This window comes from Amphiura filiformis, unplaced genomic scaffold (assembly GCF_039555335.1).
Source record: "Amphiura filiformis unplaced genomic scaffold, Afil_fr2py scaffold_33, whole genome shotgun sequence".
Lineage (NCBI taxonomy): Eukaryota > Metazoa > Echinodermata > Ophiuroidea > Amphilepidida > Amphiuridae > Amphiura > Amphiura filiformis.
Window position 1 is genome coordinate 638,906 of NW_027305497.1, and position 144,179 is coordinate 783,084.

General features: G+C 36.5%; 2 protein-coding genes across 2 annotated transcripts; both read left to right on the forward strand.

Moving 5' to 3' along the window:
- The first annotated feature begins 4,428 nt into the window (after positions 1-4,428).
- LOC140143948 (Y+L amino acid transporter 2-like) lies at positions 4,429-115,260 on the forward strand. Its single transcript, XM_072165784.1, has 10 exons — positions 4,429-5,007; positions 50,534-50,659; positions 63,413-63,512; positions 64,431-64,475; positions 65,277-65,400; positions 78,245-78,348; positions 80,155-80,251; positions 96,277-96,426; positions 98,036-98,213; positions 100,072-115,260. Exons 1-10 carry the CDS (start codon positions 4,452-4,454, stop codon positions 100,131-100,133), a joined length of 1,542 nt encoding a protein of 513 aa, XP_072021885.1. The 5' UTR covers positions 4,429-4,451; the 3' UTR covers positions 100,134-115,260.
- A 20,161-nt stretch (positions 115,261-135,421) lies between these two features.
- Positions 135,422-141,386, forward strand: LOC140143939 (acid-sensing ion channel 3-like). The gene is made up of 6 exons (XM_072165777.1): positions 135,422-135,639; positions 136,068-136,189; positions 137,472-137,678; positions 138,202-138,324; positions 140,504-140,560; positions 141,271-141,386. Exons 1-6 carry the CDS (start codon positions 135,422-135,424, stop codon positions 141,384-141,386), a joined length of 843 nt encoding a protein of 280 aa, XP_072021878.1.
- Positions 141,387-144,179: the final 2,793 nt, after the last annotated feature.

Here is a 144,179-nt window from a genome sequence, read left to right on the forward strand (position 1 = left end):
TCGAGCTCAAATTTACTAATAATAAAGAAGCGGCTGATTTTATCCACATGTTTAAAAACCATTAAATTTGTAATACTTGTCTTATTTTCTCAAAAAAGGAGTCATTTTCATTGTCCTCATAATATTAGCTTGCCAATGGTACGATGTTACCCTTTGATATTCAAATGTTCCTTTTCGCTGCACTCGCAACATAATATTTAGACCATTCAAAGTTTGCAAATTGGGATCTAAAAATTTGGCATGTGTAAGGGGGGGCAAAGATTTTTGGCGGGCCGAGATGGTGGGGAGCGATTTTTTGCGGGCCGTTTGAAATAATTTACCCTGGGGCTGGGCTGGGGATCAGTTGCCAAGCCCCTAGTGTTCATAAATACTTTGGCGGGTGGGGGGGGGGGGGAGAAAATATTGGGGGGCTCAAAAGTTTGGGTCCTAAAATTCCGGGTAAAATGTACGAGAAGGCACGTTCCAAAAATTTTGTGCGCTCCGCTCGATGAATGTTAAGTAGGCCCTATTCAATTTTGTAATCTCAAGCTCTAAAAGCATGAAAAGTCATACCCAATGACCCCCTTTTTTAGTTGCGGCTACCCAATGACCCCCTTTTTTTTTTTTTCTCTTTCCACTGAGCACATACTTCGGTGCCAGTGCTTTTATTTTTGGTTGCGGCTACCCAATGACAATACAATACAATACAATATACGGAATTTATATAGTGCCTTAGCATAAGTATGAACAAAGCGCTTTACAATGATCTTAAAAGTACCACTTACACTACATCTTAGGCTACACTTAATGTACAACTTAATTAAAAATAAAAAACTTAGTTTGGAAACAAATAGGTTTTCAGGTTAGATTTAAAAGTGGCCAGACTATGTGAAGTACGAAGTTTTAAAGGTAATTTGTTCCAGAGAGCTGGCACAGAATTGCAGAAGGCATTATTCCCATATGTTGTGTGAGTTCTTTTACATTCAAGCAGACTGCCATCAGCATGTGATCGTAGGAACATACCATCAGAAAATGTGTGAGATTTTAGGAGATTTTGTATGTACAGTGGTGTTGTTTCATGTCTACTTTTATAAGCGAATGTGAGTAGTTTGTAGGTAATACGCTCATTTACTGGAAGCCATGCAGTGAAGCTCTTTCAGCAGAGGAGTGGTGTGTTCCATACGGTTTGCCTTGAAAACAAGTCTGGCAGCTCTGTTTTGTATCTTTTGTAGTTTTTGTGGGTTTTTTTTTACAGTTGTTCCATATAATAAAGAGTTACAATAATCAATTCGAGAAATAACAAGTGAGCGGACAGCATGGTTGCAAGTATCGTTATCAATATAACAGCGAATGCGTCCTATATTACGAAGATGATAATTTAAAGAGCGAGAGACAGCAGATATTTGAGATGACATAGACATGGTTGAATCAAAAAGAACTCCAAGGTTGCGTACAGAATCAGATGGTTTGATAATTGTTCCACATACATTAAGAGTTGGTTCATATAATATATTTCAAATTATATGCAGAGCTAGCAACAAAGAATTCGGTTTTATCTTCATTCAGTTTAAGCTTATTTACATTCATCCAATTCTTGATTTCAGCAATACATGATTCCAATTTGAAAAGAGCAGTTACACTATCTCCAGGTATGCGGGGATTAAATTCTGTATATATTTGCGTATCATCTGCGTATATGTGATAGTTCAATCTGTGTTTCTGGATAATTTTTCCAAGTGGGTATGTGTAGTAGCTAAACATCCCAGGACCTACCACTGATCCCTGCACTCTCAGAACATTGGATAAAAAATGAATGGGCAGAAAACAGTTGGTTAAAAAATGCCCAACAATGGTTAAGATTCTTGAAGTTGGGCAAAATACAGTTTAATACATGGTTGGTCAAACCTGTCAATATGGTATTTACACCTTGGTAAAAACATCCTTTTCCCGCCAATAAAGTTGGGCAAAGTATGGTTTTGCCCAACCATGGTCACATGGTGTTCCTTTGCGAACTGTGATTGGTCATTGTGTTGGGCAAAAATGCATTTCAGAAAACAAGATGGCCGATATGAGTAGCTTGCTGCAAAGCTGAGGATCGGGGTCTTCAAGATCTGTTGGAGACATTTGAAGGTAGGAAATTATATTAAAAAGTATATCATTTCATCGGGTATAACACTTAGTTTAAGTGTGTGCGAGGCCGAGACTGTGAGCAAGACTTACGATGCTTTATCGACGACAGCTACCCCACAACCGGTAAGCTTAAGCTTAAGCTTACCGGTTGTGGTGGTAGCTGTCGTCGATAAAGCATCGTAAGTCTTGCTCACAGTCTGGCCTCGCACACACTTAAACTAAGTGTTATACCCGCTAAAATGTTTATAATATAAGTTTCCTACCTTCAAATGTCTCCAATTGGTTAAAATATGAACAATGAAATGAACTTCCCATTCATAGTGTTTAACCAACTATTGGTTATATTTTGCCCATTTTGCCCAACATGCTTTGCCCAACTGGTTGGTTACCGTAATGTTAACCAGTAGTTGGTCAATGTTTTTAACCAACCTGTGGTTATATTGTTAATCAACCCAGGTTGGTTAACAATATAACCAACTGTTGGGCTGTTCACCTGTAAATACATGGTTGGTTAAAATTTTAACCAAGTTGGTTAAAATTTTTAACCAATGTTCTGAGAGTGTGGGGTAGGCCAAATTCCATTGTTTGAGTTTTAGAAAAATCACCACCTATACCAACTTGACCCCCCTTTTTTCTAGATTTTCTAGAATAGCATCATCAAAATGGAACAAAATAATGCCGAAACTTTCAAATTTTGCTCCATTTTTTCAAAATTATGAAACTTTCAAAATTTTGCTCAATTTTTTCAAAATTTTCTACCCGATGACCCTTTTTTGAAATCTTATACTCAATGACCCCTTTAAAAATATTATACCCAATGACCCCTTTTTTTTATTTTGTTTGTACCCAATGACCCCTTTTTTTTAAATAACGCTTTGTACCCGATGCCCCTACTTCGCGACGCCGGTAGGCACATATCCATCACTTCTAAAGTTGAGTGCCCCCCGGGCTCAAGCTACAAATCAACTGGCAAATTAATGTGCGCACTTAACAATTAACACTGTGACTCCAATGAGTAATAACTCCAACGGTATAATTTTTCAGTTTAGCTAATTAGTTAGTGACCATAGGGATAGATCCCGGGGGCCCCTGGGGGGGGATAAATCCCCCCAATATATTATTAGGGGGATGGTCCATACAATCATACCCTCAATGTTGACGCCTGTATGGGTTTCTAACCAAAATTAACTCCATATTTGGTCATTTTAAAATAAATTCGCTCAAATTAATTCCAGTTTTGTACTACCGTATATTTCACCAGTTTAGCTTCAATATGGCATTTGTACCATAAATTTATTTTGTCTGCAAAAGGTGGACTTCAAGAAATTTTCACCAACCCTGTCAAAAAGAAATCTATGCCACTATTAATAGGCCTATATTTTTGCTTTCTGTTTTAGGACATGAAGGGGGGGGGATAAAAAAAATTTAGACCATAAAGAGGGGGGGATCAAAAAATTCATACTTTTTTGGGGGGATCAAAAAATTTTTTGACGTCCGAGGTTCCAACTTTTCCAACACCCCCCCACACACACACAAAAAGTATTTATGAACACTCCATAAACGGGGTTTTGTAGTGTGACATGTTGCTCCACACTATATTATCATTTGATATAATACTACATCCTCCAAAATAATAAAAAAAAGAGTTGTTACAGGAATTTGCAAAGGACTGTCTCGGGGTCCGAGGCCAATGGGGCTTTTTGTTTTGCTCAGATGGCGAGCATTTTTTTCCAGGTTTTTTTTCGTAAAATGTACCTAGCCCCCTCAGTCGACTCGAGGTTTGGACAGTCATGTAGTTCAACTTCAGGATGTCAGCCTTTTAACTCCAATTTACGCACGACTAGCGTTTCTAGATATTTTCTACAACACAATACAAGTTCACGTGTACACAATACACATACGGAAAGCTCCCACGTTTTTCGCAGTCAAAACATAAACATACGGTACATTACCTGAATTTGTACCTCATCGCTACACATTTGCAAGTCTAAACGTAGTGGAAGCAAGGAAGTACTTATCAACTTTGGTGACAATGAGTGACAAGACTTCGTCGACTTATTCCTGACATATTTTTGACGTTGTTTTCCAGTGCATGAGTGAGCATTGAGTTGAGATAGGCTGAGACTCAGTATATGGGCTGGCTGGTCACACTAAATGCACTAGTGAAGCTGTACTTTCAATCAGGTCAAAACTATTTTAAAAAAATAGTAATAGAGGTATCCGGTTTGGATCACGCTTGATCTTCAACTTGATTTAACCGAGCTTGGTGAGTCCACTTTACGTCCTCTGACCAAGAAGTTTTATAGATTGATGGAACATTTTGAAATCAACAATATTTCAATATGGGTGATGATCGGACCGCAGCGGACGCAGTACCAGAGGTTATAACTGCACCATCTGGAAATGAAGATCCCAAACCAGCAGAAGCTGCATCAGCTTTGGGTTCCACAGAGAAGCCTGCAAATGGCCAGGTGGCAGACTCTGATCTTGTTAGACTTGAACCGACCATGAACCTTTTCAATGGTGTGACCATCATTTGCGGAATTATCATAGGGTCGGGTATTTTCATTTCGCCTACAATTGTGTTAAACTTAACTGGATCTGTAGGGTTATCATTGGTCATTTGGGCAGCATGTGGTGTTTTCTCCATGATAGGAGCGCTTTGTTATGGAGAGTTGGGCACGATGATCACAATGTCTGGTGGAGATTATCCGCACATCTTGAAAGCTTTCGGTGGTCTGCCAGCCTTCCTCCTTCTGTGGGTTACATTGTTAATTATTAGACCAACAGCGCAGGCTGTGGTGGCACTGACTTTTGGCAACTACATTCTTCAGCCGTTCTTTGAAGATTGCGATGTACCGAAGAACGCACCGATTCTTCTCGCAGCTGTGTGCATCAGTAAGTATGAGCTCAATTTTTAAATGTTTTTTCTGATTGTCCGATTTTAATTTAATATTGTTAATGTTTGTATAATTTGTTTGATTCTTTGTCTGCTTGTTTTAGGTTTTTGACAGATGACATCGTCATTGTGAATAAAAAAATATTTAGTGATCTTAAGTTTGTGATTGTTACAAGCTGGCTGTTGGATTTTAAATTAAGTACCGTTAGCCGGTACCTACCGTACTGTAGGCCTACTCATGGAGGCAAACTGAAATCTTTTGTGATACATGACTGAGACCCATATAAGGTCATGTGTCTTATGGTGGGGCACATTTGCGTTACAAGCACTGATTTTGATCATTTGTCTTCCTTTTCACTAAAATTGATGCATATCTAAAACTATGCATCTCACACCAGCAAAACTATACATTTTTGGAAAGCTTATGTTCCAAGGAATCCAACTATGCAAATTTGAAGTTGGTATACAGGGTGCGTAAGAAAATATATAGGTTGATATCATGAAAAAATTTAATTTTACTAGTAAATTGATTATTTACTGCATTTGCTACTGGTATGGAATACCTCAAATGAAATCTAATTTTGTGACAGGCGACACTGTGAGCTTTAATAAAATGTATACTTTTGCTATGTTATGATTGACCAAAGTGGTGATACAGGGTGCGAAAATATACGTAACTTCATGTACAAAATGTTGATAACATTTTTGACAATATTTTCTTTAGAGTGTATCCTACATATATTTTAACTGCATATTTAGATTCCTGGGGTAAAAAGCTTTCCAAAAATGTATAATTTTCCTATCTTAGGGTGTATAATTCTCAAGATACAACAATTGAAAGCCAAAACGCATGTTGTGACTGAAAATTTTGGCATTTGTGTGTAAGTGAATAGTAAAAATTGTGGTTCTTGTGACTTGCAGTTCTCAGTGAATACTTGTAAACTCGATTAGATGAAATTAATAGCTGAATATGAATAATGAATAAACAAGCTTTCATTTCAGGTGTGATTTGCATACAGCACACAATTTGACAATGATATACCGTAATTAAAATTTAAAAAAAATTCATGTCTTCAAAGCATTTGCCATAGAGATTGTACATACCGTAAAATGGGGTGACTTAGGACACTGGGGTGACTTTGGACACACATGGGAAAAACTATTATTTCATGTAGGCTGTTTTACCTTTAAATAACATTTCTAAGAATATTTTTGTATGTTCTTATGTGGTAATGTATGGACATTACAAATGACTAAAGTTTTCCAATATATTGTGTTATCTTATATGTTTTTCAGAACTTTTTAGCGGGGTCCATAAAATACAGGATTTTTGTGGTGGTCAAACTTTTGGTACTCCACCGGAACATAAGAGTGGAAACTCAAGCCTGTTGGTTGGATAGTAAACACAGATAAATCAAGAACCTACCTGGATAGTCATGATATCTAGCCACTCTTAAGAATTTAAAAGCAGGCTGCGTCCAATGTCACCCCAGGGTTTGGCTTCCTTTCCGGGGTGACTTTGGACATAACAAATGAATACAAAAAATTTGACACTTTGTTAAAAATACACCACAGTGACCATGCCCTACCACAACAGTGTCCTCTGTGCTCCTACCCACCTCACAACTACTTCCACCCTCTCCATTGCTCTACTCTTCAGGTCGGGGTGACTTTGGACATGCACTTGATTGCATGGTGTCCAAAGTCACCCCAAACGCAGGGGTGACTTTGGACAAACTTGCCCCCCAAAAAATTATTGTAAAATAAAATAAACTCGAGTTGACCTTATGGGCATGAACTGTCCTCTATCCAAACCCAACATGAAACTCAGAATTCTACTGATCATTATAAAAATATTAACAACAATACATCAAAATTGTCCAAAGCCACCCCATGTTACGGGTACTCCTCTACCACTTATCCTCTACCACTTATCCACCAGGTTTACCTTCGTTAACATTTTAATATTTTTCACTAATTAAACGAATTGGAATTCCAAATTGTGAAACATATTTGAAAATCAGAATAATCAAGCTGTATAATGAGCCCAAACTTGATGCAATTGGACCAAGAATAACTTTGTGACAACAAGTTAAATCAGAAAGGGGAGAGAAAAATGTAACGCCACCAGGTATTTTGTGGTCCCACCATAAGACACATGACCATAAACTATCAGGACTGGGCAATATCTGATCCTATAGTATAAGGTCATTTTCACGGTAAAGGGTGTAACTTTGGATTTTTAACATTTTGATCTGTAGTGTTCTAATAAAGCCACAGAATTCCATGATTTTTGGCCACATAAGTCATCTAGTTAGCAGCTGCCTTGGGTAGCATAATCATCTTCAGGAGTTACTGCGTTCAGTTTTAGCAGGCTTAAATGTACGGTACTTAATATTGCCATTTTGAAAAACTATAAAAAACAGTAACATTTTTGTAAAACCCTGTGTTTTCTTCAGTTAGTTCATGGATAATTTTTCTTATCCTGAAAGTATGGTCATATGCAGGGGTAGCGTTTTAAGGGGTCTCGGGGTCCAGGACTCCTTGATTTGGCAGGTCCCCGTGATTTGGACCCCTAATTTTGTACGTCTGTGTAGAAATAGATGCCTGGACCCCTTTATTTGCCAATTTGGACCCCTGGACTCAGCAGGTCACCGCTAACTCTGGTCATATGTTCAGTAAACACTGCCACATTAGATTTAATTGTGAACAGCCCTGTATTTTTGAGAACCGGACTTGATATTTGTCGCTTCGAGGCTTCATTTTCCGTTAACAATTGTTAACAAACTTTGTGGGTATAGCTTTGGTTCATAATTCTTGGTTATTTCTTCACTTCTTCTTGATTCATAACAGTTGATATCTTAACTTGAAATGGGTAACAAAAATTAGTCGATTTGCAAGCTTTTAAATTTTAAATTCAAAGAGCCGATTTTCCGTTAACTTTTTTGAAGCCTCCGAAACAAACTGTTCAGCAAGCTTGGGCAAATATAAATAAAAGAGCTCATCCAATCTATTTATCAAAATGTAGCAAAGTAGATCCTCAAGTCACTTGTTTTTAAATCGTGGAGATATATATCACCGTTTGAAAATGGGACCCAATACAAACTTTCCATTAACAATTGAAGCCTCCGAAACAAATGAAGCCTCCGAAACAACAATAAGGTTAATTATCATCTATCAGTGCATGTCTAAATTGGTGTGTTCCTTATTGATATCTGCATTGTAACACAGATATTGTAATTGTTACTTGATATGTGCAGAATGTCATAAATTTATAAAAAAATTGATATTAGGCCTATGGTTAATGTTTGAAAAATATACTGATACCCCAAAAAGCCTGTTTCGGAGGCTTCACATGCAAGTTAACACCATACTTAACAAATATACGTACACATGTAGTGAAAATTCTAAACACATTCATCACATTTTTATAAAGTACGGTAGGCCTACCGTAATTACCCCCCCTCCATTGCAACTTGCAAGTTAGTACCGTAACTCAAAATCTATGCATCAAATTTTAAAACTGAAATTGCAATTTAAACAAATCCAGTAAAACAGGGTTTATTGTCATTTTGCAGGGGAGACAAAAACTGTTCAAAATCAGAGATGTTGTAATTTAGTTCGAGGTTCCCTGCTAAATAAAATAGAAATATCCATGTGATATTTTATTGATATGCCAAATGAGTTGCAGAGAAATTTTGATACGGTTTCACATACACTCAATGCAGATTCAAAAGATGCCCCTAAATCCAGCGGCTGCTTTTCTCACTGGTCACCACAGGTCTGTCATCCTTGAGCAGTGTACTTACTGTATACATTGAACATGTATGAAGAGCTTATTTCCAAACCATGTTATGTCCACAACCAGGGTTCGAATTTGGCTGTATCGCATAGCAGTTTGCTCCATATTTTGAAGTACATGTAACTGCTACCCAATTTTGCATTTGTATAGCACTTTTCATAGTGCTTTATAGAAGTATCCTGATTATGATGAATTAGCCAAAAAACTGCTACCCAAAATTTGTAAACGAATTCGAACCCTGTCCACAACAATCACAATTACTTTGACAAGTTTGACATTAGCAACAATGAGTTGTACCATCAACAAGCTATAACATTGCTGCATAACAATATGCAGACTATTGTTGTCATTTGGGAAACAAAGGCCTCACACAGTATTGTTACTGGTCGTCCATCCACTGTTTGCTTTGTAATGGTGCATCCAACTGAAATTATATACCTAGCATCACAACACATTGCAATATCGCACAGGGAAATCAGAAACATGGGATAGTCACTTAACACGGTTTGGAAATTAGCTCTTCATGTAAGTGACACAATCTGGTCCATGGGGCCAAAAGGCGGCAAATTTGAAACTGAAATAAAAGGTGAAAATATGGAGTTTAAAAACAATAAAATATGTTCAGTATTGGCATCAAAAAACTTCGTAACTTTGGAACCCAGTATGCTAGGCCTTTGGTGTTTTCAGTAAATTATAGCCAATTGTAGGCCTATGTTAAAATGTAATACTGTAACTATCTCTAACTAAATTTTCAAAAATGCCTCCTTTGGCCCCCATGGACCAGATCTTGTCACATATATAGTGAATGTGATGGTACTATTGGCTGTCTACAACAATGTAAGTGAAATAATAATCGGATTAACTACGGTACCGGTACCATACATGATGTAGCAATAGATGAATACAATTTTTGACTATATTGCCCTGCACTACAATGTTCACGCGGTACCTATGCATTGAACCATATCATTCTGATTGCTCGCACCTGTAAGATAAGTACCGGTATCTTTGAAAAGAGCAGTATTGTATTCAATCTATTATTGCAGATGATGCACATGATACACTGGTGATGAGTGCAACCTGCTTGTAGTGCACTGGGGCGATGTAGTCAAAATTGTATTCATCTAAATTGCTATGGTAGTTTATCCGATTTATTATGTCACTTTGCCAGCGAATTCCATCCACCAGGTACATTGACTTAACTTGAGCCTTGGTGCGTTTTAGTGCAACTTTTAAATCTATCTTTTTTCATTCAAGGCCCGGGGGGGTCACTCCCATTGTGGCCAGTACACCATCCGCGATAATCAACTTTTGAAAAGCACCCTAAACAAGGATTTAACCCTTGGCTAAAACGACACCCTAAACAAGGATTTCATTCCTAACATCAAATTTCATACCCTAAATTTCATTTCCGCGTATTTAGAAATTGCAATTTTGCTACCCTTTTTCCCAATTTTTCATGTTTTTGACACCCTAAACGCGACACGCGGATTACGCTAGCAGATCGTGCCTACCCACCTAAAAAAACGACCCTTTTATATGCGTTTTCATTATCGCGGATGGTGTACAGGCCACAATGGGAGTGACCCCCGATTCAAGGAGTCATTCACCATGGCTAAATTTTGATCTCTCCAGTCACCCAGAGGGTATCCAGCATAAATATTAGCTTTGAAGTATTGAACTTAATTTTTTTTACAAAACCACATAATACTCACTGGCTGAAATAGCATGTTATTCTCAGTGCCTGGCCTGAGGAGTCACAAACTGATTTTGCCTCTTCCAGCTGGTTTGTGAATTGATAGAGTCATAGGTCACTTTTAATACATAGTCTATGTTGCAGGCTTGGAAAGTAAATTGAGGATTCCAAATGTTTGTGTGCAATCAGTGTGTCCAGATGATGAAGACTGTGACGAAGACAAATAATAACAACACAGCATGTTGTCCACATGGAGGCACTCGTCCTTTTTCCAAGTGCTGCAAGTGCAGTTTGCCATGTTTTGCAATCTTTAAGGCCAAATAAAAAAATAAACATGTTTCACATCCCCTCCCACTTCCTTTTTTGAGGTTTCTTAAATATTATTTTTATTTTTTGAAATTCAGTTATAACTTTTCATAAAATATGTCTAGGAAGTAGAGATGCTTTCTTTTGCCTTGCTAAATATATATAGGAAACACTTTTGGAAGGTTTTGAGATAATTAGAGGGGGCCTACCTCTCAGAACAACAAATAAAAAGAGGCCTCCTCCTTTTTCCAGGCATTATTGTGTACATGCTAAAACAGCTCTAATTATGGGTATTTACACCGATTTTGAGATAAAAAAATAATAAATAAAAAGCCCCCTCCTCCTCCTTTTTTTCAAAAATCCGGACGTGAAACATGTTTTTTATTTTACTTGGCCTAATAGCCATTTTTAGGGGAGGGGGTGCAGGGGGCTAAAAAGTGGATATTTTGTGAATTGTGAATTGTGAATTTTTCCTTTGACACAAAGTTTTTACAATAAAAACCCCTTTAAAAGGGAGTGCTCAGGCATGATTGGAACACATGGTTGTGCAATGTAGGTCGTTGGTGTTGAATAAGGACGCACCATTAGATTCTCAGGGTGGGGTAGGAAGTTTTCAAAAAAAAAACTTCACCCACTACATGAGCAAAAAAAAACAACTTTCACCACCAAAACTAAAAAAAAAAAAAACTTTCCCCAAAGGCGTGAAAAAATTTTTCTTCCCCGACCCCAACTTCCTACCCCCTGAGTATCAAATGAAAAGCGTCCCTAAGGTCACATTTCTTATAATTAGGGCTAATGATACTGTTTTATAATGTAGGCCTACATAAGATTAAGATATATAAGATTGTGAAGATCCTAAAGCATTTTGATTAAAAGGGTAAATATAAGATCTCATGTGAATTTTCTCTTTTAAAAAGTGGATTTTCATTACTATTTTACAGAAAAAAGAGCAGCGCAATTTACATACATGTATATGTAGAATATAAAATTCTGATCATAAAATATGTAGGCCTACTCCAAAAATGTAATTTTTATGCTGAGAATGCATTTGTTTGAGCAACATCATTAATATTCTTTTGTGTTACTCACTCTAAGCAAACATTTAGACCTAACATAAAAAAATGAATGCATTGCAATAAATTCATTTGCTACAATCACTGTACATATTCCAATGTACTGCATACATGTAATGTTTACAAAATGTGAGCTTTCTATATAGAAAAATTTAATAAGCCTTCATTTCAGAATGCAATTTGACATGCTTGTTTGAATAAAGTGGAATTGAATATTAGGCCTATAAATTGTGATATGAAAGCTTGAAATACAAAATGTATTGCACTATGTTGCTTCCATGAGGAATATAAATACATAGATCATATTTTTATTAGGCGGTATAAAATAATTGTGTTTGCTCACATCCCGCCTGCATCGTTTATTGCATTTGGTTCATATTTTTGTTCTTTTTCATAAGATGTAACTCCAGGCATTAACAAAGTTTGATTTACAATGGTGCTTTCTGAAGGAGGATAGCAATTCATTATGATTCCAAAGTAATAATAAACTTTGCAGCTCGACAATTTTGCATTGAAAGGGGAAAACACAACTCCCATCCTCATTATGAAAATCTTTCAGACAAGAATTAAAAATAAATTTTATATGGCCTGCTTGCAAATGAAACATTTTTATATAATGCATGCCCTCCCAGCTTTAACTCGGGATCCCGCAACAGTGTACCGATCAGTAGTACATGTACATATACATGTACTACATACAATGTATAGATTGTAAATTGTAGCTGGACAAAGCTGGTGGTTTTAGGTGAATACATTCTAAAAAGTTAATAATTTGTAAATGAATTCCATATCATCAGTACCGGTATCACAATTTACCATACCAATGCATTTATAATAAAATTTACATTTCAATGAAATGAATTTTCTAACCATATGTTAGTTTATAAACAATATGGAAACACAGAACTACAATGCGGTATACAACTTACATTACAAGAGAGTATATAGCGTGGGCTCTTTCACATGTGTGGTTGCTTTTCATAATTCACATCCATTCATAAAAAAATTGCAATTCTTATGAATGAGTTGCTACCCACATTTTACAATGCAGGTGACGTGTGAGCTCATTGATCACAGGGTTTCCCCTTTTTTGCATCCATTCATAAAATATTTTACTAGCAGGTGTACAGTAGTGTGATGGGCAATTGGGCATGTTTGTAAATAAATTGTGTAGTGCCACTGTAAAAGTGGAAATTTATGCGCTGCATTTATTTTCACGCTTTTCGCATTCCAAGCAACTACCACAAAAATAACAATGCACGAATACCGTATTTCGTCAAATAGTCGCCCCCCTCAAATAAACGCCCCCCACCACTTTTTTCAACCAAGATGTTTCCAAAATGCCGATATTTCCATGCTATCTTGTGTAGTACGCTTACCAAGTTGCCCACATGGTCGATAATAGCGTCACTTTTTTGCGAAGTCAGTGTTTCTAGTTCATAGTTGTCATTTTAGCGTGAGTTTTTAAGTTGACCTAATGATTTTAATGGGCATTATCGTTCTCAAATTAACCTTGAATAAATGCCCCCCCCCCCCTTTGGGAAAATGTAACGCCCTCGGGGGCGTTTATTTGACGAAATAAGGTATATTGCTTTTGTGTAATTCACATTGTGCTAAGAAGCTTTAGAATCGCATCTAAAAACAAGTGGAAACAGCTCAAAATTGGCAAAGCACAAAAAATTAATCTGCACATATTTTACAGGGCCTAGATACCATTCATGACTTGTGTTGTTTACATGTACTACCCATATCGTTATTCGTTTGTGATACAAAAAAATGTATAACCAGCTAGTATGTAATTAAAGTGGGTTATCCAGATGGGTATTAAATTGGAATAGTAAATGAGGGTGATGAAATAGGTGGATGCGGAGCGTGATATCTTCATGTTATGGTTGGGGTTGTTTTGAATTCGGGGTTGGTTCCACTTAGTTGACATTGCTTAGTGGAAATTGTTTTGTTATTTATCTATAAATTACAGTATTTAATTGTTTGTTTGTTTATTTATTTATATAAATTTATTTTATTTGCAATTTATAATTCATAAGTTTATATTTTAATTTGTCTATAAAATTAAATGTTTTTTTTTTATATTATTTTGTTTTATTTTATACTCAGTTTAGTTGTTTATTAAAAAGTACCATAATATTTTAATTTAAATTGATTCATTATAAAAATTCATTAAAAATGGTTTACTGAGACTTCATTTTCATTCTGTTCAGGGATCTTAATGACCTCTTTCTGTACTTTCTGTAGAGTAGAGTGATAATGTACTTTTCTTTGTACTTACATGTACAAATTTATGTATTAGGCCAATAGAACAGAAATTGCATCATGACGCGTGCAAAGCTAAGTACCGGCACATTTTAAAGTTTTCAACATTTAATGCAAATTAGCGATCCAATATTGGGATTTTGCTGATTGAAAAAAATAAGGCAAATTGCATCCTATCTCTTTGGTGTATGTGTATGGTACAATATAGCCTGATGAAATCCAAAAGTTGAATATGATTTTCAGATCCTGTTTACTCATTTTCCTGGAAAAAAAACTGGGTTATGTTTGGACTTGTGCCAAACGCAACATGAATGATCATGCAATTCTGTCTACACCATTCGTGAATGATGCAATCCTGTGTACACCATTCGTGATCATCAATTTCGAACCTGTAGCCTACAATGTACATAGGCACGCAATGTATTTTATACCTGGTAACTGATTCAGGCAATTTAAATAAAAAAATTTACATAAATTTTAAAATACTGTCTTAAGGGGTACTACACCCTCGATAAATTTGTGTCTATTTTTGCATTTTTCTCAAAACTAATAAAACAGTGGTAACAAAAAAGTTATGTATATGGGCATGGAATCCAATTATTACACTGAAATTTCAGTGACCTAAGACAAGCGGTTCGTTATTTATGATAAGAAATGAGGTACAGCTAGGATGTACCTATTTTCTATCATGAACCGCTTGTCTTGAGTCACTGAAATTTCTGTGTAGTAATTGGATTCCTTGCCCCAATAATATACATAACTTTTGTTACCAGTGTGTTATTATTTTTGAGAAAATGCAAAAATAGTCAACAATTTACCACAGGGTGTAGTACCCCTTATTAGCTCTGTAATGACAATAATTTATATTGAAATGACAAAACTTGGGACAGAAAGTGAGGAGATGAGACCAGGTTTTTTTTTTTTTAGGGGAGGGTATGGGGATGAATCAGAAAGTTTGGTTACTTGCTACCCCAAATAGTGGGTTTTCAGTGGTCTTTTTATTCTGATGGGAAGGTGTCTCGATATTTCACCTTGGTGCAGCCTGACTGGCATGGGGAAGAAAAATAAGAGAGCGAAATTCCCATTACTTTGCCTTCATTTTCTCCTGCACATGGATATATATTCATTGTCCAATTTTTATGATGCCTGTCCACAGTGTAATCTGTAGTACTGCATAGTAGAAGCTGTTCAGCTGCTCCACCACGTGGGTTTTCAGCGAACGTGTTAAGGTCGACTGGTCGAGTTCACATTCCAGCGCCATAGATAGAGAAGGCCTATCTTATCTGATAGTCCACAGTGAGATGAGTCCATGTTGACTTAATAGGCAGATAAAGTTGACTGGTCTTGACCTAGGAAGTTGAAAAGGACCAATTATATCACAATATCAAACATTGATTACTAGTATCAGTTGGTAAACCCACACGCCAGAGATAATGGTGATATTGGTGGTGATAAAATGCTCATCATTTAAAGGCCCTTTCAGTGATTTCACAGGAACATTTAAAAAAATGGAAATTTGTCAGAGTTGCTTAGAAATAAAGAATAAGCCTACAGAATTTCATTAAACCACTTTTCCCCTGAATACATCGACAAATTAGTCAAAAAACAGAAGTTTTAGAAAGGTTTTCTACTTCAACTCTGAGAAAATCGAGATTTTTAGACAGTGCGCCACTGTCGACTGGAAAAACTTCCTAGTCCAGTGTTTCTAACACGGGGAAGTAGAGTCTAAATTGATTTAAAACAGACGCTTTTAAGCTACAATTTTGTAGTAGAAAACAAAATAAGCAATTAAAGATCACAGAGGCAAACTAACGGTCGATTCAAATATGAAAAACAGTTAAAATTGTGTATTTTGTTTAAAATAGTAGCTACTGATGTAATAAGTAGTAGAAACAATATAGCAACGCGTGTTGGTAGTGCGTGGAGAGTGAGCTTCTTTCGATCTCGAGTCTGACTTTTTGTACTGTCAGTATCAAAAGTCCAGAATCATGCAAATGCTTTATTTTGTCTAAAATACACGGCTTTCGACCGAACCACTAGCAGGCTATGTTAGCACATCTATGCCAATTACAAAGGTACCAAAATCTGAATTTTGATGATTTTTACGATCGTCCGGATGAGCAAATCACTGAATGGGCCTTTAATATAATGGATTTAGAAGTGTTGAAATTGTTCATTTATACATTGAGGTTGATATCGGATGTTTGTACATAATTTGGGAACATTTGTGGGGTACCAATATGCACATTTGTGTAAATTTACTGTAAGAGATAAATTTCTGTGATCAGAAATTGAATATTTGTGCACCTGTTCAACCTGGTTCTGTGTACAAATGTATGTGTTTGCTGGGATTCAATAATATTAGCTTGATCAACTTCCATGCTAACACAGAACCATATACAATGCCTGGGGGGCTCACTCCCATTGTGGCCTGTACACCATCCGCGATAATGAAAACGCGTAAAAAGGGTAGTTTTTCGTGGGTAAGCACGATACGGCAAGCCAGTAGCGTTTAGGGTGTCAAAAACATGAAATATTGGAAAAAGGGTAGCAAAATTGCAATTGCTAAATACGCTGAAATGAAATTTAGGGTATGAAATTTGATGCAAGGAATAAAATCCCTGTTTAGGGTGTGAAAACACCTGTTTAGGGTATTGTTTTAGCCAAGGGTAAAATCCTTGTTTAGGGTGCTTTTCAAAAGTTGATTATCGCGGATGGTGTACAGGCCACAATGGGAGTGACCCCCCCCCCGGGATACAATGTAGGCATACATTGTAGGGCCAGGGGCAATTATTATATTATTAATCATGCCCTCTAATAATTTTTGCTGAACCATGAAATGGTATCAGCCTATAATAGTGATTGGTACTTGCTTACCGGTACTAACTTACATGTACTAATTTAACTGAGTAACATTTTGGTCTGAAATTGACATTATCTTGAAATGCGACAAAGGTATGACCACCCCCCCCCCCCCAAGTGGTGTCAAATGAGAGGAAAAAAAATATAATAAAAATATTTCCTCACCTGGGGTTGGACACTCATCATAAGACCCAGGTCAATATTCATTTTCATATCTCAAAATGCCAAGAAAAAAAGAAGGCATTACCCCCCTACCCCCTGCTGCTGGTGAAATCTTGTGACATTTTACAAATGTATAGTAAACAGAAGGTCCCAGGTTCAATCAGCGGACAAGGAATCAATTTTTCTCTGCTGGTCATGAGGCCAGATAAAATTACGAGGGTAAACAGTAAGCATGAGGTGATGAATTTAGAACGCGACTAGACAGTAGTAAATTCCGGAGGTGTAAATGTTACCATGCTGTCACGCAAATGTTTTAACATTTTATGGGACGCTTATTTTTGCAAAAACAAATTTTTTTAGTGAAATAAAAGCCAAAAGGTCTTTTTAAAGCAGGAAGAGACTTGAAACAATACATTATTGTATTCTTTGTGTTTAACTGCACTCATTTTAGTGGCAATTTTATCTTTGTATGGCTGCAAAATAAAGATAGCCAGTGAAAATTTGCTCTCTTGGAGGTGAGTAAGGTGATGAAAATGGAAGTGTTGGCTATTGAATAGTGTTGGGTGTACTTGAAATATGGTACTGGTACCATACAAGATATGATGAGCATGATGATTATTGACTGTATTTTATAGAAAGTGTTCCAGAAAAAAAGTCCTGCAGATGATTTTTTTTTTCAATATCTACCATCAAATACACATGAAATATAGGTCTCGCAGTTCTGCCAGGCAAAATTTAATTTCTGAAAAGATTTAAAAGGGATTGCATTCACAAGTATTCTACCTTATTTGGTCAGTGCTGTGAAACCGTATTTTTCAAAAGCAGGGTGTTTTTAGAGGTCATTTTACAAAATCCTGAAAAAAATTGTTAGGCAAGTTTGAAAACCAGTTTACTTCTGTGTTTTGCGATGTCATTTTCAACCCTTACCAATCGTGTGTGGACTGGTAAGCTTACTTGTAACACAAAATAGCATGAAAATGTCAGCATTTTTTAACATCTAATTGGTTGAAAAAAAATGGTGCCGGTGCTTAGGCGACTAATAGAGTACCTCCTGGTTTTATGTGGGAATATGCGCACTGTATGTAACTATTTAAGTTTTATAAAGTGTCCCAGAAAAGAATACAGCACGTGATTGTTGCTGCATGGAATGGATCAGCATTTAGAGGCTTAAGGTATTATACATGTATCCAATTGTAGAATTCAGAAACGTGACAGGATCTAGTGTCATCTGCAAGATTTTGGATCTGTGTGTGATGTAAACATCTACAGTGTGTCTCAGGAAAAAAACCCAGCATGATTAGTTTGGATGTGTCTTCATGAATGCATGGACAAGCTGTTATAAAATGGAGCAATGGTTCTCAGTTTGTAGACTGGGGATTGCATGGCACAAATATTATTGGGAATTGGATGGTGGGGATGGGGGGGGGGCAGATTTGTATCTGACCCTATAGTGGGCATGGAGCTACTGAGCAAAACATAGGGTCTTTAGATTGATTTGAACATTCCGGTGTTGAGTTCAATGTGCCCTCACCAGATCTATTAAATGGTGCATGACACCATCTACAAAATGTACCATCGTGCCCCCCCCCATCTTAACCCTCAACCAAATCAAGGGTTCAAAATTGGCTTGAATCTCACAATTCTTGTTAGATTTGCTCAAAACAGTGAAGTTTGATTCACTGTAAAAATGTCAAACCTTTTTACCCAATTATGCTGCACATGTTGCACATCAGCTCATACAGACTTGTAGAGGTAGTTCTGTAAATTTTTGACTAGAGCGTACTTAAACTGTGATGATGAAAAGAAAGGCGGAACTAACAATGTTTACGATGAATATTTCGTCAGTAGATATATGGTCGCATGTCATATGTTGGGTATGCTAAAAGGGTGGAGGGATTACACTTTTCTGAAAATTGTGATACAAATTTGATTGGCTTTCCATAACCCCATATCCTACAGCAGTGGTTGATACCTCATTTTAAGCCTAATATTATACTCTTTCAGTCTACTGAAGCATATAATTATACATTATTCAACAAAAAAATCACATCAGTTGGAGGAGCAGGCGGATGTGGAGCAGGCGGATGCGGGAGTGTGCAATAGGGCCTATGTGAAAATTCACATGTCAGCATGTCAAAACTACTGGTTACTTTTTCAAATCTAGGGAGGGTATGATGTATTGACAGCTTTGAATGTTGAATTTGTAACTAAAACAATTACTGACTACTTAAGGTGGTACTACACCCCCTGATCAATTTTGTGACTAATTTTGCATTTTTCTCAAAAAGTAACTACACACTGGTAACAAAAGTTGTGTATTTAATATAGGGGCAAGGAATCCAATTACTTCACTGAAATTTCAGTGATTCAAGACATGGGGTTCATTATATTATGTTAAGAAATGATGTACATTCTAGCGGTACCTCTTTTCTTATCATAAATAAAGTACCGCTTGTCTTGAGTCACTGAAATTCCAGTGTAGTAACTGGATTCCTTACCCCTATAATATACATAACTTTTGCTACCAGTGTGATATTATTTTTTGAGAAAAATGCAAAAATAGTCACAAATTTATCAAGGTGTGTAGTACTACCTTAGGGTATTTATGTACCATTTTTTCATTTTTAATGCAATCCTAGTTGAATTTCAGTATTTTTAGCAATATGCTAATGTACATTTCTCTTCTTGATGTTCATTTCCTCAATAATAGAATAACCGCCTCGCTAATTACTTGTAAAAAGGTCATTGACCTTCACAATGTAATTAACATACGTACAGTTATTTTAAATAGTTCATTTGAATCATTAATGTATTGAGAACATATCCTCCAAATCTGATGACATTCTTGCATAAAATAAAAATTTTACAGTCATTTTTGTAATTGAGGTCCGATTTGAGAAAAACGCATTTGAAAATTGAGATTTACATAGACGCCTGTGTATTAATTAATTAGTAATTAAGCATTATCTCAAAAATTAAGCATGTGATAAGGTTCAAAATGGTGTTAATTATTAGAGGTTGTCAATATGTACAACATATCAAAAAATAAATTTTTTGTCATTTTTGACCATGTAATGGAAATTGTACCCAACTTATGACTTGCGACCATATGCGATGTACATAGTATATAGTAGTGTGCTCTCGTCAAAGAGTCACATATATCAATCTACGACAAGTTCTTATTTTGTTGATGTAGTGTACACTCAATACGTCACTTCATTCAACTGCTGTGAATGTGATGGCTTATCATATCACACATACCAGACACTAACTTGTACCATCATGTGATCAACTTTATACTGGCTGACTGAGGAGGAGATGGAGCATGCAAAAGAGCAAAAGGTGAAAGAGATTTTAGGAATTGGGATGAGTGCGTGGTTGTAGCAGATTGGCATGTTTACTAGCATGGCCTCTTTTTCAAGCAGGATGCTTCCGGGATCATCTTTCTTATTGACTGGTTTTGTTGTTGGCTTTCATCATCTTGTTTTTTGCCAGTTTCTTGTTATATTGTCATTGACCTCTTTATTTTCATTGTTTTGTTGTTTTTATCATTGTCATCATCGTTGTCTAGTTGTCATCAGCATCATCATTATCTTCATCATCATCATCATATTCACATCATCTCCATCTTCATGTGCATCATCATCTTCCATCATCTTCATCATGCGCATCATCACCGTCATCATCATCATATTCACATCATCTCTATCTCCATCTTCATGTGCATCATTCATCATCTCCCATCATCATCATCATCATCATCATGATATCATCGTCATCATCATCGTCATCTCATCTCATCTTCATCATCTTTAATTGCCCTCCTGTCCTTTCCTCTTTCTTTTTCTCCCTTATGATGCAAAATTGAAACACTAAAAATTTAACCACCACCGAAATGTTTACAAATTAATACAGCCATTATTTTTGGCAGTGCAGAATTCGCAGAATTCACATTTAAAGCATGCGGTGTATCACTGTCAAGAAGAAACTCTGTGCTCAATGTTGAAACTTTAAAAATAAATGAAAATATGAAATTGATTAATTTGGTGTTGCCAATGGAATGTCAAAACCCCTGTTGTGTTTTGTACTTGAGCCCTGCTGTTGTAAGACACAACCTATTAGAAAGTTGCCCTTGAACTTAAAAAATAATGGACCTTAAGGGCTGTGTTTCAAATAGCAAAATATAACTTAATACCACTGGATGTAAACCAAGACCCTTGTTCAAGTTCTTCCAGATTGGATAACTTTGATCCTCATACACATTTGTACTCTATGGTGTTACTTTAAATGGTAATTTTAAACTCTAGGTCAACTTCATCTGTTTTGTCCTCAATATTATTGTCATTATAAACCAGGGTATTTATACAGGATTAAGCCTGACCTAGTGGGTGAATTGTGTCCATATTGTGTGATTTCTTCTATCCCCGGTTCCTCTTTCATTGTTGACAGTTTCCATGGTTAAGAGAAAATTAGTTTATTTTCAACATTGCATGGTTACCATTGGTTTGGCACAATTTGTGGAGGGCAGTCATTTTTGTTTTCCATAATAAAAGATGATGATTTATTGTACATAAGAAAATTTCAGAAACTTTTTGTAGATCAGGCCTGAATTTAACTGGAACTTTTTTTAGCAACCAAGCTCAATTGGTCCTATTTTCCAATTAATGGCGATTGGTAATAAAATGTGCAGCAAATGGAGTATTATCAGTAATCATAGTAATACATTGTATCTGTATCATGCTCAATAGAAAAATATTTTCTAAAGCTAATAGTAGAGGAGAGCTCAGTGGCGGATCTGGCGGTGTTTTCAATGAGTTACTTCGGCAGTAATTTCCGTAGTAAGCTCAATAAATGAATATTGCCTTATACGTAATACTTTGTAGAGTTCAATGGTATGGTTTAGTTTTCAATAAATAATTTTGGCGATAATCTCTTGCTTGCCCCACAGATCCTGGCGCTGACCTTAACCACATGTACAAATTACAATTTAGTAACAAATGTAAGGCCCAATTAAAGGTCATTAAGTCACATGCCATTTTAATTGGTTCTTATTGGTAGTATAATATTGCAATGCTCTTGCTTCAAAGTGAAGCTGAAATTTGGCGGGAACGCATTGTGCATATTTAGTCATCCATGTGTAAGCGATGCATTAAAAATCGTGGTACCAGTAGTATATTCATTCATCTGTGTCTTGCAATGGAACATTCTCATCTGTCAGGACACAGTTCATCAAACCAGTATGCTTGTTTAGTGATAGAATGACCTTTGAATGTCTTGGGTACCAAAACTCATACTCCAGTTACTTGAGGTCAAATTTTAGTGAGAATTGTTTAATTGCATTTATTGAGCTATGGCTTTGGATTGAGACCATTTTAGCTCATAGTGTTATAAGCAGAAAAGTATCAATGAATCCTTTCAGAGCGTCATTTTTCGATCCGTTCAGAGCGTCGTTTCGGCATAATACACCTGCGTAAAAGCTGAACAAACTTGGAGTGTGTTGAATTTGTATGCTGACTGAACCGCTGGAATTTATGAATGAACTTGATACATTGCTCAAGGCTACAAAACAGAGTGAACAAACTTTTTGGGAGAAAATCTTTTGAATTATTAGTATAGCACACTTATGTGCCCCAAATAAATTTTTACGTACAAAATAGCTAATGTACCATACTAAATTTACTATAATAAAAAGGAAAGAGATCATGTTCATTTTGAACAACGAAGGGTGCTACCTACTGCATTGTCTGTGTCTACATTCCTTTGCAATGTTTGATCTTAAATGAAATTGGCTAATTTTTGAAGCAGCGCCCGCAGGCGATGCTTCCCTATTTAATTTTTATCAAACAAACCTGATTCTTTGCTATCTAGAAACTACTTTGGCCCATTTGTTGTATGTTTAGGTCAACAGAGCAATCTTCTGACATAAAGTTGCCAATATGATATGATTCAATTAAACTTAGACCCACTTCCTTGAACATATCAGGCTAGTCAGCAACTAGTGCAAAAGAAAATTGATAATGTAGTGCCATGGATGTGTTGCTGATCAATGCATATGTGTTGAAGGCCAGAGAAAAAGGGCGCGAAATAGTCACACATCAATGACACTTATCAATTCTTCATTCATAAAACCCTATTTATAAGTGGAAGTTTTTATTGATATAGACTTATAGAATTATTGACATGACATGCATATTGCATCATAATGGGTTCATGCACTTCTGCAATGTATGCTCTGATAAGTTATGAAAAGTTTAAAAGTATGATATTAGTTGTTTGAATAGAGCTCAGTCATTTAATCCTATTCAATAGTGTTGCATCATTAATTGGTTGGGTAAGGGTTAACAATATGAGTTGCCATAAGTATCACTTATGACTAAAAGAGCACAATTGGGTAGCTTTGGAATCGGACATAAATTAAATAGGGGTCCTTTTTGCACAATTTGCAAGGGAGAGTCCCATGGGCAGAGTGGCAGCGGTTGTGTTACTTTTTTGGTATAGTTTACCTCAAAGTTAAAGATGAAACAAACACAAAAGCAGTGTATAAAAAAAGAAAAAGAAAAAAGATAGCTATTTTCCCAATTCAGATCCAATGCTGGTTGTAAAAAGTGCTGTCTTCAGAAGATAGCATTTAATCAAATTTCGACCTGTCACATATTCTGTGGTGAGCTACCATGCATCATGAACAGAAAGTTACAGGTGGCATATTAATATTATGTCATCGAATTTACAAAATGAGGAGGTATCTGATGACCCTCTGATTATGTCTCTGGTGTCTGGGAGGGGGCCAACCCCACCGTCCCACAATGTTACAAGTTTTTGCTCGAGAACTAAATAAATTAAAAGCAAATTAGCCCTCAGATGAGCCTTTTGATGACATTTCTTGTCCCTGGATTAGCCTGGATAAAGAAAATTGCTGTGAAGATTTTTTGCTGGGATTGATAAATTGCCCAAAAAGTGGCCCAATATTTAACATAAAAAAGCATTGGTTTTGGTGCATGGTTGATGTCGGAAAGAGGATTTTTTTTATTGCAATTATTGATTTCTGTGGGACAGGAAATGATCAATGTGTATTCATGTTGAAAATCTTTAAAATCACCCAAATGGGCTCCCAGATGAGCATGCTTGATAACCTTGCGTTAAAGCAGGGCTTTATAATCCCAAACTGTGGGCTGGGACCACGCATGTACTTCAACAATGGGGCTATGGGCGTTTGCTGAAAAGAAAAGAAAAGTAATAAAAATAATAAGACAATTGACCTTTCCTTGTTATAAAAATGGGTAATTATTGGTCAAATGATATTCACCTACTGTACTCTATTAGAGGTCTTTTTTACAACGGTAATTCCTGAAAATCGTTAGGTAAGCTTAAAAATCAGTGCGGCATTTCACGCTGATATGATGAAGTATGAACTTTGGATCAGTTACTTCCGGATCACTTCCAGGTTTTGCGATGTAATTTACGGCATATTTCGGCAATTACCGATTGTGTGTGGACCATCATAGCTTACTTCACAAGATGGGCATGGAAAGTTCAGTATTGTATGGCCGAAATTGATCTATTTTTGCTGCAAAATTGGAGGGGGTGTTAAATAGTAAGGGGAGTGTATGGAGTAAACTAAGGCCAAGTAAAAATAAAAATATGTTTCTCGTCCTGGTTTTTGAAAATTAGGAGGATGAGAGGCTTTTTATTTTCTATTTTTTATTGGAAAACGATGCTAAATACCTGTATTTGGCACCATATTTGGGGTATTCGACATACAGATTGATATCTGAGAAAAAGGAGGAGGCCCTTTTTATTCTGTTGTTTTGAGAAATAGGCCCCTCTAGTGATCACAAAACTCTTCTGAAATGATGTATTATGCATTTACAAAGCCATAAAATAAGTTTCAACTTCTGAAACATCTTTTTCAAGAAGTTATAACTGAAAGTTTACAAAATAAAAAGAAATTTGAAAAATCTTTAAAAAAAAGGAGGAGGGCGCGGACGAGAAACATGTATTTTTTTTTACTCGGCCTAAACAGTAACTGAACTGAAGCCCAAATTAAAAAAAATCTTTCTTAATTTTATAACATTTTCTGCAAAATTGTCTTTAATATTTGTCCAAAAATCTGGGCCTGTGGGTCAAAAGCAAGCAAATAAACATGCACACACATTAGATTGTAAAATAACAACATTTATATGTGGGTTGGGCCATATTTTTCTCCTGAAATTTGGGTCAGAGCAAAAAAAGTTCCCTGGGTTCAACTTAAAGTTACTGGGTGTAACTATTTATGAACTTGTGGCACTGTAGAATATACTAAATTTAAAGTCAGCAAAGTACTTGTCTTTAGTGAATCAGTCATCTGAGATATTTGTACATTTCTATGTCTGCAACGTTCATGTCCTATTTTCAAAGACTAACAAATTTTTCTTTTGTTGCTGCACGGCAATAATACAATTGATGTAGATCTGCAACATTTGAATAAACACAACAGTTAAAATTTTGTTAACACAACCATGCCGAACAAGTGAATATGTTTCATGTTTGCATTTATGAACTTGCTATTTACTATGTAGCATCAAACATGCACTACTGGTTAATAATTTTGACTTCAAAATAAGACCTCTTCAAAAATAAGACGAAAACCATTTTATTCAGGATGGATTTTAGCAAAAATATAGGAATAAGAAGACAATATTTTACTAAAATGTGACAGCACAACCTTTTTGGGTGCCCACTGCCCAGTATAAAAAAAACATATTACCATCATCACTTAAAGTCCCATTCAGCCCCCCCCAGATTCCTATGATATTACATGAAGGATTAACCAAAAAAAAAAAGTTCAAAGATGTTGCTGGTCACCATTCATTCATTTTAAAACTAAATATAATCATGCATGGCTTCAAATATCGGCACTGTTGGTAAATTACCTGATCACTTTAATACAGACAAGACAATTTAGTAATAAATTGTGCAGTCAACTAAACCAGGTAAAACAGGTGATGGCCTATTTCCTATCAATATTTTGCAATCATCACTTTCAAATTAGCAGCATTTCGTTTTCTATTTTAGGTCTCATTTATATGTTATCACAATAATCACTAATATGTTATCACAATTCAAATCATATCAATACAGATAAATTATTCAATTGTAGTATTCAATTTTTCTTTTATACACATATCCTGTTGCAAATGGCTCTTTTGTGGAAGCGTTATTGAAAATTGGTTGTATTTGTTCTCATATGTCCGCATTTATTATGCACATTCTTGCATTCACGGACATAGTATTCATGTACCATGCTCTGCTGCTTTGAATGTATGATAGTAAGGTTTCATATTTTTATAAGCGTGCTAAAATAGGCTACAATCAGTAGTAATTTGCCATGTTTGGATGTTTTCATTTTTTTAGGTCACTGAACATCAATAATTGATTTGTATACAGTGGTTACCTTGAACTAGGAGGTAGACTAGAGTCTGCTGTAAAAATGAAATATTTTTGTGCTTGAAAATTTCACAAATTTTTCGAGAGCAGTTGATTAGCGAAACTTTCATGCCCACACATATTTTTCTTCTTCTATGCCTTTAACTTAAGGAAATGCTCAAATTCATAACTATTAAATTTCTTGTCAAAGATTAACAGGGTTTATTACCTCCTAGATATAAACATGAAATTTTAATGCTGCAAAAATAGCATGTTCTACAATATTTGTCAGAGTCATGGAAGATACATATTATAGGTTTCATTTGTAAATGTAATCAATTGGATTAATTATTTAAAGCAACTTGGATGTCTCACATTGGCTTCCTTTTTGTGCCACCATATTAGATTCAAGATTGGGAATCTTTGTGAATTGGCTTGTAAACAGGAATGCTCTGGGCATTTGCATTCTTATAATGATTGAAGTTCAAGGTCTTCTGAGGTCTGAATTTTAAAGAATTTCATTCAGTACAGGTTTCATTGTAGTTAGGCCAAAAAAAATTGTTTGGTTGTACTACAACTGGTCCAAAAAGGTAAGGTTGGTTGGTCTGATTTTTAAAAAAATATTGCATTGTGGAAGCAAAAGAGGCATTGAAGCAAGTTAACAGCAACATGAATACATACCCCCCCCCCCCCAAAAAAAAACCCCAGATAACAGATAATTCAATGACTGTTCAATCAAAAATACTGTATCCAACTTAGAAAAATGGCATTTTTTTTTAGTAGCAGTATTTCTCCGGTTATATTAAAAAACTTCTTCTTTTTTTCAATTTTTTTCAAAAAAAATAATAATAATGGTTCGGCCTCAAACATTGGAGTACAACCAAACAACTTTTTTTGGGCCTTATACAATTTGATTCATTTATTTCGTGATCCTAGCACCCTCTTAAAGCTTATTCCCAAAATTTCAGTTGATTCCGATTTTGCGTTTGGGAGTTATGCATGATTATGTGTATTACACTGCTCCATATAGACAATGTGTTGTAATTTCGTTCTGGTACACCAGAACGAAACTCAAATTTCACAATATCTTTGCTAAACGAATTTAAATCTGCAAGAAATTTTTTGTACATAAACATTATGTAGCCAGACGTTTCCAGTGATATAAAAATCTCAACTTTTTTTGAGAAAAGTGGGGGATGATGCTGTGGATCACGAAATGCCCTTTTAAGTCAGCCAGCTAGATTTTAGATTGGAGAGACCCTTGTCCTGGTCCAGCTAAGTGCTGCACTCATTTGTGGTTGATATGGGGTCTCCTCCTTGGCAGTGTTTAGGGTCCCCTCCTTTAATGCACTGTTAGGGGTTCTCCTCACTGTTGGGGGTCTCCTGCTTTGTACTGTTGGAAAAGACCAACCGAAAATACTAACAAATGCTAATGCTAAGTCATGAAAATCCTCCGGTAGAGAATGAAAAAAATGATCCATACCAATTCTGCCAGACATTCATTAATAAGTTATTCTGCTGACAATGCCATGAGTATTTGATTCAGTCAAAGTGATATCTTATACTCATGCTATTTATACCATAATGATAAAAAAAAAAACTTCCACATTGGCTTTAAAAATATATTTACAGCATTGTAAAGCAACATGCTTATTTCCTGCAGGTGTAAAAAACAAAGCTGCAAAATATTTTATTTTAATATTAATATATTTTCATCTATGCTTCAAATCCCAACTAATTGTCAAATATGTAGGTAAATGTGACAAATAGAACAATATTGATTTTCAATACATATTATGGGTCCATTGATTTCACCTCACTTGTAAACAAACGCTAAAATGTGTTTTGGTGAGGAAACAAAAGTGTTTTCTAAGCTAAAGAGATTGTTATACTATTGGTAATTTCTAGCACTAAACTAGTAATATAAATGAACATAAAAAACATCCAACATAGCTGTTACCCCATTAATAGAAATAACTGTAAGTGTGCATTTCAGCCATTTTTAACCTGGCATTATCAGGTTTTTTTGCAGTGTTTTTATTTGTACTTTTGTGGCGATGCAAGTTTAATGTTTGTATTGTTTGCAAATGCCAAATAAAAAAAAAAACATACATTTTGTAACTACATGTACAGAAATATATGCTGGTATGAGTTCTAGCACAATTGTTAGTCATCTTTCTCATCTTTCTCATCTTCTCATTACTAATATTTAGTCATGGTCTTTGGACATTATGATTAGGTATAGGACACCTGTTTGTACAGTTTGTACATAGTAGGTAATTGCCAATTGAATTTGTAATGTATTGAATGAGGTTTTGTGTACTTTAATTGAAAATCTAGTATCACGTTTTTGTTTATTTTTGTCTGTATACAGAGGGGGTGGGATATGCAAGGGATATAAACAATAGAGATTACATCATCAGGCTTTGAATAGACTACCCGTAGTCCACTTGCCCATTGTGCATACTCTGGATATTGTATTTAAGCTTAAAACTCTGATTTAATTAATGTGTGCACAATTGATAGATTTTCACATCTGATCAGTCACCCTACTCTGTTTGTTAGCTTCCCAAGTGGACTACTGACATTGCCTTGCGGTTAAGATTTTTAACCTTTAGAGTTATGCCAATTTCTGGCCTAACTAAAATTGGCCATGATGTAATGCATCTTTAAATGGATCTGCCTTGTGATTGGTCCCCATACCTCGCTATGGTTTAAATCGTCTGGGCCCGCGCCATTACCATTAACTACACCGTAAACAACTGTCTGTGGTATTTGCAGCACTTTTGTGTTGACACGAAAGTTAATCTCTCATCAAACATCTAGCGCGTACTTGTGGTTAATGGACTGATAAACAAGTATTCTTGACAGTGTGTTTTTAGAGAGCAAAGTCCAGGGGGTAAAGTTCTGCTTACAATTCAAAGTTCATAGTCGAAATTTCGGGGTTCGCTATCAATAAACTGGTAGATTCCAAAATCAGAATTGTTCAGTATTAAAGTGAGCCGTTATAATCATGCAAGATAATGTTGCATTCAATTACTTTTATTGTCACTAATCGTCTGATATTTTTAACTCTTTATGACCATTTTACTATTGAATACTTTAATTTTAATAAACATCAGTATAATTTTGAGTTCAACGAAATGGGTTCATCATGACTAATAATAACATATTTTTAATAAAATTCGACTATGGCATAGTCTAGGCTTTGAAATGAAGAGTAGGTTTTCTCATCAATGTGTTTGGATGAAATTTATTTTATTTATTGTGAAGTCTTAATAAAAATCAACATACATGTAGTGTAAAAATTTGAAAAATCATCAATTTTTAATGCAGCAAATGGACACAAATTCATTTTTTGGTTGTAGAGCATTGAATCTATTTATAGATTTATGATTAGGATTAATCATATTGGCTTTTATATAACTAGTAGCCAGTAAACATCTGTCACCTTTTGATGCCAATTTTTAATTTAATTTTAATTAATTAAATTAGTGTGCATGCAAAGATTTTGTCAATGCATAATAGTTCAATATGGAGATTGTGATATTAATTTATTTAACTCGTTTGATATTAAAAACTTTCAGTTTGGTAAAATTGTAAAAAAAAAAAAGCGCAGTGATTTATAGTGCGCCATGCACAGGCACAGTGCCTAGACGTTGATCCACAAGTCTCAGCACACTTTACAGGATGTCGTTGATCACTGTTGCCCCATTCCATAAACCATTTAAAACACCAACACATGGACTTTTCAGCTTCATGCGCACACCCTAGACATGCCACATATGACCATCGCAACCAGGACCAGCTCCCGAGTTTCGTACAGGTTACAACAAGACAATTAGCAGTAAGTTCCTTGTCCAGGGGAATTTCAAGCTTACTCATTATTTCACGAGAGCATATGCTATTCTACCGCCAGGGTTCGAACCCGTAATCTCTCACACCATAGTCGAAAGCCGTATCAATTGAGCTAACTTGTCTGCCAACATATGATAAGAAGGCATCTTAAATACATTGATCAAAAAACAATAGAACACAAAAAAGCATTGTACCGTTGTCTAAAAGTTAGATTCACTTGACATAAATGTCAGAATAATAGTCCCTATAAAGTAGAACTTAATGAGTGTTGTTGAAATATTTTGGATCATCATACAGGTATCAGAGACAGATATTTTGCATATTTATGTAAATAACAACAATTCAGATTACATAAAATTTATGTAATCTGAATTATGATTGTAGGTACAGCCCTGTGCCACCTATTGAATGAAGATCTTGAAATGACCTTTTAAACACTGAAGGCATATTTTAAGAATCAAGATGCTGTTATGGATAATGTGTGCAGCTAATTAAACGCTAAATTAATTAGTGGCATTATTCATGAAGTCTACTTGGAAAATTAACCACCCTAGGCTGTGCCTTTATACTGCCATGCAAAATTTTGTTAAAATGCAAATTTTGTAAATTGATTGCAAGAATTTCAGAAAACAGGCCACCCATCCAAAATAATCAAGACTATGCAGTCAAGTTTAATAGTGCAGTTGATTAGGCATCAGAGCTGAGATGTCCCAAGTTTGAGACTGGGTATTAGGTTGAAAAAAAATCATGAAAATAATTATTGCAAGCTTAAAATTAAACTGGACAAGGAATGGTTTCAGTTTTATACGTAAAATACTCTGGGAGCTGATCCTGGATATGGTATAGGAGACTGCATCCCCGAATGTTGTAAAATGGTTTAAGGTGCGTCATAGGCCACATGATTAGCAAAAATCTGTAAAGTGTGTAGAGGCTTTTGGGTTGTCATCGTGCACTTGACTTTTATACTAATATAAATCCCTATACCTATGTTTGGTACAAAAACTCATCCCGACAATTTGAGGTCAAGTTTTCATCTATTATTGATGAATTAGGTTATAAAACTATACCATAAGAGATGAGAGCATTTTGGTTCATAATGTTTGGTGCATTTAGTCATTTACAGAAGGATTTAGGATCAGATTAAGGGGGTACTACACCCCTCGATAAATTTGTGTCTATTTTTGCATTTTTCTCACAAACTAATAACACAGTGGTAACAAAAGTTATGTATATTATAGGGGCAAGGAATCCAATTACTACACTGGAATTTCAGTGACCCAAGACAAGCGGTTTGTTATTTATGATCAGAAATAAGGTACCGCTAGGATGTACCTCGTTTCCTATCATATATACTGAACCGCTTGTCTTGAGTCACTGAAATTTCAGCATAGTAATCGGATTCCTTGCCCCAATAATATACATAACTTTTGTTACCAGTGTGTAATTACATGTATTTGTTGAGAAAAATGCAAAAATAGTCACAAATTTACCACATGGGTGTAGTACCCCCTTAAGAGATTGATGCTAGGATCAACACAGTGGATTAAGACTTCCTACCATGGATTATTTAAATAACAGCCCACATCGGGAGATCCCACTTCTTCACATGTGCTGCCATGGATGGCAGAATGGTACAATGCAAGATTTGGGTGAATTTCAACACAGTGAAATAAGGAATAATCATGATTCATGAAGTGATTGTTTTCCCTTACTTTTTTAAAATCCAAGATGGCCGCCATCGTCCTATGCACATTACCCGCAATTATTGCAACTTGGAATCATTGCAAATGCTGCACGTTTAAGATGTGTTGACATGTAATTTGGGTCTGCAGTGTATTCAAAAGTTTGATCATTTCATGCGAATGTATCAGTATCAGACAATTCATCAAGAAATCAAAAATAGACTAATTGTCTATGATGCTGAGTCATTGCTGATTAATTAATGTCGTTTTAGAAGACAAAAATTGAAACTTATCTATTAATGGTTGCTGAATATAGCCTAATTTAGTAATTAGTCGAGGATTGTCATGATTATCCACAAGTCTCATCATGTTTTATGCATGATTAAGTTCTCAGAAAATATGATCGCCATAAGCATTTCCTTACCCTTTTCTGGCAAGATCATCTAAATGTAGACGGCTTCAAAATTTTCTGATTACATTATTGTATATTTTCATAATGATGAGTTTTATTACTGATGAGGAATTGGAATTGCCATTTAAAAACAAATATATGCATTCAAATGAGTACAATCATGTCTAGTATTGGTTCAGTCAGTGGTTGAAGTATGATATTGTGTGTGGGGAAATTGCAGAATTGGATGATTTTCATTATGGCAGGATCTTTACGACTGCATGCGCAGAATATTACGTGTTTGCATAAAAACAGGTCAATGAAAAGCTTGGGGCAACGACAGCGACAAAACGGTGCCGTATGATGGTATATTGACTTTTTCTTTGGCGATATTGTTCAACCCCCACATTGAGTGAAATGTGCATTGTTTGTTTGTATGTTTGTTTGTCGTCACATTTCCGCCATAGGGTATCCATATGAGGAGTGAAGTACAAGGCTGATATTTTCTGGGGTGCAAAAATTGCATACTTTATCCTGCTCTAGGATGATCGCACTGGACAAAAGTGTGTTAAGGCAAGCAGGAGGGGAGCATGACCTAGCGATGTTTGCTCTCAAATATTGAGTCCATCCACACATGGCATAGTTTGGTAAAAGTTGCCCTGGTATTTTGAGATGGGGAAATGGAACTTACTCTTGCCCTCTGACAATGCATGTCACCAGACTGTGTTTGGGTGACATTGGACTCCTGGTGAAGTTGTGATGCCTTCTGGAGGTGAGACTATGATTATTGGATGGTATTCAGTGGATACCACTGGTTCAGCTCTGACAATCATGCACATGGCAAAGGTTGGTAAAAGTTACTCCAGTATTTTGAGATGGGGAAATGGAACTTACCCTTGCCCTCTGACAATGCATGTCAGCAGACAGTGTGTTTGGGTGACAAAGGATTCCTTGTGAAGTTGTGATGCTTTCTTGAGGTGAGACTAAGATTATTGGATGGTATTCAGTGGATACCTATTTGGTTATCATCCTACTACCAGCTCTGTCCTTTGTGAAAGTACTTTCGCCCATCTCCATACAGAGCAACCCCATTGAACCAAGCAAAGGTCTACATACACTTGAAAGTCAGGCTTGCTCATCTTACAGGCTAAAGTTCTTTAACCCTAGTTAGTTTGTATACTATATATAGAATGACCTTTGAATGTGTTGAGTAAAAAAAACCTCATCCTCAACAACGGTAAATGTCACTTTTGAGCCATAATGGTACTCTTTCAGTGGAAGTTACTGATGAACTATACATGTAGGGATGATGGCATTTTACTTGATAATTTCACTATCCATCAGTCCATGGCATGGACTGCGGTATGGACTGTAGAAAAGCCTTCCCGCACTAGTGGATGGTGCACTCATTGAATGAACTTGATTATGTTGGGTACAAAAACTCATAATCGATAACTTTTGAGCAGCAATTTTTTCTCTCCAGAGGTTCACCAAACTATCATGTAGTGATGATGTTATTTTTAGTGGATAATCTGTAGCTTGCATGTGTGCCAAGTTAGAAACGTGACATATCAAATCCTGTCAGCTGCATGCCTATCATAGCCAAAGCCTGGCCGCATTTACTCCATTATAGATCCAGACACCACGTGTCTTTTGAACCACAGGTGTAACTTCTCACACTTATGCTCCAGCTTTCAATGCTTTCATCCATCACCCCCTGATGTGGTAGAAATAGGAAATACAGGGTGACCCATAACTTAATATGAGCATAATAATATTGAACCTTGTATTAGGGCCCATGTGATTCACCAATTATCCTGCAGTTGTGATATATTTTTGAAGAGGTTCCATATCTTGATTTATCGTATGGCCCATTTCACGGTTAGGCGCCACTTTTAGTGAAAAAAACTCAAAATTTTCAAAATGGATTAAATTTAACTTAATAGGGGTTTTCTTTTCCAAATAAGACCAGATTTTCATAAAATATCATTTCCCAGCTTAAATCTCGCTACTTCTTGAAGAAAATTATGATTTATTATCTCATGTTATGTAATTTTTTAACAAATTTGATCAATATTGAGTAGTGTATATTTATACTTTGACTGTCCAATACATATATCATAGATATTTAAAATAAACAAGTATGTCATAGGCTCCCTTCTGACCAAATTTGGGCAAATTTTGTTGTGTAATGACAAATTTATGGCCACTTTAATGTAATTTTTGTGGTAAAAAAAGGGAAATTGACATGAAAAGGTTTACTCAACAATTTTAATAATCAATGAATGACTCTGATATTGCACAGCTTTGAAGGTCATAATATGGGTAATGTTCACAAATAATATCAGCCAGTTTGAAAACACAGGTCAAATTCAAGATTCTGATGTTTGTGCAATTTTGGATGTGACTGATGTCAATGTGAACGGAAACCACACACTGTAAAGCAGAGTATGTTTCAGAAAATAATGATTCAAAGAGTTTTCACACACTCAGTGAATTAAATGGGATATATTGAAACATATCAACCTGTGTTAGTGTTCATTTTAAAACATTGTTTACAATTTATAGAAGTGGATGTGACATTTTCAATTGTGAACGGAATGTTTCATTATGATAAACAGTTTGCTTGTCAAAATATAAGCTTTGGGCACTTCTAACACATATATTTTGTGAGATTCTATTGAATTGAGCAATGCTAAAACGTTTGTCCTGACCCTTTATATTTTTGACAAGCAAAATGTTTATAATTTACTGAAATGTTCCGTTCACAATTGAAAATGTCACATCCGCTTCTGTAAATTGTATACAAAACTGTCCTCTAAAGACAAAGACAAAGCTTTGAAATAATCATATATGACATGTACAAAATAATAAACCTATTTTAGAAAGTCAAATATCATGTTGTTTAAGTATTTTGGCCTAAAAACTACTAATTCTGAGGATGTGACATGTGAACGGAAATTGAAGCTTTTTGAATCTCCTGTCACAATTAAAGAAGGCATACTGAATTAAAGATTTGTTGTGCCTTTTGATCCCCACAAACCTGTAATGAAATAACTTCAAACTGGCATCCTAGTCCCATTCCTGTCTTAGTTCTTTGAAGAAACTATTTTGGATGTGACAGGTACCATGGATGTGACACATGTGAACGGAAACTTTGAAATGACATCTGCAAGCTAAGTTGATGAAGGAGTTTTCATTAAATGGTGTCATTAGATAGCTCATAGCAGGAGATTTTTAAAAATCAATGAGAAAAAATTCTGCCACATTTTGTTAATAAATTATACTATTTGGAAAATTAATCGGATGTGACAAATTGTGAACGGACTTTGTTGGCAAAAATTCAAAATATCGCTGTATCTACATATTAAGAGCAACAAGTGTAATTTGTTCAACAAATAGTAACAAGACTCTGAACTTTACTAAAACACACTAGTTTGCCATTCATGTAAAGTATTAGTCGATCTATTCCACATTGAATAAGGTACATAGATGTGAACGGAAAATGTCACATCCGAATTCAGAAATTTAAATGGTTCTCATGCTAGTTTAACTGACAACTAATACTTTGTTCATGTATGGCTGTATAGTGCAACTTGTTCACTACATAAAAACAACAAAAGCAGCTGGTAGGCTCAACATAGTTAAAAGTGGCAGCATTGGAAAATAAATGTCTGTTTCAGGTTGCTAGTGAAATGTGGTTTTTTGACCACTTCTGACCCCTGTGCGCCCTGAAAGATAAAACTAGAAAGGCCGATTAAGCTAATGGAGGTAGGCCATACAGAGACAATGAAAAATCACCAACAGTAAATTCTGTAACCCCATTATTTTTTACACACCAGGCCAGATATGTTGAAAATCAAAAAGTGGCGCCTAACCGTGAAATGGGCCGTATACACATTGGATCTGGCCCAAATGAATCAGTTTTAGGAAGCCTATATCCACAGCTGGATGAGCACTCATTTTGGTTTCTGCCATGTGAATAGAGTGTGTACCTCGATGTCTAATGCCATATAACATTTAATTGTTTTGTTCTCATCCTCCATATCGTTTTCTGAATTGGTCCGCTTTTTTGAATTCTTGGGCCCCACACATATGTGGGACTTTTGTGGGAAAATGTTAAATGTTACAAAAATGAATGTTGGTATTTATACAGCGCCTCATACATCTATCAAGGCACATTTATTCCACTGTCGTAAGAATGTCAGCTGCCATACATGCAAGGCATGCTCATACCTTTGGGGGTGCTCATTGGACAATATTCATAACAGCTCCCCATTTTACCCCTGAGTAGAGAGGCAATTAAAGAAAAGCACTTTGCCCAAGTGCACAACACGATGGCACTGCCGGGGCTCAAACTCGCAATCCACCAATTGCAAAACAGAGCTCGCTTATGTTATCATCCAGATGGTTGTTTGTTTGTTTGTCTGTCTGGGTGGAAGCAAATTCATTAATCCACTCAACATTTATCTCGATCCTCAGGCCAAACTCTAACTATTAACTGTGTGCAGGAACATTTGTGCAGAAGCAGAAAATACTTCTGCAATCTCTGATTCCATCAGATGTTTTTATTCTAACCGTACAGTGGCGGCACCAGGAATTTTTTTCGGGGGGCAATCAACAAATTTTACACAAAATTGTTGCAAAAAGTGAAAATTTAAGTAATTTCTGGTTTTTGCCTCAAAAGTAGGGGGGCAAGAAAAATATTTTTTTGGGGGGGGGGCAAATGCCCACCTTGCCCTTCCCCTTGCGCCGCCACTGTAACTGTAATGAAGTCACAAGTGTAGTAGCTATTGATAGCTTCTTTTGGAGTATGCCGCACCAACTATGAGTGTGATCAAAACACACATTAGGCCAAAAAAAAAAATATTGTTGTGTTGCCCTCAAGTGGGAAAATGGGAAATTTGGGTCGGACGGTCGGATTTTTTTTTTTTTTTTAAATTTTTTTTTAAACCTTCAGTTTTAAAATTCCCTCAAATATTAAATAATGCTTCTTCAATTAGGGGACATTTGTCAATTTTGACTTCTGGATTCCTGTTAGACATCAATTAAAGACTAGTCTTTCAATAAAATATTTATTTTAAGTGAAAAACATTGAGTGTTTGAACAAATCTGTAAAAATCATCATTCAAAAAAAAAAAAAAAAAAATTATGCGACCTTGATTTTTCAGGATTTAGGGTCGGACGGTTGAGGGCAACACAACAACTTTTTTTTTTTGGCCTTACTCCAGTATAAAATCTATCAACATGCATATAGTAAAGGTGTAAATTGCAATACAGAAGCATCACAAAGATATCTAGGAAGTACAATATCAAATACTCGGGTTTACTCTAGCAGAAAATCCATAACCATGTTATTATACCAACGACCTATATAGAGGCAGACAGTCGTGCGTCATATTCCATCGTGGTTCTATACAGATGAAGAGAGACAGCGGGAGAGAACTATATCCTGCATGTGAACTAACTAATACAGGAATCTTGAATGTTTGCCAAGTTGCGCACATGTTTGCTTGCAAGGTGTTTTGATATAGGCTGTCTCAAAAATAATCGCTACTGGAACATACATTGTATTAACCCTAACCAAACCAAACATAAAAAAACTCAATGCACAATTTGCACAAAGCAACTTCAAGCGCAGGTATCCCACGTTTAGTTATTGCATCATCATGCGATCATGGGCACAAAAAGCTTGCTTGGCCATGGTACACTTCCATCATGTTATGATTTCTGTTCAAATATACCGTACTGACGCGAGTATAGTCCCACCTTCGAGAAAAGTCCCACCCCCAAATTAAAGTTTGGATCATTCATGGTTGACCTAAAAAATAAAAATTCAAGATGTTTTGTATTTTAATATGAAAATTGATAATTTGTATTCATGTCATACTCTATTTTAATGATTTCAAAATACATTGAATTTGAATGCATTTTGAAATCATTAATAGAGTATGACATGAATACAAATTATCAATTTTCATATTAAAAATACAAAACATCTTGAAATTTTTTTATTTTTTTAAGAATTTTTTTAGGTCAACCATAAATGATCCTACCTTTTAGGTCTAGGTCTTGGGACACTACAAAACCGAAAAAATAAAAAACTTTTTTTTTTTTTTTTTAAATTCGAGTATAGTCCCACCCCCCAATTTTGAAAAATGTTCACCCAAAAACGGGGTGGGACTATACTCGCGTCAGTACGGTATATGACACCCTTGGGGTCCATGATTCAAAACTGCACCTGAGAAAAAGGGTTTTTTCTTATTATTTCCTCCTATCTTCCCTCTTTCCTTCCCCTTCGCCAAAATACACCTGGTATATACATGTACATGTTTAAGGGTTAATAACACCCCGATTCCTCCAAGAGGTGAGTAAATTAATCCTTTACCCTGAACCAAACATTAAGTGTAAGTATCCCACGTGATGTGATTGCATCATCATGTGAACATGGGCACCGGAAAGCTTTGTTGGCTAAGATACACCCCTGTGACGCGCTATCCTTGTTTGTGTGTCTGGAACCAGCAGGGTCCGTGGTTCAAAACCTATGGGATTGGACTAAAGTTTCATTGGGTTTTACCCATCTGCAACCCTCCAGCGATGAGACTTGGCGTTGGTGTGTTTTGGCCGACACACTATGGGAAAGACAATCTTTTCAATGATTGCGCAACATTCACGGAAATATGCATGGGGATGATATTGCGCAACATTCTCCCAAATAAGGTTGTATTGATAATGCGCATGATTGGCCCTCAACCAAAGATGAAGCTAGACTTTTTCCGTCATTTATGGCAATAGGGTATATCATGCAATAAAGTACTTGGCAGGCTAAGGTACATGTACACCCACGTGATGCGAAGGGTCCACGGGTCAAAACCTATCGGATTGGGCTGAGTGGGATTTGACCAAATGGGATTGGACCAAGTGGGAAAAAACTGTTCACAACTAAATGGTCTAGTTTAATTGCAAAAAGTGTCAGGTTGAGGTGTATCCATCTGCAACCCTCCAGCGATGAGACTTGGCATTGGTGTGTTTTAGCCAATGCGCTACAGGAAAAACGACATTTTCAATGATTGCGCAACATTCACGGAAATATGCATGGGATGATATTGCGCAACATTCTCCGAAATAAGGTTGTATTATGAGATAATGCACATGTTATGGAATGATTGGCCATCATCCAAAGATGAAGCCAGACTTGTCCGGTTGTTTCATCATTTTTGGCAATCGGTACATATCATGCAATAGGGCATATCATGCAATAAGTACATGATCAATGTGATGGGGATTTCCCTTTCGTCCTTTGTGAAGTTTTCCACAGAAAAGGGTCACAAAATAGTTTTGAAAAGGCCACAAATACAGTTTTGTTCCTTCCACAAGAAATAATAGTCCTGACAACTTGTTTACTTGTTATTGAAGAATAGGGCTTTTAAAAGCGAATGCAAACGGGATGAATCAACGTTTTTCTATCAACTTGTTTCTACTCAATAAAGGATGGCCGTGTAAAGCCGGGTAATGTGGTGTGATGCGAGGTAATATGCCCGTGTAGAAAACGGATTGTTCAAAGTGTGATGCATGTTAACCTCACCGTCAACTGTCAAACATCTTTTACGGTGGTTTTTGTGGGCGATACGCAGCAGCATCATACACTTTGACACAGATGACGATTTAGTAGGTGACATGGCTATTGGCACAGGAGGTCATTATTAAACTGTGAAAAGCTGTATACAATTCACGCAATCCAAATCTGACCTTAAGCAACTTCAAGGTCATAAAAAATGTTTTCTGGACTTCCACCCTTTTCACCTTCACCCGCATTATTATCCTCTCACCTTCACCGGATCATTTATACTGAGGCGCTGTAAATGCAGGGTAACAATTCACTACCCGCATATTTAGTGGGGAGGGCGGAAGCTCAGAAAATAGTTTTTGTGACCTTCCAAGGTCAGATTTTGAATGCTCACACTGTATTGTAGTAGGATAACTTCCGGTGTCACCCGCAAAATCTTCACCCCAACTGTTTCTACTGCGAATATTACCACATATTCACCACTTATATTATATAACCACCTGGTTGACAGATTCACTCTCATTACCACACATTCACCTTCACCCAATCTGTTTCTGCTGGGGCCGTTACCACATGTTCCTCGCACCACCCTAAATTCACTTGCTTTCACCTGCAACCATTATTGCTCAATAGAAACATGCTGTTAGTTAATGACCTTAGTGGGATTGGACAAAGTGGGATTGGGCCAAAGGGGAGTGGACCAAGTGAGAATGGACCAAGTGGGATTGGACCAAATGGGATTGGTCCAAGTGGGATTGGACCAAATGGGATTGGACCAAGTGGGAAGAAACTGTTGGTTCACAACAAAATGTCTAGTTTATTGCCAAAAGTGTCAGGTTCATAGGGTTTATCCATCTGCAACCCTCCAGCGATGAGACTTGGCGTTGGCGTGTTTTAGCCAACACACTTCGGGGAAGACGATCTTGTCAATGATATGATTGACCTGGCTAGTTATTAGCCTAGAAGTTTACACTTTCAGTGAGGAGAACTGTGAACTATAGATCTTCATTTTCAGATGAAATTTAAGGCAATCTATTTTAGGGAGGGTCTTGGAATTTAGTTCAGTTCATAATATACCCATAAATGACTTGTTGTAGAAATTGTGGCAATGACTCCCTTTGTAGACCAAAAATGAACCCACTGATCTAATCCATACAATTTGTGGGGCTTTTGCAAAAAGTTTTTAACTATTCTTTATTTTGATGCCCATCACAGGGATTCTTTAGTTAAATATATGACAATGCTCTAGTCATGTAGTGGATCTATGCTACATGTGATTTTTATATCCATCCTGGACAGGCAAGAGAAGTTGAGAACTGGACCATGCTTAGTGTTAGCCAAACTTACTCTATAGGCCTACTGTATTTTGAGATAGACACACACCAGTGTGGTTTAAATAATGAAAGAAAAAAATATGAAAAGTAATGCACTGTTTTCTTGGTATGAACATAAACGCTACATAAATGAAGGCTCAAGGTATTATTTGGATTGTCAAGTTTCTCATGTTAGAAGTGCTTTAGTTGGTAAATAGCTAAAAGCCTATTGATGAAAGCATCAAGTTGAGCTCTGCACATGTGACTAAACACCCTATCTGCCAAGACTGTATAAGACTTGGACCATGCTGTGTCTCGGCCATCGGCCAACGCACTTTGTGAAAGACAATCCCGTCAATGATCCATGTGACCGTAGTAGGTAGTACTAGAAGTTAATATGATGAGCTATGAATATGAATTATCTATTGCTCACATGCTCAGACTTTGAAGGATGTAACATGTGAACTAGTTTAGCAGCAATCTGCAGCAATAGATATCAAGCATCCTCATCTGATAGAGACAGTTCTTTAACTCTCCACGCGGGTGTCGACTGCAGACGACAAGTTCAGAATTGTAAATTATCATGACTATATTTGAAATCAGCATGAAAAATGCATTAAAATGAGTACAAACAAGCCTAGTATTGGTTCAGTGGTTCTTAAGATAGCTCTTGATATTTTGAGAAAATATCTCAAAACTTTTTATGTTGAAGCCTAATAGGCCCCTACATGTATGGCTAGCAGTGCAGTGCATTAATGGGGTGAACTTTGCCATTGGGTATGAGATCATGGCTTATAGTAGGAAACGTGATCAAGAATGGTATCTAGACGGAATCAATATAAGCGTGACATGGGATGTGAATTTGATACCTGATTGGCTGGTAAAGCGGAAGGGTACGCAGTCATGGAACTGGACTTGCTTTGCATCACAAGAAATTGTCTTCTGTTATTGTCTTCATTTAAAGGGGGTGATCTGATTATGGTGTTTCTATCTCACATTGTGACCCGTGACCCAAACATTTAAAGTTTTGAGTATTGCTCCATCAATTTGGATTCTACATGTATGATGTGTATCGCAGTGGCCCACAGAAGTCATCACAATACTTCTGGGTTGATGACCACCAAACTACCATGTTTTTGTTAATCCACAGATCCTGGAAAGCTACTTAGAGGATCTGTGGTGAAATCATACCATAGACAGTAGTTCTCTCTACTGTCTATGATCATACCACCTAAACGAAACATTTCAGGCATAAAATTTCACTGGATAACTTGCTATTAAAATGTCTTGGCAAAATTACTTGGCCAAGGTTGTGGGAATAATTCTGGAATACCCTGCGCTCAAGTATAACCCTAACCCTTAAACCCACCATAATTATATCCTAATCCTAACCTAAACTTAATCCTAACCCTAACCCTGGATGCATAGAGTAAACCAGAATTGTACCAAAGTTTGGTACTGTCCTTAGAAATGATGTAGAGAGCTTCAAGGCAATGACTCTTGCTCTCCTAAAAATGGGATTCAAATTTGAATCAGTTGCTGGAAATGCTGATTAAAGGCAACCCAAACCTAACTTTGGTCTTTATGCACAAAACCGGTTTTAATTTGAGGCCAGGTCTGTAAAGTAGCATATGTGACATGATCAAGGAGAATGAGTCACATGTCGGCCCTGGTCGAAAATGAGTTTTACAAATGTTTCTAAAGAGGACATTTAGAGCTTTCAGAAACTGAAAACCCCATGTTGATATGACTTTTCTTTGTGAAGTTACATCAATTTATCAATCGCTGAAAATAAAACAAAAGAATTTTAACACTTTCTTTGCCAATATCTAAAAATCAATATTAGCGACATCCCGACTCATTTCCCTTGATCGTGTCACATATTGTGACAGGTATTGAGTTAGTACACAAAAGCTAGTGGTTTAACTTTAAATGTAGCCTGGGTCTTAAATAGTCGTCATAGACTATGCTGGTGTAAAGTTAGACCAGAGATAGTTTAAGGCCACTTGAGACATATTCTAACTTACATCACTTGATCATCATGATCAAATGGCATAATTTTTTGACAAACATGGTTTGGATCACAAAATGGCTGAGAAAAGGCATTTGTAACACCATATCTAGACTTTGTAGGCAGTCATGATATAGCAGTGGAAATAAGTATGCCACACACGTCTAAATTTGGGCCTGAACATGCTGAAGGAGCTCCTTGGTGCATGATTTGTTCATGATTTATAACAAGAGTTGAATTGTGTAAGGCATGCCAATATTACATAATTATCAGCAACTGAAAGACACTGTTTTACAAATTGCCTGTGGTTGTGCATTGTTTCCTGCAATATGGTTTTATATATGAAGAGATAAAATCACACTTGTTTGATTTCACAGGAGATAATACTGTACCATTGTGTCAATTTACCTTCACCAATATGTCATTTGACCTGTACGCAGTATTGCACCTTATGTTCCTGAGGGCCCATACCAAAATACTAGTTTGCAGCTTTCCCCAGCTTGGTTGGGGAATCCCTCATTCAATAGGAGCATTAAGCATTGTGGCTGCAGTAAGTTGCAGCTTGGCTGTGGAAGGCTGCACACTGGTAAATATGTATGGGCCCTATGGGGGTCTAATTCAAAAATTACTATGTTTAAGGGTCATTTGGGAAAGATGAAGAAAACGGTAATGATAAAGAAAATTACTACATTTAGGGTCAGTTTGTAAATGACCATTGATTCTTTTTCTGAGCAAGGTGCATTTTTGCCACCAAGTTTGTCTAATTCTTTGAAGTGAGTTTATGGAGCTCATGGGATTTTCCTTATTCACTGCCCTCAAAGAAACATCCATGTACTTTCTTCAGGAGCACGTACTAGCCTGCTGTTATTCAATGTTGATAGAATAAATGTTATTTTTATTGCTCCATGAGTACTAGTAATAACTTTAATATCATTTATTTCCAGCACAATGGATGAATATATATTTCATTATTTCATGTACTTTCACCTAGATCAATCAGACACAATTATTGGAAAGGAAGTTGATAGCCCTTCTTATTCTCCCCTGGATGCAACAAACAAGTAGTTAAGGGTACAGTGGTAAAACAATTCCTGCTGTGTGCATTATTTAGGCCTGGTATGTACCAGGGCAGTTTCTTTGGGGGCGTCTGAGTCTTGACCGTGAGTTGAGTATGCCTGAGATCATCTGCCATCCCAAGTGAAACAGCAATATTTACTTTGCTTACTGCTAGCAGATCAGGGACTCACTGATGAGGAGATCTCAGGGAGCAATCGCTCTCCAATGCTCTCCTTAAATCTGATATAAGAGAGTGATTTTTAGCCAGGCTGCAAAATAAGGATTCTGAAGGGCACCCATTTCAAGGCAATTGCCTTTGGTGCCTTTGGTTATTTTGCAGCCTGTTTTTAGCTTTTCTTAGTTGACCATTCGCTCCATACATTCTATTGTAAATGCTTTAAACAGCTCTCCTTGAAGGCTCTAGAAGAGCTATTTAATGCTCTCCTGCAAATTCCAAAAGACAGTCCCATGTAGCAGATACTGCCCTTAACAGACTGATATCAAAATACCTGCCTCCCAAATCAAAGTGTAGTATCTGCTTTGTTATTTACTTGTACATACAGCATTTTGATTTGTGGGCAAATAGATTCAAGAACACCTGTATCCCAAGTAATAGGACAGTATGTGTTTCATTCATAGATACTGCACAAAGAATAACCTGAGAGGGTAGTTATAATAGACATTTGCATGACCTCTTGCTGAACATAGTCTACTTTTCAGTAGAAATAACATCCGATCTGAGAATTGAATTTCTAAGTTGACTGGTTGAGGGTCCATAGCTGCCTTGTGATTATTTGTTATTATTTTTATGCCGTCTTGGGTGAAATATATTACACTTGGTTTCAGAGAAGAACGGCAGTCCCTGCTCAGATGGACGCGAGTGCCCTGTTAATGAGTGACATACGCGGAGCTTTGTGTTCACTTCAAGGGCGGCGACCTGCCCCGACCAACGATTTGACGCGCAATCGGCCAATCAGATTATCGGTCTGTTGCTTTGATTGTCAGACGATTGATTCAACCAATCAGAATGCCACTTCAGTGTTTACGCTCTGCACACTCTCAAAATTTAAACAAGTGCCGTTCTTCTCTGACAAAAACTGCAGTGTTAATAAGTGTCAATGAAAGTGGTTCAATTTGACGCTTTAGAACAACTTTTCATTTGTTTAAAATTGGTTTTGCAGTATACAATGGTTGGTCTAATCTTTAAAATAACCTGTCAACATAAGGAGAAAAAACCTGGTTCTATGGGTTAGACTGCCCAGAATTTGTGTTTAAAAGGTCTTATTTATTTATTTATTATAGATGCTTGTGGATGGACATTTTGGCCAGTATGCATACAGTGTTGTGTATGGATATTGTGTTCTACATGGGATAATGCCAGATTTTATCTTATGTCTACCATATTGTTCCACTACTTCCTGCAATATGTAAAACTGGGCGGGAATTTGCATTGAATTGGTTTTGGTGCAAACTATAGTATAGAGCAGCTTTTTTGTTTGTTTGTTTGTTTGAAGCAGCTCAGTCTGCCTGTCTGCATAAAACAAGAGTTTGCATTATTTTCGTGCTACCAGCTCAAGGCACCACTTATTAGCATACAATACTCTACATGATATGTTTCTTCTATATCCTACTACTGGCTGGACTAAGAGAAGATGATATTTTATGTTTTAACTTCAACCCAAACACTACCAAACATCAAAAAAGCTCAATTCACACAGCGATTGTCAACCCAAGCCTCCCATACTTAAGCCCTGGCCAATTGTAACGATTTAAGATGTATTCAAGATCCAAGGAATTGGAAGCCGGGCCCATGATATCTCTCATCTTACAATCGTGGGTTTTGTCTTAACCCTAACGCTAAATGTGGTTTTTGGCTATCGGAATGGAAAGGAGGAACGAAAAAGGAGAGAAGATGAAAATTTTTTTTACTTGGCCTTGGTTGTCGCACAAGATCACCAACTTGTAGCTACAGGGTTTGGCTCACCTGGCCAGCGATTCCCTGGGTATATTATGATTGCGTCATACCCGACACATGCAATGCATGCATCCGCAGTGGTTTCCTTTGTAAGATTTTTGGGTTAATAACCTGATAAGTTTGTAGTTCAAATCAATTTTTCTCTTCATCATCTTTCTCCCTTCCTGTCTTCTGTCCTTTGCCTTCACCAAAAAGTACCTGGGGCACCAGGGTAAAGCTGCAAAACTGACTAAAAGAGATCAAAGAAAATTTGGCTGAAAGTGGGATTTGAACCTAGGACCACAGTTGGATTCCTAAGATTTATTTTGCTAAATTTTCTTCAATTACAATGAAGGACATGATGTGCGCATTTTGCCTCTTGTCACTGCTTGTCAAACTAGCAAAAGGTTTTCGTTTGCTAGCTAGGTACGCATTTTGCCTCTTGTCACTGCTTGCTTGTCAAACTAGCGAAAAGTTTTAGATAAGTTTGCTTGCTAGGTACTTTAGTCATCAGGGGTTATTTCTGTTCAGAAAAAAATGATTGTTATACTTTTTGACATTAACTATTCAATGCAAATTATATCATACTGTGTGCTATCACAATACAGAGGAATGCTGATATGGGCTGATCATGGTATGATCTGCATAATCTGTACCAAAAATTGGCCAGTGAAGAAAAGTTCAAAAATCAATGTCGGCCTGTTTTAACAAGTTTAAAAGAAATTTTTCAATATTTTTCTTTTGGAATGTGATCTTTAAATTGAACTCTTTAATTTACCAAATTCCAATATAAAGTTCAATAATTGCTATCTTTTAATGGCTTTTGTAGTTGAAATGATCAAATTATATATTTTAAGACTAAAATCAGCTTATTTTATGTTGCATAGCAACGGTAGCCATGTTTTGGTAAAAACCACAGTGATTCAAAATTAATCTAAATATACCTTAATCAGCCATTTCTAAAGAGGAAATATTTTAAAACTGTTTTGAAACATCTGCACTTGAATGGTATGTAAATGGCTGATATCATCAACAAACCAAATGTACAATATGTTGAAAGCAATTTGTTGTAAAAAAGCAAATTACCCTAAAAAGTCATTATCAATGTCGGTTATTTAGAAAGAATGTTTTTATGTTTACAAATATGTTACCAAGCAGTGGAGCCAGCCAGTGGTCAATAATAAGTTGAATTAAAGAATTATAAGTAAACCACACCATTGGGATTGTACATTTTCATGGTGTTACTGTCTATGTCAATATGTTACCAAAAAACCCACCATATCCACACTTAAATGTCCTGCAGCCAGCAACCAAAAAATTGAAATACCCGGACCGACTCTGACCAAAAGCGGATCAGATTGATGAATGTTCAAAATTTACAGATTGTGGCAAATCGGGCATAAATTATCGGATTAGGCAGAATCGTCATGTTGAAAAGGACAGAGGTTTTTTCTCTCAGTTTGAGTTGGGATCAGGGATAAACATTATAAGCAATACAAAAGTGCAGATGTTTCCACGGTGTGAGAACTGCGTTAGAAAATGATGAGTACATTAAGTGCACATGGTATTAAATGGTAACTATTTAATATGGGTGATTACATGTAGGTCATTCTTTGTTTTCAACATTAACAGTATCTGATTTCAAACTTCGGATTGGATTTGGAAAGCTAGGACAGAACGGGATGCGGTTAACAGAAGTTCGAATCGGCCAGTCCGGTGTTAAAAAAAAAATGAATTGGTCCGAATCGGGCAGGTTTGTTCCAAATTTTCGTAACAGGTTGGCTCAAGTTAGTGTTATTTGGGGAAAATGACAGGGTCATGGTGGAAAAGATCTTGCCCAGCAGATTGTTGCTGTATACACTGCAGTCTGGTCTATTTCTAGGAATTGTTTGTGGGAAATGAAGCTGCTGGTGTTGATATACATAATAGGCCTACATGCTATAAATCTGAATTGCACTATCATTGCATGCCAAATGAGTCCCAAATGCACTATGGTTAATGTGGCGTGAAAAAACATGTTAGTCAAAAATTCCATGTAGGCCTATCTAACATGCCTGAGTGTAGTCTAAATTGCCAGATGCTGTGAGACAATTAATGATGGCTTTATTTAATAAAGATGATTCCTCATAGCAGGGCAAATGTGGATCGGGACCCAATTCTGGATCTTCAGGGGGTTTAGACATAGCAGTATAAGCTGTACCACTCTATCAGGCATGAGATTTTTCAGCGGAACTGCTGAATTCAGCTTTTTTGACTTCTCAAATTTATGTGTGTTTTTTTTTAAATTATTTTTATTTACTGCCCAATTTTGTGCTGTTTTTGTCAATATCACACATTTTTGAACTGCTTTGTGTTTTTTTCAAGTAGAGCAAATCTCATCCATATTCTATAGGACTAGGTATGTTTTGATGCACTGAATCGAGGGCTTAAAATGCTACCAAAATATGTTATTTTCCGGGATTTCCCACAAAGATAAAGTCAAATTTATGTTTGAATTTCCCTGAAATGAAATATGCTAAATTGGACAATGGGTGGTGTAAGCTTCTAAGATACATCAGTGTCCATGCTCTCACCATATCTGAGGTTTGAAATGCTAGGGAAAAAATCAAGCATTTAAATCAATTTTTTTCTTAAAAGTGTACTTTTTTGGCAAAAAGGTACAATTTCCCCATTAAGAAGTGACAATTCTCTTGTGCCAAATTTGTAAATTGTGCCTAAATTGGCAGCTTTTGTAGTGACTCCATGGAGAATTTAAAAATAGGACTAAGTAACCTTTTCCTGGCCAAAAATGGTATGATTTTCAATACTGATATTGTTGTAGGCACAAATAATGTTGGTGGTGAAAGTCTGTAACATTGTTCATTTTACCTTCCTCTTTTGGAAGTAGGCCTTAGAGAGCTTTGCAAACAATGGCACATAACTCAATGTACCAAAAACAATGTCTTTTTACAATTTTTCAGGTTAAAAATCAATCAATCATATATGTTAGCTATCATGAATTTGCTGGTATTTTCAAAATGGGGTTCATGGCTTTTAGAACTTCACCTGAACCCCGGAATACTAGGAATAGTTGATTGTTTTGAGCATTATTTATCTTTGCAGGTGTGTATGGTTTGAGGTTTAGATGCACTTCTTTAAAGAGCTTACTTTTGTGCTTGTGTTTTTTGGGGTTTTTAACTTTCAAATTTGCTTTAGCAGTGAGTGTGAATAGGAGACCAAGTCCTCAATAAAGTTGTGTTAAAACTTGAAGCCATGATATGATCGTGTCAGACCGAAGAGTCGCTAGTCCGAAGGTTCTCTAATCTGAAGGTACGTCGCTAGTCCAAAAACCAAATTAAGTTCGCTAATACAAAGGTTTTCTAGTCAGAATATAGAATAAGGGTTAAGGTTAGGGTTAGTGTTAGGGTAAGCGAACCTTATTCTATATTTGGACTAGAGAACTTTTATTATTCGGACTAGCGAACCCTCGTACTAGAGAACCCGATATTCGGACTATCGAACCTTTTCCCGATTTTGGACTAGTGAATGGTAAATTTATAATGTGTTGGGACTCAGCGAACCTTCGGACTAAGGAGCCTTCGGACTAGGGAACCTTCGGACTAGAGAGTTGTCACTGACATGATACCCTAACTCTGAGGTGTACTAAACCAGCAATGTCATGGAATTTCCACAATCAATGGGGTGTTAAGTGGATTTGCTGCATAATAGGAAGGGGCTGTCCCAAGGAGGCAGTCACAGGACTTCAGGGATCAGAGGGTTCATTTGACTTATTGGGATCACTGGGTTTGTTTAATCTCATGAGGGCTCTGATTAACAACTTGAGTTCTCCATGTTCTTGACAGATATTGTGAAGAAAGCTTATTTTTATTTTGCAACTTGTGAGGCGTGGAGCGAGTTGCGATTGCTGTAGTTGTTGTTAATGTATAGAAACACTTTATAAAAATATGTGTGCACAAGTGACAATCTCAAATTACAGTAACCATGGTAACCAACTAGTGGGATTGTCTAAGTGGCGAGTTGTGATTTGGCGAGTTGTAGGGTGAGTTGTGCAAAAAACTGTATATAAATTTGTATGAAGCACTGTTATAACAATTGCATTATTTCTCTTGTTCTTTACAGCCATTTTAACCTTTGTCAATTGCTGGAATGTGAGATGGGCCACAAAAGTACAAGATGTGTTCACAGCCGCCAAGATCATCGCTCTTATCATCATCATTATTGCTGGATTAGTACAGCTCTTTATGGGTAAGAGGTTTAGGGTTTGGGTAGTATCAGTCAGTGTCAGGGGTAGCACGAGCACAACAAATCAAGGGGTCCAATTTTATTTTTCTGAACCCTTTGGTACCTGCAAAACCAACATTTAAGGGGTCCGATGAGAATTTAAGGAGTTCATCTGTCCGAAATTCTAAACTTCAGAACTTGTCAAATATTCCAGTGATATTATTAGTGTTGTTGGCCTATGGTGATTCAAAAGATTTACTGATCTTTTTATTTTTTTATTTTTAATTGATGATTTATGCCTCTGTGCATCGTGAAATTAAGGAGTCCATACAGTTTTTATCAGACCCTTTGGTCACTTTCAACTTGAGATTTAAGGAGTCCAAAATGGGCAAAATCAAAAAATAAGGAGTCCCTGGATGCGCAAACTCCTTAAATGTGACCCCTGGTCAGTGTGTTAAATAGCCCTCTCCCACCACCCCTCCACGTCAACATGTCCAAGATGGCCTCACTTAGTCATCAGACATGCTATTTTTCTAACCACTGCCCATCATGAATGGCATAGCTGGTGTGAATTGTTTATCAAAAAGGGAATGCAAAGCAGTCTACCATATTTAACATACAATTTACAGTTTTCTTATTTACTTTGTGAGGCCTTCTGAGAAAATTTCGATAGAATATCTCAATTTGGTTGATATTTTTGTAACTCCCAAATTTTGCTTCAAATTCTATAGAGTAATATTGGTAAGACCAGTGAGTCAAAGAGTTTGCAATTTGGTGATATCAATTGGTAAGTGAAGTCCGATCCACTTGGTCAGTAATGCAAACATAGCATGTCTTGTCTGGCTGACTTGTTTGTTAATACTTTTTTTAAACTTTCCATTATAATTGAAGATTACCCCGAGATCACACACAATTAGGTTCTCGGTTACCAGATTGGAAGAATGGTTTTCTTCTGATCTTCCCACGAGAAATTATTACAACTATTGTTTTGCTTGGGTTAACAAAAAGATTCCATGTTTGACAATAACTGTAAAGAGAATTAGGTGCATTTTGAAGATCTTGTTCATTATCGGATAAAATAATTATATTGATAATGAGGTCAGGTCCACAAGATTTGTTGTTTTTCAGTTTGGTATCAAAATGTCATGGGCCCCAGCACCCAGGTCCCATAGGGTGGTGTAACGGTGGGCCCACCTAATCCGAGGGGGTCACTCTCACACAAAAGTTCTACCCACCCTCGTCCGACCACCTCTGAAATGCACCCTTAATGGCAAATTTTCACATAACCAAATTGCACCCCTTAATGGCGAAACACATGTGCAAAATCCTACCCTAAATGGCGTAGTACATGCAAAAACCATACCCTAAATTTTGTCAATTGAGAAATATCTCATTTATATCCTAAGTGGCGTAAACAGAAAAATGAGCTAATTTGATACCCAAGGTGTCTTTTTGATGTTGCAGACCTATACTAAAGAAAACATGCACAAAGGTAACAAGAATCAATTAAAAGTGGTGATTTTTATCAAATTAGTGCAAATTCACTCAACAATTTATATTACTAATTCTAAACGTCTAAGGATTTGGCTAAAAATTAGGACCTCTAAATGGTGATGCCTTCTGAAAAAGTACCCCTTTTTCAAAAAGACGTCGACGACGCTGTGTGGTGAAAACACATCCTTTTAGACGTTTTTCTTGGATGCGGGTGCGTAGCAAGTCAAGTAGTGAGTGACCCCCCCCCCCGGGCCTACAACACTGGTTGTATATTTCATTAGCATTTAGGGCTATGGTGAATCTCTGATATCTATCATGTCTATGAGAGGTCCATAATATGTCTAGTCCAGTTGAACTTGGGCTGACCATTAAATGGCCCTGATTGATATCCTATGTTTTGAATAGTTTCTATCACTATCAGGTTTGTAGTGGGTGATAGCTTACTGATAATTATGGTACAATGAATAGACAACAATGGTAACTCAAGGATGGCTTTAGTTGGAACCAGTTTAGTTCCAAAGTTGGCTCAATCAACTGTAACATTAGTTCAACTTATATTATGGAACAATGGATTTGAGCCATTGTTTGCCATGTGAAATGGAAAAGTCAAAATTTGACATTGTGTGATATTTTTTAGTGTGGGGGACACATCTCCCCTGTCCCCCGGGATTGACGCCCATGTCCATAGCAACTATATAGGCCTAAATACATGTTTTCATCTTGCAGGAAAAAAAAAATAAAAAATTAAAAAAAAATTAAAGGAATTAAAAGATTAAAGAATTGAAGAAAGAAAGAAATGCATTTGCCTTTTGGTTTTCATGCCCTTGTGTAATCATGAAATTTCGATTTAAGTCACCTCTCAGGCCTGGAAAAAATAAGCAATTGGTAATCTTGTTGCTGGGAAATTTGGTCATTTGGAGGAAAATTTGAATTTTCTGGATAAAGAAATAAGTAATAGTGGGAAATCCAGCTAAGTTGAAGGAAAATGTATCTCTCTTGCTCAGGGAAAGAAAACATTTGCCAGGCCTGACCCCTCCTACCAAAAAAAAATTGGAAAAAGGAAAACTAGAAACTAGCAAGACTAGATAAAAACTGTCAACCAGAGCCGTAGCCAGGCCTCCCCTCCCCCAAATATGCAAAAAAATACAAAAAGTCCCAACATTTTAGAATTTGTGAGCGTAACGAGCCAAAAAATGTGATTTTAAAGCTTTTTTTGGTCAGGCCTCCCTCCCCAAATATGCAAAAAAAATACAAAAAGTCCTAACATTTGCGAGCGTAACAAGCCAAAAAATGTGATTTTAAAGCTTTTTTGGTCAAAAAGGTTCAAATTTGGAGAAGAAAGTCCACTTTTTCACAAGATTGCCCCCTTCCTTCGAAAAGTCCACTTTTTCAAAATCAGCCCCCCTCCCCGCAAAAATCCTGGCTACCGGCCTGCTGTCAACATTGTACATCATGCACACGTGCAAATTTACACGCAAACTCAACTACATACAGGACAGGATATTAGTTCTTCTGTACAAATGATTACAAATAGTGGAAGACTATTTATCAAATAATGACACTTATGTGTGTAAATATTTACCCAATATCACAGATATTACAATATGATACAGTATCATTAACTTTCATCACATCTCTTCAATCATCTGGGAGATGCTAACAAGTGGTGGCTTGAGGGAGTTTCAAATTTGGCATAGTTTCAGAGGCACACTCTGGGTACATCCCATAGTCTGGTGCTGAAATATAATTAATAGGTAAACATCCGGGCAAACATTTTTTGGCTGAATTGACTTAATTTTTTTTTTTTTTTTTTTTCACATTTTTCCAACCAACCGAACCTACCCCTTGGAAGTCGATCTATGGACAATCAACCAATTTTTTTTCTGGCTTAAGATATTTAACAATTTGTACAGTACAATCAGAAACTTCTTAAGAGAGATTGGTACTAAACTCCGCTAACCAATCACAAGCTTCCAATTAGGTTCCTGAAGATACATTAACTTGACCAATCACACGGACTGATTCAGATCACTTAATTAGGCAGTGTCCCTCAAGCTTCTCCAAATCTTGGAAAATGATGGCTTGGCTATTTCTAGGGATGGCCAAACTAGTAGACTTAATAATTATAATAATAAATTCTGACATGTTATTTCCTTGGCCAAAAACCACATTCAAGTAGATTTATGATTAGGTAGTTCAAAAAACATCACACCACATCATGCCAAAGTCAAGTATTATGGGTGAAGTAAAGTTTACTAGTGTAGTTAAGTTTCCTTTTAAATTCCACAAATTGATCAGAAGTCAGATCTATTTTGGTGATAGGAAAGTCATGGAATTCTTTTATTTTTTTAAAAGAGAAACTGAATTGAAAACCTTGTCCAAACAAATGAATGTGAAAATTGCCTTGGAAGGTACACAAGTTTGGCTAGGGTAGGGGTGTGCCGCTGAGTATTTGAAAGTTGACCCACCAATATATCAATTTTTTAAGAATTTTGGACCTATGTATTATACCAAAATTCAAAATTTTTGGCCAAATTTAACACAAATTGTATTTATTTTTACTACTTTCCCCCTAAATTTGAGGGGAAATTTCAAAGAATTTGGCAACAGTGAGTCAAAATTGGGCTATATCCTGAAAAAAAAGGACCCATTTATATACCAAAATTGGCCTAGAAAAAGGGGTTATTAATATACATGTACCAAAATGCTGAAAATGCTGCCCATGTTAATATGCATTATACCTCCCCGTACATGTATGGTCATTTGTACTGAGAACACCCCACCCCCACCCCACCCCCCGGGTAGGATGCTCCTGAGTAACATTTCATAGTGTGGCGTTTACATCGGAGATGTCACAGGGGAATGAAGAATTAGCTCAATGTTGAACACTCGCTTCAGATATAATATCAAGACAAACTTTTATTTGTGACGTGTCATGTCAAAAGGAGACACTTTTGGGCAGGATCGTAAATGGAGAAATAGCCAAAAACATGTTTGGGGCGATTTTTTCACAATTTGGGTTTGTTGCGAATGTGTGATGTTATTAATGTTAAAAACATTGTCTGATAGTTTCAGACCCGAATATAACTGGCATCCTGTATTTTTTGAGACATTTTTCAAGGTAATTCCTACTCTCAACATTGTCAATAATATTTTTAAAGGCCGATATATCTCAATTTCCAATTTTACAGTACCATAACTTATTAACTCAATATCTTCGCTTAGGAATGTCCGATTTCATTGGGGAAAATGGCGTTGTGGAGGAAAATATCTCTATATTTAAGATATGTAAAAACCTCAAAATTGATAACCTGCCCAAAAGTGTCTCCTTTTGACATGACACGTCACATTTACATCTTATCCGGATCCATCAACATTAACACCAAAAACTTCTCTGTGATTCCTTCTTAACTTTGAGAACTGCTAAACTGGAAGAACCTGCTAGGGACAGAAGGCGAAGACCGTATCTCTACAATAGTGATAAATGAAGTCTCACACTAAAAGCTTGAAGACTTATTACAGTAACAGGTGGTCTATTATCTGGTCATTACAAGAGCTTCTCATCCCAATTAATGAAGCCATATTGTTCAATCAGCTTCTTATAATCATGTCAATTGTTAATGAATCTGTATTATTCCATTAGCATACCATGGTATTATTGCTATTTTAAGGGGCGCCTACTGATTGTTACATGTTTTAATTTGTTGTTTCAAAGACGTTTCTAATGACGTTAAATTCTGACAATTTTCATTAAAATATTTGTTAGCCTGTTTCAAGATGTGCTGATGTAATTATAAGCCATGACAGTATGTTACATGATCAAGGGGAATGAGTCACATGTCGATCCTAGCCAAATGAGTTTTACATATGTTTATAAAAAGGGCATTTAGAGCATTCAAAAACTGAAAACCCCATGTTGATATGATTTTTCTTTGCGAGGTTACGTATCAATTTATCAATCACTTTTTAACAGTTTCTTTGCCAATTTCTCAAAATCAATTAGGGACATCCGACTCATTTCCCTTGATCGTGTCACAAATGTTCAAATACAGCATTGGCTATAGCTGGTATCGCGGAGCAAAATGCTACTCAATTTTGATCACTTCGCCACACAATTTTGGAAATGTGTAGCAATTTTATAATGTCATATTAGACTTATACAGCGAAGTGCGCAAATGTAACAAAAATCCAATAGTGCAAGCTGATAATGCTAGCTACGCATAAAAATGTCTTGCATCCAACGCTGTTCAAATAATGAAAATTAAACCGGTTTTTAAAAAAGAACATGCAGGCTTACATTCACACTTTTTATTTGCATAGGCTTAGACAAGGTCAGAAATTCAGCGAAAATCAATTCTCGCAAAGATTCTCGTCAACAAAATTACAAGAATTGCAAGAATCTAAATGGATTCTCGTATCAGAGTTAGAATTTCGCTGAGAATCCATTCTCACAGAGATTATCCTAAACTAGTTTGCCTGAATACGCAAAATAAGTGGGGGGGGGGGATTTAAGGGATCTAAAATGAGCGTTTATTGCATTTCGACAGTATTTTTTGTGGGACATGAGAGCACCCAGACCTATCGAATTGCATTCTGAATACTGGCATGTCTTTTGATATCAAATAATTTTCATTTTTGAAAATCACAATATAATACAAATTTTATGACAAATTATAAAAATTTGATATTTTTCAAATTTTTGATATATAGCAATCCTGGAAGTAATTATATAAATCTAATGATATATTCTTAAAGTGTATGTAGCAGGGAGGAAAAGCCGACGGTCAATTGAAAATTTTGACCTTTCATATTGAAGATATGGATTTTTTCCCAAAAGACCTTATTTTTGTTTGGTGTTTTGGGAAAAAAAATCCATATCTTCAATACGAAAGGTCAAAATTTTCAATTGATCGTCGGCTTTTTATCCCACCTACATACACTTTAAGTATAAATCATCAGATTTGTAAAGTTTACTTCAAGTACTGTGTTAAATATCAAAAATATCAATTTTTAATGATTTGCCATAAAATGTGTATTAAATTGCTAATTTCAAAAAATCAAAATTATTTGATATCAGAATGACCTTCTTCGTATTCAGAATGCAATTCGATATGTCTGATGTGCTCTAATGTCCCAAAATAAATACTGTCCAAACGTTCATACCCCAGCCCTTAAAGAGTTTCGTAAAATGTTGTTACATTCTTGCAAAGCAAGACCAAATTCTACCCCTGCCTGCACACAAAGTGTTAATAATATATATTTGCATAATTGCATTAATTGATGGCATTCATCTTCAATATACTTGCAGGGATTCTTTTCTGCCTGTGTTATCTAACTTAGGGCCGCTGTAGACTCCAAGTAATCGATGTAGAATATTTGTTGTAACATGTCTTCATTATTTAATCTATACCCATTCTATTTCCAGTAATGTTTAAGTTCAAATGAATGTTTGATGACGTAAAATCGTTATTATGTTATGTACAATGTCTGGTGGTAATAAATTATCGATTTTACGTCGTCAAACATTCGTTAGAACTTAAGGTTTTACCGTCGTTACTAAACCTATCGACAAAATTTTTTTAAATTGACATATTTTGTACATTAATATGTGTAGATAATAAATCAGGAAAAAAAACAGGGGGTGCCGGACCTCACTTTTGAGCTACAGCCGTTTTAAAAGAGGTGTACATTTCCAAAAATCTCTGTACACTTCAATGGCAAAATCAGCAATTTGCCCAAAATATATCACCTTTTGCGTTGTATAAAAAAATTGTCGAGACAAATTTTTTTTAATTTTATATATGTTATGTAAAAAGAAAAAGCGCTGTAAAATCGCGCAAAAAAAATTGGGGGTACCGGACTTAGTTTTTAGCAGAATTGACCAAAATAGGTCAAAAATGCATTTTTTCTGCGACACCATGCGTAGTTAATTGCGTGCGTGGATATTTTTGGTGCGTACTAACGCGCTGGTATGAAGCGCGATCTGATGCCGGATCAGCGTTCATTTACGCATATGGCCACAAAAAAGGAATTGTCTGTTTACGCAGGAAATTTTTCACTGTCAAAAAAGTTACCTAAGATACTTAGGCTAAAAAGTGTCCATAATTAGGAACAATTATAATGATGTCGACTATTAAGGCTAAGAATATCAAAAAAGTCTTAGCCTAATTCTAATTTGGTGTATTTTGGTCACAAACGGGTGTAAGAAAGACTCCCATTCTGCAAAGATATTGGGCCAAAGAGTTATCAAGTTACACAAAGTGCAGTGAGTTATTTTCAGCTTTATGTTCACCTGACTCGAATGACCAAAAGAGGATTTATTAAACATGTTAAAGCGAAGCGCTTGACACCATGGGCGGAAGTGTTTGACTATAATAGGCCTACAAATAGTATAGGCATAGGCCTACTTAGCATGCTTAGTGCCTTTACCGAGAGGAAAACTTTTTAGTCACAAAAACTATATAGGCCTACGGAATTATCTCGAGGTGGATTCATATCATCAATTGTTGCAGTTCAATTTAAAGCAAAATTAAACGCTGGGTTGCCTATAGCTGTAGAACGCTGGGTTGCCTATAGCTGTAGTAAAACGTTTGGCCAATTATGATATCATTTTTGTAAATGTAGGCCCTATGACACTTTTTTTTTTTAAACTGAATAGTTTTGATGGTGTTGTCTATATCGCATGCATTATGAAAATAACAATCAAAAACATTGAACACTTGCTGCAAAACATATTCTTAGTTGGAACAATGTTGCCAAAATAATATATGTCTACAATAACATTTTCACATGTTTTTAATTTTGTTGTAGCGTGTTTCATTATGAAACGTCTACAAACGTATAACCTTTAATACGCCAATATACCGTAGTGCTTACCCAACATTTAGGCCAAAATGTTATTAAAACGAATTAACCAATTTAACCAACACTCGTTTAGGCCTACTATTAAAAAAAAAAACCTGATTCTGTGTTTGTTTGGTAGGCCTATAACTTCATATCATCTATTGGACCCTACTGTCGTAGGCCTACTTTGGGGAGGGGGTCCAGGTCCGTTATTACTGGAAGCACGCTGGCAATATTTGGTTTGTACATGTTGTATTTAATATATTACTTATTAGAAGCGACCACTTTTTTGCGCTCAGCAAACATTGTTTTCTTAATTTTGTGGCCCTACATGTAGTTATCGCCGGTGCGCAAAAATAGCATTGACACGCACAACATGCATCGTTCTCTGCGATGTCTGCAACGCAACGCAGAACACGACGCTGGCGTACGCATCGCCTTTGAAAACAGGCGCAATAGTCAAGTCGAATCGGCTGACGACGGTAAAACCTTAAACATTACTGGAAATAGAATTTGAATAGATTTTAACAGAGACATGTTACATTGAATATTCTGCATCCACTAAAAAAATCTGTAGCAGCCCTTAGATTATCTAAGCAGTCCTTTAGTGAATATGTTTGGCTTAATTGATTTCAGCTCATTATGGGTATCCTCTGATGAGTATCAGAGTCATTACGTAACAGTTGAGGCAATCAGGACCATGCAGATCAATGTAACCATTTAATTGGCATTTAACAAATGTGTATGTATAGTCAGAGAAGATGATAAAAGAGGAGGTCGCTCGCTGCCCACATCAAATAAATAATGTGTGCATCCGCCTATTGATGAAAATAATGATCTAATCCGATTGATCAACTAATACGATAAGTGGCTTTATGAAGTCACGACTGTCTAGCTCTAAACGGCGCATGCCCGGATATCAATTTGTTACGTCAGTTGACCGCGAAATATAATTTCTGTATTGTTTGGCATGACCGGCTGCTAAGGTTGACCCGAGATCCCTGTGAAATAGACCCTCATTTTGGATCCAAATAGCATTTTTGGACACGCTTGGACATAAAACGGGAGTATATGGAGAAACTGACACGAGTTTGAATTACTGATTACACTAGTTTTAAGTTTCCGTAAACTGCCGCAAATATTCAAATACTTATCATTTAAATTTCTTTTCCTTTGACCTTATATTAATTTTACTGGAAAATTAATTATGCTTGAATTTCCATAACTTAACAAAACTTTCGATTTTTTTAATGGTAGTCGCGATATATATCATGCTTTTTCACTGCTTAAAAATCATGGTCACCCTGGTTAGTATTATTTTTCTTTAAAGAAAAAAAAACATGATTTGACTGCTAAATTGGGAATTTAATGATGTACTTCCGTGTGTGGAATATTTTCTCCACTAAGAGAACTACCGAATCAGTCGAAAGCGTGTGTCGGATGAACAGATTACCACAAAGGAAGTTTCAAGTGGTATTTTAAGTACCCAAAACAAAGAAAAGTGAATGGAGGTTAACTGTGGGTAATCGGATTATATGTTCGAGCGATCTCCTCTTTTCTCATCTTCTCTGGTATAGTATACATTGTAGTGCATCTGATTAGTCAGCAATTTTTCACAAAATAAACGGTGCACAAAATGTATCGTTATTGGAAGGGGGAGGCAGATTTTTTTTTAAATCAGAAAAAGATGGATGACTAATTAAATAAATGTTCTGCAATTTTTGATAGGCCTCATTATGGGTAGACGAGGTATTGTTGGTCGAAGCAACCTAAAAATCGATTTTCATTATCTAGATCAATATATTATTGAAAATTAACACCTTGATGTTTTGCAAAAGTTCATTCTACAAATCGTATACTTTGCAAACTTGCTTAATTTATTGTTGTTAATGAGTTATGTACGCTTTTACAAAATTGTTGTTGTTTTAGCCCTCTTTACAACGTAACTCAAGAACCGCAGCACCTATGAAAGTATATCTGTGATATTTTAATTCTTCTACACGCCGCTATGAATTGAGCAATGCAGTTTTTAAGTAAAGCTCACTACCATTCGTAAGATGCTGTGAACTACCAAATCACAACAGTTTAAAATAATTAATAACCTTAATTCAATCAATTCATTCTGGCCTGCTGTCTGATCTTTCTTTCCCTGGGAATTGAGGTTTTCCAATTTGGGCTTCACCTAACACTAACAAGGCATGTGGAACATGGGGGGATGCAAGGATAGCAAAGGATGTGGGCCTGAGAGAATAAACAAACGAACAGAACCAGTAGGGATCTCAGTCATCTTAAGGAAGAAGGTCTCTTCCCAAGGTCCACAATGGTATTGCTCTCAGCTGTGTCACACATTATCATTCCATAAAAGATACATGTAGTATGTAAAATATAACATTGCTGTAACTCTCTTAACACAGTAATTTGTGGTTCAATTAAAACTTTACAGACAAGACTGTGTAATGATTTTCAGATAAGGTTGAAAAGAAAAGGAGAGCAACCCCCCTCCCAAAAACAACAAACAAACAAACAATAAAAATTCCCTTTAAAAGGGAAAGCCAGCCTCAATGTAGAAGAGGTCTTGTAATTAGTTTTGGTCAATGTGAAAGGCATTTTTAGGATCACGCTTACATCTACATGACAGTCCACCAAACCATCAACGATGAGAACATGCACACTGAAACAGCAGAAAACATTAATTCCTAATCTCATGTCAACTCTTTTAATTCATTACATGTACTCCAAATTGTTCTGGTCTGTTTGTTTTGTTGTTGTTGTTGTTGTTGTTGTTGTTGTCGTTGGGTTTTTTGTCTTTTCAGCTTTTTACCCATGATATCTCAATTTCCAATTTTGTAATACCAGAACTTACGAACTCAATATCTTCGCTTAGGAATGTCCGATTTCACTGCTTTCGATATATACACTGCCGGTTTGAGTTAACTAACATGTACATTTTATTTTAAAATAACTTAATTAATTCGCAATGTATAGTTTAAGCCTACTATATTATAATAGAAAGTGGCCAGCACATTTATAAAGGACTGGTTACTCACTACAATCTTCACTCTTAAACTGTGTTTTTCTGAATGTGCTGATCAGTGTGATTGCTAGTCGGAAACTCCTGCTGAGCTATGGACATGGCATCTTACATACTCCATTCTATAACAGTCTGCCTAGTGCCTTGTGTGTTTTCTCTTCAATCATTTTGTTGAATGTAATTTTATGAATCAAATAGTTATGTGTCATTTTATTTATAATAAAGAAGTTATTAAATTAATAAAGTAAGACAATTTATTTATCTATAAGTGCATGTCAAATGGGGTACATTGTTCAATACTATATGCATAAATTATGCCCATATTATAGCTAGGCCCTAAAAACTTTATTTTGCATCGGATTTTTCCCGTTGAAAAGACAAAACTGATGTTTATGATAGCAACCATTTCATCAATAACATTTTGAGTCATTTTTATCCATAAAACGACACAGGATATGATAGATAACTACTTTCACATCAATATGGTCCATATGATCACAGATTGTTGAGAATCTGTGATATGATCCGAGGATATGATGAAGATTTTGATTCTATAGATCTGTTATCAACATGATATCACGCTGTTCAGTGGTCAAGGAGTAAGGACCCCGGTCAAGGACACTGATATGACATCATAGGTGATGTCAGATTTTCTTCTGCTGACCATATGATGCTATATATATTAACTATTATTGTTACATTTAGGCCTTTAAACTTTTAAAGTCATAATTAATTAGTTCAAACATAACTTTGGTAATACTCACTGCGTTTTGTTCGTTGAAACAGCAAAACATACTTACTTTTCCTAACAAATCGAATTAAAATATTTAAAAAAAAATTTAACCACAAAAAGTAAAAAAAAAAAATCATTCCAATACCACTAAAATATAATCTCTTGAGTAAACTGACCCCAAACCTGAAACAGGTACCAGCCCCGAATGGGCTGGCGAAAACACCCTAATAACACCGGACTGTTCTCTATACGCCGTAGAACTAGAAGTGACATAGTTAATCGGATTAACTACCATAGCAATAGATGAATACAATTTTGGCTATTCCGCCCTGCACTACAACGTTCGCGTGGTACCGATGCATTGAACCATAGATGTCAAAGAAAGGCTGATCACTCGCACCTGTAAGATAAGTATCTTTGAAAAGAGGGTTATTGTATTCAATCTATATTTGCTGATATACACAGGTGATTAGTGCAATCTGCTTGTAGTGCAGCAGGGGTCTATTCAAAAATTGTATTCATCTATTGCTATGGTAGTTAATCCGATTATGACGTCACTTCTACCGCGTATTGCAAGGAAAGTATTGAAACCAGATATATGTCAATAATTGTCTCTTAGGATATTATAAAAATATAACTTTTTTTTCTGTATTATTTCTTTTGTCTTTTCATCCAGGTGGAGCAAAGAATTTTGAGAACTCCTTTGAAGGTTCAACAACGGATCCTGGAGAAATTGCTTTGGCTTTGTATGCTGGTCTGTTTGCATATGGAGGATGGTAAGGCTTCATTGATGTCGGGTGGGGATGAGGTTGGAGGAGGGTGGGGTCTGGGATGGTTTATAAGAATGTTAATAACTCCTTTGGAGGTACAACCCCATTCCACAGATCTTGGACAGATTGTCTTGGCATTGTTTGTTGGTCTATTTGCTTTTGGAGGATGGTATTAAAGGTATCATGTACAGGTACATCATGTATAGGGTGGGGATGAGGGCAATGTTGGAGGTAGGGGTGGGGTTGTTAAGGAATTGAGCCATCAGATTGTCATTACATAGCTTTATATGCTGATCTGTTTGCTTGTTGAGGAGGGTAAGGGTGGGTGTGGGACAGGAGGTAGGTGTGGGGTTTGTAAGAATTTTGATAACTCTCTTCAAGGTAGCCTAGAGCCAGAAGTTGTATTGTACAAAGCAGAAACTACCTTTATACATGAGAGGAACAGGATGTATGCAGCTTACTACATCAATGTAACCAGGAAATCACTCAGTACTCATCTCAAGTATGCATGTCCTGTTGATGAGCAGGTCAAGATGATGCTTTTTTTTTTTGCTCCAGAATTGCGAACCGGTTTCAGTATCTACGAAATCATCTCATACGCATGCAGAGTTTGGCATCTCAAGTGGCTTGTGAGGAAGTTGAGCTGACGTACTTCACTTGGTTTGAAGAAGCTTTGACAAAGAGATGATAAAGGGAACAGTGATGGAATTGAGCATTTTTTTATGTGTAGCAATATCTGTTTTCATTATTTTTCTCTTGGTACATCCACATACAACAGTGTGTAAGTCTAAAAATGCTACTCAACTCCAAAATTGTGTAGCATTTTGCTACGCGATACCAGCTATTTCCAACGCTGAAAGGGAAGGGTTCACATGCTTATCAATGCTATGTTTTTAAAAGCTGCCTTGCATTTTTTTCTTTCAGGAATTACTTGAACTTTGTCACAGAAGAACTCAAGAACCCATACAAGTAAGTATAATAACTAACCTCAGACAGAGGAACCACAAACAGTCAATCACCTGATAATGAGGGCTGATCATTCCATGAAGTGCTATGTACAGATGAAACTTCTAAGCACATACCACATATTTTTACAGTCTTTCATGTAAACGTAAAGACATGTAATGCTCTATTGTGTATATGTGAATTTGTGCAATGCTGGCATAATTAGAAGAAAAGCACCCACGATCGAACGATCGGCCATAATGATTAAGCAAGAATTTACAGCATACCAAGCACTGGGATTTTGACTGTTGAAGGACAGTCTGTAGTAGTCTGCGGTAATAAAGAGATAAGACCGAAAGAGAACAGACTCTTGTCATGTTTATGTGTCGCTCATGGAGAGTAAACTATTGTATTCGCCAGGTGAATTCCAATTGAAGGTATGCGTTCTGTTTGTAATTTGTTATGCTGATTGTGCACGATAAACACTGCATGCGCAAACATTCAACGCTCAAGCTTGTGTGTGGTAAGCGCAACATGCGTAAACAATTAATGCTCAACCTGAAAGATACAAATTCTCGTTCGATTTCTGGCTTTTGCTAATAAATGGCAGAGGTACTATTTTGGTCTCCACCTTGACAAGCCAGTATGATGGATTTACCGTAGCATCATACATGAGCCAACACTGAGTTTATCCCAAGCAGGGGAGTAGCTGCAAAGGCTGGTAGTATAGATTGGAAGAAGTAAGATCCTCTGAATGTTCATGGTTTAAAACCCATAATTCATGGATTTTTGGCTAATTGATTGATTTTCTCATTCCTTTTCCAGAAATTTGCCTCGTGCCATTGTCATATCAGTACCACTTGTAACCGTGATCTATGTGCTGGCAAATGTAGCGTATTTCACCGCCATGACCGTGGAGGAGCTTAGTGTTTCAAAAGCTGTCGCTGTGGTAGGTATCAAGTCAGGGTTTTCCGTACAGTCCAGCCTCCCTTATTCAAACCTCTCTTTGGGTGTATTACATAGTGACAGATGTAAAACCGGGGTGTTTTACATAGTGACGGATGTCGATCGCAAGTTTATCAAGAAATGGACATCAGGAAAACGTTGAGTAGGTTATTGTTTTGATTAGAAACTTGCCATTAATGTTCAGCAAATCGCGCGTCTAATAAAAGAAGACCTTTGAAAGTTATTTTTGAAACGTTAAAATGTTGTAAAATCGTTCATGTCACATAATGTATTAGGTTGCTACAATTATCTGTCACTATCTGATAACTATGTTTAGTGAAATCTCAACATCCGTCACTATGGATTTTACCCTATTGTACAGATCCGTCAGTATGTAAAACACCTGACGGTCTCTCTGTTATCTTGCTGCTTGCGTATCACATGTGTATCAGTGCCATGACATATCGTTTTGATGTTCTGAAAGGTGAACATTGTTGAGATGCACTGTGACAACTTCTGCACCAACCTGTACTGCCGAGGACAACAATTTTAAAAGTATCAAAAGTTCTACCAATACCGATGAAAATGGTTAGCCTATCATACTGGTTTGATAGATGGATAAAGTCACTATCACTGGATGGATGAGTGTCCTCCCTTTTATGGTTACAGTATATGCCTGGTAATCGGTATTTGATGCATTTATTGACTGCACAGTGTGTCACTTTGAATTATCCAGTTGGAACGTCATCGATATTTTTATTACAAAATGGTGCACACGGTGTGGCCAGTGTTATTAATGATCTTTGTGCTAGCCATAGGCTTCAACATAAAAAGTCGCATGTTTTTTGGTATTTTCTCAAAATATCACAATTAGCTATCTTAAAAATAACGAAACCAATACTAGGCTTGTTTGTACTCATTTTAATGCATATTTCATGCTGATTCCAAATATGGTAATAAAAATTTACAATTCTGAAATTTTTATTTCAAGAAAAAATGAAACTTGTTGTGTGGAGAGAGTTAATAAAGATCTCATCTACGGTTACCATAATTGATTCATGATCAGCATCATTATACTTTATTGTAAATGATAATAATACACTCCATACTGAGAATACCCATTTAAGGTGCATGTGTTACAGTGGGTAGATCATAGTTTAATGGTATTCCTACATGTTTTTGCAGCTATAAAGTGTAAATTTCACTTTGGCACATTGGATTTTAGAAACTGGATATGGCTTCAAGCTGAACTTAATCAAAATTTGGAGAGAACATTGCAAGTTGGCGTCACATCGCCTTTGTTCAGTAGGACATTTTTTTTATGTACAACATTTATAATAAGTGATGGGTAGAGTGGATTAGAACATTACTCAGAATACTCTTTAGTGCTGGGCGGTGTTTGATACCACACCATTTCTTTGTACATACATATTGTCTTGTCAGCTCTCTCAACTTTCAGTACGCATAAAACACAAATGTGACCAAGCTGAAGTCGGCAATAATGAAACTGGGATTTAGGCAAAAATGGGGAGGAAAAAAACAATAAAAACATAAGAAAATGGATGTATCAAAGGTTCATACCTTTGCAACCAAGCATTCAAAAGACCTGGGGATTCAACATCAGTAACAGGCATGAGAATTTTCAGTTTTGAAACTGATTTTTTTTTTAGTCAAAGCTTCTGCAACTTTATTTAATTTCAACCTGTTTTTGGTATTTTTTGCCCAATTTCATGTGCATTTTCATTTTTTTCATTTTATTTTTATTTTTAGGAAAGAGCAGTCTCATGCCTGCAGTAGGTCTAGGTTCTGAGCAAGGTAGTAATGGTGTAGTAACTCAATTTTCAAAATTTCTGACTTCAGCCAGAGTAGATCAGATCGGGTCACAAATATACTTTGCTTCCAGATCAGATGACCTGGCTTATCAGGTCTTAGCCAGTTTACCAGGTCAGAAAAAGGAAGTTTGCAGGTTGAAGGGGAGGGGCACTTGGAATTATTTTTGGACTGGGTCTGCTGTCTGAGTTTCAAATCTCTACCCCAAATCTAAGGGTAACTTTTACTCAAAAACCTGCAAAATTATGTTTTGAGAGCAAAAACAGAGACCCATGTCTAAAGATTTTTGTTAACAACAACCCCATTTGCAAATTGGTTATTTGGAACATTTTAGTTTCCTTGAACTTACTTTGTAGGAATAGTACAATATTAATAACAATTCCAAGAATTGACGTAAAGATGTCTTGTCCTTCGCAAATGACGCACATTATTGTGAACAAATAACCAGTGGAGGCATGTAATACATTGCAAATATTTAATTATTAGAGAAAGTGATGGAAAAATCTAATTTGCTTAATTTACTGTTAATCAGTAATATTAAAATGATGGTTATTTGTTTATAATTTTGAACTAAAGATGGTTTTATCTTTGTGCAACTAAGCCTTGAAGTTTTATGCAAGAATCTTGTATTGAGCAGTGTTCCAAATGTCCAGATTCATGATGTATAACATTAGAAGTGCCTGCCCTATAAAAGGTAGAGAACAGCATGTGATAAAATCAGACCCTACATCTTTAAAAACACATATCATAAAATTAATTAGCTAATGGGTATTCACACCAAGACACCCAACAATTAGGCTATTATGCTTTGCATACTTCATCATCATCATATCTGTGCTTATTTTGTTGGTGCACAGGCTCGGAAATTTGGCAAAAATCCATTCTTGCAGAGATTTGTTATGGACCTTTTTTCCTGTGATGTCACTTAATCGATATTGGGGTCTCAGATGTAAATAAACAACATGTACGTTCCCCACACGCCCGCAATATGAAAATACTAAATGCTGCATATTTTCCCCTCGGTTTTGGCATCATTTGCTTCAGCTTCCACAAAATAGTTGTTTAAACAGCAACTGTATACTGGTTACCTTTGTTTCAGGTTGTTTTGATACTATAGAATACAAAAGATACAGAAAAAACATGCTATTTGAAAATCAATCTTTGTTTTGTTTATTTTGTTTACTTTTTATGGCGTAACAAAATTAACACGTACTGCAAGCTGGTAATCTCACGCAGGACGTACATGTATAGCTCCACGCACGCAAAGTTGATCACGCAAGCTGGCATGGTATTTGCGTTTGGGCACGGATAACCTGAATGCTGGACCCAATATCGATTGACCAGTGACGTCTGGGAAAAAGGTGTATAAACTGATTTTTGTGAATCTAAAGAGATTCTTGTAGATTTGTTGAGCCTATATCGGTAAATGGGGAGAATCTTAAGATTCTTGTAAAATACTGTTACCAGAATGCAAGTGGGATCTCACAAGATCTGATTGGGATAAGTTCTGCAGACAAGGTGATACAAAATTCTACCCTAGAGAATTTGAAAAGGGCATATAACTCAAAGTCTGATCATTTTGAGATGATCCAATATTGCATTTATAAGAAAACAGGCTTCAATTAACATCCAGACTGATGGGTATCAATCATTTGGATAGGGTGTGTACTGCTTGATGTGCTACACATAATGACGTCAAGTAATTCTGTACAACATAATTATGTTCCAAAACTTGCCTATGTCTCTGCGCTTGGGCACTTGCTCACACATGTGTGACTTTATCTTTCATCCCAAGTCACTGTCTTAATGATGAATTCCTCTAATTATGTACAGCTACTTGAACATTTATATTGTAGAGAGTAAAACACAATTATAATGTGTATTCACCCTTTGTTAACTTTTTCCATGTGGGTGTACTGTACATGTAGATTGCAGACGACAAGTTTCAACTTTTTTTTTTAAATTAAAAAAAAATCAGTATTGAACATTTTCATGACCATATTTAGAATCAGCATGAAAAATGACTAAAATGAGTACAATCAAGCCTAATTGGTTCAGTGGTTCTTATGATACTTGATAGCTCTTGATAGTTTAAGAAAATACCTCAAACTTGGACTTCATGTTGAAGCCTATGGCTAGCATGCAGAGCAGTAAATGGATTCTGGTCTGAAGTGCTGAATTTATGTTAAAAGCATGTGGATTGTTTAAGAGTAGCAAAGTTCTCTGGTAAGTAGGGCCTGACATCATCTTTGAGGGGCGTGACAAGTTTCTGCACCGATGCTGTACATAATGATGATGACCCAATACTAATAATGCATTATGTTTTGAGACCTTAATTTCATGCTCTGAAGCATATAGAAGGATATATCATTGTTGCGTACAGCACTTTAATCGTGTACTGTAAATGTGGAAATGTTCGCAATTGTACACGCTTTGCCAATTTTGAAATACTATGCTTGTTACATACATGTACACTTATGCGTAACAGAATATATTCCTTCAATTTTATTTTCGCTGGAAGCTGTGTTTATCGCAAAAGACACACAAATTATATGTTCTGTAAAAATTTCCACTTTTGCAGCAGTCTTTCTTTGTCCCAATTTTAGCACTTCAGACATTCAATGCAGCTTATTTTGATCTCGGTCATGCACCATTTTATTTAAGAAATTCAGTTTTCCCAATAGTGTGTTGAATATAAAGACACCTATAGTTTGATCGGCTCGTAATCAGCGGGCCGTATAGTATTCTGGATTGATATCAATATATTTTATCTTGAAAATTGTCTTGTCAAATGTCTTCAGAAGTATCACAAATTATTTAGTTAAATCCTATACTTTGTCTACTTTATTTAATACGCCCAATATAGACCAGACGCAGACACTATACAATCACACTTAGCGTGGGTCTACTTTTTGGCGTACTGGTAAAAGCCTAACAATTTCCGCCGATTACGAACTGATCAAAGTATAGGAGTAAGTGTTAAGTTGGCTAGTCTTGAGGGAGTCATTGAATAGGAAGGAGAAACACACACTGAATAATGTAATGAATTACCCTTAAAGTAATATTGTGTACTCTTTTCCCATAATTTCTTTACATTTAACATTTGATTAATTATTTGTTGCTTGATTCATTGCTTGCTTTATTGATTGGTTTGGATTTAATTAATTGTGCTATGCATATTGGTGGCTTTTTAAAATGTATTTAAATTAGTGATTAAGAAGGAATGATTGAGTTGGTCGATTGATTGATTAATTGATTGATTGATCAATCACTGTTATGTATTAAGTGACAGGTTTTTATTGAGAGCCACCATGATTTAGATTAGCCAAAAACCATGATTTATTTAAGTTGTTTTTTTTACAATGCGTTGCAATGTTACGTTACCAGCTAAGTCAAATCTGATATTGGGCTAATCCAGTTGAAATCAACACTACCCCTGTGGAAGGTTTCGGAAATACCTTCCACAGGGGAGTAAGTTTTTCAAATATAATTGGCAAAGTTTAAATCATTTTGAAACCCATACTCCCCCTGTTTTATAGCTTTACCTATATCTTCCACAACTGGAGTGAGTATTTCAAATGGAAGTTGCCCAATTATTTATTCTATTCGAAACCAGTACTCCCTCTGTGGAAGACTTAAGCAAAATCTTCCACAGGGGTAGTGTGTATTTTAAAAGGAAAATCCCATTGAAGACACTATATTTTACAGTAAAACAAACACTTGAGGAAGCTGGGTGTGCCACCAAGTCTGTCATCCAAGCGGAAGTCTTAATTGTACCAGCACACAAGTTGTAGAATTATTAGGCTGTACATTCTGTTCCAGGAAATTGTGGATATGTGTATCCATTGTATCATATCAATCAATCACTGCAATACAGGAAGAGCACATTGCAAGTATAGGAGACCTAAGAAGGTCGGAGAACTATTCACATAATACAGGGTTGGCAGTGGCACGTTTTAAATCAGTTGATTTAAATCACGATTTTAAAATCGAATGACTTTTTTTTAAATCACTAATTTAAATCAACTCTTTTTTTATCATTTTGCAAAAATTTAAGCAAATTTCTTCCTTAAATAAACTGATTTACTTCATTACTAATGCTTTTACAACTTTGACACGAATAATTTGAATAATTTTTTTTTTTTTTAAATTTATTTAAATAAAAAAAATGCGATTTAAATCAAATAGGTCGATTAAAAAAAAATTGCCAACTCTGATATAATATCAATTTCTATCAAGCCCATATTGGCAGGGAGTTTGGTGTTTCCAAAATGTTTACTCTATCCTCCCTCCCCCAAGAAATCACTTGCAAGCAAATAATTTGAACAGCCTCACATGAAAACATTGGTCCTTCCCTTCTAATTTGGATGTTTTTACCGCTGAGTGGGCTTTCATTGTAAATTGTAAATTTTCATGATCATATTTAGAATCGGCATTACACGTGCATTAAAATGAGTACGGCATTACACATGCATTAAAATGAGTACAAACAAGCCTAGTTTTGGTTCTGTAGTTCTTAAGATATTTGGAGAAAATATCTCAAAACTTTGACTTTTCATGTTGAAGCCTATATGGCAAGCACACAGGGCATTAACAATTATTGAAACACAGTTAAAATCTCCTAATTCATGGCAAAACATACACAGTGTACAAATTAAGTGGTAATCCGGTAGTCCTGACACCCAGATTTGCCGACAGATAAGGCACTTGAAACTTGATTCTGAGTTTAGCGTCCACCGCCCGCGTTATGAATTTTGTGCCGCATTTGAGATGTAAAATCTGAAAATAATTCATTATTTTGCAAATTACTACTAAACCAGAAAGAAAATTTGTTCTGCAAAATTTTTAAACCCCTTTTTTTTGTATTTGAACCCTTCAAAAACTATAGAAAGCCTTGAGAACTATCAGATGAATCCATCTAAATATTTGAGCATTAAAAATATAGGTTTTTGACCCTTGCTCTATCCATTTATTTCAATTATACCTTTGGGATACCAGGGAAGAGAAATCAACCTAGCCAAAATGTTTTTACCAGATGGACATTGTTGATGTTGTAAGTAATTTAACTAGGAAAGACCTAGTTTTGACAAATTGGTGCCAAAATTTTATTTCATATTTTTGTACGTTCTGCATGATTGTTATTCATTTAATGAGTCAATCCCCGCCCCCTTCCCCTATCCTCAAATGTTTACGGAGAGGTTAGTACAAATTGGAGTGAAGAAGACTGGCATGGTATATTTCAGAATATATTTAGTTTGTTTTAAAACTTGAAAAACAAAAAGCAAGATAATTTATACTTTTAGAAATGTTTAATATGTGTGTTTGTGACATTATATTGCGACTGGCGATACCCAATTAGAATGAACAAAAGCGCATAAGCATTGGAAAAAGGCCGCTGATAATGAAACCTTGAAAATAATGAATAATGAATAATGAAATAGTTGCCTCATTATGAGCTGAAAAAATGGGACGCTAAACTCAACATCAAGTTTCAATAGCCTAACCAGAAATTCACTCCAGGTTATCCGTCGGACACCCACACTTTTTTCAACTTAATGCAGTATAAAAATGATTTAGTCCCGATATTTTATTAAGCTTACGAAAAATCACATTGCTTTCCAGTTCTGTCTAGTCTTCGTACTCCTCAAAGCTTTGAAGTTTCAAACCAACACATCCCCAGATACTTAATTTAGGGCTAGAGTGTGCACTGTGTGGCCTTCTTTCAGTCCAAACTAGTACTGTGGCTTTGTGGGTGCAATAGCGGCACCTGTGATGATGATGAGGCTTTGACATCAGCCAAAAACTTAGATTTTAGAATCTTATGACACTGGATTTTGTATTGATTTGTGTCTTTTATTTTATTTTGAGTACTATAGTAGTTATGATATTTTATTAAATCCCAATTTTGGCGAATATATACGGAATACCAAAAACTCTGGCGGATGACCAGATTTCATGACCTGGTCATCCGCCGGATAACCTGATTTTTTTTCTTAATTTGTACACTGAACATACATACCCTGTATCACATTTGACTCATTAATAGAATACTTTGTCATATTTCTGGGAATGGGGCACATGTACTTTTTTTGTATGTAAAGTGGCTTGCACTTTTCTTTAGTGTGCCCTGACTGGTGCCTGCAGAATATATGAAAATTATAATCCATTCAGACTATTAAAAAACAAATTGGAATATGGATAAATTGTAATGACAAGCTCACCCCAAAGATTAACATTAAAATTACTTTAATCTAAATGTGCTTGCTAAATTGTGGCCTACGTATGGCTGTGCTTTTTTTTTTTTAAGTATTTTTTTTTTATTTTAAAGCTCGATCTAGCAATTCATTATGATGATAAAAAAAAGTTATAAAGCAATATAAATCACTTCACTGTTTACATACGATCATCTGTTTGTAGTATTCTCTATATCATCTGTTTTCTAACAAATTATGTAGATATCATGTGAAAGTCGTATCTTTACTGATCACGTCTATTGTTGCTTCCTGGGTTGCATCATGTGGGTGTGGCCCGGTCCCGGCAACAAAGCAGCAAGGAACAATGGCCCTGTATACATTTCACGCGCTTAAGATATTACCGTAGTAAATGGGATTCCCATCCATCATAGGAATTAGCTCAGAGCACTGGACTCCCAATCCAGATTTGGCTCTTATTTTAAGGTAGCTGCCTCGGATACAACACCCTTGCAGGAAAATAGCTCCTGTGCCAAATCAATCAGGTCTATTCATTTAAATTTTTAATCATAACAAAGAAAAAGATTTTCCCCACCTATTTTAAGAGTCTTATAAGAATTGTAACAATTCTTATGTTATTCTTTATTTTTTGAAAATTCCCTAAATTTTGACAGTTTTTGATTTTATTTGCCAACTTAGGAAGGAGCTATGAATTACCAAACTTTCAGGGATGGTAAATAAGCTTAATACCTAAATTCTCTCGCCAGGATTTTTGGATAAAGTGTTTTAAGTTGTTGTTTCTATTTAAAGCCACATGGCTTTGATTTTCTTTGCTCCCTAACCATTTTAATATTTGCATGATTGGTTTTTCAGCTTGTCCAGTAACAGAATTATAAAACTCTATCGTATTTGTCCAATTAGTAAACTCTAATTAAATTTCAGTGTTTTGTTTTGCCAAGCATACAGAATTAAATTAACTCATATTGGCATTCTTCGTGCATCACTGTTAATTGTATTAACACAAAGCTGCCTTATGATATGCATAATAAAAATAAATAAATTATTTTGAATCATAGAAAACACTCAATTTTTAGGGGACAATAGATCATCAATGGTAACTATCAATGGAGCCCTGTGTACAAAACCAGTTTTGGAGAATGTTTTGGTTATTTTTACCATAAGGGGTATAGTATCCTCTGTTTATGAAATGATTCAATATGCAATGTGATCAAGCAAAATCAGTCTGAAGTTGGAAATATTCAGATAAAATAAAATATAGCCAAACAAACATAATGATTTCTTTTGTTTTATTGTTTTGGAAATACTTCATATCTTTGAAAATTGGAACTAAAACGTTCAATTTCAATGGGGCTTTCTGCAGGGTTCCTCAAATGGTGGCGTGTGTGGCACATGGCATAAGTTCTAGTGGCACATGAAAAAGTTCATAAAAAAATTTAAAAATTGTTAAAAAAAAAAAAAGATTTGCCATAATTAGTTTGTCCAGAAGGCGATCTCACTATGACTTATAGAATACATGCAGGGCTAGATCATTTTATACCCAGGTGGGACATCTTTAACCCATTTAAAAGCCTAAAAACCCAGGAGCTTTTGGGGGCGCTGCCCCCTGGACCCCACGCCGTAACACGCCGCTCTATTTGCTCAGTGGCACTTCAGCTCTGGAAGATTCCATAATGTCATTAATTTGGCACTTCTGAAATTTTAATTGAGCACCCCTGAACAACACCAGAAACTGTAACAACTCGCTGAGTTTTGTGAAACATGAATAGATATTTAACACATAGCAGCTATTGTATGATGTAGATGCTTATAAAACCAGGTGACCAGATATTATTAGCTAGATAGATGTATTCTCTTGTGACAAGTTATTACTGTGTACATGTAATTAGGAAATGGTACACAACTATGGACATCCCACCTATTAGGTGTTACTGGTTGTGCAGTAATTATGTGTTACCCTTTTTTGACATGCCATTAAGCCTCCCCCCCCCCTCCCATTGTCATGACTGGGGACACAAATTTGACTTATCAGGAGTAATTTTTCAAAACACATTCGCAGAATTGTCGGTGTTCTTCATCTATTCAATTATTATTTATAATAATCTCATAATGTTGCTCAAACATTTTATTTTTGGAAACAAAAACTTAGTTTCAGGACTTGTCTTACAAAAAAAGGGCATCTTTGTGGGGAAAGCAATTTTTGGCACAGATATTTTGGACACTGTTCTATAAAATGGTGTAGGAAAACATTAGGAAAACGTTCAAATATGCAAAATTTCCTGCTCGCGGCACTTGCATTATATGATAAGGCAATTTTAGGTTTTAAATTCAGGTTCTCAAAAATCTTATGAATCCATTTATAGTTGTACAATGTAGGGGTGTACATGCATGACACATTCTGTGTAATAGAATTGAGCACATGTAACCTTTGAACTTTTGATGAATAGTAAATCTTCCCCATCCTCTGTTATGCCTGGTGTATTCATCAAGAGATTTTCTAATCATTATGAATATCATATCAAGTTCAAGCAGTGCCTTATGCCAAAAAGGCGGGAATTATTAGGATTTTGTTACTACACTTTGTTTGTGGGTATAACATTGCAAACAGACACTAAAGCATGTTCGGATTATTGGCGAAAATCATTTAGTTGATTACTGCATGTGTCAATAAAGTCCTGATTTACACTTGCATATTCATATATAAGCATACAGTAGTCACGCATTTAGGCCCTTGAAACTCAATGCTGAGTTTACTCAAATAAACGTCTCCTTTTTTTCAGCTCATAATGAGGCATTATTCATTATTTTCAAGGTTTGTCATTATAAGCGGCCTTTTACCAAAGCTTAGGCCTCTATGCGCTTTTGTTCATTTGGGTATCGCCAGTCCCAATATAATATCACAAACACACATAACGGGGACGCTAAACTCTGCATTGAGTTGCAAGGGCCTTTATGCAACACGCAACTAGCAGGCGTATGTTGTGTGCACGCCATTTTATAGCAATACACAATGTTATGACTATCATATGAGTCTTCTTTTTTTTTTTTTTGCCAATTATAAGCCGAACAAACTATAGGACATGGATACATCATTTTCAATTTTTGCTGCAAATATTGCAAGACTCACTTCAAAGTACATTGATAAAAATAAAGCCTGCCAATTTGGTACTGATCCAAGTATAGTGATATGAATAGCTGGTGGTAGAGAGTCAAGGTTAAAAATACTACAGGATGAAATCAATGCTGAAAACAGTGGTAGTAAATGTTTATGGAATCTAAAAATATAATGGAGAATTCATAATAATAGCAGTATAGAAAATGAGTAGAACTTACTGGTACCCGTAGTACTGTATATTGTGCGAATGTAAAATATTGCTGCTTTCATTTCAATTAGGAGCTTTGTGTAATAATTTTCTGCCCCCACCTCAGGTGGGCAAAAAGAGTAGGCAGGGTAAAAGGGGGGGGGCAAGTAAATTTTGGCTGGTCCAAAGGAGTCGGTGTAATTTTGGGTCTTTTTTTCATCAAATTTGTTATAATTTTCATTGTTCTTTTTCGGAGTCCCAGCTGCACAACCAATCCAAAATAGGAATGGTAATCCGCTGTTGATTTATATATTCAAATTGTTATACCACTGTAAACTAACGTAACTAAATAATCGTGGCACTATCAATGGTATGTCACAGACACATTAGACATTGGGATAGATAAGCAGATCTTTTATAAGGAAAACCAGAGGAAGCTTAAATCTGACAAAGATTTCCTCTCTGCCACACTACCATGTGTGGAGGAATGTACTTCACCTAATTGTCAAATTATCCACTAAAAAACCAACTCTTGATTTTTTCCTCTAGATGGGCTAAATCAACACAAAATTTTGCATGCGCAGGCAAAATGCTACATGCACAGAGCTAAAGTTACTTGCATTTGTGCATGTAAAACCCTTCTAAATTGAGCCCTGACTTAGACAAGGCCCTAAAACCTTTTATTGGCTCTCTCCACCCAACTAAATCCTAAGTCTATAAATGGGTACCGGCATATATGTGACTGGGATGGTAAAACAGACTTGTTGTGCAGGAGTAGCCAGGCCCATAACCGGGGGGCTGGGGGGGCGAGGTGGTGGAGGCCCCACCTAATCACCAAATGGCAAAAAAGTCCCCTTTTTGACCTCGAAGATAACCCCATTTGCGAGCGTAGCGAATGCAAAAAAATAATACAGGTTTTTTGTTCATAAAAGGTCAAAATTAAAAAAAAAAATCCACTTTTTCAAATCCACCTCCCCAGACCACTTTTTAAAAATTAGCCCCCCCAAATAAATATGTGCCTGGGTGTAGCCAACAAGCACCTCCCCCCTCAAGATGTTGACTCAGGGGAGTCTGGGCCACACACACACCCAAGGAAGGAGAAACAGGGACTTCAGCCTGTGAGCATTGCTCTGACATGATTTTACCTAAATCCTGTTGATGATGCAGCCAGATGAAACAAACTATAGTCTTATAAGCCAGTAAAGACTGATTTGAAGGATTGGATACAATTCCAATGGTTATAAAATAACAAATGGAAAAAAAAATCATTTGGTTATATCATATGGTTATAAAATAACAAATGAAAAAAATTTCATTTGGTTATATGGTTATAAAATAACAAAATGAAAAAAATTTCATTTGGTTATATCATATAGTTATAAAATAACAATTGAAAAAAAAATCTGTTATAAAATAACAGAATTTATATCTCTTTTTCACATACAGTATGACAAACAAACCATTAAGTTATGTAAGTTGTTCTTTTTTCTTCCCATCTCTTTTACAGACCTTTGGTCAGAAGCTGTTAGGACCAATGGCTTGGATTATGCCAGTCTCTGTAGCATTATCAACATTTGGTGGTGTGAATGGGCTGCTGTTAACAGGGTCTCGGTAAGCAGTGTGTTAATATTTTAAGAGGAAGTTTCCTATATAATTAGACAAAAAAAAGACCATCTTGGCAGTCCCAACAGTAGAATTTTTTATTTTTTATAATTTTCCCAAAAATGACATGAACTTTTCATCTGAAAACTGAAGATATAAAAGAAATGTTGTTAAATACCATTTCCTGCATGTTTCCCCCTGTCAAGTCGTACAATGTACCTAGCTGAGGCTTCCGATATTTCGTACGGCATTATCATCCTCAGCATCTACACATGAAAAACATTATTGAACTTAAAAATGCAGTATATAAAGTCTACCAGACATGTAAATGACAACTAAAGTAGGGTTTACCTTGAATTTGTCTTTTGTGGAAATTCTGTGGTCAGTGAGTGTTTTACATACAAACAAGTACTTTACATTTATACTTTTGGTATTTGGGGAAAAAATAAAAGGAAAAAAACTTTTCCAGACCGACCGACCCAACTTGGGCCTATAAAAATAGTAGCTATGCCCATCAAATTATTTTAAAATACGGGTTCATCATTCATAATCATGATAGTTGTAAATTGCAAATGGAAAGGTAATTAGACTTTTACATTATCAAAATGTGTTTTGCTCACCATGCAGTGATTGAATTCTCCAAATTGTTCAACCATATCATATTGTAAGCAATCCGTCTTAAGGGTCATCCCGAGTATTCTTTACTTATGAAACTTTACCTTAGGATAATCCTATACTTGCAAAACTCATCACTGCTAAAAATATAAATCCATTTTTAGAAACACACATTTAGTAAATTACGATGAGTTTTAAGTTACGATGTACTTATGATCGGATGCATTGTTTATGTTGTTTAAATCCACCCAGAGTATTTTCACATGATAGCGTGCGTCATCGTTGTTGAAAATCTGATCCAAATGTGGATATCCATTCACAACGTGAGATGATATTTAATTGCGATATAACATCATCAGTTTGGTACTGCACTGATGACATCATCTAGTCATATGACATCATGATGTCATCTACACTGATAACATCAAGTCATATGACATCATCTTGCAATGTGAGTGGATCTCAGAATGTGACCCAGGACAACATACATACAACATAATATTGCTCTAGCACTGCTACATGTAGAACGAAGCACCCAAAGACAATAAAAAAATAAAGCAAAAGAACAACATGAGGAAAACCAAAACTAACTGTGAATGAAAGGCTACATAATATGAGACTACAAGTGTGACTTTTGAACCATCTTGAAAGCACCCACCGATTATGATTCCCTGATACCAATTGGCAGTCTACTCCAATTGGCAGTCTACTGACATAAGGGTTTTGATTGTATTGTGCTCAGTCAGGAGGGTGGTATCAGTGGCAGAACGCAGTCCAGCATGCGCAGGGAAGACACAATCAGACAGGTTCTCATCAGGAACACTCTGGGAGAGGCATTTGAACACAGTGACCTGAAACTTTGAAAGTGATGAGCTCTTCAACAACGACTGATGATGGTTAGGTGAAAGTACTTGGGTGCAACTTTAGAATCTCACAGGCCACTCTTGTCATTTACGCGCTGATATTTTTTGAGAACGCATGGTATTTCCTATACATCTCCATTTCATCCAACAACTACATGTATTACCCCATGCAGATCATTGTGGTGGATAAACTTATTTTACAGAAATGAGAATAAAGTGCATTCAGTTTTCGAAAGCTGTACATGTCAAAAATTTATAGCCTCAATCATGTAAAATTTTCATGATCAATTATTGATTAATTTGTTTGTTTTAATCCTTTTCTCTCATCACACCTCAGCATCTACTTTGTAGGAGCACGAGAAGGCCATCTCCCAGAAGCTATTGCCATGATCAGTGTAAATAGGCGGACACCTGTACCATCATTGATATTCACAGTAAGTACTCATCTCAGATAATGGACGCCCACCCTAAGGCCAAGGAAAGTCGATTTTGAGTTTCCCGTCGCCCGCCCTCACTTCATTTTCTGACCCTCACTTGAATTCATTATTGTGATTTTCCAAAAAATACCGATAAAAACTGGTTATATTTGCAAAAAAAATTATGAATACCCCTTTATTTTTTGTGGAAAAATCAAAACATACATTTTGCTGTCAACCTTGCAGACTCTTTTTAATATACTTTTGAATCTCATTTGGGCTAAACATCCATCTTCAAGTGAGTGAGCAGCAAATAACTACACATTTTACATATAATGAAAGGCAGAAAAATAATGAATAATGAATAATGAAAAAGTTACCCCACTTGTTTTCAGAAATTATGTGACGGGAAACTCAAAATTGACTGTTAGTGGCCTAATGGACGCCCACCCTAAACAAGACAAGGGATCCCCCACCCACCCCATCTTGAGTGATATTTCTTATCTTTAAAATATTATAATATTTTAAGAAATATTAAAATTTATTGAAATATTAAAAATATATTACCGGTAATAATAAAAGTAAAAATTAAAAATAATTAAAAACCTAAAAATTATTGAATAATAATAATATTTATTTTTATTATATTAAATTATGAAAATTATATTAAATTGAATTAATTAATAAAAATTACATAAAATTAATTAAAAATTACAAATATTAGATATTAAAAATATTAAAAATTAATATTTAAAGAACAGGAATACCCAAGTGCAAGTAAGTAGTCCTTGTTTAGACAAAAAAAAACAGAGATGTGAAATAGAGCCTTGTTTAAGTTTTAGCACTATGACATTTACCTACAGTACCTGACACGTGTAAGTGACCGCGTGCCACGCTTTTTTTGCCGTGTTATTTGCGTGTTGAAAATCCTTATTATAACACGCGTGTTGACAATAAGTGGTCTCAAACGTCTGTCCCGAGAATTCTCGGATGTTTGGCATCTGGCCCAAAGCTACCGCGATCTCCCGCAATCTCACGGTAGAACACGCGATCTCACGGTAGAACACGCTTTAGTGATAATGTAGCTGCTGACGAAATTACCAAGTGTGAAGTGCTAATTTGCTATGTCAATAAACACTTAAAAAGTTGTTGAGTTTTCGATAACATGATTTACCCGCTTATATGTTTATCATCGCCGTCACCGTCCATTGAAATGCACCAACCAAATCTTCCATTCATCAAAAAGGCATACGCCGCGGTACTTTTTAGTGCCGATTCATATGCATGTATAAATGTTCAGTTTTTCACGCAGGGTATTGAATTATGATATTTAATTTCAATCATGTTCACTCGCTACCTTGGAGAAATTCATGTTATCTATATCTGAGTATAGCCAGCGCTGAGTGTAGGGTGCAGCGCTTCCGGGAGCGCTCACAGAGCATTGGGATCTCAATGCTGTGCAAAACACGGACCGAAAAGTCATACACATTATTTTCAGATTTCACTCTTTTTAGTTTTAAATGATAGTTTAAAACAGTCAATTTAACCATATTATGAACATGATTCTGCGAAATTTAATATTTTTTCGTAACATAAAAAAGTATTTAAAATAACACGGGCAGTACGCATGCATGGACACCGTCAGTTCGGACTGATAGGAAGGGGAGATCCCCATACACGCAATAATCAAAGCGGTAAGGCCATGTAAACCCGCATGAAAGTTCCTTTCAAACTATGATAACCAGTGCCAATGTAGAAAGCAAATAAGGAGCCTTTTTAAGACATGTAGTCCCGCCTTTTTGGGGCGAGAAATTACCGAGAATGGAGGGGGGATTTATGTGACACGAGGATTTGTAGAAACGAAATGACGATGACGGTTTTTGTGTTTGTTTATGATTTATGCATCTGACCCTGGATGGAAGATAAGTCGAAAGACAATAGATGGGTGGGGTGTGCCTATTTCCCACGTGGTCGCGGCAATAATCAACATTAGGGCATACGTCATCCGAGAATCAAGAGATGTAAGCTGATGTAATTGGTTGGATCACTAGATGGAGCCTCTTACCTGCACGTGATCATTACATAGATGAGACTAGTAAACCAAAGTGGTTTGTATAGGCTACATCCAGTTCCGATAGTCTCGATGTTGGGTCAGTTGAAGGGTAATCGGGGGTGGCCGTAGGGTCGACTCTTAGCCAGGATATCAAAGTTATCCGTCCATTTTTCCCCCATATATCAAGGCCTGATCGGATTTCCCGCGAACAACTGAGATGTAGCCATTGCGGTCGTTAGTGACCCCCCCCCTCCCACACACCCCCGTGATTTTCCATGCTCTATCTATCTAGCTCTTGAATTGATGTTGAAACGAAATCTTGGGCCAGATAAACTGCGATTATGAGATCATCATGTTACCTTTTACGATATAGGTTTACGCAAATTTTATTTATTTATTCCAAAATGCATTTTTATTTTATATTGAACAGAGGAACGAGTAATACTATACTAGCCTATATTTGACTGTGCATGCTTTTGTCGCTGCTTCATCATTTACAGGAGCAAAACGCAATCGCATCGGTGGTGTTAAAAATAGGTCACAACTTCCGTGGGAACTTCCAACTTCAAGTTGCTATAAAGACATAGGCCTTCAAAACATTCACGTAAGATTTTGCTGCATGCGCCCAAACTGGGCGTAAACATAACGCATACTGCAAAAAAGCCTTCGTGGAAGGGGCGGATTTTTGGGTGTTTTTGTGCCACACTCTGGAATGTCTAATGTTGCCGTTTCTGTGCCCTTCATCCCGCCCAATGCACGAATGACGCTAATAATTTGGGCGTGATATGTAGTTACATATACAGTCATGGCAGCACACACGTGAATCGCAGACCCCTGGGCCGACCCCTGGTAAAAATAATTTTCACAGGAATCCCAGGGTCTATTTCATCAACGTCATGAAAAAACCCAAAAACAAAACAAAACAGGACTGCATTGATAACGATGTTTGGGGTTGGTTGACAAGGAGATTTTTGAGAAGCAGAGACACAACAATTTGTTGCATCATTTGTGAAAGCCTTTTTTTCTTTGGTTGTGAAACTGCTCTCTTTTAGACGGCTTTAAAATTTTTGTATCCCGGTTTTGTATCCGTCCACTTTTTTAATTACCCGTCTTGGGAAGTACTAGTAAGTCTCCAAAGCAGCCAGTTTGGTTCCGCTCCCCCACGTGGAGGGAGTGTAACCAATAAACCATACTGGCTGCGGAGGAGACCGATGGGCGTATCGCAGGCTAAGACCTTGGGTGTGTGTGGGGGGGGGGGGGGGGGGTAATTATGATGGGGAATTAATAAGCAGGGATTAAAAATAAAAGAAATTGGACATAACATTTAATTATATAGGCCTAGACCTCAAAAGTTAGATTTTTTTTTTTTTTTTTTTTTTTTTGCATAGGCCTACTCGATTTCATAAGACCTCAAAGTCAAAACGTGAAAATTGTTTTTGTTTCACCCCCTCCAATCCTCCCCCCAATGGGCGAGGCTACACCTCAAAAGACGAAGACTGTGCATAGTATAACGGCCTGCTTCCTCCTTCTTTTGGCAAAGAAAAAAGGGGCAGGTCATTAGACCTCAAACGTAAATGGCCTGCCCCATGGGGGGTGTTTGTTAATTGTTGTTGTTTTAATCCACGTAAGAAAAACTTCGAACAAGTAAATAAACAAATACTCAAACGTAAATGGCCTGTCCCATGGGGGTGTTTGTTAATTGTTGTTGTTTTAATCCACGTAAGAAAAACTCGAACAAGTAAATAAACAAATACCGGGAGGAGGGGTCTTAAACATGGTGTACGGGATGTGCCACGCAGACTTTCGGATGCTGACTTGATCTGTACTATTACTGTGCCAAAATGCGCCCATTTGGCGCATTGGTCTTCGCTGAAAACCCAGCCATCGATATACCAACATCGCTGTAAAGGTACCCCAAACCCGTGGCACATGTATTCCGTATACCTTCAACCAGGAAGAGACCCTAGCCCTCCCTCTGGAGGGGTATTATGATTATCTAGCTTTCTTTTAAATGTTATATTTTTAAAAAAATGAAGCCTGGCCACTTGAAATATTCTTTGAAACATTTTTACAATTTTACAAATGGGTTGTTGACTATACCCAATGACCCCCTTTTGAAAAGTCATACCCGATGACCCCTCCCCTTTTTTTTTTTAGGGCGGCTACCCAATGACTTCTCTTTTTGGTCGCGCTACCCAATGACCCAAGTAAAGTGTTTGGATGCGAGCCGTTAGACCAATAGTAAAATTAGAAATACTGGAGACTCGTTTCTGATTAGAAAACATTTTTTAGTCTATGCTTTTATAGTACTGGGGCCCGACTCCGCCCGAGTAGGCCTACTGATGAAGACCTCAGCATCGCTGGATTTAGATGTTTTTGCTGACTTGAACTTTTGCCATGTTCAAAGACTTTTTGTCTGACACGGCGCTTATTTTATAGGCCTATTGGTCTAACGGCTCGCATCCAAACACTTTACTTGAACCACTTTTAGAAATGCATCATCAAAATGCCGCCACAAAATTCAAAATGCCGCCACAAAATAATGCGGAAACTTTCAAATTATCTTATTTGAGCAAATTTGTATTGGAAATTTGAAACCAGAAATAGAATTTTGCTGCATTTTTTTCAAAATTTTCTACCCAATGACCCTTTTTTGAAAAGTTATAGGCCTACGTGCAATGACCCTTAATACTAGTATTCAAAATGTTATAGTACCCAATGATCCCTTTCTCATTTTGTTTGTACCCAATGACCCCCAAACAACGCTTACCCTACTTGACGGAATATCGTATTTAGTTGCCATGGTTGCAATGACAACAAGTGCATGAATGCGTGTGTTATGTCGGCAACCACAAAGCCCCTTGCAATGTTTTTATCATGTTGATGGTCTACTTTGGCTTTTATAGATTGACACGTGATGCGTGCTCAGATCAAGACGGGTTTTTTTGTTGTTGTGGATTTGATAAACAATTTTCTTTCATCAGAAGTGAACTATCCAAAACCAAACCATTTTCAAACAAAATACAAACAAAATCAAACTATATTTGATAAATCAAAACCAGAGGATGAGTTAAGGAAACCCCATCATACACTGCGAAAGTGTTATCACTAGAGTTTCAACTGTCACTTTACTTTTCAAATCCCATTGAACTCTCAGTGTGCAAAAGATGTTGTTTTAGAATTGTGCGCGTGTCATTATTACTTGGTCGATTTCAGAACAAAAGTGATGTGTGTTTAAAGGATAATTCACACCTTCTGTAGATAACATAAAATGTGAAATCGACCAGCATCTTCACAGCGTTTTTATGTAAATATAACTGAACAAATTCAAATTAAACCATGCACGTGCAGTACGTCTATATGCAGTGGGCGAGTAGTAGTGGTGTCATGTTCGCTCACACAGCTATGCTAACCGCAAGTAACACAGTGGAATGTTGGGAAGTGCTTAAATCATCCTCTGAATCAAAACAAAACACAGTGATAAAACAAAATCAAACCCCGGGAATCAAACATTTCACAAAACAATCATCTATCTGAGATGACTTTTAACCAAAATAAAATAAAATAAAATAAATAAGTATATGAAGAGCTTTGTTTCAAAACCCCTTACATCCACTTGCCCAATTTTGAGAACACATCAAAAATCATCAAAATAATCACTGATATAAGGTGTTTTTCAACAAAAGCAGTTTTTAGCGGATGCTCATCCTACCCAAGCATCCCGCCAAAAACTGCTTTTGTTGCAAACCCCATATATCAGTGATTTTTTGATGATTTTTGATGTGTTCTCAAAATGGGCAAGTGGATGTAAGGGTTTTGAAACAAAGCTCTTCATATATAGAATCAAACCCTGTTTTTCTTTGGACCAGAAAAAATAATTTAGTAAAGGTAAAGCTAAAAACAATTTCATAAATATCGTATTTTAAACAAATCTTTCTTTGATGAGTTTGAAGAGCATAAGAAAATATGAAATCGTTCATCTATCTTTGATGAGTTGCAACAAATATGAAACAGTTTACCTTTTGTACATTTATCTTTCACAGACCTTCATTTTTGAGAATTGCAGGAGCTCTGTTAATCTTTTAATATCTGTATTATTAGAACGCGTACTCCTGAAATGTTGTTAGGAGCTCTCTGGTGCAATCGAGCCCCTCAAAAATTAAGGTCCGCTTTCTTCGTTGATTTAAAACAAACTATATAACACTATATTTTTATTAAATTTTGAGTTGAACTTAGAAACAGAACATTCATCTTTCTTTGATGATTTTAAAACAAACTACAAGTTTCATAATGAGTTTACTAAAAAACAAACGAATCATTCATCTTTCTTTTGACGGAAAGAAAGATGAATGATTCGGTTGTTTGTTTGTTTGATTCGTTCGTTTGTTTGTTTAAAAACACTTTATGCCATTTATTGGAATAAAACAATGTTTTAAGTTATTGCACCTTTTCACTTTGATTTTATCGTTTGTCTAAACGATCAGGTACTGTGAAATCAATGTATTTCAAGATTAACACTCGTATATACAATGGTTGATACTACCCCCTTAAAAGAAAAGAGGCATGTTACCAGCTAACTTTTCAAAAATTAGAACTAGGACAATAAAATCTGAGCTAAACTGAAGAGATGTTGTAAAATTTCCTTTATAATTTTGACATTTTAACGAAGAACCATGTTGTAATTTATCTTCTAATTAGCCTTGTACTTTTGCTATTCATAAACACGTGCATGTCTTATATCACAGAGAACTTTCAAACTAAATAATTTCTTGATGTTGATATTGTATTGAAGAACCTGTCATTTCCTCTGTAGCCTCATATTATTCTGTTATGATCTCAGAAGTAAACACGCAAGTCTTATAGGAATTTTGATGACAAGCTGTTGAATGGAGATAACAAGAGTTTGTCCCAGACTGGGCCATTTTGACCTCTGGATAATGCACGCAAATAAGGTCTTTACCCCGTGTTCTTTACTAGCAAATGGGGGGGTCGGACATAACCCCCTCTTGATATTTTGAAAAGGGATGATACATGTAGACCATACCATCACCCCCCCATGATGAGGTCTGTTTATGGGTTTCTGACCAACTCAATCCCATATTTGGTCATTTCGTTACTCTAAAAAACATGCTAGGACCTGGTAGCTGCGTGCAAACAAATCTACTCATTAGCACAGCTAGCTAATGCTGCCATTTTACCGCTTTTACCAGGTTTAGAGAATACGAAAGCACGCAAATCAATGTGGTTTCTTGTAGGAAATTCCTTCTATCGACGGGGCACCATCAAAGGGTACTAGTTGTATCGGCGGATGTTAACAGTGGCGAACCCTGCCGTCACTTTTTAGGGGGGAGGGGCAGGACTACGTGTGTATTATATCACAGTGAACTTTCAACAAAGATGAATTATTACCATGTTGACATGTTGTAAAATTTCCTTTATAATTTTGACATTTTAACGAAGAACCATGTTGTAATTTATCTTCTAATTAGCCTTGTACTTTTGCTATTCATAAACACGTGCATGTGCATGTCTTATATCACAGAGAACTTTCAAACTAAATAATTTCTTGATGTTGACATTGTATTGAAGAACCTGTCATTTCCTCTGTAGCCTCATATTATTCTGTTATGATCTCAGAGAAGTAAACACGCAAGTCTTATAGGAATTTTGATGACAAGCTGTTGAATGGAGATAACAAGAGTTTGTCCCAGACTGGGCCATTTTGACCTCTGGAAAACGCACGCAAATAAGGTCTTTACCCGTGTTCTTTACTAGCAAATTTGGGGGGGGTCGGACATAACCCCCTCTTGATATTTTGAAAAGGGATGATACATGTAGACCATACCATCATCCCCCCATGATGAGGTCTGTTTATGGGTTTCTGACCAACTCAATCCCATATTTGGTCATTTCGTTACTCTAATGCTAGGACCTGGTAGCTGCGTGCCAAACAAATCTACTCATTGGCACAGCTAGCTAATGCTGCCATTTTACCGCTTTTGCTATGTTTATAGAATACTGAAAAGCACGCAAATCAATGTGGTTTCTTGTAGGAAATTCCTTCTATCGACGGGGCACCATCAAAGGGTACTAGTTATATCGGCGGATGTTAACGAACCCCTGCCGTCACTTTTTAGGGGGGAGGGGCAGGACTATGTGTGTATTATATCACAGTGAACTTTCAACATTAACAAAGATGAATTATTATCATGTTGACATGTTGTAAAATTTCCTTTATAATTTTGACATTTTAACGAAGAACCATGTTGTAATTTATCTTCTAATTAGCCTTGTACTTTTGCTATTCATAAACACGCGCATGTGCATGTCTTATATCACCGAGAACTTTCAAACTAAATAATTTCTTGATGTTGACATTGTATTGAAGACCCTGTCATTTCCTCTGTAGCCTCATATTATTCTGTTATGATCTCAGAGAGGTAAACACGCAAGTCTTATAGGAATTTTGATGACAAGCTGTTGAATGGAGATAACAAGAGTTTGTCCCAGACTGGGCCATTTTGACCTCTGGATAACGCACGCAAATAAGGTCTTTACCCGTGTTCTTTACTAGCAAATGGGGGGGTCGGACATAACCCCCTCTTGATAGTTTGAAAAGGATGATACATGTAGACCATACCATCATCCCCCCATGATGAGGTCTGTTTATGGGTTTCTGACCAACTCAATCCCATATTTGGTCATTTCGTTACTCTAAAAAACATGCTAGGACCTGGTAGCTGCGAGCCAAACAAATCTACTCATTGGCACAGCTAGCTAATGCTGCCATTTTACTGCTTTTACCATGTTTATAGAATACGAAAGCACGCAAATCAATGAGGTTTCTTGTAGGAAATTCCTTCTATCGACGGGGCACCATCAAAGGGTACTAGTTATATCGGCGGATGTTAACAGTGGCGAACCCTGCCGTCACTTTTTAGGGGGGAGGGGCAGGACTACGTGTGTATTATATCACAGTGAACTTTCAACAAAGATGAATTATTATCGTGTTGACATGTTGTAAAATTTCCTTTATAATTTTGACATTTTAACGAAGAACCATGTTGTAATTTATCTTCTAATTAGCCTTGTACTTTTGCTATTCATAAACACGCGCATGTGCATGTCTTATATCACAGAGAACTTTCAAACTAAATAATTTCTTGATGTTGACATTGTATTGAAGAACCTGTCATTTCCTCTGTAGCCTCATATTATTCTGTTATGATCTCAGAGAAGTAAACACGCAAGTCTTATAGGAATTTTGATGACAAGCTGTTGAATGGAGATAACAAGAGTTTGTCCCAGACTGGGCCATTTTGACCTCTGGAAAACGCATACGCAAATAAGGTCTTTACCCGTGTTCTTTACTAGCAAATGGGGGGTCGGACATAACCCCCTCTTGATATTTTGAAAAGGGATGATACATGTAGACCATACCATCATCACCCCCCCATGATGAGGTCTGTTTATGGGTTTCTGACCAACTCAATCCCATATTTGGTCATTTCGTTACTCTAATGCTAGGACCTGGTAGCTGCGTGCCAAACAAATCTACTCATTGGCACAGCTAGCTAATGCTGCCATTTTACCGCTTTTGCTATGTTTATAGAATACGAAAGCACGCAAATCCTTGTGGTTTCTTGTAGGAAATTCCTTCTATCGACGGGGCACCATCAAAGGGTACTAGTTATATCGGCGGATGTTAACGAACCCCTGCCGTCACTTTTTAGGGGAGGGGCAGGACTACGTGTGTATTATATCACAGTGAACTTTCAACAAAGATGAATTATTATCATGTTGACATGTTGTAAAATTTCCTTTATAATTTTGACATTTTAACGAAGAACCATGTTGTAATTTATCTTCTAATTAGCCTTGTACTTTTGCTATTCATAAACACGCGCATGTGCATGTCTTATATCACCGAGAACTTTCAAACTAAATAATTTCTTGATATTGACATTGTATTGAAGAACCTGTCATTTCCTCTGTAGCCTCATATTATTCTGTTATGATCTCAGAGAAGTAAACACGCAAGTCTTATAGGAATTTTGATGACAAGCTGTTGAATGGAGATAACAAGAGTTTGTCCCAAACTGGGCCATTTTGACCTCTGGATAACATACGCAAATAAGGTCTTTACCCGTGTTCTTTACTAGCAAATGGGGGGTCGGTCGGACATAACCCCCCTCTTGATATTTTGAAAAGGGATGATACATGTAGACCATACCATCATCCCCCCCCCCCCCATGATGAGGTCTGTTTATGGGTTTCTGACCAACTCAATCCCATATTTGGTCATTTCGTTACTCTAAAAAACATGCTAGGACCTGGTAGCTGCGTGCCAAACAAATCTACTCATTGGCACCGTAGCTAATGCTGCCATTTTACCGCTTTTACCATGTTTATAGAATACTGAAAGCACGCAAATCAATGAGGTTTCTTGTAGGAAATTCCTTCTATCGACGGGGCACCATCAAAGGGTACTAGTTGTATCGGCGGATGTTAACAGTGGCGAACCCTGCCGTCACTTTTTAGGGGGGAGGGGCAGGACTACGTGTGTATTAGGGTAAAGTGGGGCATTCAAGGTCCCCCATTTTGATCTTGGGCTTTGATGATCGACATTTTACAGAATGTCCACTCAAACGCAGTAGGATGATAATAAACACATTACACGTATGTACACATTACATGCATAAACAACAAGTTTCTGAACGCTTTCAAGTCGCCAAAAAAGTGTCAAAAAGTATTATTCTTATTTTTACCGTTTATCCGCGGAATCAGGAATTCACGGGGGGCAGAGAGAGGGGGAAGGGGATATATTGGTATACCAATATACCAGTATACCTCTGCACCAACAATCCCCCTCACTAGTTAGCTTCTTGAGCGCTCTGGAATAAAAATCGGGGTCAACAATTCACAACTTCCGTCACCAAATTACAAGTTGTGCCCCCCCTCTGTCCCGAAAACCTTGCTACGCCACTGTGTAGTAGACAAATTAACTAGACATTACATATTATTAGCCAGCAATATTGTTGGGAAACTGTGACAACGTGACTGCCTCAACCCCCGTCATTAATATCATAAATCTGATACCCCAATAACAATCTGACAAATTAGGGCGCAGTATATGAATCGTGTAACACGTTTTAATGAAATAAAAATGATGAGGGGCGGTGCAATAATTTTGAGCCGGGGAGGGGTAAAGTTTTCAAAAATGCCCCCCTGCGCCTGCCAACACATCTTTTCCCCCTCCTTACACATGCCAAAAATGTCGGGGTCCCAATTTGCAAAAAAAAACCCAACTTTTAGAGCATTTTATTTTATTTAAAAGGCGCCCACAGAATGTGTGTCAACCCCGCCCCCGGCTTGCCAAAAATCGCCCCACCGGGTTTTCCTTCTTCTTCCGGCTGGCCAAAAAATTCTTACCCCTCCCCGGGCTCATTATTATTGCACAGTCCCTTATGTGAACTCGCTTCTCACAGGGTTGTCCCGAACGGCTGTACACATTGACCACAAAGACCACCGCCCGGCGTTACCATGGTTACAACTCGATGCATGGTACCAGGGATGTGAGAGTAGACTCACATCCCTGATGTAAATAACATATACTTGACCCGTTGATGACCTATCATCATGATCATAATTAATGGGGAGCGGTTGGGGACCATGCGCATGTAACCATGGTAACCAGGCGGAACGGCGACAACAAAGGTGTGCGTGTAAACATAATTTTGATATTGACTTTTTAAAATTCAATATCAAAATGTTTATCCGCATGCCGCAGTGACGGTATCGGGAATTGGGAGGGGGAGCAGCGAGAGGGAGGGGAAACAGATATTGGTATATAGGGGCTGGCATTTTCTTCGGAAGAGGGTAGGCCCCATATACTGGGGCTCATAAACTTTTGAAAAAAGGGGGGGGGGAGTCATAAATTGTTGATGGCCAAAATGTATAGGGAGTCACAAGATGACAATAGATAGTGTGTTTTAAGCATGTTTAGGGGGGTGGGGGGGGAGGTCATAAAATATTTGTTGTCAAATAGGGGGTCGCAATTTTATTGGCGCCCACTTTTTAACAATTTTGCCACCCCCGCCCTTCCGATGAAAATGCCAGCCCCATAAACGTGCGGTGAAAAATTGTTGGAAAAGTTTCCTCTGCACCCCAACCCCCCTTTTTTTAGATTCTTGAGCTCTGCCCCCCCCAAAAAAAAATCGGGTTCTGTTGGCAAAAAATATAGCAAGTCTGTGGCCATTCCCCCTCCGTCCGTTCCGATAAACTGGCTACACACCACTGTGTAGTACAACTAGATATTTTAATATTTAAAAATATTGGCCAGCATTATTGTTGGGAAACAACGCGCCGGCGCCTGCCTCCCCCTCCCCGTCATTATTAATAGCCTATTTAAGCTCGACACTCCAGTAATAATTTAACAGCGCAGTGAGTATGAATTGAGTATAAAGCATCAGGGAAGATGTAAGGAAGGAAACATGGAAGGCTAGTACTTCCATGGTATAGTAACATGCAGTGGCATAGATTTGTTTTTTACATGGGGGGATGGGGTTGGAAAAAAGTATAGTGAATCAGGCACCTTTTGGCAACAGAATAAGTTAAATGGTACAAATGAAAAACTGTGCCCTATTAAAGCTAAACTGGTGAAAATACCCGTAAAAATATGGTGCAAAACTGTGGAATAATTTCAATCAATTGGGGGAGGACACGTGCCCCTATGACGCGACGCCACTGGGAGGATGTATGGACCATCCCCATGGCAAAATATTGGGAGGAGGACATATCCCCACCCGGGATCTCGCCTATGGTGGCATAGATTTCTAATGGGGAAAAAATTCTTGGAAGTAAAGTGAATCCGAAAAATTCTTATCCCCATCCCCGGCTCATAATTATTGCACAGCCCCTGATAATAGTGATATGAACTCGTTTCCCACACTGTGATTGGTTGAACGTCCCGGGTTGTAATGTATACCCATGATATACCAGACATCGAACACATCACCACAAAGACCACCGCCTCGGCGTTACCATGGTTACAACTCCATGCATGGTACATACGTGTACCAATGGTATGGACATGGACCACAAAGACCACCGCCCGGCGTTACCATGGTTACAACTCCATGCATGGTACATACATGGCCGCATACATACATGTACCAATGGTATGGACATGGACCACAAAGACCACCGCCCGGCGTTACCATGGTTACAACTCGATGCATATGGTAATGTACCAATGGTAATATTCCAGAGAAAAGCAGCTCAGTGTTGCCATGTCATGGTGTGCTAAATACTAAATTGTACAAGTGAGGCCTGGTGTACTGGTTCCCGGGGCATATTTCAAAATTCCAAGCCATTTTTGCGATGGATGTTAAATCCGATGATGTACCGGCTGAACCCTGTGAATGATAGTGAACTGGGATTCCATGCGGGATCTATGTCAAGGCTGTGTTCATTGAATTGAATTTTCTAGTGTGGTCAGCCAGAATATTAGAGATGCGAACTTTTTGAAACAATATCAGCCCGAAGGCTGCCTTCACCCTGATTTTCACAGATAGCTCCGATAGGCTTCGAGTGAGGTTGAGAGAGATGGTGTTTCGGCTCATGGTAGGCATCAGGCAGGCGAGCTGCAGTGCAGGGCAATGTCCATGGATCGCGCAAGGGATCACTGAGCGTCCATGCATGGTCCACCCATCCATCTTTGGACAGGATATATATAATACCAAAGATAAAACTATGACTCGCCTACGTTTTAAAATGGAAATACGATGCAACATTCACTCTAGGGTCTATGCAAAATGGAAAAATAAATTAATGACCCTATACCATCGGTGCGCATGTGTTGTCATGATGAGATGGAGAACAAGCATGACAAGTATCTGACAAGAAAATGCCGTCCACAGCGTCATCGGACGCTTGTAAAAAAAAATGTAGTGGGAACCCTAATGTGCCAAAAAGTACTGAAAAACACTGCTGAAATGTACAAAATTATGTCTTGAAATGATTTAAAAGCAATACAAGCAATATAAATCAGGTAAGAAATGTGCAAGATAGGCCTATAAAATTTACAAGTCTTGTGATAATATCTTGCACATGAAGTATGCATATATATCAAAATAAATTTACCTTCAACTTGATTCCCTTGATGTTTCAAGTTGAACTTCTTGTTGATTTTTAAAGCGGGAAGACCTACACGATGTGTCAATCGAATATACAAATTACTTGTTCAACCTTCAAGGATCGAATCATCAATTGGACCTTTTAAGAAACTACTTTCATTTTTATTTAATTTTAGCATTCCTAGAGTGCAACGACTGAGTGGATATTCAACACGGCGAAAACCCAGGGCGAAAATATATCTAACGACCTGAAGAGTTTGGCTACCTGGCCCGGTAGCATCGGGCCGCTATCTAGGCTTCGCTATAATAGCTCATCAGCTGGCGGGGTTTCGGCTGGACTGGGTAGTGTCGTATTGCCCATTTTTTCCACTATGCCTGATCTGGCTTATAATATAATTATTTCAGTATTATGTCGAAAAGGGGAACACTTGTGGTTTAAAAACAAAATTGGATAATTGCCCGCGTACCATTTATTTTTGAGGAGGGGTTTTGAAGATCAAAACATGCATTGTGCATTTCACGTGAAATATGATATCTGGGGCGTCGCGTTGCCGACTACTATACACCCTGGCTATGCACGGTGTCAGGGGAGCTGAACTTATAAAGCAAGCTTGACTTTGAAAGGCAGTCAACGCAAAAATAAAAGTTAAAATACACTTTTATGATGATTGGTTGTTTATTTCATCTATGGTGAGGGGTTTTAGTCAATTTTAGAGCTATACTTTAAATTTGAAATAAATAGGAGCGATTTTAAAATGCCGAGTTTTGGGGTATTTTCGGCCCGCCAAGGTGCGTGTGTGTATATCTGTATCCCTGTAACGTAAGTGAGTGTAAACACAAAGGGCAAGCAGTCGTTCAGTCCCAGTGTACTAGAGGCTTAGTTGAGTCTGTCTATCCCTGGTTGAGTTTACCATAATTACATTAATTACACAACAATTACGTTAATCGTCATCTTGTTTGGTTTTGAGTACATGCACTTAACAGAACAAACACAACGATATTGATTTTGAGACAAGAATTCACAACACGCTTCAACACGATACACGACGCGATCTCACGCGATCACACGGAAGACCACGGGTAATTTGCCGAGTTGTATCTCCTCGACCGACATCATGCCTCCCAGGCGGATTACAACACGCATTCAACCGCGATCAGTAATTCCCACGCGGGAGTTTTGCGTGGAAAAATTCGCGGGGCACGCGTGTTTTGGTCACTTACACGCGTCAGGTACTGTAAAGACCTGTTCAAACAAATGTCTGTTTGAGGAACCCTTATTTATTACTGTCTAGATACAGCTTTATAACATTTTATTTATTCAGAACTTCCTCTTTATAGGGATAATGCTATCACCGTTAATAGCCAGTTCAGCTGGTCCTCCTTTGTCACTAATTAAACCTTCTGGCGGCATTCTCAAAATAACAAAGCATTTATTACTTGACCAAAATAAGAACGTAAAAGTGGAATTGTACCAAAAGAAAGCCTGATGATCATTTTAGTTTGAAAGTTCCGCATGAACCACTGAAGGCCATGGCAACCCAATTTATAAGTACACAATTTAATTTAACCTGATTGGTTGCGACCAATTCAAAGTTTTGTTCCATGATCATGAAAGTGTTACTAAGGGTACCAAAGAAGTTGCTAATGAAGTGTCACTAAGGGAACCAAAGAAGTTGCTCATGAAGTGTCGCTAAGTGAACAAAAAGCCCTGCCTGTGTTGCTCATTAAGAGATACAGCCTCAATCAAAGCAAGATAGGTCCATTCTTCTCTGAAATCTATTGTGCATATATATAACATAACAGAATGATCATAATATAATATTTCTTTTTATTTCTTGCCATTTTCTTTTCAGTGTTTCCTATCCCTTCTGTATCTGTTTTCTTCAAACATTGGTAAACTCATCAATTACTTCAGCTTTGTCACATGGTTAGCAACAGGGGCCGCCATCGCTGGATTGTTGGTCCTGCGCATCAGGGAACCAGAGCGACATAGACCTGTCAAGGTATGTCCAAGAATCATAATCAAGGAGTGGAAAAGACACTTGTACATAAATTTATTCAACTGGAATGATTGGCCCTCATCAGTATCATCATTCAGTGATTTAGATTACCCTGAAATTCATCCAAATTTAGATGTTTACATATTTGGAACAAGAATAGTTGTTTCACTGAAACAGAGAATTGGCAAACGTGAAAGCAGTCTGAAAAAGACAAAATCGTACATCAAACAGAAGAAAAGTGTGAACGTACCTTTATTCTATTTTTTTTGTGTGTGTTCGGGAGATACGATCGGCGAGGGTTCGAGCCTTGGGCTTGCCTTAGGTGAAAATTCTCTTCCCTCCCAAAAAGTTCCTACATGGTCGGGAATCCTTCAATTAAGTCCAGTTTCACCACTGAATTTAATTGTAGAATTTCTTCTCGCCCCCCATACACTGCTTAGCACGTGCAGATATAGGTAGTGTATGTCCAACGTCCGTGATTCGGAAGTCACGTAAAGCCGTTGGTCCAGTGTACAAGAAGAGTCAAACCCTGTGCATGTTAAGTGACAGAGCTATTCGAAAAGAGAAGGGGGACCATCCCCGGTTCTGATATCTGCAATCAATCCTAGGTTCCAGGATCGTACATAGGCAAACTGTGCACGTAAAGCCCGTGCGTTGATACTCAACCATTGGAGGTAAGCACATACGAGGGGATATCCAAAAGTTTTTGACATCACCCAGAAGGGAAGAAGCTATATCGATGAAATTTTGTCAGTGTAATCACTGGTCCTTATGTACATTATGGTCCAAAAATGGTCTCATAAGTATGTTTACTTTTTTTACATGTGCCGCTAGATGGACAGTAGGCGCATAACCTGTAAAATGGTGAAAATTGACGCACGCAGCATGATTTAAGTTCCTGCATTTGAAGGGTTAGGCCTACAATGCTCAGAAAATCTATAATGAAATGAAAGCTATCTCACGGTGATGATTGCCCATCATATGGCACTGTTGCTTTTTGAAAAAGGAATTTCCAAACTGGCCACATGTCCCTCACAGATGAGCCAAGAAGTGGACGCCCATCACTTTCGGATGATGCGGCCTCAGTGAAGAAACTCAAGAAAGTGAAGGATCTTATCATGAAAAGAGTATGCGCCTACTGCTCATCTAGCGCCACTTGTAAAAAAAGTAAACATACTTATGAGACCATTTTTGGACCATAATGTACATAAGGACCAGTGATTACACTGACAAAATTTCATTGATATAGCTCCTTCCCTTCTAGGTGATGTCAAAAACTTTTGGATACCCCCTCGTATATGGAAGGAAGGAAGTAAGTTTTCTTTTTGCACATCAAGGCTGTCAAATTCGGCATGCTGTGGCACTAGAGTGGACACCAAGGATAGCAATTAACACTTTCACAAGAGTGTTATAATGCAATAGACATTTTGATCAAATTGGGGTATATAATTGTCGATTGTTTGGTGGCACAGTTAGAGAAAATAATATTTTTGTTCGGCAAATCACTCTATAGGCCATTAATATGGCATGTTTTGTACACAGTATCTTTTCCGTATTTATCAAAAATGTATTAGGTTGTTATTTCTAAAATTTCTCACTTCCATTGCTGCAGGTCAACATTGCTTTGCCCATCATCTTCGTCATCGCTTGCGTATTCCTGGTCATCATGGGCACCATAGCAGCACCCTACGACACCTTAATCGGTCTCGCCATCCTGTTGACAGGTGTACCAGTCTATTTCATTGGTGTCTACTGGAAGAACAAGCCAGAATCATTCAACGCATATGTCCGTAAGTAAAAACCAAAATGAATCAAAACTGAAAACATTGTGTGTCAAAACCAAAGGAAAGGATGTTCACCTGCAGAAGAATATTTTGTATTTTGCCCAAGCCCAAGCACCACTGGTCATATGTGACGTGTCATGTCAAAAGGAGACACTTTTGGGCAGGTTAATTAATTTTGAGGTTTTTACAGATCTTAAATATAGAGATATTTTGCTCTACAATGCCGTTTTCCCCAATGAAATCGGACACTCGTAGGCGAAGATACTGAGGTCGTAAGTTATGGTATTATAAAATTGAAAATTGAGATATCTGCCTTTAAAAATATTATTGACAATGTGGAGAGTAGGAATAACCTTGAAAAATGTCTCAAAAAATACAAGATGCCAGTTACATTCCGGTCTGAAACTATCAGGCGATATTTTAAACATTAATAACATCACAAATTCGCAACAAACTCAAATTGTGAAAAAATCACCCGGGCAGATTTTTGGCTATTTCTCCATTTACGATCCTGCCCAAAAGTGTCTCCTTTTGACATGACACGTCACATATATCGAAGGCGCAGCGCAATACTGCGCCATCTCCATTTTTGGCAAAAATGAGATATTGGTACCAGTATTTTTAGAATAAGTTGGACTTTCAATTGACAACAAAGACATATATCTATATATTTCCAACCCTATAATCCACAGACCAGTGAAACATGGCCTTGTGTAAAATTAAGGGCTCATATTGAAAAACCTACCACGTTTTCACACAGAAAGAAGGCAGGATTCCCCTCGCTAAGTGCGCGCCTCAGGAAAGCTCGGTCATAAAACGGATGGATTATATGCATCAGTGATACACCCTGCCCAGGATTTTAACAAAAGAAGGCTAGCACAGGAAAGCTGCTGGATGGCGCACATCTTCCTGTGTAAGGGAATTTCAATATGAGCCCTAAGGCCTATGAGGCCAGAATTCCAGTATTGAAACAATACTTTTGTAAAACACACATAACTCATTAACAGCAATAAATCAAGCAAGTTTTCAAAGTATATGATTTGTAGAATGGACTTTTGCAAAACATCAAAGTGTAATTTTTCAATAATATATTGATTTAGATAATGAAAATCGATATTTTGGCTGCTTCGACCAACAATACCGCGCCTACCCTTAAGGGCTGGGGTATGAACGTTTGGACAGTATTTATTTTGGGACATTAGAGCACATCAGACATATCAAATTGCATTCTGAATACGAAGAATGTCCTTCTGATATGAAATAATTTTGATTTTTTGAAATTCGCAATTTAATACACATTTTATGGCAAATCATTAAAAATTGATATTTTTGATATTTAACAGTACTCGAAGTAAACTTTACAAATCTGACGATTTATACTTAAAGTGTATGTAGGTGGGGTGAAAAGCCGACGATCAATTGAAAATTTGGACCTTTCGTATTGAAGATATGGATTTTTTTCCCCAAAACACAAAAAAAAAATTAGGTCTTTTGGGAAAAAAATCCATATCTTCAATATGAAAGGTCAAAATTTTCAATTGACCGTCGGCTTTTCCTCCCAGCTACATACACTTTAAGAATATATCATTAGATTTATATAATTTACTTCGAGGACTGTTATATATCAAAATTTGAAAAAATATTAAAAATTTGTCATAAAATTTGTATTATATTGTGATTTTCAAAAAATGAAAATTATTTGATATCAGAAAGACATGCTTCGTATTCAGAATGCAATTTGATAGGTCTGAGGTGCTCTCATATCCCTCGAAAAATACTGTCGAAACGCAATAAAGGCTCATTCTAGATCCCTTAAGCTACACCGTCATAATTTTAATTAATCTTTGTCATCTTCTATTTGCAGGAAGCAGCACAGAATGGATGCAGAGGCTATTCATGGTTATTGCAGAGGAGAAACGAGACTAAACGCATCCACAAAGTATATTAGAGATGAAAAAGAAAAATACTGTGTGCTGATGAAGAAAATGATGAAAAAAAACCCAGCACTTTCAAAATCCTTCTTATAAATTGTCATCCATGACACGTATGCATAGTGATGATATGTGCCAAGGATGAAAGTTTGGTCAGCAGTAATACCACCAAGACAGTAATACCACCTTGTACATGCATTGCAAGATTCAAAATGTACCGTGCATACACCAAGCTGAGGTCATGACCACCTCCTTGCAGGTGCAGGTCACATTCTCACTCATCTGATCTTGCAGTCATGATAACCAGCCTGTCAGCGATATTTGAAGAATTTTGAAGGTGCCTGAAAATATGTCCACAATAGAACATAGAACCCATATGATGGTGTTTGAGGTGAAGCAACTTGGTTCAGAAAAGGATCAAATATAATTAGATGCATGTTTGCATTTGACATACATATTGAATCTATGCCTTTCTTTCTATGCCAGTAGGGTAGATATATATATGTAAATGCCAGTCGCACTCATTGAATCAAATTCAGGTGTGAACTGGCACTGTACATTTTAGTAGGCAAAAGCACATTGATATGGACAATTTAGGGGAAACAGTATTTTTTAGCGATATTAGCTGTTATTAAAAGTTTCTTGTATTTGTGGTTTCAAACTGCAGATACACATTAAAGCCTTTATAGTCAAAAATATGTTTTGAAAGTTTGCAGTTCTAAAATTAACCGCAAAAGCGTAAAACTAACAATTTCGGCTGCGCAGCATCTTAGAATTACATAATACTGCCCCAAGCAAGCATAGAGACTACTATTAGTTATTCGCTGTTTCTTCATGCAATATGAAAAAATATCGCTGGTTTGAAGTCGTATATAATACAACCTCAAGCCAGTCATTTCCTATTGCATGAACCATTGAGACAGGGTATAACTAATTTATCATTCTGTAGACATGAACTTAATTGATGCAAATAGATAAATAAGTAACACCCCCATCCAAAAAAGTTATACTCAAAACTCTTCCATGCATTCTTTTATTGTTTTCCGCCATGCGATTACCGCCAGACCATGTAATACCCCACGCCAGTGTGCATGAGGCGCAATTAGCGCTTGACACAAGGTAGCACGTAATTGCCGTCTCGGCACGCGATCAGCATGGTTACAATACTCTGCGAATATGCAAACGTAGTGATTGTCGATGCTGATTATAATTACGGCTATATATTGTACAGTATATGAAAACTAAATTATATTTTTTGGCATTTAACCAATGAAATGTTGTTATTCATATCTACTGAATGATAATAACAAGTTTATGACCAATTTTTATATAAAGAAGCATTATTTTGGTCCAAAATCTAACTAAGCTGCCATAAATGGGCTATTCTAGTTGAAATTCATACCCCCAATGGAAGGCATGACTTTAATCTTCCACACAGGGAGTGTGAATTTCAAATGGAGTTACCTGAATAGGTAACTCCTTCTTACATTTACACCAGCTGTGTGGGAGATTAAGGTCATACCTTCCATAGGGGGTATGGATTTCAACAGGAATACCCTTACTCATATCTGCAACCGGATGCAAAAATGCAGTAAATACTTTCTTACTTACTTACACGCACTGTATTTTTACATTGGTGGCCAGATGTTGTCATTCATTCTGGTAAAGTGATAAATCTGAAATTTTCCCATTCCCAGCCAACACATAATGATGTTACATCAACGTCAGAAAATCAACATTAAAAATAACGTTGTCACTTCGCAACACAAATACGAGTTCACAAATTTTCAATGTAGATAATGACAACCTAAGTACAATGTAGTTTACTTTTAAATGACGTTGTAACAATAGTTGGCTGGGTTAGAAGCATCATACACATAGAGATCCACCAAGCCATTGGCAGGACAGTTTAGAAGATTTTATAATGATGGATTTTTATTTATTTAATCACTGTTATCAGCACTGTGTCACATAAGTTGCTGTTTTCATTTGACATTATCTCAAGAGGAAGAATAATAGACTGTCCATATTTTTTTAATAATGTGCTATTTCAGTTGAAATCCAAACATCCACTATGGAAGACATGTCCTTAATCTCCCACACAGGGAGTATGAATTTCAAATAGGGTTACCTGAATGAGAGACTCCATTTGAAATATGTGCAGGAGATCAAGATAATATGTTCCACAGGGGTGTATCATGGATTTCAACTGTTTTCACTCAATTCAAAGTTTTCACTTTGCCAGGTGTATTGTCAATTTAGAGTGTATTCACTTGAAATAGGGACCATTTGAGTAGTATGCTTGCTTGATACATTGCAGCTATTTTTGTCTATCTGCAATGGTGTTGATCCATTTGGTTCTGTCATTGCAAGAAAGTTGTATGATAAATTGGCTGCCGCTTGTCATATTTTGAAATTGTATTTGCAAAAGAATCCATAAAATTGACAAATGTTACTGTCACAAGGCATTGGATTTATTATAAGGTTATTAAAGTTGTTCTTGAAAGCATCTCAAGCCCCACTACACTCAGACTTTTGACTTAAAAGTGCTACAAATTTTAAATGACAAAAGCCAGCTGTCGTGCATATGACTTTCTTGCACTCAAATCATATGACAATTTGGTTTTTGGCCTAGTAGCTAGGTTGGTAACTACAGATTTTCCAATATTAATTGATTATGCATCCCAGTCTTGTAAATTGGTGCCTTATTGTAGCATAGGGATATTTTGTAACCTTTTCTGAACCAGGTATGCAGTCCACTCCATTAACCATTGCTGTAGATCCGTATTGCTTGCTTGCTCACCACCTAATGGGAGCTAAATGGGCTTTTCTGTTTGAAATCTACACACCCTCTGTGGAAGATTTAGCTAAAGTCTTTCACAGATGGGGCATGGGTTTCAAATAGAATAGACAATTGGGTAACTTCCATTTGAAATACTCCAGGTATTGAAAATACAGATATACCCATATGGGAGTATGGGTTTCAAAATAAGTAACGCTAAGCAGTTCCATTTGAAAAACGTACTCCCTCAGTGGAAGTTGTTTCTTAAATCTAGGCATATGGCGAATATTAAATAGAAAAGTCCAATAGAAGAAACACAATTAAGATCTAATCATTCAGAGACATGTACAATGTATACAGTTATATCAATGATAAAAAAACATTTCAGATATTTTCCTATTATTTAGTCTTGATGGCTGAGGAATACAGAAATTAGTGCTGTCAAAATGCATCTTGTTCTTATTATTTTAATTCAAGTCTCTGAATGATAAATTTGTTATCTCATTGGCTCATGCAATGCAGATAATATGTGTACCAAAGATATTTTCTATATTGCATGAACGAGTGGAATAACTAACATTACCAACATCACTTAGGAATGCACTATTTGATTTCCAGGCTAGGGGGGGCTGGAAGTTTTTGGAAAAAAAAACTTCTCCCACTATATATGAGCAAAAAAAACAAAAACAAAAAAAACCCTTTCCTGCCTATCACTAAAAATATACTTCCCCACCAAACTGTGTATATGTCCAGTAGTTGCATAAAAAATACAAAATGGAAAAAAAAAAAAAACACCCGGGCAATACATGGTGTAGAATTCAAAATAAAAAATGGCCACCTCCGGCAGCAAAAAAAAAAGAAAAGAAAAAAAAACCTGCCCTGACCTCAACTTCCAGTCCCCCCATGGAAGTTAAATGGTGCATCCTGTTTAATGGAGAAAAAAAAATAATATGAAAAAAAAAATAAAACAAAAAAGAACAAGGTATTTGAATTTTTATTCATAAAAATGCAACTTTGTTTCCTTTGATCAAGGAAAGAATGTTTTAAATTTTAATTAATGCTCAATTTTATTATTTTGTTCGAAACATTTGCCTTTTGAGTTTCAAAATGGTGAATTTACTATTTATGATGCGATTAAGCAAAATCAGTCAGAACTCGGAAATATCGATTTTGAGATATAGCCAAACAAAGGAAATAGTTCCTTGTGATTCCTGTTGTTTTGCAAAGTTTGGAACTGGTTGTTCAATTTCAATGGGGTTTTCTGCAAAATGCAGCTTGTAAATGTTGTTTACTATCCTATCAGAAACTGAAAATTTAATATTTCTGAGTTCGACTGATTTTGCTTGATCGCATCACATTTTATTTTTTTAGTGTAGTGAACATAAATATTTGCTGTTTGTTTGAATGTGGGATTTGTTGATTTCAGAGCAAAGTATATTTTTTTGTTTTGTCAAAATTTCCAAGTGGTCTTACTGTGGCTATATCTGTATAATGCTACAATGTAGCTGATCCAGACTTGATAGATTAATTTTTATGTCCTTTAATTTGCAAGCGTGTTCATATGAGATTGTGCTACAAATATTATAACAGGTCTCGTTTTAAGTGGCCCCTTTTCTGGGGTCAATTTTAGTATTAAAATGGTCTAGAGCCCAATTTTTTTTTTTTTTTTTATTTTGTAAAAATTCACAAAGTTGCATTTAATTTGACCAATGGCATGTGGTAATTTGTTGGAATCGTATATGGCGATATAAGTTTGGGAACGTAGTTTTGGGTCTGACTTGGTCAGACTTCAGAATTCTTCTTAGATACTGAGGCCAAGCCTTCCGTCTGCTATAATAGTGTTCGTATCTAATGGGGGAACACGCCTTACAGACTAGAAATCAATGTACTTTAGAAAGGGTGTCAAATGTGAAACAAATAAAAGCAAACATTATATGGAAGTCAAACGGGCTGTACTTGCACACAATACTATCATGAGCCTGGGTCTGAAGCTTTATATAGGTATAGCCTCATTTTCTTACTTGTTATATGCACAAAATAATGCACTAATACCGGGATAGGTGGTAATTTTCACTGATTTAATTTTTCACACTGGAAATTTGAAAAAGAATAAAGTTTGTAGAAGAAATATTTTGCTTTTGGTTTTCTTTGTAGATCCATAATTAGATATTTTGAAAGTGTAAAAATTTGTGTAGTGAAAAATACCACTTATACCAACACTGTATAACGGGTGATTTTCGCAGTGTTAATTTTTTACATGTTCAACAGCCATATATCAAAAGCGAATGAGTTACAAATATTTTTGCTGAGTTTTAGATTTGCCATTGCTTGTTTAACTCTCTCCATACGGGTGTCGATTGCAGACGACATGTTTCAATTTTTTTTTTTCAAAAATTCAAAAATTTCAGAAATATAAATTTTCATGACCATATTTGGAATCAGCATGAAAAATGCATTAAAATGAGTACAAACAAGCCTAGTATTGGTTCAGTAGTTGTTAAGATAGCTCTTGATATTTTGAGAAAATATTTCAAAACTTCAACTTTTTCCGTTGAAGCGCATGGCTAGCACGCAGAGCATTAAGCATGAAAATTAAACCTGTGAAATTATCCCATTATATACAGTAGTATTAAGACTCTACATTCTGGTTGAAAACTCCAAAGTCAACCAGGGGCAATTTTTTCCAGTGTGGCTCTGTATTTCTTGATTTAACCACTCATCCACAGGTCCCATCGGCCATTGTGACTTATTTAATTCAATGTACAGTTCTTTTACAGTTATTGTGTCAAAAAAAAAAAAATTATGAAGTTACAAGAAAAAACAAAAATTATAAGGCCAAAAAAAAAGGTTTGTCTTAAAGCAAATTTGTAAAATCGCGCAATTTGACAAAAAAGAAATGCAGAAATTTTTTTTTTTCAAATTTTTTTTTTTTTTAATAGTTTTTCCAGAAATTGTTTTTAAGGCAGATCAATCTGAAGTCACATTGGGGGAAAATGCCCCAGTTGTAATATACTTTTACTCCTCTGTGTAGTGGTATATTAAGTTTAAGACATTTTAAACCAAGTGAAGTGGGCAATAACGCCGATTATTGGACACTTGTAATGTCTCTAATCTGGTTATATTGGGCTCTGACTTGGGTCATTCAAAACTCATTTGCTGTATATTCCATACTTGTATCTAAACTCGGTAATAGGGATGATGAACTGGATTATTAATGCCTAATCTGGTTTATGTAGGTGTTTTAACTTGCCTGTGAGTGCATTTCTTGCCAGTAGCAAAATGTATATTACAAATGTCAAACACAGGTGGATCAGGGATTTTGGTTGCCCGATCGGGCCACTTTTGAAGATTTTTTTTCACCAACTGTTGGCCATTTTTTTATCCCATAGTACACAATACAGTTGATAAAATCAAAAAAAATTGCAACTTTTTGATGTTGCCTCCCTTCCTTGAGATTTTCTGTAGTTTTTTGTCCTATAGAAACCAATGGTCAAGAGAATAATTTGGTGACTTTTCGGAGACGTGACCCATGATTTGGGGTGAAATTGTGGCAACACTTAAGGTGCTTTAAAAATTTCTCTCTATACTAAACTGGTTTAAACACTTAATCATTGTAAGATAAATTGTACAATTTCATGTTAAAATGGCCAGTGAAAAATGGCTGGTCTTAACAGATTTAATCGGGGTACATTTCATTAAACTTTTGACCAATCGTATCGGAAGTAACCGCTCAAAAGTTAAGAATACCCTTTTACTAAACGTAACTTTATGAAGGGTCCCTGTAGTCAATCCCTATTACTTACAAAGGGTACTATTAGTGAAATGGATTTTACGATGTGTCATAAGTTGCAATTGATTTTAAGACTTACGAAGCTTCATAAAGTCTAGTGAAATGGACCTGAATCTATTTACTTCAGTAGCACAGAAGATAGACTTCTATGTCCTTATCATTCATTATCAATGGATTAAAACAGGGTATTGTCATTCAATTATGTGCTAATTTTCTGTAAATATATGATGTGAAATAAGGCACACATAAAGAACATTTTGGTGAACTATGTATGTTAACCAAACTATCTACACAACTGTATGCCAGTCTGTATCAATATATCATGGGTGTTTTTTCATGTATCCAGGGTCCATCTTAAATACCTCAGTAAATTTCTTGAGTCTTGTGTAACTTTTGTATGGGAAAAAAGAAAAAATGCTGACAAAAAAAAACCTATCAAATTTTAGCTAAATGTTGGATAGATGAACCTTTTTTTTTGTTTGTTTGGAAGTCTTGCCAAAGTTATTCTTTGGTTTCTTGTAACACTATGATGGGTCTTTGCAGTGGCTCGCAGTGCAGTGCAAAGCATGATAAGGGGCCTTTCTAATCATAATGTGTGAAGTTCCTATATACTTCTTAATGGATATTTTAGACCACTTTAACAGGTGCAAACATATAAGCTGTGCCAGTATCAATGTAAATATCGTCGCTGAGCAGGAAAACCCTCCTATGTGTTATTGGCCCCTGAACATGTTTAAAGCAAATCCTCCTATGTAACCTATTGGCAGTTTTGTTTTAAACATGTTCAGGAGCCACAATCACATAGGAAGGTTTTCCTGTCCAATGACGATATGCACCCTATGCCAAAGACAAAGTCAACATTTGAGAATGTATATATGCCGTACATGTATACTCTACCCAGAATTCTTATGCTGCTAGTAAAAACAGATCATAAAATCAATGCAGTCTATGCAATAGACAAAACAAGGTATTCAGCTGCTGAACTTGCATAATGGCATCATTTTATCCACCATACAGTATAGAACAAATGTGACACGATCTGGTCCATGGGGGCCAAAGGCGGCAAATTTGAAACTGAGATAAAGGTAAAAATATGGAGTGAAAAACAATAAAATACATAAGAAAATAGACATCAAAAACCTTCATAACTTAAGAACCAAGTATGCTAGACCTTTGGTGTTTTCAGTAAATGATAGCCTATTGTCAGTATAATGTAATAATTACAGTAACTCAATGTTCAAAAATGCCTCCTTTGGCCCCCATGGACCAGATCGTGTCACAAATGTCAATGCACTTTATGATTAACTTCTGATCTTAAGTAGGATCAATTGGCTTATAGAGACCTGTTCACATAAACATACTACACACAGACAAGCTTTTAGGTCACAAGTTTCCAAATGTCTGATATATCTGTATGTTAACAGGTCTCATTTATTATTATATCACTCATACATAAATTCTAGACAGTTCATTGGCTGATTAGCATTTATCATTTTTACCATCAGCCTCTCCGTGTGATAGTTTTTACCATCATAGTGCTGCGCCGTAGTGCGCCTTTGCCAAGCCGTGCGCTAACTCTTAGACTCGCCGATTTCATGGCAAAACATGGTGTTATGTTGATGAAAAAATGTATTTCCTACCTTAAATAGTATTTTAGTTATAGAATTTATGTACGAGTGATATAAAACAAATATTAACTGTCTTAAATTTGTATAATGTTTGAAATATAATCACTCGGTGAAAGATGTATTGTTCCATTCAATGGAACAATCCATCTTTCACCTCGTGATTATATTTCGACCATCACACTCATGGACAGTTAATATTTGTATACACTTTTGAGGAACTGCATTTTGCTAGAAGTTGTACATCTTTTGAATCATGCAAGTGGTAGAACATGCCAGCGTAGATTTGTAAATGATGATACATTCTGCTGAGGTACTTCATTATGAACATCAATGTATATAAGCAGGGGTGGTTCTAGGTTTGCAAACAAGAGGTCAGTCAGAAATTTGACATTTTGTGAAACTTTGGATCCAAAACAATAGAAATAAAGGGTTCAAAATGATATTAAATCTCACTTATTGTTATTATTATTCACATGACCCTTAGCAACCTGTAAATGGTAATTTTGTGTGCCATTGCGCAAGTTAGCACTAACCCTGTAAGCACACCAAATGGGTTAACTAATCATTTGACTGTCCATTACAGTGTGAGCTCTAACATTGACAATTTCTGATGCTTGCCAAACTGACAATGCGGCGTGATATTGGAAAGCTTGTTTTATGGCAAATATGCCAGAGCTGTCCAATTTCTTAACACAATAAACATGCCAACTTTTATATCCATTTGTAGTGAAAATGTTCTGCTCTTCCGTAATGAATGGTCACACTGTCAACAATTTGACTATAACTGTGCAAAATACTGTAGTAGATATATTTATACTCTATACCCCCCTAGGGTTGTCTTGCTTGCAGAAACTTGTATCTTCTACCGTCATTCCAATAGTACCATCTATCTCTGTGTGTTATGTAGAGTTATAGGCCTACTTATAAATGTTGAGGGGGTAGTGCAAAAAGACCCTTTCTGCAAAAGCTGCCCTATAGACATTTATTAGGAGCCTATCTGCCTTATAGACAATAAGTTAACAATTACTGCATTCTATATTGTATGTATACAAATATTAGACCCGGCAGCTATTGCAGCATATGGGGTTTTCTTGCACTAATCACTTTGATATAGCCAAACAAGATATTGACAGCATCCCATAATGCTATGCTGGAAGTATTTTGCACCAGTTGAGCTAGTGTTGTCTACCATTCAAATGTATACAGAATGAGAGGCATACTGCATTGTTAACAGTGTGGTTCTTAGGTATTTGGTTGTATGGTTACCATTGGACCATGTGTACTTATTTCCTGAGCTCAAGGCATACTCGGTTAGCCCAGTATCAAGACAGATTATATAGCTTATGCAATAAAGCAGTCTTATCCCTCAATGAAGTTGTGACAATATGCTAATTTGCATGTTTTACTGAAGGATGGACCCACATCTTCCCTTGTTTGGGCAAAATCAGGTCATGAAATGTGGTATCAAAGTGGGAATGAGCCACTTATTCTCTGTATACTTTTATACAGTATATCATAGATTGAACATTACCCATCTGATGCATAACCACGCTTAGGTGTTTGATTCAACAGGTAACGATCACATTGTACAAATTTCTTTACTCATCGCATTAATATACTGTGGGATGCTATGGAAATCTTTTTTGTTATAATCATCGGGAGACATTTGGTTCTTTTGGAATAACTCTCCCAAGTGGTTGCCTTGTAATAATTGTAGTGTATTTTTCATGCCAAACTTGTGAAAAACAATGCAAATTCTTTTGTGTGCATAAAACCAATGTGCCCTTGTTATTCTATATCAAGAGAAAACAGTATTTTTGAAAATCTGAGACGTCCGTTTGGTGAACTGGGACTACCTTAAGCCCTGGATTGTTTTAATTTTGGGGTACATTTCTCAAAATTTCTAATGCAATCTATAGTATGGTATCTATCAATTACTCTTATGGCAAGTCAAAAATGTGTCGATGTTTTAAAATACTCGATGAGTCTTTATAACATTGTGTATGATATATAAACTGTAGTATTGACTGTTCTAACTTCAGCAGATTTTTAACATTGAGAAGCATCGTAACTCTACATGAAATGTACCCATCCTTTGGGCTAAATTTTTTTATGAATACAGAAATTGATATTAGTCTAGACGAGGACTTAATGACACTTACTAAAACTGGCAATTAATAATGCAAGACGTACATTAATTTGTTAAAATGAAAATATTAAATTTTTATGGATAATAGGCAGTATTTGTAACACAAAATATTGTTAAATTTCGATGCACAATATAATCAAGCCTAAAAGGTATTGATTTTTTGTTGATGTCTAGTTATAAAATTATACTGATTTCTCTTTATTGTTATGCTTGTATGAAAATTTATTGTTAAATGTGAAGTATATCTTGCTGAAATGTACATTGAGGCTAACTAGGTGTATTACCTTATGTGTCTTAAACAAGATAACCCTGCATCATAAGAGTTATGTGCCATGCGTCAAGCATAACATGAGTGGTGGTGATCATATTGGACTGGTTGAGCATCGCATGTATAACCAGGTTTCTAACGAGGCATGAACGGTCGTGTTGGGGATATACATCATGATCAGGGCATGCTATCATGATCACAGCATATAACGGAACGCTGTATAATATTGATACCAATTTTATTATTAGCAGAAACTTTGCATCAACATTTCGTGGTGCAGAAGAGAATCTACCTGTTTCAAGTCACTAACGCTCAAAATAACGCTGCAATGGACTATTCCAGTTGAAATCCATACACCGCTATGGAAGACGGAATCTTAGTCTCCCACATAGGGGTGTGAATTTCAAATGGAGTCACCCATTCGGGTAACCCCATTTAAAATTTGCATGCATGTGTGGAAGATTAGGGTCACATCTTCCATAGAGGATGTAAGGATTTCAACTGGATCAGCCCAATTTGGGAAAGATTGGAGTGTGTCATGAGTCGCACATTAAATAGCAGAGCTGTATATATAAATGAAGAGAATTTCAATCAATTAGCTTCTTGAAAATGAAAATTACCAATCTATACATTACAACATAACCATTGCAAGGTCACAAAAAAAGGCAAGATTGTGAGAGGTGTGCATTGGCCTATTCCATACACCCCTCTATGGAAGACATGACCTTAATCTTCCACACAAGGAGTGTGGATTTCAAATGGAATCACCTATTCAAGTTAAACCCCATTTGAAATTCACTCTTTGTGTAGAAGATTAAGACCGTGTCTTCCATAGGGGGTGTATGGATGTCAACTGGAATAGCCCAATATCTTATTGGTCCAAGTCTAATTAAATGTTTAGAGAATGCCAGCAAGTGTGTAAATGGCTATGAAATGTAAAGCCACTTACAACTTTTCTGCATTCTGGGCTATTCCATTTAAAATCGATACTACCCCTGTGGAAGATTTTGGAAACATCTTTCACAAGGGGAGTATGACTTTTGAATGGACTTAGCACATTAGGCAGCTCCGTTTGAATTTCATACACGTTCTGAGAAAGGTTCAAACTGTATCATCCACAGAGGGTGGGCGAGTTTCAAATAAAAAGTTGCTAATGTGCTAATTCCATTTGATATTCATACTCCCCTGTGTTAGATATTTCCAAAATCTTCCTTAGGAAAGTATGAAAAGGAAATAGATCAACCCTATATATGTTTCTTTATGTTTTGTTTTGTTTTGTTTTTACTTATTGTAGCAGGGATGTAAGTTTTCCGGGTTTTTTTTTCACGGTCTTCTTCTGGATCCAGATCTGGATTTTACATTTACGGGATTGGGCCTAAAAAGAAATTGTTTGATTGGCCTAACCCAACATACCCTAAAAATAAGCCCGACCCTGACTTTTTTCTTTCTTTTCATGCCAAAAAAAAAAGAAGAAAAGAAATAAAGTTTTAAAAAAAGGAAAAAATTTAATTTAATTCAAAAACAAAAGAAGAAATTAAGTTTCACTGCCTTTATCAAATGCAATTTACAGCAAAGTAAAAAAAATACCTACCTACCTACTAAACTTTTTTTTATGCTACGACAATCAAACAATTTATTTTTGGACTTGGATGATGCTATTTCATCATAAAAAAACCAAGAAAAAATGTTTCAGGGTTTTCATACAGCTATACTTACATCCCTGTTATATTAATGATTTTGGTTTTTAAGTTGGTTTTCTCTGTAAATATATATCAATCTTAAAATATTTTTGCTTTATTATATTATTACCTAGAAAAAAAAGTGGAGTATTTCTCACTTATCGTGTACACGTGGTATTGAATATATTTAAGTGTATTTTTGTCCATTTTCTTTTAGTTTATAAGCTTTGTATATAAAACAATTTCCAAACTTGAATTGCATGTATGTAAGGTTTTTTAAAATAAGTCAACTAACAAAAGCAACTTTACACCATTTTTGGCTCATCCTCAGTTTTGTAGTATTTTATGATCTGAAGGAAGAATAATGAAAAAAGTAGCCCAATTGTGCAAAAGGAAAAATCTTGGGCTAATCCTATTGAAATCCATACACCCCCTATGGAAGGCAAGACATCAATCTCCCACACAGGGGGTGTAGGTATCAAATGGAGTCACCCATTCAGGTAACCCCATTGGAAATTCACACTCCCTGTGTGTAAAAAAGTAAGGTTATGTCTTCCATATGGGGTGTTGATTTCAACTGGAATGAACTATTGATCCTCCATAATTTTGGTATATGTGACCATCCACCACGAAGTGGTAGTAAAGTCGGCTCTGAGTCATTTTCTGTTTATTGCAGATTATGGAAGAATGCCCTTTTAGCTTTAAAATGACACCTCAACCAGCTTCATCGGACATCTGGAAGTGAATTTATGGTTCATCAAAGGTCAAATTCCTAATATACTTTACATAGAAATCCATATACTGTTTTTGATTGTATCTCAAAATGGAAAATGCTGACTTTACGACCAGTTTGTGGTGAATGGCCACATATATGCCAAGCTAGAGTACCATTTGCAAAATTCTGGACAAAATCGTTCAGTGAAATAGGTAACTTGGATAAGATGGGGTGACTAGGCTATGATTAAGAAAATTGGAATATTAATCACTGTATGAATGAAGGAATGTAAGAATGATAGAAAAAAAAGGAATTTCTATATATTTTTGTAGCATATTTGCTTGTAAATAATTATGATTATTAAAGAGAAAATTAAAGTGACTAAAATGCAAATGGCTTGCAAAAAAAGTATTTAGCATTGCCATATTGAAGTGTAGCGGCTTTTGCAGTTCAAACTGAGGATGAGCCTGGTATATTAGGCGACGAAAAAAAGAAACCCTGTTCTACGGGCGGACGGACCTTTCAAGTAGGGTCAGGCTTTTTTTCCCAATTTGTTCAAAATCTGGGTCGGTCGGGCCCGTAGAACAGGGTTTTCTTTTTTCGTCGCTTTATGGTATATTATATTAAAGCACTTCCAAGAAAGAAAGATACGCTTGTTTGAGTGGTTATAACTTTGAACAGTCAATCACACAGAATTTATCAATACGAATTGATTAAATCATCTAATGACGATGGGCAGTGCCATATCCAGACCACTGAGCAATACCGAGTGCATCCACTGCCACACTGTACTGTTCACACAAAAGAGTAGGAAAAATTGTTGCAAATTTAAATGGATAACGCAAAATGTGAAATTGCATAGTCCACTCCCTGAAAGGTAGTGGCAGTGAGCGTGTGTCATTGATCATAAGTTTGACTGTGGTCTTTTCAATTAGGCGAGCATTGCGCATGGTTGATACCCATTAAAATGTATCATTTGACTTAGTAAATGATGCTGTAACTTTTTGAATTACACCAAATCTCATACAGTTGTTAATTTCTTGATTATTCTGATTTCCTTTCACACAAATCTGGTATCATATACTGCAGCTAACTAATAAATCCTTTTTGCTTTTAACTGTACTCAAAGTTATGACCCCTCCATCACATGGTAACTTTTTTTTGCTTTGGAGATATTCAGATTAAATTAAATAATTTAGCGATGTGTCACGAATTATACTTTTTAGATTATGAGCCACCAAATTTATCATTGGTTGTGTGCCACTAATTTATTAGCTAGGTGATGTACCAAGATTGGTCATTTGGTGATGTGTCACTGACTTATTCATTTGGTGACACAATAAGTCATTTGGTGATGTGTCACTATTAGTTAGGTGACATATTGCCAATTTTCTCATTTGGTGACATATCATAAGTTTGTCATTGGCGGTGTGTCACTCATTTATTAGCTAGATGTTATCACCAATTTTGTCATTTGATGATGTGTCACAGACGTATTCATTTGGTGATGTATCATGAAAACTTTGTCATCGGCGGTGTATCACTAATTAGCTAGATGATACCAAAAGCCAATTTTGTCACTTGGTGATGTGTTACTGAATAATTTACTGACACATGTTGTCATAGGCAGTGTGTCACTAATTTATTAGGTAGGTGACATGTCACCAATTTTGTCACTCTGTGATGTGTCACTGAATTATTCATTTGATGACACATTAGTTAGTTTGTCATGTCACTAACTTATTAGCTAGGTGATTTATTAGCTGCATGAATCTATTAGTGACACATTACTAACTAGATGACGTGTCACCCATTTCGTCACTCAGTGATGTGTCACTGAATTATTCATTTGGTGACGTTTCATTAAGTATGTCAGTTGGTGACAAATCAATATTTTATTGATTTAAATATTATCACCTTATAGTATTACCATATATTTTGTTTTGACTGTTTCATACTTTTATGCTATCATGGTGTAAAGTTGCTTTTATTTACCTGAAATATTATGTTATTATTGTTGCACTACAATCTCTATGGGCAGACAATAGTTTGCTGTTTATTGTATGGCTGGATATATCAAATAAAATATCGGGAATAGTTATGGATAAAAATTGAAGTGTATTTGTATGTTTTTTTTATAGATGTATATATTAGGTTGCGATCACATAGAAGTATAATCCTGTATACGGTATTTGCTAAACGATAAACGCTCATTCGATCAGGCTGAGTTCACATAGGAGTATACAAGGTGGTCACATCCTTTGAATGTTACAAACTGCTTGTTTTGTTTTCCCAAACACAAACACAGAAAGGCATCACATAATTTTGTTAAGAAAATGGAATTTTCTTTCTCAATTTATTAAATATAATTAGAGAGGGCGGCCTATCTGCTGTGTCCTGGCAGAACATCAGTCAATATGAGACATTAAATATTAAATGCGAGGATCCAGAGGATACATGCCTGAGAAAATATATAATAATTAAAGAAACGGAGCTCAGACAAACTGGCATTATAATAAAGGAGAGAAAAAATCAGAACCGTTCGGATTCGAACCAGCGTGCACTAACGATTACATGTCGTATAGCTCACCACCACACACCACAACAGCTCATGGCGGATCTACCGGCGAATTGAACATGTCATGATTTTATTCTCTCGAAAATGTCTCACGGCCAATGTAATTTTAATTATAATTAGAGAGGGCGGCCTATCTGTTGTGTCCTGGCAGAACATCAGTCAATATGAGACATTAAATATCAAATGCGAGGATCCAGAGGATGCATGCCTGAGAAAATATGTAATAATTGAAGAAACGGAGATCTCTCCGCCCTCTCTAATTATAATTAAAATTACATTGGCCGTGATACAGAGAATACCTTACACGACAAAATAAAATTAACTTACATTACAACATAATCTACTCAAGAACAACAATAAATACTTGAACAACAAATAAGGTGATGCACATTAAGAAAATGCTTCGTTCATTAAATGAGTTTTTAAAGAACTTTTAAACTGTGCGATGTACTTGATTTAATATGTGTTGGTAGAGTATTCCAGAGACGTAGTGAAGCAATTGAAAAAGCCCTGTCCCTGTGAGAATGTTTTGAACGAGGTTCACAGAGAAGTGATTTGTCGCTGGAATGGAGCATACAAAGAGGGTTAGGCCTATGCGGTTAGAGGAAACAAAAAATATTGATGTATTCTGGCGCCAGATCATTTGGTGACTTAAAAACAATGAGCAACAGTTTGTACACAATTCTGTAACCCACCGGCAGCGCAGCTAATGTAACTCTTAAAAACGGAGTGATGTGAGACCTCTTTCTAGTTAAAGTGACCAAGCACGCAGCAGTTTTCTGAATACGCTGAAGACGTAGTACCATCAATTATAAAATCAATTAATCGATTGCTGTTATATATGCTGGATGTTTCATGTGCATTGTGATCTACTGAGAAGTAAAAGTAAACATTCAACAATTAAAACGTTTTCACATCAATAAATTTATGTTGAGCTAATAATGAATTATTTTAAGCTAATTGTGTCAATTTCAATAAGTAAACTGCTTTTACTCAATGCTTTCCAATATGAAAAAGCACGCGAACCACAACGAATAAATGAGGCTGCTGTTACATGTACGATAATCTGAAATCACCTGACCAAAACCAAAACTAATCCCTGGAACTTGAAAAGGTCCAATTGTATACAACAAATTTCAATGCAGTGTAAAATCTGCTGTTGGAAACAACTAAAGCTTAACTATCGCAGAACGGCAAGGTTTTGACCAATGAGGTAGCGAGCTTTTCCCAACAAAACAATAAATCTCACTGGTTAAAAACTAACTGCTCGCGCTCAGCGACAGAGTATAAATTTAGCAATGCTCACACCTACACACCTAAAGTAGTTGATTTATATATGCTTACAAATACTGCAGATATTGAGTAGTTTATCAATGCCCACAACTACTGCTGATATCAGGTAGTTTATCAATGCTCACACCTACTGCTGATATCAAGTAGTTAATGACCAATGCTCACACCTACTGCTGATATCAAGTAGTTGACCAATGCTCACACCTATTGCGGATATCAGGTAGTTTGTCAATGCTCCTTCTACTTCTGATATCAAGAAGTTTATCAATGATCACTCCTACTGCAGATATCAAGTGCTACGCATATCTGATATCAAGTAGTTTATCAATTCTCACATCTACTGCTGATATCAAGCAGTTCACCAATGCTCATATCTACTGCTGATATCAAGCAGTTCACCAATGCTCACACCTACTGCTGATATCAAGTAGTTTATCAATGCTCACACCTACTGCTGATATCAAGTAGTTAATGACCAATGCTCACACCTACTGCTGATATCAAGTAGTTGACCAATGCTCACACCTATTGCGGATATCAGGTAGTTTATCAATGCGCACATCTACTGCAGATATCAGGTGGTAGTTAATCAATGCTCACACATACTGCTGATATCAGGTAGTTTATCAATGCTCACACCCACTGCCGATATCAAGTAGTTTACCAATGCTCATATCTACTGCTGATATCAAGTAGTTTATACAATACTTACACATACAGCTGATGTCATAGTTTACCAATGCTCATATCTACTGCTGATATCAAATAGTTTATCAATGCTCACACCTACTGCTGATATCAAGTAGTTTATCAATGCTCACATCTACTACTGATATCAAGTAGTTTACCAATGCTCACATCTACTGCAGATATCAAGTAGTTTATCAATGCGCACACATACTACAGATATCAAGTAGTTTATTAATGTTCACATCTACTGCAGATATCAAGTACTTTATCAATGCTCACACCTGCTGCTGATGTCAGGCAGTTTATCAATGCTCACATATACTGCAGATATCAAGTAGTTTATCAATGCTCACATCTACTGCTGATATCAAGTGGTTTATCAATGCTCACATCTACTGCAGATATCACGTAGTTTATCAATGCTTCCATCTACTGCTGATATCAAGTAGTTTATCAATGGTCACATCTACTGCTCACATAAAAAGTAGTTTATCAATGCTCACATCTACTGCTGATATCAAGTAGTTTATCAATGCTCACACATACTGCTGATATCAGGTAGTTTATCAATGCTCACATCTACTGCAGATATCAGGTAGTTTGTCAATGCTCACACCTACTGCTGATATCAGGTAGTTTATCAATGCTCACATCTACTGCGGATATCAGGTAGTTCACTAGACTATCCCGTAGTCCACTTGCCCATTGTGCATACTCTGGATATTGTATTTAAGCTTAAAACTCGGATTTAATTAATGTGTGCACAATTGATAGATTTTCACATCTGATCTTTTCAGTCACCCTACTCCCTCTGTTTGTTAGCTTCCCAAGTGGACTACTGACTTTGCCTTGCAGTTAAGATTTTTAACACGGGACTCTATGGAGAGTTAGGCCAATTTCTGGCCTAACCAAAATTGGCCATGATGTAATGCATCTTTAAATGGATGGCCCGCGCCATTACCATTAACTACACCGTACACAACTGTCTGTGGTATTTGCGGCGCTTTTGTGTTGACGCGAAAGTTAATCTCTCATCAAACATCTAGCGCGTCTTGTACTATACCATGCTAGTACTTGTGGTTAATGGACTGATAAACAAATATGCTTGACAGTGTGTTTTTAGAGAGCAAAGTCCAGGGGGTAAAGTTCTGCATAAAATTCAAAGTCCATAGTCGGATTTTCGGGGTTCGCTATCAATAAACTGGTAGAATCCAAAATCAGAATTGTTCAGTATTAAAGTGAGCCATTATAATTATACAAGATAATGTTGCATTCAATTACTTTCATTGTCACTAATCATCTGATATTTTTAACTCTTTATGACCATTTTACTATTGAATACTTTAATTTTAATAAACATCAGTATAATTTTTAGTTCAACGAAATGGGTTCATCATGACTATAATAACATATATTTAATAAAATTCGACTATGGCATAGTCTAGTAGTTTACCAATGTTCACACCTACTGAAGATATCAGGTAGTTTATCAAGGCGCACACATACTGCTGATATCAATTAGTTTATTAATGCTCACACATCTACTGTAGATATCAAGTAGTTTATCAATGCTCACATCTACTGCTGATATCAAGTAGTTTATCAATGGTCACATCTACTGCTCACATAAAAAGTAGTTTATCAATGCTCACATCTACTGCTGATATCACGTAGCTTATCAATGCGCACACCTACTGCAGATATTAAGTAGTTTATTAATGCGCACACCTATTGCAGATATCAAGTAGTTTATCAATGCTCACATCTACTGCTGATATCAGGTAGTTTATCAATGCTCACACCTACTGCTGATATCAAGTAGTTAATGACCAATGCTCACACCTACTGCTGATATCAAGTAGTTGACCAATGCTCACACCTATTGCGGATATCAGGTAGTTTATCAATGCGCACATCTACTGCAGATATCAGGTGGTAGTTAATCAATGCTCACACATACTGCTGATATCAGGTAGTTTATCAATGCTCACACCCACTGCCGATATCAAGTAGTTTACCAATGCTCATATCTACTGCTGATATCAAGTAGTTTATACAATACTTACACATACAGCTGATGTCATAGTTTACCAATGCTCATATCTACTGCTGATATCAAATAGTTTATCAATGCTCACACCTACTGCTGATATCAAGTAGTTTATCAATGCTCACATCTACTACTGATATCAAGTAGTTTACCAATGCTCACATCTACTGCAGATATCAAGTAGTTTATCAATGCGCACACATACTACAGATATCAAGTAGTTTATTAATGCTCACATCTACTGCAGATATCAAGTACTTTATCAATGCTCACACCTGCTGCTGATGTCAGGCAGTTTATCAATGCTCACATATACTGCAGATATCAAGTAGTTTATCAATGCTCACATCTACTGCTGATATCAAGTGGTTTATCAATGCTCACATCTACTGCAGATATCACGTAGTTTATCAATGCTTCCATCTACTGCTGATATCAAGTAGTTTATCAATGGTCACATCTACTGCTCACATAAAAAGTAGTTTATCAATGCTCACATCTACTGCTGATATCAAGTAGTTTATCAATGCTCACACATACTGCTGATATCAGGTAGTTTATCAATGCTCACATCTACTGCAGATATCAGGTAGTTTGTCAATGCTCACACCTACTGCTGATATCAGGTAGTTTATCAATGCTCACATCTACTGCGGATATCAGGTAGTTCACTAGACTACCCTGTAGTCCACTTGCCCATTGTGCATACTCTGGATATTGTATTTAAGCTTAAAACTCGGATTTAATTAATGTGTGCACAATTGATAGATTTTCACATCTGATCTTTTCAGTCACCCTACTCCCTCTGTTTGTTAGCTTCCCAAGTGGACTACTGACTTTGCCTTGCAGTTAAGATTTTTAACACGGGACTCTATGGAGAGTTAGGCCAATTTATGGCCTAACTAAAATTGGCCATGATGTAATGCATCTTTAAATGGATGGCCCGCGCCATTACCATTAACTACACCGTACACTACTGCAGATATCAAGTACTTTATCAATGCTCACATCTACTGCTAATATCAAGTAGTTTATCAATGGTCACATCTACTGCTCACATAAGTAGTATCAAGTAGTTTATCAATGCTCACACCTACTGCTGATATCAAGTAGTTGACCAATGCTCACACATACTGCGGATATCATGTAGTTTATCAATGCACACATCTACTGCAGATATCAGGTAGGTAGCTAATCAATGCTCACACATACTGCTGATATCAGGTAGTTTATCAATGCTCATATCTACTGCTGATATCAAGTAGTTTGTCAATGCTCACACCTACTGCTGATATCAGGTAGTTTATCAATGCTCACATCTACTGCGGATATCAGGTAGTTCACTAGACTACCCGTAGTCCACTTGCCCATTGTGCATACTCTGGATATTGTATTTAAGCTTAAAACTCGGATTTAATTAATGTGTGCACAATTGATAGATTTTCACATCTGATCTTTTCAGTCACCCTACTCCCTCTGTTTGTTAGCTTCCCAAGTGGACTACTGACTTTGCCTTGCAGTTAAGATTTTTAACACGGGACTCTATGGAGAGTTAGGCCAATTTCTGGCCTAACTAAAATTGGCCATGATGTAATGCATCTTTAAATGGATGGCCCGCGCCATTACCATTAACTACACCGTACACTACTGCAGATATCAAGTACTTTATCAATGCTCACATCTACTGCTGATATCAAGTAGTTTATCAATGGTCACATCTACTGCTCACATAAGTAGTATCAAGTAGTTTATCAATGCTCACACCTACTGCTGATATCAAGTAGTTGACCAATGCTCACACATACTGCGGATATCATGTAGTTTATCAATGCACACATCTACTGCAGATATCAGGTAGGTAGTTAATCAATGCTCACACATACTGCTGATATCAGGTAGTTTATCAATGCTCATATCTACTGCTGATATCAAGTAGTTTATACAATATTTACACATACAGCTGATATCATAGTTTACCAATGCTCATATAGTTTATCAATGGTCACATCTATAATAATAAATAAATAAATAAATAATAATACATTTTGGATTTATAAAGCGCCTTTCTCCAGATCTTAGAGGAATCAAAGCGCTGTAATTTTGCTGCAACGGTGAATAATCACAATCAGATCGCATCAACTAGGCCAGTTGCTGCCGAACGGCGCACACCTATCCGCATTTAGATTGTAACATCCACCAATTATCTGTGCAGCTCCCCAAATGCCATTGGGTGAAGGAAGTTTTTGATAACCAAACAACTAATCACCGATTTTTGCGATACAGGAGGAAACCGGAGATCCCGGAGAAAACCTGCGAGAGCGAGCATGGAATCGGGATAAACCAAGTGCACATGAGTCCTTGGGCCACGCCGGGGCTTGAACCCGGGACCTCAGTGGTGCAAAGCGAGGGAACTACCGCTGCGCTAACTCGCCCTCCCAAAGTATGCTCACATAAGTAGTATCAAGTAGTTTATCAATGCTCACACCTACTGCTGATATCAAGTAGTTGACCAATGCTCAGGTAGTTTATCAATGCTCACACATACTGCTGATATCAGATAATTTATCAATGCTCACACCTACTGCTGATATCAAGTAGTTTATCAATGCTCTCACCTACTGCTGATATCAAGTAGTTTATCAATGCTCAAACATACTGCTGATATCAAGTAGTTTATCAATGCTTACATCTACTGCTGATATCAAGTAGTTGACCAATGCTCACACCTACTGCGGATATCAGGTAGTTTATCAATGCGCACATCTACTGCAGATATCAGGTAGTAAATCAATGCTCACACATACTGCTGATATCAGGTAGTTTATCAATGCTCACACCTACTGCTGATATCAAGTAGTTTACCAATGCTCATATCTACTGCTGATATCAAGTAGTTTATCAATGCTTACATCTACTGCTGATATCAAGTAGTTGACCAATGCTCACACCTACTGCGGATATCAGGTAGTTTATCAATGCGCACATCTACTGCAGATATCAGGTAGTAAATCAATGCTCACACATACTGCTGATATCAGGTAGTTTATCAATGCTCATACATACTGCTGATATCAAGTAGTTTACCAATGCTAACACCTGCTGCTGATATCAAGTAGTTTATCAATGCACACACCTATTGCTAATATCAAGTAGTTTGTCAATGCTCACATATATTGCTTTTATCAAGTGGTTTATCAATGCTCACATCTACTGCAGATATCAAGTAGTTTATCAATGCTCACATCTACTGCTGATATCAAGTAGTTTATCAATGCTCTCACATCTACTGCTGATATCAAGTGGTTTATCAATGCCCACACCTACTGCTGATATCAAGTGGTTTATCAATGCTCACACCTACTACTGATATCAGGTAGTTTATCAATGCTCACATCTATTGCTTTGATCAAGTGGTTTATCAATGCTCACATCTACTGCAGATATCAAGTGGTTTATCAATGCTCATATCTACTGCAGATATCAAGTAGTTTATCAATGCTCACACATACTGCTGATATCAAGTAGTTTATCAATGCTCACATCTACTGCTGATATCAAGTGGTTTAACAATGCTTACACCTGCTGCTGATATCAGGTAGTTTATCAATGCTCATATCTACTGCTGATATCAAGTAGTTTATCAATGCTTCAATCTACTGCTGATATCAAGTAATTTATCAATGCTCATATCTACTGCTGATATCAAGTAGTTTATCAATGCTTCTATGTACTGCTGATATCAAGTAGTTTATCAATGCGCACACCTACTGCTGATATCAAGTAGTTGACCAATGCTCACACCTACTGCGGATATCAGGTAATTTATCAATGCTCACACATACTGCTGATATCAGGTAGTTTATCAATGCTCACACCCACTGCTGATATCAAGTAGTTTACCAATGCTCACACCTACTGCTGATATCAAGTAGTTGACCAATGCTCAGGTAGTTTATCAATGCTCACACATACTGCTGATATCAAGTAGTTTACCAATGCTAACACCTGCTGCTGATATCAAGTAGTTTATACACATACAGCTGATATCATAGTTTACCAATGCTCATATCTACTGCTGATATCAAATAAATTATTTTTAATAAAATTCGACTATGGCATATTCTATGCTCACATCTACTGCTGATATCGGGTAGTTTATCAATGCTATCATTGCTGATATCAGGTAGTTTATACTGCTGATATCAAGTAGCTCATATCCTGCTGATATCAAGTAATTTATCAATGCTCACACCTACTGCAGATATCAAGTAATTGATGCCTATCTATACTGCTAACAAGATTTTGGTCCTCCGTGACCGCAAGTAATTATAATTAAGGATCCACTGGCGAAAATAAAAAAATCAATATTTTCCAATCTCCTGTCTTGGTGATCAAATAAAGTTAATTATGAAAGCAAACATCCAACAACAGGTATTGGTCAATTACTGTGTCTTTGCAATTTGTACAAATGATATTAATATAACATGATTATTAATTTGAAAGTTCGTCAATGAACAGTGGCCCTGGAGCATATACCATTGTCCATCTCATCATAGCGGAGGCGTTTATTCAATGATTTTTTTAGGTGTTTTTAAACTATGATTATTGTTATGTGATAATTAAGATATGTGACCAGATCGACAAACTCACCTCCATTTTATCTCATCATTACCGAGATTTTTGAATTAAAAGAAAAATCATATTTGTCTCATTACCCCATTAAAAATTTAACGCCCGTGATATGTTTCTTCTGGATGTGGACAAAAACGTCGTTAAAAATGTCAGGCCTAACCACCCCGGAGGTATAGCATGGGTCCAAAATAGGGGGGGGAGGGGTTATAATTTTTTAACACACAAAATAGGGGGAGGGGGTTATAGAATTATTAAGGGCTGGTGACTTTAACTTAACAACCAAAATGTGTGCACAGTCTTTAGTTATATAATGCGCACAAACTGTTTGTGCCTTCGATCCGCGCACCAAGGCTTCTTTACACTTACTATCTAAAATTTAACGCGCTCCGCACACTTTCTTCGCTCTAAAATTTTGGCATGTTCTGCGCCTTAGTTCCGGCAATGAATAATTTGTCTTGAGTCTGTGTAGGCGGAAGGGGTGGGGTCATAAAAAACCCAAGATGGGAGGGGGGGGTCGTAAATTTTTTTAGCCCGCGATGGAGGGAGGGGGGGGGGTCATAAAAATTTGACTCCGGTCACCGATATATTCATGACCCCCCTTTCCGAAGAAAATGACATCCCCTAATTTGTAAGTTCTCACTAGTTCATCATATCACAATCTAAATTCCACGAGCCTTTTTTACTGTAATTTACCTGAATTATATTGACCTATTTCCCAACTATAATTAAAATGTTTATTTTGCCTATTCGTATGCCTATATGAAATTAAATAATTAAACTTAGACCTCAATGTTGCACAAATAAAGACCCATGTAGAATCACAGTCGAAAGGTAAAAAATAATGAACAAAAAAGAATTCTTTCAACATTTAAAGTGTACGAGTAGATCGATTGCAGGAAATTATAATATTTTCCTTGTTTGCATGCTCAAACACTTGAAATGATCTTGAATGTTTATCTGGATTAAGTTTCAAATAAGGTTTCAAGTCTATTAAAAACGCGCCTCATTCAAGAATCCAATTTGATGGGCTTAAATGAATTCTTTCAGGTTTTGTCTGGAAATTGTGTGATTATATTCCTACTCCCAAGCTGTAAACATGGTAAATGAATAAATTGGCAGATGTTAAGAAAAGATACATCACTTTTATTATTCAACATCACTTTTAAAAATGATTTCAAGAGATACACTATGGTACTAGTTTTATGATAATTATTATATGGTGCCCAATTTTTTGTGGGCAAAATAATTTACTGGGTGGGCACTTTTGGGCAATGGGCATTTGCCCACCCAGTTAACATATTATTTGCCTCCCTGTTATAGATACTCCATAACGTGTTTCCATGTTGAAAGTTGATAAGCTATTTCTACTTGCTTTAAGGGCTGGGGTATGAGCGACCTTGAAGTTCCGGTATCTGGAGAGGGGAAGCAATGAGTTACCCCAAATCACAGCGGCAGGTAGTGACTGGGCCGCCGAGTGCTAATATATATTTATTTTGGAAGGTTCCTGTTTGTTTTAAATTTTGGGGCGTTTTTCCAAAATTTGATATTTTTGGTCATATTTCAAAAAAAGCGACATGCCAAAGACAACTCTTTGGGCACATAGTTTGTTATTGTTATTGCAGTTCTTTTCCACATACCTACGTTAACATTCGATTGGGTGATTTACTAATATTATATATTTTATGACTGCAATTTGGTGTTTTCAATGCGTTTTACACGTATCATGAAATTAACGCAAATATCTAGTCACGCTGCTTTTAGAATTTTTACCTGATCGTCGGCTTTTGCAGGCAACAGAATGCAGATTGGCTCACGATAGATGTCGTATTCCTCTATGTGGTTCACTCATTGATAAAATGAGTTTGCATTCCTTGTAACAACACACACATTGCCGTCTGGAAACCGGGTCTGGTACTGATTTTGGGACAGCCAATAGACTTCAGCGCCGTATCAAATCTCATAAAAACCACACGACTGACGACTATGTGTTTATGTTTCCCGCACGAAAGCTTGTGTCTACATCTATTACTATACTTCTTTGGAAACGTTGACCTTTGACCATTCTTTCCGTCGTTTTATCTTTTCAGTTTCTGTTTCCGTATCCGTAATAGTTTTTGTAAGTCATTGTTATTCTGAAGTGGTAGTCTCCCAGGTATGACCAATCTTTTATTCTAGCCTTTTGTTAGTTACTGAAAATTTGAAGCTCGTGAATTTCAGTTTTCGTTTTGGTAAGTTATATTGATTTTTACATAAAACCTTGAGATGTGCGGTTGGGTGCCAATCTAGACAAAAGAAGAGTCTAAATTTTACGGTCCTAAATTCGCGGTAAAATTGTACGGCTTCAATTGACTTGTGTTTGGTGTATATGTACTTACGCCTAGACGTAAGTGCCTCGTAAAAAGAGTCTTGCATTGAAATATATACTAACCATGTTGCCAAGTTATAAGCAAAAGTCTTTCATATTGGCGATGAAACGAGCGTCTAAAATATCCCAATGAGGCGCGTACAAGTGGTGATTTGGTAATCATGTTTTATATTGAAATGCAATACAACAGAATTTGCATTGGAGCAAAGATAATGTATTCTATTCATGGCAAGCTAATCTGATAATTAGTTGGGCCTATATGCAAGACTCGGGTTTATTTTAAATGTTTATTTTTGCAGAGCTTATTTTCAGTCATGGATCATACTGATAAATTTCGCGGGGGGGGGGGAGGGAGGGAGGGAGAGAGATACTTAAGTTGAGACTGAACAAGCGAGAGTGGGAGGGGTGAGGAAGAAAGAGAGGAGAGGGACTAGAAAGAGAAGAACTCGAGAGGAGAGAGTAGGGACTGGGGACGGGGAGGGAGTGGGGAGACTGATTAAAAGGGGGGGGGCAGGAGGAAGCAAAATAGGGAGATACACATTGATACGAGGGAAGGGCGACACTGTGGCCATGCACAAGTGCAATGGGGCGCGACAGGCTCATAAGCGGACCTTTTGTGATTGAAGGGCTTATTTTCAACGTTTTTACAGAAAAAAGTGGACCTTTTCATTCGGATTTGCATTTTGTCATAATAATGTGAATCAATTTATCACTGTCAAACACGAGAGGGCGCTAGACCATTAAAACAGCGGTCGAACACCGGTGTTCAATACTATTTTATCTCCAGCCTTTATGGGCTTTATTGACACAGGCAATTACCTCTATTGAAATAAGCTGATTGGTACTTCAGAGTTAACAATGAAGTCAGATTACAGTAAACTTACTGAATCCCTTGCGTTTTCGTATCTGAACAATAGAGTTACGGAAACTGGAAAGATAAAAAGACCCTTTGTATAACGCCCTGATATGACCTTGATATGTTCGCTTGATTGGGTACGTTATAGCATCCATTTCATTAAAGTGTTAGGACTTGGTCAGTATAATACTTGCAGGGATACAATAGTTTAACATGGTGTGTGAGCATGGTGAAAGACTCATTATTGATTAGGCGCGGACATATAAAGGCACAGGTCCTTTGCGTGTATAGCAGAAAATTATAATAGAATGTGTGAATAGAATGTTTGGAATTTTGCAACTAAAATACTAACTGCATTCTGCATTATGTATTTATTTATTTATTTAGGCCTATGCCTATTTATTTATTTACTGACTTATTTATTTATTTTATTTATTTGGTATATTAGTTAGTAGGCCTAGTTAGTAATATTCCATGATAGGCCTACGTCGGTTTATTATTGATTGTTGATAACTTGACAACTTGATTGATTGATCGATTGATAGTCATTTCACATTATATTCCTACTTTATAGGCCAATTTGAATAGCACCGTACATTAGATAAATAGACCTATCAGTATTGATTTATTCTATTCAGCAATATCAAGGATTACTATCAAACTTCTCATAGCTGATTGTCAGTTGGCTCAGTGGTAACGCAGTAGGTTTTACAACACCGAGGTCCCGGGTTCGATTCCCACCTCTGCCTATTTTTTGCAAGGCTGAGAAAAAAATGAAATTTCTGGACTGCAAACTTATTTGGCGCGCGATCTGAGCTGGTCCTTTTCTGGTGGCTGTGTCTGTTACAGGCACACTCCCTCTGCATCCAAACCAGGTTCACGCTCATTACACCTCCCTTAAAGAGAGCACAAATTAATATGCACACAGTACAGACAGTTGAATGAAGACAATTTATTTGTGCTAGGATTTCATTTAATATAACTATTTTTCATTTTAATATAATAATACTCATACCTAATCAAGAACACAAGAAAATATTGTAAAGACCATAAATATATACGCACTCATGCATAGAGAGACAAACATGATAAAAGTTCATCTGTTCTTTTCATTCTCGATCATTAACCTTTGGAACATTTCACATGGATGCTGCTTGTCTCAATGCCTTCTCGGTAATATCGGGCCCTATAGTAATTTAAATCGTGAAACCGTAGAACGATCTGTTGGTCAGCATAGATATTGAATAACATTGAATCCCATCACATATTCAAAGCTACAACCTGTTTTGAAATACTGGTTATCAGCGACTTAAGGGATCTAAAATGAGCGTTTACTGTGTTTCGACAGTATTTTTTGTGGGACATGAGAGCACCTCAGACCTATCGAATTGCATTCTGAATACGAAGCATGTCTTTCTGATATCAAATAATTTTCATTTTTGAAAATCACAATATAATACAAATTTTATGACAAATTTTTGATATATAACAGTCCTCGAAGTAAATTATATAAATCTAATGATATATTCTTAAAGTGTATGTAGCAGGGAGGAAATGCCGACGGTCAATTGAAAATGTTGACCTTTCATATTGAAGATATGGATTTTTTTCCCAAAAAGACCTAATTTTTTTGGTGTTTTAGGAAAAAAAATCCATATCTTCAATACGAAAGGTCAAAATTTTCAATTGATCGTCGGCTTTTCATCCCACGTACATACACATTAAGTATAAATCATCAGATTTATAAAGTTTACTTCAAGTACTGTTAAATATCAAAATATCAATTTTTAATGATTTGCCATAAAATGTGTATTAAATTGCGAATTTCAAAAATCAAAATTATTTGATATCAGAATGACATTCTTCGTATTCAGAATGCAATTCGATATGTCTGATGTGCTCTAATGTCCCACAATAAATACTGTCCAAACATTCATACCCCAGCCCTTAAGGGTAGACGAGGTATTGTTGGTCGAAGCAACCTAAAAATTGATTTTCATTATCTAGACCAATATATTATTGAAAATTAACACATTGATGTTTTGCAAAAGTTCATTCTACAAATCGTATACTTTGTAAACTTGCTTAATATATTGTTTTTAATGAGTTATGTACGTTTTACAAAAGTGTTGTTGTTTCGGCCCTCTTCACAACGTAACTCAAGAACCGCAGCACCTATAAAAGTATATATGTGAAATTTAATTCTTCTACACGCTCGCTATGAATTGAGCAATGCAGTTTTTGCCAAAGCTCACTACCATTTGTAAGATGCTGTGAACTACCAAATCACAACAGTTTAAAATAATTAATAACCTTAAAATGTATGTAGTACATGTAGTAAATAAACAATCCTTGAGCAAATACTAACCTGACTAGATCACATCGACCCATATAGCTGCTCTGTGCATACACGAATGAACACATACACATAATGTATATTTATAGTATATATATTACAAATTTTTAAATTGTGTTCAGAATATTTTAAGCAAATGCGACTTGAATGACGTCATTGATCGCGCAAAAATGGGAATAGCTTCTAGTAATCCACAATGGGCTAAATCAATTAAAAGTACTATCTAAAACATACATCTTCTCTCATCGATTATTTGACAATCAAGAACGCTCCATGTATGGAAACTTATCTCTTAGATGAAATTGATTTTCATGGTGCTTAATTGTCTCAAATTCAAGATTCGCTCAAATACACTTCTTTTAGAACGTAAAATTAGCAGATGGACTGCAGATAACGACGGTAAATGTAAGCTTTGTAACATTGGTGTTGAAGATGTAAAGCATTTTCTTGTCATGCACTTAACAATATTAGAGCTGATGAATACTGTAAACTAGAGAATGAATTGATTAATTTAAATAGCCTTGATATATGGGAATTGTTTATTTCTGGCAATCTAGATGTAAAATTTAATCTTGCTCTTGGAAGTACAGCAACCACTTTCTGTAATTTAAGTAATACTGATGATATATATCAAATTTTTGATAAATTCTGTAAATCTTTCGTAAAGAGAGCGTGGAAATCAAGATCAGAATTGAAGACTACTGACAACTAATAATTGTGCTACATTCTGCGTTGCTTGTATTGTATACATAATATTTTTTTACCGTAAACCCACTTCAAGTCAACTTGGGTAGTTGTGTGTTTTCCTCATTCATTTGTCATTCAATATGTATTTTAAGTCACCTTTATATCATATTTGTGTAATTTACTTTGTTTCCTTTAATATGTTTATGAACGCACCGCCGGATTGGCGTGTGCCACTGTTACAAAAGTGTATGTTCTAATAAATAAATAAATAAATAAATAAATAAATAAATAAATAAATAAATAAATAAATAAATAAATAAATAAATAAATAAATAAATAAATAAATAAATAAATAAATAAATAAATAAATAAATAAATAAATAAATAAATAAATAAATAAATAAATAAATATATAAATATATAAATATATAAATATATAAATATATAAATAAATAAATAAATAAATAAATAAATAAATAAATAAATAAATAAATAAATAAATAAATAAACTGACAATGGCAGCTTTTGAGCCTCAAGGCAGACTTCTATTGGTTATTGTTGGTCGACCAGTAAGTTATAGGTGTGGCTAATGCGGCCCATACACGATCAATTTGATCAATATCAAAGACCATATAGTGGATACAAAATCTACTATTGTGCACGTACACATGAACATTATTAAATTAGTGATGTTCCCAATATTGATCAATCAAATTGATCGTGTTAATGGGCCGCATTAGCTTGGCTTTCGGCATTCAATGTGACTGTTATGCATTGGAATCGGAGATTCATTACATCTTCTCTGATTGGAATCTAGTATTTTTCGCTCATTTATGTTAAATGAGATCAGTTTATAGAGGACATCTTTTAGATTCGATTATAAGGAATAGCTGCACTATAAAACAGTTTGTGATTCAGGAGCAGTTTTGGTTGACTAATTCATAAATATGCATTTTTAAAGTAGCTCTTGCTTCAATGTGGCGTAAGCCAGAGCCACTATACTCACGAGCTCCACAGAGTCATCTACCGTCGGGATGTATTGAAGTTATCGTACAGGTATCGCACAGAGCCTAGACTGCGGAACTCAGTCCTCAATGATAGTCAGTCATTTATCTTTTGGTCGTTATATGACTATCATTTGCACGGAGCCTACCATTTAGTTATTCTCGAAAAGAAAAATAAATCCGCGTGGTAATAGTGATTCATCGGAGGCAATTATGTCTCATGTATGTGGCGAATGTCTAGCTAGTCACAAATGTGAACATTGTTTTACAGCAAATCATTGCATCAAAGGATAAAAAAAAAATTTCCTCGGATCAAACCTTAACATGATACACCCAAAAACATCTCAACTTGATCTCCACAGTTCAAAAGATAATAATCTTAATAGTGAGGCAGAGGGTTCACCACCGTCTTGTTGTAGTTCATTTTTACAATGCAGTCAAGAAACCAGTTTCTCGGGGTTCAAGTATGTTGGAGGAGCGGACAGCAGTTGGTTTCGAAGGTATGTTTGTTTCAGTGTCGTAGGTAGGGGGAAAGGGGACGTCCTGATATTTAAGATATGTATTTTATATACTTTTTGCGCATTTGTGTTAAATTTGGCCCCTGGAAACTGTCCCCCGCCTCTTTGCCCCTTCACTGAAATAGTTCTGACTACGCCACTGGTTTGTTTGATTTGCATTACAAAAAGACACACCCAGGTTCCAGGTATGCACTGATCAGAACACAGAGATGTTGTTGACGATGATGATAGGTATTTAGTATTAAAGCATCGGGATTAAAAACAACCTTTTGTAGCATGTAGCATGTGTTTTTCTAAAATACTGGAAAGAGTTATGTTTAATAGATGTGTCAATTATACCGGATAAAAACAATATACTGAATGACAAACAATTTGGTTTTAGAAAAAACATTCAACTGGTATGGCTATTCCTGAACTTGTTGACAAAATAAACAGTGCAGTAGAACGCTCTAAAACTACAGATGTGTCAAAAGCATTTGACACGATAGGCAATCATATATTACTTTATAAGCTGGAACATTATGGTTTCAGTGGAATTGTACTTGATTGGTTTAGAAGACCTTTAATAGGAAACAATTTGTTAATTACAACGCCCATAGCTCTGAACTCAAAGAAATAAGGTGCGGTGTTCCTCAAGGGTCAATATTGGGGCTGTTGTTATTTATATTATACATCAACGATACTGTATAAACTTCATCAATTTTGGATTTCGTACTTTTTTCACATACAAATGTTAACTCCAAAGTAAATCTGATCAATTCCGAATTAAAGGAAGTTACAATTGCTTTTGAGCTAATAAGTTCTCCCTGGATACGAGCAAAACAAACTTTATGGTCCTTGGAACTCAACACCAAACAAATAGACAGTTTGAAGCACTAAATATTGAACTATAGGAAAGAAAACAAGCAAGGTACACCAACCTGATGCATCAAGTTGGTGTACCTTGCTTGTTTTCTTTCCTGTTGTTCATATTCAAGGTATCCTCTTGTATCATTATTGATCCTTGATGTGTTTTGTGTCCTCGTCCGTTGGATTCACCATTACCCACTTTTATTGAACTATAGATGGAACAAGCTTAACAAGAGTAAGTAAAACCAAATTTCTTTGAGTTCAAATCGATGAAAACTTAACATGGAAGGACCAAATACGGGGAGTTTCAATGACAATATCCAGAAATATTAGAATTAAAAATTAACTGAAACATTGAATATTCTACGTCTAATAAAAAGTCTGTATAGGGCCTTATCATAGAATCGGAAAGATTCATTTTTGATTATATATGATCAGCTGGAAATAATTGGGTTGATTATTACTCCTTTCCATTTCCACCATGCTCAATGTATTTATTGTATTCCTTGTAATGAATTTTTGGCAGGCCGAGAAAGGGGGGGGGGGGGCCAGCGGTTTTTGGCGGGCCAAGAGGGGATGCAAGCAATTTTTGGGGAGCAGTTTGGAACTTTTACCTCCCCCGGGGACCATAATTATTGCACAGCCCCTAATTGTTTTGGTTTATTAAAGCTAACGATTTAAGGTGGCACGCAGGATCCCTCAAATTGGGAAATTATTGCGAAGGGTCGTTATTCCGAAGGCTCGTTATTCCAAATATAAATCAAGGCTCGTTATCCCAAATTTAAAACTAGGCTCGCGAATTTAAAATAAGGCTCGTTATTCCGAAGGATCACTACTCCGAAATTAAAACAAGGCTCGTTATTCCGAAGGGCCATTACTCCTAATTTAAAATGAGGCTCGTTATTTCGAAGGGTCAACACTCCGAATTTACATTAAAGGTCGTTATTCCGAAGGGTCGTTAACTCCTAATTTCAGAATAACGGTCCTTCGGAGTAACGACCCTTAACGCGAATTCTGAATGATACTTCGGAGTAATGACCATTCGGAATAACGAACCTAGTTTTAAATTCGAAGTAATGACCCTTCGGAATAACGAGCCTTTGGAATAACGACCCTTTGGTATAAAAGAATGGCAACTATTGCAGATAGGACGTTTTTCACTAACTTCTTAATGTTGTTATTATTGCAGGACCGCTTGGTTAATTGTGGTACTGTTCGCCGGCGTTGGTCTTGGTTTTCAGCTTTATCTCTCAGTAGGCGAGTTCGTCCTTTTCGAATCCACTACCAAGATTCAATACGTCACCAAGCAAGAAGTAGATTTTCCTTCAGTTACTATCTGCAATACCAACATGTTCAGGTTAGCATCCTGGTTAGTTAAATAACTCTCTGGTAACAAGCGGCTACGGGACGCCAGGTAACCTCGGTATTTTCTTGTCAACCTAACCCTAACCCTAACCCTAACCCTTTCCCTAACCCCCGCCCAATTAGATGTCGATTGACAGGATAGCGGTCACCGGATTACTACTTACTGTGTAATAACAATAGGTTACCTGGCGTCCCGTAGCCGCTTCTCTCTGGTAACTACTATGATCAGCTCGTGATGGGCGAGAATTGTTCAGTTTTTGTTAATGCGTGAGTCAATAAAGTCCCAACTTCTGCTCGCGTAAATTCATAAAACAGCCAATCAGTCACGCAATATGCAAAGCGAGGTTTGCGTAGGTGCTCCGCCTAGCTGCGCGTACGCTATTCTATATCAATCCACAATTACGAGCTGATCAGAGTATATACTGTATTGTATTTTTAAAGCCTTTCTGATTGATTTATGATACGATATAATCGTCTGAGTAACCAATCAAAATAGGGCTTTTCGATCTGTTAGTAATTTTAATCTGAATCCGCTTTTTACCTAAACCGTTATTTCTTTACCATATCTCTGATTGGCTCAATATGTGATATAAGCTTCTTTGTAACCAATCAAAATAGTTGTAATAGTGGCCGATAATTTAGCTGGTAGTACCCATATGGGGTTAATTACTCAAATTCAATGTAATATTCAGTTAGCTTTGAAAAACCGTGAAAGTAGCCAGGGCATGAGGCATTTTGCCCTTAGTGCCTCCTGATACCCATAAACGAGCTGGCAGATTATGGCAAAAGTTTTACCTGTGAATAAATTACCCTTTTGGCACCCCACGCTTTTTCAAAGGACTGGTAACGTCAATGTCGGCCACGACAGGGATCATATGATGAGACAATGGTGTTAATTTCTTAGATCCTCTATACAATAATAATAAAGTTTTGCACTCCTACCGAGGATTGAGTTACAGTTAGAGAATAATAATTAATGTAGCCTACTGTTTATAGCTATGCAGTAATTACAATGATTTTATTTCCAGAATGAGCACACTTTCGAGTTCTCAATACTATAATGGTTGGAGGAAGGTCTTTTCTAGAGGGCTAGGAGAATTAAACCTATTGTTTCCTCAACTGGGTCTTACAGACAGTGACAAAAAGACCAGCAACTCGCTTCTATTTGGTGATAGCTTTCCTGGATTTCAGAATCTGTATGAGTTCGTTGAAAATGCTGCGCACAGTATTGACTCGATGATTGTGTTGTAAGTGTTATTCCATTTTTATTTTATTCCATTTCCATAATTCACGAAATCCTTTGCAGTGATCGAGACTACGTCATCGCAGAATCAAAACTATCGGGGTTTTGACAAAACCAATCAAAATGCCGTATTTTCCACTGTTCACCAGCTAGAAGCTTACACAGCTCTTTTGATGAAATGCACTCAACCGTGTAGTGTAAACACAGACTGTGTAAAGACAATGCATTGCTAGACGCTCTGTGCTTGGACACATTTGTGTAGTCAGGTGTATCGATGTGGAAACTATGCATGAATCATCTATAAAGTCGTTTTGTAGCCAAACATTTCGATATGAAAACATATACCTCGCAGCCAGTCCCGATCAATGGTACTCTGGACGGAAGACAATGACTGACATCGCATGATTATTTTCTTATTATTATTTGAAACAGATGCTCATACAACGGGGAAAAATGTGGGGCAGAGAATTTTACCACTACTCTTACTAACCAAGGTTTATGTTATACCTTTAACTCAATTGCGAATCCGGAAAAACTGTTGGTAAAAACACCAGGTATGTGATAAAATACAAGCAATGCTTGCTCATAAGTCAAATTATTAAACTCAAACGGATCCACCACGGCACAGAAACCACAGAAACAATTGAATACCTGAATACAAAAAAACCCCAAGTCCATGTGTGATTTTGAGAAATCTAAGAAACAAATAGGCTATATGCTGAGTATGCATACATGCCGGAGTTCACATTCTCAATAGACGCACGTAGAGTGTGGATTTTGGGTTCAACATTAATACATATGACATTGCTATGTATAAGCAATTGTCATGCTTAACTCAATTTGGTCAAAGTATGGACTTGGGTGGGTTTTGTATTCATGTATTCAATTGTGCGCGATTATTATCATTTTTACCTTAACATAACGTATAAAATGACCACGGGTTTTCATTCATAAATACAGCAGTTTGTAGAAAATAGTGGAACATCAGAGTGGAGGCGATCAAGCAAAATGAGTCGGTTGTCGAGCAAAGCCAATTTTAAAGTTTATTTTACACGTGCCATTTTCAGAGCTTTATTTTGAAGAAAATGCCAACACAAACAGACTTGCGGTTAAAGTGATATGGTTATTTTAGTGCTGCTATAAGAACAATGAAACACAAGTTGAGCACTATTATTGGCTGTATCTCAAAATCAATATAAGGCGACGAAAAACGAAAACCCTGTTCTACGGGTCCGACCGACCCAGATTTTACCAGAATTGGGACACACATTTTTCCTGTGCAACAGTGCAAATGAATGCCGACCCAGATTATGAAAATATTAAGAACAAAATTTTTCTTTGGTATTTCCCCACAGTGCAAAATATTTACTGATTTTGGTAATGTTTGGGGTAAAAAAAACCCCGACCGACCGACCCTACTTGAAAGACCCGTCCGCCCGTAGAGCAGGGGTTTTTTCGTCGCACCTTAGCGACAAACTACTCATTAGGTTAGTTCGAAAAAGGTTAACGTTAGGTCAGGATTAGTGTTAGTTTGGGGTAAGGGTCAGACCTTGGATTAGAGTCGGGGTTATATTTAGGAAAATAGGGTTAGGATTATGTTGATGTTTAGGGTTATGATTAGGGCTTTTGTTTTAGGTATCGGTTAGGTTCAAGTTTAGGGTTATGGTAAACGTAAAGAGTAGGGTTTATAAGCTACTCCGATTGGGTTTTCGGACTATAATGACCATTCGGACTATCGAACTGTAAACCGAAAGTAAGTCGAATTTGCCAACGAAGTCTTCAATACGGACTTGTACCTTTTCATTTTAGCACTGTGTTTTGTATGATTATTCACAGGCAGAGCCCAAGGACTAACTCTAATACTAAATGCAGAGGAACATGAGGTTGTTGCAGCTCCGCGGGAAAACATAGGTTTCAAAATGCTTGCCCATCCACGTGGCGAGTTTCCTAACTTAGAGGACAATGGAATAGAGTTAGCAACTGGAATGCATGTACCCATCAGACTGAAGGTTACTGATGTCAAGACACTGTCCTCGCCCTATGGTAATTAAGACAACATCCGTTGATCATAAATTACTGTTAATCAGAAAATGCATGTCACAAACGTTACCGTCCAAATGTCACAAACGTTACCAAGGTATTACAAAAAACTTCTTTAAAATTCTGTTTACCTTTGTATATATGTGATTTAAGAGTCTTATCATATCCAGCGGACAGCAGCATCTATCATCTCTTGTGTCTGATTTGAGCGCTGACATATTGGAAAATGTTGCCAATCAATATTCATGAGAGTGTACATTCAACGTCCAGTTTTCGAAATTGGGTGGCTTGTGTTTGGCAGGTGTGAAATACGTCTGACTGGGTGTTTAATTACGTAACGCAAAAAGACATCATCGAATGGCTGCCTAGTGCTGTTATGTGTTTTTTATAATCTTTAATAATTATTCTTTTCCTTTTCCTTATACTTATACATCACATTCGTTGGGAAGAAAACAAGTAAATATGTACCAAATAATAAGAAGCAACTTCCGATGTCTTTTTTATCTGTTTTTTTTTCTCGCAAAAGGTAATTGTGGTACAAAACCATTGAAATATTTCACAACGGAGTATACAGCGTCGAAATGTTACTTAGAATGTGAAACGGACTACTTAGTGAGTCAATGCGGATGCCGAAACTTTTACATGCCTGGTAAGTTGTGTCAAGTTATATATAAACTTTATATTGTTTGTGATCCTTGCGAACAGATGAATAATATAATATGCTTTTAAAAGAAATCGGATCATGTTCAATTTATACCCCCCCCCCCTTCCCCTCCTGTATAACCCTCTGGGTCATCTTGGCAATAATAGACAAACCATAAGGCTTGGTAACCATCATATTTGGTATCTTTTTGGTATCTATCTATGGATATCTAGGGTATCAACAGGAAAACTTTCTGGGGTATTGACATCGAAAAATGTCTATTGAAACAACATATTCACAGCCTTTAAATGTGTAATTTTGGTGTTAATGCGTATATTACGCAAACGTGATTCTTATAAATATAAAAATGTGTACACTTAGTATTTTAATAAAATGCGTACATGCTGTATTTTATATATTCAGCAGCGCCCTCTGTTGTTTGTAAGTAGAGCGGTTTTCCGAAAAAATAGCTGAACCATTGGGTTATTATTATTGCATTATTATTATTAGTATTATCATTATTATTATTATTATTATTATTATTATTATTATTATTATTATTATTATTATTATTATTATTATTATTACTATTATTATTATTATTGGCCGTGTGTTCTGAACTCGCCACCCTTAGCGTTACATGACAAATATTATGAATTTTTACACCAACCGGGTTTCTAATTATCTCGACAATCATCAACCCTAAACTAGCAAAGGTATACATTTTTGAAAAGCTGAAGGCATAAGCAATTCAAATATATACATTTCAACTCATTATACAGGGTGACCTTAGCTAATTTAGATGTTTGGAAATATTCGTACTTTGGTGTTTTAGTTAATGTTATAGGTAATAGTACATTGCCTAGTTAACGTCGCTGTGTGAAAAATAACCGGCCAATATTAAAAGTACTCTTCTAAAATTCTAGACAATATAGTTTTGTAACATGTCCTAAATTTTTAGCTAATTTAGATGTTTGGAAATATTCGTACTTTGGTGTTTTAGGAAGGATATGTAAACGACAGATAACACCAAAATATGAAGAAATTATTTCCAAACCGTGTTAAGGCCGTGTTCTGAACTCGCCACCCTTAGCGTTACATGACAAATATTATGAATTTTTACACCAACCGGGTTTCTAATTAGATTATCTCGACAATCATCAACCCTAAACTAGCAAAGGTATACATTTTTGAAAAGCTGAAGGCATAAGCAATTCAAATATATACATTTCAACTCATTATACAGGGTGACCTGTAAGTTATACAGGGTGGAATAAAAAGATTTTGATAAAAAAGGGTCACTCAATGCATTGCTTATTACCAACTTACAGTAATAAACTGGAAGTAAACAACATTCATTTGGTTAGAGGATATGGAGAGCCAACTGACTTAGGAACAAACCAAAATCACAGCTGTTTGGTAATCTAGGAATATTGGGTGTCCCAAAGTATGTTAGATTTTTTTACAATTCAACATATTTTGAACCTAAACATTTTCCCCCTAACCCATACAGAAAAAATGTGTCCATATTTAGATTTCTCGTCAAATTTCCCTTCAGAAAATCTATACTTTGACTATGATAGGATAAGTAATTAAAATTTTACAGTAACTTTTAGATTTTGAAGACATCTGCATTACTTACTACAGTGTTTAATATGACAACGGGTAGTTTTGTATGGAAAAGTTTGTATTTTCTAGACTAAACCAATCATAAATTTTAAAAACAATTAGTAGAATTGTTTAGCTGTAAGGCCATGAGTGTTTTAGATGCTAAATAGAGTCCAAATCCAATTTACAGCCTTTACTGAAGCAGATTACGCACTAAAAATACCAATCCCATAGAGTTTGTGTGTACCACATCCCCCACCACCACATCCCCCACCACCGCCACCCTGCCCATTCTAAATTCTATGAAGCACAGTGTCAGTATTAAAAAGGTTCAAGTATTTCTTTTAACAGGGTTGAAAGTGCATTTTATTTAGCAATAAAATGAGACCACAAGCATGACAATACCTTCTTGCTTGACAGAGATATCATCATTTGTTTTGAGTCGACTTTGGCAAAATGTAACGTCGCCACCTTTTTTTGGTGGCGAGCTCAAGACACACGACCTATTACTATTATTATTATTATTATTATTATTATTATTATTATTATCACTACTTCTACATTCTATGCAATTAAGGTAATGCTTCGTACTGTTCCCCTTTGGAGTTACTCAGTTGTTTGTACCCGCAGAACCGTAAGTATTTTCAAAATGGATTCTTTAAAAGATTTGGCAAATGTCGCACTATTAATGTACTTTATTGGATCTCAAAAGTACCATTTTGTATTAATCAGTCAGTAACTTTTTAGTTTGACATGAATTGGCATGTAAAATGAGCGCTACCTGCCGATCTAACATTGCCTCTGATTGGTCAACTACAATCATGATACCTTCATTTTAATCACCAATCAGAATGGAGCTTTGCAAATAATTCACCCCAATGTTTTTGCGTGGTGAAACTATTCTAACAATGTTGCTGATTGGTCCAATTGGTAATAAAACTTCTTTTGGCCAATCGGCAGGTAGTTCTCATGGGGTTAAATAGAATATCTTATAATGGTTTTCTTTTGTGAGACGATAATCACCACATCACCACGATGCACCATGCTTTTTGCAAAAACCCTAAATCTGGTTCCTGATGCATGCAAGTTTCCATTTACACGAGGGAGGGATGTACAGCAACAATATCACTGGGGTTCTTATCTTAGGTTTGGGTTGGGTTTTATGGGTAACCGGTGTCTCACGTACTCATTATACAAGTGTTCAAATGTGAAGAGCTCGTGAAAGTAAGGCAAAATAGGGTCGGGTCAGGAAAATTGAAATGGAAAATGGGAACCAAACAGTTATTTGTTGACACTGAACTTCTCTTTTGATGTTCACTGATGTTTATTATGCATGGCCGGTAGCATCAAAAGACGCCTGCGATTATATGCACCTAACCGTGACCGTCCAATTTTGGACGGACTCCACGGACAACCAAGAGTGCATCTTGGACGTCCAAGATGCAAGGTTAGGAGTGTAATCTTAGGCTTATTTTGATATGGCACAACAAGTCATTTAAAAATTGCGAAAAGAGTTTTTCTAGCATTTGAGCATGCAGATATTATCTACTCTTGCTTACCACGCTGTTTAATTTGCTGGTTTAGCTTGCGTTATCAAATTATTTGTGACTTCAGACTATGTGGTGTGATCAAGTAAAATCAGTCTAAAATCGGACATATTCAAGTTTCAGTTTTTATAGGAATTTAAACAGCATTTACAGAGCTACATTTTGCAGAAAACCCCACTGAATTTGGACAACCAGTTCAAAAGATGTGAGCAATTAAAAACATTTCCAAAACAGGAGGAAACAAAAGAAAATATTTCCTCTGTTTGGCTATATCTCAAAATCAACATTTCCGACCTCCGACTGATTTTGTCTAATCACATCACAAATATTCGCTGAAGGCTAGGTCGTGACACAATGCTCAGGTAAACAATGGATAATGGTCAAAGAGCTGGTGCACTAATGAAGTATATATTATACAAAGTTACAATGTGGCCGTACACGACGAATGAGCCGTAAATTCCGCCCGGTCAATTTTGCTTTATTTCGTGTTTAGAAAATATATATCATAAGCTTTAAAATGGTATATCATTTGACTTCAAACGATATCCAGAAGCGGGGTTATGGTTTGTTGTTTGCTCCTACAACAAAGTGGTATACCTTTTTTGGTTCTCTTTTCGCATATTGCCGGTAATAAATATCAAACAGTCATAATTGGCGGTCATTTTAAATCATCCTCAAGTCAACGAGGCTCAGGAATGTCCTCTCGTTGTTAATTGTTGGTTATACATACCTAGACTAAATATGCAATGCTTTGTAACCCACCACTTGAACAGATATATTTAAGAATTTTATAGACATGGTAGAAGCTTAATATCCTTTTCAACAATAGGATTATTTATTGGTTAAAAGGTGTCTGACTAGCGCTATCAAAATGAGATACATGTAGAACACTAACTTGAGGTACCTATGAATACGACCTTTATGCACATTTTACACTGTAACTCAGAATACAATTTAGGAAATTTACGGCTCATTCGTGGTGTACAGTCACAAATAAGAAACATGAGTCGAATTAAAAACCGATCCTTTGCATATTCTTTTAGTCTTCTTTGGAAGCAGTAAATACGAATATTGTGAATGTCCACCCGCCTGTCATGAAGTCATCTACACTCCAACTGTCTCCCAGTCTGCTTTTCCCTCCAATGGAGTAGCAACTTATCTTGCCGTGCAAAGCGATTATGAAATAATTAGCACGGCCTTTGGGGAAGTCATAAGGTTAGTTAATTATGATCAAGATAATGATCTGATTATAGTGCATTACATGCAAATATCTAATTATCGATCATGAGAGCCAACGTGGGTACGCACAGATATTTGCGTCGAACGTACTACGCAAAGACCACACTCTTATGGCGTGAGAATTGACCAATCACGGTTTTCGAATACGGTCGTCGCTAAGCAAGGTCAAAGTTCGGTCATGTAGGACGCGCGATCGTGTTATTCCACGAAAAGTACGCTGACGCAGAGGGTAAGCCCTACATCTTCTCATTATCGATAATTAGATATTGCCTATAGTCAAGATAATCGCACCCGACTTTTGACTTGTATTGCCAGTTAGGACTAACTAACGGATTAGGATTAAGGTATGTTTCATTTGGCAAACCAGGATAATATTTTCTAATCCCCAAAAATAGTGCTGTATTTTTCTGGAATAGGGGGTAGTAACATCTCCCTAGTTTCCTGGGACCTTTTGATGTTGTGAAAATGGTAATAGCGTCTTACTATGTCACAGGGCTGTTTACATTATAAACAAGGGTCATTCAAAAAGTTCTACCTCCACCATCACATCTCTGTTATCTTACGTGCCAGGGTATTGAAATCTGTAATGATTTTTCCACATAGATGTGGACAACCCTTTAAATCAAAATCAACTTTTCTTTTCAGACCGTTTCCGTGTACCAATTCTGTATTTACTTTAGCCAACATTATCTTAATAAAAATAAATCATATTTTAATCAAATTACATTTAAGCATGTTAAGAGTATAATTATGAGTAATTTCAATTTCCTGGCACGTAAGATATTAAAGAGATATTACGATGGAGGTAGAACTTTTTGATTGACCCTCGTTTACATTTACATCTTTTAATTCATCAAAATTAAATCTCTAATAGAGGTTTCTTATTTTGTACAATTTTAGACGGTCGCTTCCTTCCCGGAATATTTTCGGGTTCAGAAGCCAACTAACTCAATATCTATCATCATTGGAAAACCGTACCGATGGTTCCAAATTCGGCGACCTGTATCCAGACATAGTACCAGTGTTTACGAAATACCTCATGAAAGAAATCTTTGGCGATATCGAGTTCGAAATTTTCCTTACCTTATGTGGACAAAGTTACGAATATCTCGTTCTAAATGAGGGTGATCTGAGCCCTGGAAGTGACTCCTACAAAATGATGTTTGATACCAAAGAAGATGAATATATCTTGAGTGGCGTCTTTTTAGATGTCTTTACAAAGGCATTCGCTGAGGCTTCGGATGTACCACTCGATGATGCTAAAATATCGCAGAAGATATTTATGGCGATTTCGGTGTAGAGAAAGCATTTAGTGACACATTTAACGTCATATATAACGAATCACTCTTTGAGATTCAAACTTTCGCCGAAACCTTGATGGAAACGGTTGACTACTCTGCCATGGCTACCGACTACATGAGGTAAGTAGGACACGTAGGTGGTGGTGATGATGATGATGATGATGAT

Bases quoted from the DNA above. Each gene is read 5' to 3' on its own strand.
- LOC140143948 (XM_072165784.1), top strand. From the start codon at position 4,452: ATGGGTGATGATCGGACCGCAGCGGACGCAGTACCAGAGGTTATAACT. The intron at 65,401-78,244 runs GTAGGTATCAAG...TCTCTTTTACAG, and splicing joins TTTCAAAAGCTGTCGCTGTG to ACCTTTGGTCAGAAGCTGTT. The intron at 80,252-96,276 runs GTAAGTACTCAT...TTTTCTTTTCAG, and splicing joins TACCATCATTGATATTCACA to TGTTTCCTATCCCTTCTGTA.
- LOC140143939 (XM_072165777.1), top strand. From the start codon at position 135,422: ATGAGCACACTTTCGAGTTCTCAATACTATAATGGTTGGAGGAAGGTC. The intron at 135,640-136,067 runs GTAAGTGTTATT...TATTTGAAACAG, and splicing joins ATTGACTCGATGATTGTGTT to ATGCTCATACAACGGGGAAA. The intron at 137,679-138,201 runs GTAATTAAGACA...TTCTCGCAAAAG, and splicing joins GACACTGTCCTCGCCCTATG to GTAATTGTGGTACAAAACCA.